We start from the raw sequence: 144179 nt of genomic DNA on the forward strand, positions 1-144179 counted from the left end.
AAAAAAACATATACGCGGCGTAACTTTTTTCTATCATTGATCTCAATGGACGACGTATGCAAACGTAATGCTATACATTTGTATCCATTTACATTCAGTAAATCTATCCGTTTTTTCTTGTTTTTGTTTTATTTTCTATCAGTATTCACTTTAAAAAAAAAACGTAAACTTTTTTAGGTAAAAAACGCACAGAAACATATACCAACGTATGAGTATACGCTAAACATACACATTATAAAAAAACACAGACGTAAACAGAAAATGGTACACGTTTGTAGATGTTTTCAATGGTCCACGTTTTTATTAAAACAACGTATACGCTCAGTGGATAGCACAAACACGATGTGAATGAGGTCTAAATCTGCCATTTAAGAAAAGGCCCACAAGTTCTCAATAGGGTTTAGGTCAGGAGAGGAAGTGGGCCAGGTCATTATTCTTTCATCTTTAAGGCCTTTACTAGCTAGTCATGCGGAGGACTACTTCGATGCATGCAATGGAGCATTGTCCTGCATAAAAAAAATCATGGTTTTCTTGAAAGATCCAGACTTTGTCCAGTACCACTGCTTGATGAAGGTGTCTTCTAAAAACTGGCAGTAGGTTTGGGACTTGATTTTTAGTCCATCTTCAACACGAAAAGGTCCAAATAGCTCATCTTTAATAATACCAACCCATAACAGTACCCCACCTCCATCTTGCTGGCGTCTGAGTCGAAGTGGAGCTCTTGTTCAGTGGTGGTCGGGTTTCAGGCTTCCTTACCTTGGCCATGTCTCTGAGCACTGAACACCTTGTACTTCTGGGCACTCCAATGAGGTTGCAGTTCTGGAATATGACAGCACTGGAGGATAATAGGTGTCACGGTTTGTGGGTTTGTGGACCCACTAGACCACACCGCCATAGCGGGGAGGCAGCTGGCCAAACAACAGGAACCCCAGAAATACAAAGTCCTGCACAAGGGTACCTGGATAGTCCAGACAATTGCCGCAGCTCTGGCACTGATGGAGGTGGGTGCAGCATGTAACCCCAGACGTGGCGGATGACAGCAGGTGCCATTGGTTGCGCCAGATGTGGCGAATCCCTCTGGACGTGGCAGATGACAGCGGGTGCCGCAGGTTGCGCAAGACGTGGTGAATCCCTCTGGACGAGGCATATGACACAGGACGTGGCAAGGCAACAGCAGGTGTAGTAGACACGACTCCAACTAGTAGGCACAGGAACAAGAACACAGCACGGTATACAGGAACAGGTAACAGGGCACGGGTAACAACTAAGGGACCATTTGCAAGACAGACTTGGGAATTACTAACAATGCTCAGGCAAGGGTCAGAAGGGCTGGGGCCTTCTTATAGACCAGGAAATCATGTGGTCGATAAAGATGATTGTTTTTACAGGTGCGCATGCGCGATGGCGTCTCCTAGGAAGGAGATGGGGGCCAGCGCTCACGGATCCATGGCTGCCGGCGTCGGGATGTGAGTAAACCCGACGGCCCGTGGCCATGGACGATACAGTATCCCCCCTCTAACGCCCCCTCTTCTTGGGGCCTGAGCGAGAGAGGAATTTCTTAATGAGAGCAGGAGCACGGAGGTTCTCCTCAGGACCAAACCCTCTCCAATCCACTAAATAGAAAGTCCTTCCTTCTACCCTTTTGCAGTCCAGGATCTCCCTCACCTCGAACACATCAGAAGAACCGCTGGGAGCAACTGTGGAAATAGAAATCTTGCTGTAGCGGTTCAGGACCACAGGTTTCAGGAGGGACACATGAAAGGAGTTGGGGATTCTGAGGGTAGGAGGCAGCTGCAGCTTATAGGAGACAGGGTTTATTTGTTGCAGAATCTCAAAAGGACCAAGGAACCTGGGAGCAAACTTGTATGAAGGCACCTTCAAACAAATGTTCCGAGAGGATAGCCAGACTATGGTACCCGGAAGATACTGAGGTGACTCTCTTCTCTTAGTATCTGCTTTTCGCTTCATGCGATCGACTGCCAGAAAAATAGAGGACCGGGTCTGTTGCCAGATTTGCAGAAAGTCCCCAAATGCAGAGTCAGCAGCAGGTACCTGAGATGTAGTCGACACAGGAAGAGGGACTCTAGGATGTTGACTGTACACAATGTGAAATGGAGTGGAAGTGGTGGACGCACTTGTGTGGTTGTTGTATGAGAACTCGGCCCATGGAAGAAGCTGTACCCAGTTATCGTGCTGATGAAGTTAATTCTCCATGATCTGGTTAATCCTCTCGACTTTGGACTGGGGGTGATAAGCTGAGGAAAAGTCCAATCTCACATCCAGGAGTTTACAGAGGTTTCCAGATTTTTAAGGTAAACTGAACCCCCCCGGTCGGACACAATGTGAAGAGGCAAGCCATGCAAGCGAAAGATGTGTAGAATGAAGAGACTAGCCAGGTGGGGAGCAGAAGGTAGGCCGTTCAGCGGGATAAAATGTGCCATCTTAGAGAACCGGTCCACCACCACCCAGACAGTGTTGCATCCTGCTGAGGGGGGAAGGTCTGTGACAAAGTCCATCGCAATATGCTGCCGGGGGGCATTGGGTAGTGGCAGAGGTTAAAGCAGGCCGGGGGGCTTGGAGTGAGTAACTTTGTTAGAAGCACACACCGTGCAAGAAGAGACTAAGTCCAGAACATCTTTAGGTAGCGTGGGCCACCAGAAGTGACGAGCAATCAGGTCTCGGGTTTTACGGCGTGCCCATCCAGTTTAGAACTGTGTCCCCAGCGGAGAATTCTTCTCCTGTCTGCCAACCGAACAAAAGTCCTCCCTGGAGGGATGTCTGTAACCTGCAGAGGATTAGCAGTGACAATGCAGGACGGGTCTATGATAGTCTGAAAAGACTCTACCGTGACTTCCGTCTCAAACGATCTGGACAGGGCATCGGCCCTCACATTCTTGACAGCGGGACGGTAATGGAGCACAAACTGGAAACGGGTGAAGAACAGCGACCACCTGGCTTGACGGGGATTTAGTCGTTGAGCGGACTGAAGGTAGGTAAGGTTCTTGTGGTCGGTGTAGATCAGGATAGGGTGAGCTGCGCCTTCCAGAAGATGTCTCCACTCCTCCAGAGCCAATTTTATGGCCAGTAGCTCCCGATCTCCAATAGAATAATTGCGCTCAGCAGAAGAAAAAAGTCTTGAGTAGTAGCCACATACTACTGCCTGTCCTTTTGAGCTCCTCTGGAACAGAAGTGCACCTGCACCAACAGAGGAAGCGTCCACCTTCAATGAGAAATGCAGAGATACGTCAGGATGATGGAGGATCGAAGCTGAAGTGAAGGCTTTCTTTTATGCTAATAAATGTGGACTCTGCCTCTGGAGTCCACACCTTGGCTTTCACACCCTACTTGGTAAGCGTAGAGATGGAGCCGTCAGAGATGAGAAGTTTGGAATAAACTTCCGGTAGAAATTGGCGAATCCCCGGAACCACTGTATGGCCCTTAGGCCTTGAGGACATGGCCACTGCAGGACAGCTCTCACTTTCTCAGGATCCATCTTGATCCATCTTGAGACCTTGATCCGAGATGATGTAGCCCAGGAAGGGCAGAGAACTCCTCTCAAAGACACACTTCTCCAGCTTGGCATATAAATGATTCTCCCTTAATCGTAGTAGAACTTGACGGACATGCCTCTGATGAGTCGTCAGATCTGGGGAGAAAATCAAAATATCATCGAGATAAACAACAATGCAGACACAGAGGATATCATTAACGAATTCCTGAAACACTGCGGGAGCGTTACACAGTCCGAAGGGCATCACTAGGTATTCGTAGTGCCCGTTTATTCAGCTTGGAGTTGGAAAATCTGCATAAAAATGATGATATGGTCAAAATATTTGCCTAATAATTGTGCACAATGTGTGTGTAATATATATATATATATATATATATATATATATATATATATATATATATATATATCATTTATTATTTGTTTTAAAAAAAATTTTTTTATGGATAAAGGTATTGTGGAGCACTAGTATTTACAGAGGGCTCTAATGGGAGCACTAATTACAGAGGGCTCTGTGATGGGCACTATCTACACGGGGCACAGTGTGTGTGTGGTGCAATACTTTACAGCGTTTAACACAATTTTATTCATTGGCACAGTGTATGGTACTATTATATTCAGGGACACAGTGTATGGTACTATTATATTCAGGAGAACAGTGTATAGTACTATTATAATCAGGGGCACAGTGTCTGGTACTATTATATTCAAGAGAACAGTATATAGTACTATTATATTCCGGGGCACAGTGTATGGTACTATTATATTCCGGGGCACAGTGTAAGGTACTATTATATTCAGGAGTACAGTGTAAAGGTCTATTATAATCAGGGGCACAGTGTATGGTACTATTATGTTCAGGGGCACAGTGTATGGTACTATTATGTTCAGGGGCACAGTATATGGTACTATTATGTTCAGGAGCACAGTGTGCAGCTCTGTTATATTCGGGGGCACAGTGTATGATAATATTATATTAAGGGGCACAGTGTATAGTACTATTATATTCAGGGGCGCAGTGTGTAACACTATTATATTCGGGGGCACAGTGTATTGTACTATTATATTTGGGGGCATAGTGTATGATACTATTATATTTAGGAGCATAGAGTGTGGCACCATGAGAATTTTCTCTGCGTTTATCGGTGCGGAAATGTTAGAAAAGTGAGGAGCCGAAAACGGCAAACTCTGCAGAAATGGGTCGTGGCCAGGAGGAATAATCATAGCGGTCTGAACCAGATGGAAAAAGAAAAGAGAAAAGAACGACTCCAATCTGAGAAGTCGTCACCAGTGAGTCACTAAATATTTATGCTCCCTGTGACTGACCGATGAGTACTGTAGTCACTGTATGATCTGCAGCGAGATGATGGGTGTATCGTTCTTTTTTGTAAAACAGCAACTCCCAGCATATCCTTACCATCGTTCTGGCTATACTGTAGTTTTATGCCGTACAAACTAATATGGTAGGGGTTAAACTGAATTTGCAAATTTTCTCTGTACTGAGCTGTATTTGTGCTTGTGCTTGTGCTGTATATATGTACTGAGCTTGGTTCTGGTGCTATATATATGTACTGAGCTTCGTTCTGGGGTTGTATACATCATAACAACAAAGCTCAATACATATATACAGCACCAAAGAGAAGCGTATGTTTTTGTCCACAAAACAGGGAATCTGTTGTTAAAAATGGTGGCTCTTGACGCGGAGAAGGCATTCGACCAGGTGCGATGGTCGTTTGTCTTCTCGGTGTTGGAAAAAATGGGAATACAGGATGGAGTATTAAGAGCTATCAGGGCACTATACTCTACACCCTCTGCGAAGGTTTTTGTGAATGGAGCACTATCTGAGAGTTTTGATATAACGAATTGAACCAGACAGGGGTGCCCCTTGTCCCCTATTATATTTGTATTGTCTATAGAACCATGGGCCCAAGCGCTTAGGTCACACTCAGAAATTAGAGGGGTCCGGATAGGTGATAGACAGCATTGTATTTCGTTATTTGCTGATGACATTTTGTTGACACTGGAGCAGCCGGAGACATCCTTGGAGGTAGCAATGGCGGTAATTAAGGAATTTGGATCTCTCTCCCTATACAAAATCAATGAGCATAAATCCCAAATCTTGCCTTTTAATATCCAGGCGGAAGCACTCGCTTCGCTAAAATTAAAATTCCCGATGGATTGGCAGTCACAACATGTGAGGTATCTTGGTATAGAGGTCACTACCTCGGTACAGGATTTATATAAATATAATTACATCCCTTTGTTGAAAACTATAGAACAAGATATGCAATTGTATAATAAATCTGAAATCTCATGGGTGGGTCATATAGCAGCCTTCAAAATGTTAATTCTGCCCAAAATTTGGTATATCTTCAGAACCGTCCCTATTCGTCTACCAGCCTCCTTCTTTAATAAAATACAGAAACTGTTAAACAACTTCATTTGGAAACCAGGCAAACCTAGAATTGCCTCTTCAATCCTTAACAGAGATAAAAAGTTTGGCGGTTTAAGTTTGCCTAACTTTTCAGATTATTATTACGCAACTCAAGTATCGTTATTAAGGAATTGGTGGATTTGGGATGTGTCTCAACATTGGATACACACAGAGACCTTTTTAGCTCTGGGTCAAAATTTGAGGGCTTTACTGATAGCGGCTCTGACTACAATAGCTTTACCAGCCCGTCTTCCCTATTTTTTGTCTACTTCTCTGTTCTACTGGAAAAAATTTCACTCTGGTAGCGAATCTTCCCAAGTTTCCTTACAGCATGTAACGCCTATTGAGATATTTCACATTGCTCTTCTAGACATGAAACTGGACTCTTGGAAAGAGAGAGGCATAGTATACTTAACGGATCTATTGGATGGCGGGAAGTTAGTCCCGTATTCGGAACTGACCCATAAATATGGTATTGCACATAGAGATTTTTATAAATACTTACGAATTAGACATTTCTTACCTACTATGGATTTGAGCGTACTTTAAGCCAATGCGGACGTATTCCAATTATGGTCAGCCCCATCAGATACCCCAGTCCGCCTTAAACCCCTTTATTCTGTAATTGGCTCTAAATCCTCGTTTGTTAAAACCTCCCCCCTCCTTGCTTGGGAGAGGGACCTAGGCCAGACCTTCGCTGTATCCCAATGGACATACCTTGAAATTCCTTGTTTCTACTTTTAAATGTGTATCTCATTATGAAGCCGCTATCAAAACAGCCCTCAGATGGTATTATACACCCGATAAATTGAGCCGTATGTACCCGGGTTCTTCTGATCTTTGCTGGAGGGGTTGTGGGCACAGAGGTACTCTCATACATATAATATGGTCTTGCCCTTGTCTTGCTCCTCTATGGTCATCGATCTTTCAACTGCTTTCCGGGTTGTGCAATAGGGTCATTCCGCTATCACCATCTTTAGCACTTCTTTTTCTCGGAATAAATGAGGTACCTATAGAAAATAGGGTACTTGTGGCACATATCCTTTTGGCTACTAAATTAGGGATAACTAGGTATTGGAAGAGTGTGAACCTTCCCTCTGTTGGGGAAATATATGACATGCTAAATACTACATGTGCTTACGAAAAAATGATGGCATATAAAGATCACAAATACCCGCAGTATTTAGAGACCTGGAAGAATTGGCATCTTTTTTCTCAAAATTGTATAGCCCCGTAATACATGTTTGAAACCGATATATTTAAACCTGAAACTCTCTATTTTTGGTTTTCTGTACATATGTTTTTGCCCTATTTTCAGGGCCTTTTTGTGTGTGTTGACCACATGCAACATGTTTTAATGTAATTTCTCTCTTCGCATGGTTAGTACTTTGTATAAATGTGGGGGTGCTTAGAATAACTCTGAGTTGCCAATTTACGACACTATGCTAGTTCTATGTACTAAGTATATTATGTGCTATAATGCGTTTTTGTACAACAGTGTGTTTGTGGTTATTGTGTATTATATTTGTCATTTTGAAAATTTTTCAATAAAAATATTGATGGAAAAAAAAAACATTTGAATCCCACCCCTGCTGTAGTGGCCACCAGAGTAGTGGCTTAGTAGGGGCATTAAACATGACTTGATCCTGGGAGAAGGGTGGCTGCGGAGGTTGATAACCCCGATAATGCGAGGACCTCGTAGGTGGTGGTAGTGGCGTTGCCATGGGTGATACTTGCATACGAAGCCTGCTCCAATGGAACTGGAGATAAAAACATCAAGGACCCCTTAAATTGCCTTCTCACATTGGAGTTGCCTTTCACGGGGCACTTGCCGTTAATGCATTGCCACACTTTTCCTGAAAATGTCCTCAACGCTCTGCTCGTTCCAGTGTTAAAAATGGGCTAGCACCTGGGCATCTATCATTGCCCATGTGTTTTACTGCTGGACTCTTCCTTTGCGGCCTCATGTTCTGGCCGTTGGTATCTCAACGGGGTCTTCTTGGCGTGCTGGTTCCACTCCTTGAGGCTGTGGGGCTGGATCAGATGTCCTTGCAGATGGCGACTCAGTTAATGTGGCATTGGTGTCTGCAGAGTATCTTGTGCTCTATGATTGCAAACATAATTTTTTTAACAAAATTTCCCCCAAAAAACTTTAATCCCAAGTAGAAAAAAAAACATGCAAGTAACACACCTATGACGGAGGGAGGTATGCTATGTCCCATAGGTATCTGGGGGATATAACATAGCCCCATGCGTCACAAATAGGTCTACCTACACACCTAGCAACATCACATTTTGTGATTGATGGAGGTATGCTATGTCCCACAGGTATCTGGGGGACATAACAAATGGTTTAAACATGTTTCAAAAGATGACAACATGATATACTTACGGCCCAATCTCCATCACATCACTTAACCCCTTAGTGACCAACAATACGCCTTTTCACGTTCGTCACTAAGGGGCCTTAGGCTAGGCTGACGCCTTTTCATGTTAGCCTAGTCTAAGTCCTGCACGGGTCTCCCGTGCAGGCTGGAGCCAGGGCTCAGCTGTCTAATGACAGCTGAGCTCCTGCTCCAACGCCAGCGATCGAAGTTTATTTTGATCGCGGCCGTTTAACCCGTTAAATGCCGCCGTCAATAGCGACCGCGGCATTTAACTTGTTTACAGAGGGAGTGAGCTCCCCCTGTCACCCATCGGCGGCCCGCAAATGCAATCGCGGGTCTCCGATGGGTTGTCATGGCAGCCGGGGGCTTGATAAAAGCCCCCAGGTCTGCCCTGGACATACAGTGAAGAAAATAAGTATTTGATCCCTTGCTGATTTTGTAAGTTTGCCCACTGTCAAAGACATGAACAGTCTAGAATTTTTAGGCTAGGTTAATTTTAAAAGTGAGAGATAGATTATATAAAAAAAAAAACAGAAAATCACATTGTCAAAATTATATATATTTATTTGCATTGTGCACAGAGAAATAAGTATTTGATCCCTTTGACAAACAAGACTTAATACTTGGTGGCAAAACCCTTGTTGGCAATCACAGCAGTCAGACGTTTTTTGTAGTTGATGATGAGGTTTGCACACATGTTAGATGGAATTTTGGCCCACTCCTCTTTGCAGATCATCTGTAAATCATTACGATTTTGAGGCTGTCGCTTGGCAACTCGGATCTTCAGCTCCCTCCATAAGTTTTCAATGGGATTAAGGTCTGGAGACTGGCTAGGCCACTCCATTACCTTAATGTGCTTCTTTTTGAGCCACTCCTTTGTTGCCTTGGCTGTATGTTTTGGGTCATTGTCGTGCTGGAAGACCCAGCCACGAGCCATTTTAATGTCCTGGTGGAGGGAAGGAGGTTGTCACTCAGGATTTGACGGTACATGGCTCCATCCATTCTCCCATTGATGCGGTGAAGTAGTCCTGTGCCCTTAGCAGAGAAACACCCCCAAAACATAATGTTTCCACCTCCATGCTTGACAGTGGGGACGGTGTTCTTTGGGTCATAGGCAGCATTTCTCTTCCTCCAAACACGGCGAGTTGAGTTAATGCCAAAGAGCTCAATTTTAGTCTCATCTGACCACAGCACCTTCTTCCAAATCACTCTCAGAATCATCCAGATGTTCATTTGCAAACTTCAGACGGGCCTGTACATGTGCCTTCTTGAGCAGGGGGACCTTGCGGGCACTGCAGGATTTTAATCCATTATGGCGTAATGTGTTACCAATGTTTTTCTTGGTGACTGTGGTCCCAGCTGCCTTGAGATCATTAACAAGTTCCCCCCGTGTAGTTTTCGGCTGAGCTCTCACCTTCCTCAGGATCAAGGATACCCCACGAGGTGAGATTTTGCATGGAGCCCCAGATCGATGTCGATTGACAGTCATTTTGTATGTCTTCCATTTTCTTACAATTGCACCAACAGTTGTCTCCTTCTCACCCAGCGTCTTACTTATGGTTTTGTAGCCCATTCCAGCTTTGTGCAGGTCTATGATCTTGTCGCTGACATCCTTAGAAATCTCTTTGGTCTTGCCCATGTTGAAGAGGTTAGAGTCAGACTGATTAATTGAGTCTGTGGACAGGAGTCTTTTATACAGGTGACCATTTAAGACAGCTGTCTTTAATGCAGGCACCAAGTTGATTTGGAGCGTGTAACTGGTCTGGAGGAGGCTGAACTCTTAATGGTTGGTAGGGGATCAAATACTTATTTCTATGTGCACAATGCAAATAAATATATATAATTTTGACTATGTGATTGTCTTTTTTTTTTTTTTAATATAATCTATCTCTCACTGGTAAAATTAACCTAGCCTAAAAATTCTAGACTGTTCATGACTTTGACAGTGGGCAAACTTACAGAATCAGCAAGGGATCAAATACTTATTTCCTTCACTGTATACCCTACTGTATTTTCTACAATACTTTAAACTATCACTATTTTCAAGATTCTTGTGGATTTACAGTCTGAACATTTTCTGTATGTAGTCAGCTATTCCCTCTTGCATGTGGTTTTGAGACCAAGTTATACAAATGATTTCTTAAGCTGATGCACAACATTTCTCTTGTGGTTAAAATCCGATTTTATGTTATTTTTTTTTTACCTTCGGCAAGCACCCTACCATTACACTCTTTCACTCAAGTTTTGAAGCATGTAATGAAAATGACAAAATATACAAGACCGTTTAATAAGATATTTACCTGATAAAAAGTAAATTTATTTTACCATAAGGCTGCAATATTATTTTACGTGTTATAAATATTCCATAATATAGTGAAAAACTATTGTGTGCTATCGTGTGCTATCTTTGAATCATAATGGGCACTGGTCTATATATACTATTTTTTTAAATGCTTTATTATTTACTCCAGGGTCATAACCAGAATTCATAGCTCCTAATAGAAAAGCTAGGTATGGCCCCCTCTGCTGGGGATCTGATTCTGTCCTTGGCACATTCATGCACAGAGCTGTAATATGTTTGAATTAACTCTTCGCCAGGGGCATAACTAGGAAAGACTGGGCCCCATAGCAAACTTTTGACTGGGGCCCCCCCTCCCGTGGGTGTCACACAACCCCCCCTTGTAGATAGTGCCTTTTTTACAGCCCCCCCTGTAGATAACGCCATACAGTCCCCCCTGTAGAGTACGCCATACAGCCCTCCCTGTAGATAACGCCATACTTCCCCCCTGTAGATAACGCCATACAGCGCCCCCCCCCTGTAGAGTACGCCATACAGCCCCCCTGTAGATAATGCCATACAGTCCCCCTGTAGATAACGCCATACAGCGCCCCCCCTGTAGAGTACGCCATACAGCCCCCCTGTAGATATCTACAGGGGGGCTGCATGGCGTTATCTACAGGGGGGGCTGTATGGCGTACTCTACAGGGGGGGCGCTGTATGGCGTTATCTACAGGGGGGACTGTATGGCGTTATCTACAGAGGGGGACTGTATGGCGTTATCTACAGGGGGGCTGTATGGCGTTAACGCCATACAGCGCCCCCCCTGTAGAGTACACCATACAGTCCCCCCTGTAGATAACGCCATACAGCCCCCCCTGTAGATAACGCCATACAGCCCCCCCTGTAGACTGTATGGCGTTATCTACACGGGGGACTGTATGGCGTTATCTACAGAGGGGGACTGTATGGTGTTATCTACAGGGGGGACTGTATGGCGTTATCTACAGGGGGGACTGTATGGCGTTATCTACAGAGGGGGCTGTGTGGCGTTATCTACAGAGGGGGACTGTGTGGCGTTATCTACAGGGGGGACTGTGTGGTGTTATCTACAGGGGGACTGTATGGCGTTATCTACAGGGGGACTGTATGGCGTTATCTACAGAGGGGGCTGTATGGCGCTAACGCCATACAGCCCCCACTGTAGAGAACGCCATACAGCCCCCCCTGTAGAGAACGCCATACAGCGCCCCCTCTGTAGGGAACACCATACAGCGCCCCCCCTGCAGGGAACGCCATACAGCGCCCCCCCTGCAGGGAACGCCATACAGCGCCCCCCCTGCAGGGAACGCCATACAGCGCCCCCCCCTGCAGGGAACACCATACAGCGCCCCCCCTGCAGGGAACGCCATACAGCGCCCCCCCTGCAGGGAACGCCATACAGCGCCCCCCCCCTGCAGGGAATGCCATACAGCACCCCCCCCTGCAGGGAACGCCATACAGCACCCCCCCCTGCAGGGAACGCCATACAGCCCCCCCCCCTTGCAGGAAACGCCATACAGCGCCCCCCCTGCAGGGAACGCAATACAGCGCCCCCTGCAGGGAACGCCATACAGCGCCCCCCCTGCAGGGAACGCCATACAGCCCCCCCTGCAGGGAACGCCATACAGCCCCCCCCTGCAGGGAACTCCATACAGCCCCCCCGTGCAGGGAACGCCATACAGCGCCCGCCCTGCAGGGAACGCCATACATCAGCCCCCCCTGCAGGGAACGCCATACAGCACCCCCCCTGAAGGGAACGCCATACAGCCCCCCCAAAAAAAATGTGACCTATAGTGTGTCCTACAAATAACATGTATCCCCTCTCCACAGAATATCCACAGGATAGGGGATACATGTGTGATCGCTGGTAGCGATAGGGAGAACGGGGGACTGAAAGTCCCCTGAAGTTCTCCATGACTAACCTCTGAAATCCGGCTACTGCGCAGCTCAATAAAAATTAAAGGAGCGCTGGTCACGCATGCGCACAAGCGCGACCGGCGCTCCATTCATTTCTATGGAGCTGCCGACACAGACCCCGGAAGTCCGAGGTTTGTGATGGAGAACTTCAGGGGACTTTCAGTCCCCCATTTTCCCTATTAATGCCAGCGATCACACATGTATCCCCTGTCCTGTGGATAGGGGATACATATCTTGTTTAATGGCAGAGCGAGGAGATACCTCCCTGCTCTGCCGTAGTGTTCAGTGGCGTCCCGCTGTAGCAGCCATAGTGGTTGCTAGCGGAGCCTCCGGCCATGGTGGGGGCCCGTGCCGGCGGGCGACACGGGCCCCCTCATGCCGCGGGCCCCGTAGCAATCGCTACGGCTGCTACGGCGGTAGTTACGCCACTGCTCTTCGCTAGTAATCGATCAATAGTAGTGCCATAGCAGATCCTTCAAACAAAAATAACTAAATTATTTCACCTGAGTGGGCCCCTGAGCCTCTGGTCCTCATTGCTACTATGGCTGCTATAGATATAGTTACGCTCACAGAAACATAGAATTTGACAGAAGAAAAGTAAAAGTTGATATTTTACATTCTTAACATTTGCAACATTAGCCATATGTCTGTCCAAATCATTCTTGAATGTTCTAAGGCCCCATGCACACGACCGTAATTTTCATCCGTAATTACAGATCTGTAATTATGTATGAAATTGTGGACTTATGCATTTCTATGGGCCACGGATACCTTTCTGTATATTTACGGATGGGTGTCCATGCTGCAGAAATGATCCGCAAATTATAGAACATGTCCTATTATAGTCCGTAATTATGGCATTGACTACCCATAGAAGTCTATGTGCGCTTCTGTAATTACGGATGGCTACATATGTGCATCCGCAGCTGTCCGTAATTATAGAAGCATTGCTATGCCATGTCAGGGGATTCCCCAGGTTGCAGGCCAGAGCCAGAAGTAAAATTTTACAAACGATTGCAGGAAAGATGGCTCTGACAAAATTACAAGGCAACAAGGTCCGCCATCTTCTGTACTACTATGAAGCCCTGCCTCCAGCACGGCTTTATAGGAAACTGTCAGAATCACGATATACTGCAATACATCTGTATTGCAGTATATTGTGCAAGCAATCCACCGATCACTGGCTCAAGTCCCCTAGGGGAACAAGTAAAAAAAGTAAAAACCAGTAAAACAAAGTTTCTTTAATAAAATAAAATAAAAATGTAAAACTTAAAAATAAAAACCTTTTCCCATTTTTCCTCAACCACAATGTAAAAAAAAGAAATAATAACATAACAGGTATCGACACATCTGTAAAAGTCTTAACTATTAGAATATATCATTATTTAGTCCACACGGTGAACGCCGTAAAAAAAAAAAGAAGAAAAACGTTAGAATTGCTGTTTTGTGGTCACTTTATCTCCAACAAAAAAATTAAATAAAAAGAGATTAAAAAGTCTCATGTATCTCAAAATGGTACCAATAAAAAACTACAGCTCGCCCCACAAAAAATAAGCCCTCATACCGCTAAATCGACTGAAAAATTAAAAAGTTATGGCTCTCAGAATGTGGCGACAAAACTCAAATTTTATTTTTAACAATCAATTTTTTCCTTGTAAAAGTAGTAAAACATAAAAAAAACTATATAAATGTGGTACCGCTGTAATCGTATTGACCTGCAGAATAAAGTTAACATGCTGTTCTTAACGCACGGTGAATGCTGTAAAAACAAAACCTCTCAAAATATTGAGTAATCACAGTTTTTTTCCTATTTCGCCCCACAAATATATTTTTTCCAGTTTTCCACTACATTATATGGTACAATAAATGGTGCTGTGAAAATATACAATTAGTTCTGCAAAAACACAAGCCCTTATATGGCAACATTGATGGAAAAATAAAAAAGTTACGGCGTTTGGAAGTTAGGGGAGGAAAAAACGAAAGTGAAAATCAGAAAAATGGCTGCGACGGGAAGGGGTTAAAGACCTCTGTATTCTGCCATTAATATTTTTTTTTTTACATGCTGGGGCAGAAAGCCCCATACACAGGGCGTTCTTTTCCAACGGGCCGTTTTTTTACGCGGCCGTTTTTAAAGCGGCCGTGAAAAAGAACTGCATGTCACTTCTTCAGCAGTTTTTGGAGCTGTTTTTCATAGACTCTATAGAAATACAGCTCCAAAAACAGCCGTGAAAAACGCTGCAAAAAACTATGCGAAAATCACGAGTGGCTTAAAAAACGTCTGAAAATCAGGAGCTGTTTTCCCTTGAAAACAGATCCGTATTTTTAGAAGTTTTTTGGTAAGTGTGTGAACATACCCTTATAAGGACAGGAGATATATTTAGAGATTCATGTTGCAGCTGTAAGTAGCTCACAGAGGATTGCCTAGGCTACATACAGAAAATTCTATGTTACAATTAAGCTAGCAACTCACATTAGATAAAAGCCCTCCGAACCTGCCAATTACAGCGGGATCAGCAGACTATCTAATTTGTAAGGGGGTCCCCCAGTGTATTGGGGTTTCCTGATTTCAACATGCCTGAACTTTTGTTCCTAGAGGGGTCTGGCAGCAGCTTATTCCCCTCTCCCTATTGAAATAAACATTAAAGTCAAATTTGCATGTTTATGACTTAGTCGAGAGGAATAGCTATCGGCAAAATGAGCATTTGGCCGACTACTATGTCAAGTGTATGGACAGCTGTAGGTTTCTTTTAGATTTTCAGCCACTGGATGTAAACAAAAAGGTTTCCAGACAGCAAACAGATATTTTGATAATGGAAAGGGATTGAAATACAAAGTCAATCAGAAAAACATATAACTTTTCAAAATACAATGGTTCGAATTTATTTTCATAAAACTGGAAAAACAAAAAGTGTAAATAATCCAATACTTTTTCTAAAATAATTCTATACGCACAGGTATCTGAAAAGATTGTCTTTATTTTATTTAGTAGTTTTCAGGTTTATGAATCACAATATTTTTTTTGTTGTAATATCAGAGCCACAGCTGGTATAGACACAGTTCCTAAGAAATGCAAAACATTTTGCTGTCAGCAAATTCTAAATTTATTCGAAAACTTCCTTGACTGTTTTTGCACCCAGGGTATTTACAAGGAAGCTATTCTGGTCAGGAGTGGTTTGCATCCTCTATTTCCTGATAATGTCAGGAGACAAAGAAAAAATATTAACATTTCTGCAGAAATGTACCAGTCTTCCAGTCTCAGCATATCTCTAGCTGCCACTGCCTCACATTTCTGTAAGTAATCTTGTAAACATTGGCAAGAAAAATACGAAATTCATTTTATATGTTATATTTGAAATTACTTTTTAAGAATGCGCTTCTGCTTAGACTGAATTTATTAACTATCAGATTCATATTTGTTATAGAACCTAGTTGCTGGTAAAATTACCTATTACATCTTGGCTAATTTCAGAATCTTTCAGGTCTTACAGAACATTAAAGGATTTTATTTGTTAAAAAGTTCATAACTGGTACCTTAACTTAATCTTGTGCTAGTGTTAGGCCAATGAAGTAAAAGTTGCTTACTACAATAGTCTATGTTATCTATAAAGACCAAATAAAATGGAATTCCTTAGAACAAAACAGACAAAACTCTACCAGCTATTGTTAACCAAATAAATCATATTTTGCATTTAATTAGTGGAACCAGTGGCTTTTCTATCATAGAGACAGACCACACTACAGCTATAGGACCCTGGAGTTGGTTAGAGAAGGGGTGGCACAGGACAACTCCTATCTAATTGCAGGTCTATGTGTAATCTACAAACAAGTTCAGGAGCATTGATGTTTTCTTCATGCTCCAAAGAACTTTCTTGAGGACCGACATTTTTCCAATACACCAAATAAAATAGTTTGCCTTTGACTCTCTTTCGCATTAAGAATTGAATTTACTTCATATTTCTGATTCTGGGAGCTGTCAATTGGTACCTATTGTATAGTCTGTGGTGAGTGACGATGGAGAATACGTGGCTTCAGTTGGGACACGGACACAAAAGATTTGGATATGTGAAGAGAAGAAGCAAATCTTGGGTTGTAGAAGACATAATTGATCTGTCGCAGAATGGTGAAGGAACCAAGGAAATGAGGAGCAATGTTATAGAAGGCTTCTTTGAGATAAAGGTATTTGCATGATTACAAGACTCCCCATGCACACAACAGTACTTTTCATCAGTAATTACGGACATTAAATACTGACAGTAATTACGGACCCATTCATTTCTATTGGCCACGGACACCATTCAGTATTATTATTTTACTGATGGGAGTCCGTGCTGAAAAAATCAGAGAACTTGTCCTATTCTTGTCAGTAATTACGGCAAGGCCTCTCCCATATAAGTCTAGGGGGGCTTTCCTAAATACAGAAAGCTACTGATGTGCATCCGTAAACTGTCCGTATTTACAGAAGCATTGCTAGGCAGCATGTTGATGACACCATTTGCAACCTCCCTCTTTTTGTACGGATCAGTGTATACGGATGTAACATGGATGAAATACGGACCGTATTTGCGGACTCCCGTATATATGGATGAAATACGGATGCCTACTGATCTGTTTTTACTGAAGGTATTTTGGGATAGATGAAAAGACTGTCGAGTGCTTGGGGCCTTAGAAGTCAGCCAACATGTGTTCCAAGATGGGGCCCATTATAACTGTAATCCCTCATCAGCGTAATGCTAGGGGTAGGGAAATGGACAAGTGAGCCCTAATCTACCCGCCACTCTGTCCCTGCCTACTTGCAACGACCCGCCCTAGGCAACGGGGTACAACTGGGCGGCGGTTCCTACGCTCAGTAAGTGCACGAGACAAACAGACAAGGGTACACAAAGCTAAGAGAAATGGGGCAGTTGCCCACGGCAACACCGTGAGCAACAAGAGAGGTGAACGAGCTGCGTCAAACCAGGAGTGTACGAGGTACCAAACGCAGAGCAGGAGAGTAGTCAGAAAGCCAGGGTCAGTATGGAGCAGGATCAAATAGTCAGGAGCTGTAGCTGGGCCAGGAAACCACATGAGAAGAATCACAAGCAAGGAGAAACAGGAAAGGCAGGTATAAATAGACTGAGGGCGGGAGCTAGCTCTGTCTGGCCAGGCTGCGATAGGCTCTCCCACTCCTAAGCCTGCCATCCTGAGTGGTGGAAGCTGGAGTCAGTCTCAGAGACATAGACTCAGGTGCCGACTGATTACCTATGGGCGTTAACCCCGTAGCTGTGCCTGGCAGATCCTTTACAATCAGTGTATATTATTTATACATATTATTTTATATCAGTGATCAACAAAGCTTGCCAACTAAAAACATTCAGAACATTCAACTGGTGGAAATAGACTGTTAATATTAATTTCTTAGGTCTTTTTCACACGACAGTACTTTGATCAGTATTTTGCATCGGTATTTGGAAGCCAAAACCAGAAGCGGATCCAAAACACCGAAAAGGTACATATGTTTCCATTATACTTTTTCTTTTGGTAGGTTCCCCTCCTAGTCTTAGTTTCCAAATACTGATACAAAATACTGATCAAATACTGCCGCCTGAATAAGGCCTTAGACTTTCAGACTTCTTACCCTGTGTAGTACCTTTTGAACTGCAGGTAATTACTGCTTCCACACTAAAATACCCTGCTCTGTATTACTAAGTACAAAAGTAAGACAAAGACCATACCAATTTCAGAAGCAGAAAAGTAGTTTTGTTTGCAGTTTTTGGCCTTAGGCCTTATTCAAACGACAGGGTCCGAGTATTGGCCCGATAAAAAACGGCCATTTTGGGCCGTTTTTCCGGACCGCTTTGCATCCGTTCTGGGCCGTGTTGCCGTTTTTAATGGCTGATTTTGACCCATTTTACATCCGTTTTTTTCCCTGTTCGTTTTAAAATCGGATGAATTTCATTTGTACATTTTTTGCCACACACTTCCCTCTGTAGATAATGCCATACACAGCCCTCTGTAGATAATTCCACACACTGCCCTCTGTAGATACTGCCATAGCCCCCTGTAGGTTGTGCCAGACAGCCCCCCTGGTAGGTAGTGCCATACAGACACCCTTGTAGGTAGTGCCACACAGACACCCTTGTAGGTAGTGCCACACAGACACCCTTGTAGGTAGTGCCACACAGCCCCCTGTAGGTAATGCCACATAGCCCTCCTGTAGGCAATGCCACACAGCCCCCTTGTAGGTAGTGCCACACAACCCCCCTGTAGGTAATGCCACACAGCCCCCCTGTAGGTAATGCCACACAGCCCCCCTGTAGGTAGTGCTACACAGCCCCCTTGTACGTAGTCACCCCATAGATGGCACCCCCCTACTTTCCTGTAAGGGACGCTCCAAGAGAAGTCCCTCACTTCACTGTCCATATATGGACAGTGAAGGCAGGGACTTCTCCTAGAGCGGAATCCCCGGCCACATCGCTGGGGATTCCACTTCAGAAGTCTGTGACGTCACTGTGTCCATATATGGACACAGTGAAGTCACGGACTTCTCCTGGAGCGGAATCCTCGGCCACAGCGTTGCTGAAGCTGTGGCCAGGTATTGGGGATTCTGCTCCTACAGGGAGCAAAAAAATACCCTCCTCCCCCTACTCACATGCACTTCGCACTGTGGGGAGAAGGAGGAGAGAGCAAGTGACGGAAGACACGGCCGTCACTTGGAGCACATTCAAGTGATGGCCGTGTATTACCCGGCCCCATAGACTTCTATGGGAGCCGGGTGGCCGGGTAAACGGCCGAAAATAGGGCATGTCCCATTTTTTGACGGCCGGGTTTCGTGTGAACAGCCCCATTAGGGGTCTATTGTTCCTACTGCGGCCATGTGACGGCCGTTTTATGAACGGCCATCACCCAACCGGGAATCCCTGTTGTGTGAATAAGGTCTTACTTACATAGTGCAGTTTTTGTGCAGTATTTTCTTTTGTCAAAACTAGGATTGGATCAGAAAGGTAGACTAGGAAAAAATAAAAATAAAATAAAATCATTGAAAAAAGACACATGTCCATCAAGTTCAACCAATTAATGGGAAAGGGAAGGGAACAATTTCTACACATATTTTTTTGTTCTAGGAAATTAGCTTTTTTTAAAGCCATCTACTGTAGCTACTGTGACCAGCTCCTGCGGTAGGATATTCCATAGATTCACAGTTCTCACAGTAAGGCCGGATTCACACGAGCGTGTGCGTTTTGCGCGCGCAAAAAACACAGCGTTTTGCGCTCGCAAAAGGCCCATAACAGCTCCGTGTGTCAACAGCGTATGATGCGTGGCTGCTTGATTTTCATGCAGGCGCCATCATTATGACACTCTGTATGTTTGTAAACAGAAAAGCACGTGGTGCTTTTCTGTTTTCATTCATAGTTTTTACTGCTGTTGCGCGAATCAGGCAAGTCATACGGAAGTCATTGACTTCAATGGGTGCGTGATGCGCAAAAAACGCACAAATATAGGACATGTCATGAGTTTTACGCAGCGGAAACACGCTGCGTGAAAATCACGGACTGTCTGAACGGCCCTATTGACTAACATAGGTCTATGCGAGGAGCGTGAAAATCACGCGCGTTGCACGGACGTATTATACGTTCGTCTGAATAAGCCCCAAAGAAGGCTTGTCGCCTCTGCAGATTGAACCTTTTTTTCTCCAGATGGAGGGAGTGCCCCCTTGTTTTTTGAGGAGGTTTTACATGGAACAGGATTTCCCCATATTTTTTGTATGTGCCATTAATATATTTAAATAAGTTAATCATGTCCCCCCTTAGTCGTCTCTTTTAAAGGCTAAATAGGTTTAATTATTTTAATCTTTCCTCATAACTTAGATTCTCCATGCCCCTTATTAGCTTCGTTGCTCTTCTTTATATTTTTTCCAACTCCAGGGCATCCTTTCTATGAACTGGAACCCAGAACTGGACTGCATATTCTAGATGAGGCCTCACTAATGCTTTGTAAAGTGGTAATATTACATCCCTGTCCCGCGACTACATTCCTTTTTTAATACACGACAATATCTTGATGGCCCTTCAAGAAGCTGATTCACATTGCATGCTGTTATTTAGTTTATGATTTACAAGTACACCCAGATCCTTCTCAACAAGTGACTCCCCCAGTGAAGCTTCCCCTAGGACATATGATGCATGCAGATAGTTGGTACCCAGATGCATAACTTTACATTTATCTACATTATACTTAATTTGCCAAGTGGATGCCCAAATACTTAGGCCGGATTCACGCGAGCGTGTGTGTTTTGCGCGCGCAAAAGGTACTTAACAGCTCCGTGTGACAGCCCCGTATGATGCGCGGCTGTGTGATTTTCACGCAGCCGCCATCATTAGGACACTCCGTTTGGATGTTTGTAAACAGAAAAGCACGTGGTGCTTTTCTGCTTACATTCATAGTTTGACAGCTGTTGCGCGAATCACGCTCGTGCCACGGAAGTGCTTCCGTGTGGCATGCGTGATTTTCACGCACCCATTGACTTCAATGGGTGCGTTCTGCGCGAAATACGCACAAAGAACGGACATGTCATGAGTTTTTCGCAGAGGACTCACGCTGCGTAAAAATCACGCAACTGTCTGCACGGCCCCATAGACTAATATAGGTCCGTGCGACGCGCGTGAAAATCACGCGTGTTGCACGGATGTATATCCCGTTCGTCTGAATAAGCTCTTAGTGTGTTTAAATCAGCTTGAAAATCACGAACATCTTCCATAGACTGAACATTACTACATAGCTTGGCGTCATCTGTAAAAATAGAAATAGTGCTATTAATCCCATCCTCTATATCATTAATAAATAAGTTGAATAATAGTGGTCCCAGCACTGAACCCTGGGGTACACCACTTATTACCGGGGACCATTCAGAGTAGGAATCATTGACCACAACTCTCTGGATACGGTCCTTGAGCCAATTCTCAATCCAATTACAAACTATACTTTCTAAACCTATAGTCCTTAATCTACCCATTAGACGTCTATGAAGGACAGTGTCAAATGTCTTTGCAAAGTTCAAAATCACTATATCCACAGCGGCCCCTCTGTCTAGGCTTCTGCTCACCTCTTCATAAAAACAAATCAGGTTGGTTTGAGAACTTCTGTCCTCAGTAAAACTGTGCTGGCTGTCACTTATAATACGATTTTTTTTGTCACATAATCCTGTATATTCTGTTTGAATCCTGTGTGTGAACCCTGTGTGAATAAGGCTTTAGGGTGAAGCATGAATATTGACCCCTTAATAACCAGGCCAAGTTTCGGCTGTTCATTTTAGTTTTTTCCTCCCCGCCATTGATATTTTTGCGGGATAAGTTGTAGTATTTCTTTACATCATTTAATTTACCATCTAATGTAATAGGAAACTGAAAAAAAATTATTTGTGGGGTGAAATTGCCCAAAAACAGCAATTCTGACATTGATTTGTGGGTTTAGTTTAAATGGCGTTCATCGTGCGGTAAAAATTACATGTTGACTTTTTTCTATGGGTGGATACGATTATGGTGATACCAAATTTATATAGACTTTTTGTGTTTTACTACTTTTACAAAGAAATAAACTATTTGTTAAAAGTATTTATTTTCGGTCACCACATTCTGAGAGCCATAACTTCGACTGAGTGGTATGAGGGCTTGTTTTTATGTGGTGCAAGCTGTAGTTTTATTTGTACTATATTGGGGTACACACAACTCTTAGATCACTTTTTTTCTGGGGTGGAGCTAAGGTGACCAAAAAACAGCAATTCTGACTTTTTTTTTATCCCTTCCACGACCGCAGATATGTAAATCTACGTCGTGAAAGGGTATTTAAATATGGCACCCACTCACAGGCAGAGCGGGTGCCATAGCCGACGAGTCTCACACAGCGGCAATGATTGTGATCAGAAACATTTCTGATCGCAAGCGTTTAAAACTTCAGTTGCTGGTGTCAGATATGACCACCGGGATCTGAGGTTTTTTTAAAGCCCCTTCCACTTTGGGGCCAGTCACTGGCTCCTGTGCGGCGAGATCGCGGAAGCCGGTGTAATCGTCTAGTAGCTGGGAGCCTTGGGAACGCCCCCAGTCCTACTAGAGGAAGATTGCCATTGAGACCAGCCTGTGGCAGGTCTCAACAGCAATGCACTAATTTTGCCATAGACTGCAATATTGTGATATTGCAGTCTATGGCATAAGCGATCTAATGATCGCAGGTTCAAGCCTCATAGGGGCTAAATAAAAGTAAAAAAAAGTAAATCAACCCCCTTTTCTTCACTTATAAAAAGAATAAAACAAAAAAAAAAAAAACACATTAGGTATCCCCGCATCCAAAAATGCCAGAACTATAAAAATATTAAAAAAATGATCCAATAAGGTGAACGCCGTAGTGAAAAAAGGGTCAAAATGGCTGAATCGCAGTTGTTTTGCCACTTCAGCTCCCACAAAAATTTAATAAAAAGTGATCGAAATTCCTGACTTTCTCCCAAATGTTATTTATAAAAACTACATCTTCCCACGTACAAAAAGACACCTCACACATCTCTGTACACAGAAATATAAAACATTTATGGGGGTCAAAATATGGCGATGCAAACATTTTTTTGTTTCTTTCAAACATTTACAATTTTTTAAAAGTACTAAAACATAACAAAAACTATATAAATGTGGTATCACTGTGATCGTACTGTCCCGCAGAATAAAGGTAATGTATCATTTTCACTGTAACGTGAACTCTGTAAAAATGAAACCCATAAGAAAATGGAGGAACTGCTGGTTTTTTTCCAATTCTATCCCATTCTGAATTTTTTTCCAGCTTCCCAGTACATCACACATAATATCAAATAGCACCATCAGAAAATACAACTTGTCCCATAAAAATTAAGCCCTCATATGGCTGTGTCAACAAAAAAATAAGAAAGTTCTGACCTTTTTAATGCGGGGAGGAAAAAAACAAAAGCATAAAAACGAAAATTAGTCTGGTCCTGTATATATTTTTACACAACGTTCACCCTGTGGGTTAAACAACATTATATTGTAATACTTTGGACTTTTACCAATGTGGCAATACCGGTTATGTTAATTTTATATATTTTTTAAAAACACTTTAGAGAACAAATTAGAAAAAGTTTTTTTTTATGAACTTTGAATATATTTTTTTGCACATTAAAAAAAAAACTTTTTTTATGTTATAAGTCCCTCTAGAGGGCTTGAACCAGCGATCGTTGGATCGCTTGCACTATATACTGCAATACTAATGTATTGCAGTATATCCCGATTCTGGCAGGGCTTAATAGGAGCTCAAAGATGGCAGACCTGGAGACCGTCATGCCCCCAGGCTCCCATGACAACCATTTGCACCCCTATCACAGGGGGGCCGATGGGCTGTAGGAGGGGGCGACCCGTCTCTTTTTAATGCCTTAGATTTTCTGCAGCATCTAAGGGGTTAAATGGACGGAGTCAGTGATCTCTGAATTCGCCCGTCGGTGCGGTGTCGATTGTAACATACAGCCAACACCCGCTCAGTACGCTCCATATTTCCCTTTAACGCCTGTCACGTACATGTACGTGACAATATGTGACGGGGTTGATTAATATGGACATATTCTTGCTTTGTTATTCATGTAGCAATTCATTTCTAGTCAGTCCACATTGTGACCTAATAAAATCAAATACTCTCTCCGCTTCATAACTGTATTAATCTTAGAGCTGAATTAACTATTAACCTGGGTGACTTGTAATTCCTATTTGACACTTTTCAGAAAGACTTGCCCATTGATTTTGCACAGGCGGCTATTAATCTAGTGTTTTTTTATACATCTCATTAAACTGAGGTACTGATAGAGGCATAGGTTTACTTGTCTTTTCTGTGTTCCGCATGTCTGCTTTCCCTCCCTCTCAGGTAATGTGTTACATATTCATTTTGTCTCTAATTTTTATTATTACATGTTACACATAACTTGTGCAGCTTAGATTATTGTTGGCAATTGTAAAAAAATAAATGAAAATATATCAGAAAATGCAAGTATAATATGTTCAACTAATTAAATTTGCCATGACAGTGCTCATATTAATTAAAAAATCTTAATATTTCTCCTCTCCTAAAGTCACACGTTGTTATGTTAATTTCAAATATTCTTTTTATGCATTCCTACTTAGATAAAACTTTCACCCATAAAACTATGCTGGCAACAACATTTAGAAATCCACACTAGGACAAACATCCATAATATCATGGTAGGAATTTGTTACCTGTTCGGTAAGTTTAAGCCAGTGAAAAATAGAAAGTTCATTGTGCTCTTAGATCCTAATGTACAGTACATATGTGACCCATTTCCTTCAGAGTTTAGCAATTTGTGCTGCAGACCTCTTCTTCCTAATTCAGAAACAAGGTGAAGTTGCTACAGTTGTCCATCATGTTATAGCTGGAGCCCAGTCTCTGGTGACCATAGAGAAAGAGAAAGAGAAAGAAAGAAAGAAAGAAAGAAAGAAAGAAAGAAAGAAAGAAAGAAAGAAAGAAAGAAAGAAAGAAAGAAAGAAAGAAAGAAAGAGAGAGGCCAATAAACAGAAAATTGAATTTTTTTAAAATTCTAGCTTAGAAACACACTGGGATGCATATCTTAAGAGGATTTAAAGGAACAGTGTCATCACAAATTATTTTTTTATATGTTAAAGATGTTAGTGCTTTATTAAAAACGTTTATATTCATTTGTGTGTTTGTGTTTTACTTTTTCTTATTTTTACACTTTTTCTTCCCTATGGGGGCTGCCATTTTTTGTTCCATTTCTGTGTGTGTCGATTAACGACACATACAGACATGGAATACGGCAGCCACAGTCCCATAGGGACTGAGAACGGCTCCCGTCCCATTGACTTCAGTGTACGGCGTCTGTGTGGGAACTGCGCATGCGCCGCTCCCACACAGTCCAATTCGAAATTGGCGCCGTCCGGCGCCATTTTCCTGTGGACCGGAAGTCGCGGCCGGACAGTAATATTACTACTTCCGGTCGCGGCTTCCGGATTTGTGCACTTGGACCAGCGGCAGCAAACGGAGCGGACGGGCCGGAGGGAGCCGCGGCGGCAGGAGCAGGTAAGAGATTTCTATGTATGTTCGTGTTTGTGTGTGTTTACTACTGTATGTAAACCTACTACACTGTGTGTTAGCTCCAAAAATGGCGACACACAGTGTAGGAGGTTACACCGTTCAAACCCCTCGTTTATCCCGGCACTAGCCAGGATAAAGGAGGGGGGGATGCTGAGAGCTCACTAGAGCGAGGGCTTTTTACCCAATTTTGCAAAGCTGCAATTTTGGGGATAGCTCCATCTAGTGACCAAAAATGGGTAGTATTATAAATTAGAATTAATTTATAATATTTCCTGACTCGTGAAAAAAATAAAAAAAATTTGAACAATGTTTAATCACCCACACACTAAATGTTTAATTTTTTTTAAAAAAACATGTTTTTCTGGCAACACATTCCCTTTAAGTGGAAACACTAGAGGTACACTGTCAGCAGTCCGGGCATCAGGTACCCTGGTGTGTGTCCCAGAAACATGCCTGTTGAAGCTGTTAGGGTCACAAACTGGCATGATCTTCTAATGGTATTTTCTCTCTGTCAGAGCTGTTCTAATATGCAGCACTGTTAGGTTTGGTTCACACTGTGTTTGGGCACCACGTTCAGCATATCTGTCTAATGTACCTATAGACTTCTATTAGTCATACATATGCAAAAAGATTGTCCTTTTGGCACACATTTGGCTGGTGTACGGATGTAGCCATCTGTATCTTGACTCTGCTAACTTGATGCAGTGTGATATCACACAACAAAAGCCACTGAAAAGTCATTGAAAAAGTCAAGATAAAGAATCTTGCCACTGTGTATTTAATGCGTTAAAAGTCAAAATAAAGACGGCTACATCTATATGTCAATATTTCTTTATCTCAACTGTATTGAAAAGCATAGTGGACAAAATTATTCAATACAAATGAAGGCAAAGAAAAAACAAATGCACCGATCAGCCATAAAATTAACCCCTTTGCACACCTGGACGAAATGGAACATCCTGATGCGGGGGATGAAGTATGGAGCAGGCTCACATGCTGAGCCCGCTCCATATGCTCTGGGTGTCAGCTGTTTATTACAACTGACACCCAGAACTAACGGCCAAGAACAGTGATCGCACAGTTCCTGGCATGCATGTGGCTGTTACCTTGATACATACCACCTACCTAAACAATATTGCAGGTACCAAGTACCCTCCTTCATGACAATGGTATTCCATTATGGCAGTGGCCTCTTTTAGCAGATTAATGTGCCCTGCCACACAGCAAAAATATTTCAGGAATTGTTCGAGAAACATGACAAAGAGCTCAAGGTGTTGAATTGACATTCAAATTTCCCAGATCTTAATCCGCTCAAGCATTTGTGGGATGTTTCTCGGAAAAACAAGTCTTATCCATGGAAGACCCACATTAAAATTTACAGGACTTAAAGGATCTGCTGCTAACGTCTTGGTGCCAGATGCCAGAGGACACATTCAGAGTTATTGTTGATTCCATGCTTCGAGAAGTCAGAGCTGTTTTGGCAGCACGAGGGGGACCTACACATTATTAGGCAGATAGTTTTATTATTTTGACTGATTGATGCATAAACCGTATATGTATTGCATGTCATAGCAGACATATGAAACTTTATAGATCTGGGGCATACGTAGGTTCAAATGCACATTTCAAACCTTCCTACTGAACATATTGTGTGACTGCATGCTTACTCTGCTCAAGACTTCTACCAGCCTTAATTGATCTTGGTCAACAACCACAGATTTTATACAACAGAAATGTGTATCTAATTTTGTTTGCAGTGTTTGTACACGCACCACACCATAGTCCAGGATACATCTAGGAGGTTTTTTGGTTGTTAAATTCTTAAATTATTATGCCTTCTGCTGAAAATCTTGCCTTGTTCAGTGTTATTAGTATTTTTCCCATTTCTCAAAGGTATATAGAGAAACTGAACCAACTATAATTATTCTAAACACCTTATAAATCTTCACCATGGTCATGTGACCAATTGGGTTGGTGAGCAACTTCTATATATTCCTAGTAAAGGAAAAGATGTATGTATATTAGTTATATACAGTCTATTAAAGTAATTCCTTTTCTTGGGCTTTTCATATTCTATTGTTCAAAAGCATCAAATGACTGTAAAAGTTAATATAAATCTCTACAATGTCAACTACACTCATACATATTAGGGGTCATGTGTGAAATGTCAGTAAAGTAGAACTAGCATTAATTATGCCTAAATATGTTAATTGTTAATGCCATATTAATAAAAGGACTACCACTATTTTAACCTTTCTTACAAACAGTATATCTTACATAATTTGCACAATTTCCCCAAAAAATATTGCAGAACCATTTTATCATTTGGGCAAGTGAAAATCTTTCAAATAAAATATTTTTCCTAGTCGATTTAATGAATTCTTGGCATATGACCAACTATTCACCTGGCTCGCACCATCATGTCATTACTTCTTTTTTTTTGTTCCAAAAAAATAGAATAGAAAAGTAGACTTTGTCATGTTACCAGTAGGATGCCCAAATAATATTTTCCTAATCTCCGGAATAACCACTTTAATTACTTTATTCTGATTTCTTTTATACATAAATACACTTGTGTAGGTAGCTGGCATTTACAGTAGTGAATCCCCACAGCTAAATTTCTCACCACAGTGGACGTGCTGCGAACTGCTATTGAAAATGTATTAATATACAACTTCAATTAACTTTGAATGCAGTTGAAATATGTGAATTACATGCTGAGGAAATTAAGAGACCAATTTCGGTTATATTCCAATTGCTGCCTTCTATATTGTGAACTAACTATAATCAATCAGCAGCACAAATCTTGTGAACTGTAAGTAGCCCTTACAGTATGTTTAGATTATCAAACACATGAATAAGAAATAACTGCACAGGATTTTTCCAGAGCGAAAACAAAAGGAAATTCTGTATATGTAGAAAATGAGGAATGGAACTTTGTGAGACATAGTCTAGCTCATGCTGGTAACATTTCCCTATATTTATGTGATTGATTTATGGGGATAATTTATTTATAATTATTCTGTACAATAAAAAAAAATAGTTATTGTCGCTAAAGTAAAACTCCAATAAGCAAATAGATATACTAGGGTCCTGTACCATACAAAGGCCGGCAATTCTTTTACTTTGGTACCTCAAATGCAGGTTTACATGGTGCTCTGTACACTATAGGTCCTTAACCTCTTAGTGACCAGCCCATTTTAGGCCTTAATGACCAAGCTATTTTATTCGTTTTTCTATAGTCGCATTCAAAGAGCTATAACGTTTTTATTTTTTCGTCTACATAGCTGTATGAGGACTTGTTTTTTGTGGGATTAGTTGTGCTTTTTAATAGCACCATTTTTGGGTACATATAATTTTTATATTAACTTTTATTAACCTTTTTGGGGGGGATTATAACAAAAACCTGAAATTCCGCCATTGTTCTATGCGTTTTTAAATTGACGCCGTTCACTGTGCGACGTAATTAACATGTTACCTTTATTCTATGGGTCGGTACGATTAAGGCGATACCACATATGTAGAGGTTTTTTTATGTTTTACGACTTTTGCTCAATAAAAACTCTTTTGAACTAAAATTATTTGTTTTTGCATCGTCGCTTTCCAAGAGCTGTAATTTTTTTATTTTTCCATCAATGTAGTGATTTTTTGGGCTTGTTTTATGCGGGACAAGACGTAGTTTTGAATGGTACTGTTTTGGGGTGCATGGGACTTATTGATTCATTTTTATTATGACTTTTTTGGGGGGCAATGGAAAACAAAATTGCAATTTCGCCATGGTTTTTTGCGTTTTTTTTTTACGGTGTTCACCTTGCGGTTTAAATGACATATTAACTTTATTAATGGAGTCATTATGGTCGCGGCGATACCACATATGTGTACTTTTTTTTTTTTTTTTACACTTTTACTAAATAAAACCACTTTTTATGGAAAAAAATGATTTTATTTATTTTTTTACTGTACTTTTTATTAATAATCTTTATTTCACATTTATTACTTATTTTATTAGTCCCACTAGGGGACTTTACTGTGCGATGTTCCGATCGCTGCTATAATGCTCTGGTATACTTCGTATACCAGAGCATTATTGCCTGTCAGTGTAAATCTGACAGGCAATCTGTTAGGACGTGCCTCCGGCGCGTCCTAACAGGCATATGTCCAGGGCAGACCTGGGGGCTTTTATCAGGCCCCCGGCTGCCATGACACCCCATCGGAGACCCGCGATTGCATTCGCGGGCCGCCGATGGGTGACAGAGGGAGCGCACTCCCTTTGTAAACAAAGTTAAATGCCGTGGTCGCTATTGACGGCGGCATTTAACGGGTTAAACGGCCGCGATCGAAGTAAACTTCGATCGCGGGCATTGGAGCAGGAGCTCAGCTGTCATCAGACAGCAGAGCCCCGGCTCCTGCCTGCACGGGAGGCCTGTGCAGGACTTAGACTAGGCTGACGTGAAAAGGCGTCAGCCTAGCCTAAAGCCCATTAGTGACTCACGTGAAAAGGCGTATTGGTGGTCACTAAGGGGTTAACAGCAAAATAATAACAAAATGGCTGAATGTTACTGGACTGTGCAGGAAAAGTTAACAAAACACCCCATCCCTGACTTTACTTCTTGGATTGGTGAAGATCACCTATTACACAATATTGTATCGTGTCAAAGAGACCACATTGGTGTGCACCACCAAGTTGAGCAGAGTTAGATCAGGAAAAGGAAAAGGGGAAAAGAATGTGGTCTGTGAGAAAATTAATAATTAACTTTTATTATATTTGCATTAAAAGAAACAAATGATTAAAAGGTCCAGTGGTGCAATTTGGTATGTGTGAGTGACCCCTCAATTCACATACCCTTGGCCATGAATTAAATGATGAGGTGATATATAATATTGCTGTCCGTATGTTCCGTTAGTAGTACTAGATGATTATACTATAACTGCCACAGATTGCATTATAAATGAATGAAGCTGTTAAGCTAAGAGTTCTACCGATCACTCTGTCTTGAATTGAGACTGGCTGTGTAGCCTTGATTGAAGTAATGACTGTTACACTATGTGGCAATAAGTGCAGCTGGGCCAGTAGAGATGTGCCCTGCTGCGTATTGAGAAGAAGTGTAATGATAAGCTAGGTGAGACCTTGCAAGCCTCTCTCCCCTGCGTTAGTGTTGGTATAACGGTGTGAACAGACACTAAACCGCACCCTCACGCTGGTGTCCCTGGGGATCAGAGCAGCAGCGTGGGGAACGGCCGTGTGTAATAGTAGGAACACTCTCAGCTGTCAGCTGAGAGGCAATGTGAGAGAGTCATTCACAGGAATGACTCTGCTATTAGGACGGCCGTGAGCAATAGTGGCCGTGCTCAGCTGTAAGCCGAGAAGCAGTGTCACATTGACCGCCTGCAAATTGCCTGATGGCAAGGTATGCCACCGTGGTACCTGGGCAAAAGCAGAGCGGCGAGGGCTAAGGTCCGGCACCGAACCTCACCCCAGGAGCAACTGAATGTGTGCGGCGAGGCTGCTGTCAGTACCCGCAGGTGAACAGGAGTCACCAACGGGAGCCGGCAAGAAGCCAGACAGAATGCAAACACACAGCTGATAGACTCAGCAGGGCGCAACGCAGCCACGAGCACGGACAACCAGCAGGCAGCTGGCAGCCGTGATTACAAAGAAGATCGTAGAACGAGTAGTGGAACTTAGACAGCTAGGGCCAAGTGGTGCACCATAGGATTGTTAAAATTGTTGCTAAGCACCCGACGCGCGTTTCGCCAGAATTCTCCCCTAGAAGAAGCCAGAATTCTGGCGAAACGCGCGTCGGGTGCTTAGCAACAATTTTAACAATCCTATGGTGCACCACTTGGCCCTAGCTGTCTAAGTTCCACTACTCGTTCTACGATCCTCTTTGTAATCATGGCTGCCAGCTGCCTGCTGGTTGTCCGTGCTCGTGGCTGCAGTGCGCCCTGCTGAGTCTATCAGCTGGGTGTTTGCATTCTGTCTGGCTTCTTGCCGGCTCCCGTTGGTGACTCCTGTTCACCTGCGGGTACTGACAGCAGCCTCGCCGCACACATTCAGTTGCTCCTGGGGTGAGGTTCGGTGCCGGACCTTAGCCCTCGCCGCTCTACTTTTGCCCAGGTACCACTGTGGCATACCTTGCCATCAGGCAATTTGCAGGCCGTCAATGTGAGACTGCTTCTCGGCTTACAGCTGAGCACGGCCACTATTGCTCACGGCCGTCCTAATAGCAGAGTCATTCCTGTGAATGACTCTCTCACATTGCCTCTCAGCTGACAGCTGAGAGTGTTCCTACTATTACACACGGCCGTTCCCCATGCTGCTGCTCTGATCCCCAGGGACACCAGCGTGAGGGTGCGGTTTAGTGACTGTTCACACCGTTATACCAACACTAACGCAGGGGAGAGAGGCTTGCAAGGTCTCACCTCGCTTATCATTACACTTCTTCTCAATACGCAGCAGGGCACATCTCTACTGGCCCAGCTGCACTTATTGCCACATAGTGTAACAGTCATTACTTCAATCAAGGCTACACAGCCAGTCTCAATTCAAGACAAAGTGATCGGTAGAACTCTTAGCTTAACAGCTTCATTCATTTATAATGCAATCTGTGGCAGTTATAGTATAATCATCTTGTACTACTAACGGAACATACGGACAGCAATATTATATATTACCTCATCATTTAATTCATGGCCAAGGGTATGTGAATTGAGGGGTCACTCACACATACCAAATTGCACCACTGGACCTTTTAATCATTTGTTTCTTTTAATGCAAATATAATAAAAGTTAATTATTAATTTTCTCACAGACCACATTCTTTTCCCCTTTTCCTTTTCCTGACTTTACTTCTTGCTCTGTAGTTATTGGCTGAAGCTGCATCTCATAGACTTCTTGTCCTTGCTTCCTGTTTCCCCTGCATGAACTCTGCACATAATATTGTTAATACTAAGAGCTGCTCTTTGCTTTATCCTCTTCCGCCTGCATTTAGACCGGGAAGCAGGGGAATTACCTGAAATGCACTCTCAAAGAGAGCTTTCAGTGCTACCAGTATTATGTGAAGAATGCATGCAGGGGTGAACAGAGCAGAAAGTCTGTGTGGTGCAGCTTCAGCCAACAGCTGAAGAGAAGGAAGTGATTTCAGAAAAAGGGGTATCATTATGGCAACTTCTCCTGTACAGCCCAGTAACATTGAGTAGTGTGTGTTATTGTCTGTGGTGTTAAGGGCCTGATGTATAGTGTGCACAGTACCTTGGAAATTTGCATTTTAGTTGGCCAATATGTTAAATGAGCCTGGTAGCTCCATTTTACTAACTATGGAAATATTACTTGAGTTTCTTTAAACTCATCTGCTCCACTTTTCAATTAATTTTAATGAACTTTTCTTCAAATCATTAAAATTAATGTTTTCTATATTTTAACCTCTAACCAGGTCCCAGTGTTGCTGCTGTTTTTTCTTTATTAGAGTCAAGCACATAAAACATTTAATTGCCATGTTACATCACTTTAAAGTATTACTTAATAACAAATGTTTCTTGAAAATTTTTTTTTCATAGCCAATTAAAGATATAAAGTTACTCTATCATAAGGTGCCGTTGATATATTTGCTGCTGGGTTCATTATCTGTGTTATTATTAAAACTGCAGCCTAGCAACACTTACATTGGATGGTTGTCTGTTTCTATTTATCAAAACCGTGAAAATATTAGATCATACTAGCCACAGTGTAACAGAAGGAAAGCAGATTTCACATTAATGATTTACCCAATACCATGGTATTTCACCAGTTGCCAGTTAGGCTGGGTTCACATAACGTTTTTGTCTATAGGGATCCATTAGTTATACGGAGCCGAAAAGAGTATAACCTACAAAAAAAAAACACATTAAGAGGGTAAATGGGCTCCTTCAAAAATATTAAAACCTATAATAGACCATAAGGAATACAAATGGCCAAAATAATTTAAAAATATGTATCCAATTTATTAACACATAATTAAGTGAACAGTAATAACAGTAATACGATCAGTTAAAATAGTGGAGAAAAAGTGAGCATAAGAGGACAAAGCCCTATGTACACAGAACACGCAAAAAAAACATTGCATAGTATATGATAATAGCAATACAAAGTGTCAGTTTGCTTTATCCTCTTCCGCCTGCATTTAGACCGGGAAGCAGGGGAATTACCTGAAATGCACTCTCAAAGAGAGCTTTCAGTGCTACCAGTATTATGTGAAGAATGCATGCAGGGGTGAACAGAGCAGAAAGTCTGTGTGGTGCAGCTTCAGCCAACAGTTGAAGAGAAGGAAGTGATTTCAGAAAAAGGGGTATCATTATGGCAAGTTCTCCTGTACAGCCCAGTAACATTGAGTAGTGTTTGTTAGCGATGATAACGACATTCTCCTTTTGGCTTCTGTCTGGCCGGTATTTGTTAGTACACCGCAAGAAATGAAGTATGGAATAGCATAGACTATGCTTTTTCATCCAGTAGTATCCAGTAAAAAATCTAGTCTTCTAACCAATAGATGACAGATGCCAACATAGGGTATCCGTTACAGGCATCAGTTTAATAGATACGTCATGAGCTTTCAATAACTTTCTCATAACGTATACATTAAATGGATGCCATTATAGTTATGGGTGACGGATATTTTGGCATCCGTCACGCATAGGCTATAATTGCATTCGTTTAACAGATGCATCATGAAAAATATACAATATATCCATTAAACGGATCTTATAATAATATATAGCTGAGGGATGCCACTGTTAGGCGCTCATTACAGTCTCCGTTTAACATATATGTCAGGAGTTTTTCCCGACGTATACATTAAAAGGAGGACAAAAAAGCAGTGTGAAGCTGGCCTTAGGGTATGTTCACACACTGTGTTTTCAGACGTATTTCAGGGCATAAACGCCCCGAAATACGCCTGAAAAAAATGGTAGCTGAACGCCTACAGACATCTGCCTATTGAATTCAATGGGAAAAACGGCATCTCGTTCAGACGGGTCGGTTTTTATGCCGCTGTATTAAAAAAGGGCGCGTAAAAAAAGGCCCCGTAAAAAGAAGGAGCATGTCAGTTCTTGAGCCATTTTCGAGCTGTTTTTCATTGTGTCAATGGAAATACAGCTCCAAAACCGTCTAGAAAAACGCCTCCAAATTTTTTTTTCAGTTTTAAAAACGGCTGAAAATCAGACGTGTTTTCTCTGAAAACAGTTCTGTAATTTTCAGCCATTTTTGACTCTGCGTGTGAACATACCAATACAGTTGAGATATCACAAGACTGTGAATTTTTTCTTCTCTCTGTAAAGAAACACTGTTTTCCCCAGAGTTTTGTAGAACCAACATTCTGTTCACAGTGTCACGGAAAGCAGGGAAAGCAGTTTAGTGCAAGCCTCATAGCAGTTATATACCCCGCATCTATCGAAGGTATACCTAGGGCCGCCATCAGGGGGGTATTAGGGGTAGTAGTGTAGGGGGCCCGGCCAAACTTAATTGAAAGGGGGGCCCGGCAACTGCCGCGACTTGCCTTTGGTAGAAAAAAACAGGCCCCTGCAATGGGGCCTGTTTTTTTCACCAAAACAATGTCGTGAGCTGCGGGCCCCCCTCTCGTTTAACACCGCCGTGAGCTGCGGGCCCCCCTCTTATCACCACCGCGAAACACCGCCCGCTTGCGCGCGTACGAGCGAGCGCGTGAACGACCGCAAGCGCGCACGTACAGGCGCGCCGCCGAGAGGGAGGCGGTGCGCCCGCAACACAAGATCCAGGGGGAAGGACAGGACAGCACAGCCACACTGGACAGCGGCGCAGTCTACTTACCTGCTGGCCCGCCTCTGACTCGACCTCCTCGTCCTCCGACTCCGCCTCCTCGTCCGACTCCGCCTCCTCGTCCGACTCCGCCTCCTCCTCCTTCTCCAGAGCGTGGCTGCGTAAGGAGAGGGGGAGGAGTCTAGTTGTTGCGCGGCGGCAGTTCTACGATCCCCGCCATTTTCTGGAGCCTGGAGGTGAAGGTGAAGGATGACATCTGGACCGAAGACATCGCCTGAAGAGGACTGGAGTGGGAGCAGCTCTTCTGACACGGTGAGTAAAGTGTCTCAAAGTGCTGTTTATGTATGGCCCTGTTCACACAGAGTATTTTGCAGGCCGAAAAAATCTGCCTCAAAATTCCTTAAAGAATTTTGAGGCAGATTTTGACCTGCCCACACTATCTTGCCGCGTTTTTTGCTGCGTTTTTTGCCCGCTGCGATTGAGGACAGCAGACAAATGCAGCAAAAAATGCATTTTCTGCCTCCCATTGATTTCGATGGGAGGTCAGAGGCGGAACCGCGGCAAGAAAGGACGTGCTGCTTTTTCTTTTTTCCGCGACTGGCTCCCATTAATTTCAGATTAAATCAATGGGAGGCAGTTTTGGAAGTTTTTTGGTGCTGATTCTGACGCAGTGTCCGAGTCAATATCAAGGCCCAAAAACTGTGTGAACTGGGCCTTATTGTTAGGGCTTATTCAGACGAACGTGTAATACATCCGTGCAACGCGCGTGATTTTCACGCGCCTCGCACGGACCTGTGTTACTCTATGGGGTCGTGCAGACGGTCAGTGATTTTCACGCAGCGTGTGTCCGTGTGTCCGCTGCGTAAAACTCACGACATGTCCGATATTTGTGCATTGTTCGCGCATCACGCACCCACTGAAGTCAATGGGTGCGTGAAAATCACGCCCAGCACTTCCACAGCAGTATAAACTATGAATGAAAACAGAAAAGCACCACGTGCTACAAACATACAAACAGAGTGTCATAATGATGGCGGCTGCGCGAAAATCACGCAGCCGCGCATCATACGCTGCTGACACACGGAGCGGTTATGAACTTTTGCATGCACAAAACGCCACGTTTTTGCGCACACAAAAAGCACACGCTCGTGTAAATCCGGCCTCAGGGTAGGAACACACTAGGCATGAGCACTGCGGATTTTATGCAACACATTTTATTGTGGAAAATCCGCAGAGTATTACAGTCGCAGCCGAGTGGATGAGGTTTAAACAAATCTCATTCACACGCTGCAAAAAAAATGGACCTGCAGTGTGGCTTTTGGCTTTTTAAGCCGCAGCATGTCAATTTATTCTGTGGAATCGCCGCTGCTCTGTTGCGGAAATGCTGCGGTTCTGCCGCAAAAATCACACATGAGAAAAAAAAAAGGTACTTTTTTACATTTATAAAAAAGTTTAGACTTACCCCGGCCGTAGTCCTGGTGACGCGATCCTCTATTCTTAGCGCAGCCCCGCCTCCTGTCATGACGTAGCAGTCACATGGTCTACAGCGTCATCCCAGGAGGCGGGGCTACGTTCAGAAGAGAGAGATGCGTCATCTAAACTACGGCCGGGGCAAGTCTAAACTTTTTTTTCCCTGCAGGATTCCCGCAGCGGACACGCCTCACGAAACCTGCGCCACTATTTGGTGCGGTTTTGCTGGCGGAATTACCTGCGGCTACCGGGGCGGATAAGCTGTGTAGTTTTACTCAGCATATCCGCCTAGTGTGTCCTTTATGATGTCGCTCCTGGAGCTGCTGCCGGTCTCTAAATAGGCAGTTGGTCCAGTAGAATTTGGAATTATTTTTTTTTGTGAACCAGCTTAAAAAAACACAAAACTTTTGTGTTAGGGCCTGTTCACATCACTGTTCGCTTCCGCTCCGGGGTTCCGTCTGAGGTTTCTGTCGGGTGAACCACGCAACGGAAAGTGAAAGTGACAGCACAGCTTCCGTTTCAGTCACCATTGATCTCAATGGTGACGGAAACATCGCTAATGGTTTCCGTTCGTCACCGTTCCGGCAGGTTTTCGGACGGAATCAATAGCGTAGTCGACTGCGCTAATGGTGACGGAAACGGAAGCTTTCACTTTCCGTTGCGTGGTTCACCCGACGGAAACCTCAGACGGAACAGAAGCGAACGGTGATGTGAACAGGCCCTAACAAAAAAGTTTTGTATTTTTTTAAGCTGGTTCACAAAAAAAAATAATTCCAAATTCTACTGGACCAACTGCCTATTTAGAGACCGGCAGCAGCTCCAGGAGCGACATCATAAGGGACACACTAGGCGGATATGCTGAGTAAAACTACACAGCTTATCCGCCCCAGTAGCCGCAGGGAATTCCGCCAGCAAAACCGCACCAAATAGTGACGCAGGTTTCGTGAGGCGTGTCCGCTGCGGGAATCCTGCAGGGAAATAAAAGTTTCGACTTGCCCCGGCCGTAGTTTAGGTGACGCATCTCTCTCTTCTGAACGTAGCCCCGCCTCCTGGGACGACGCTGTAGACCATGTGACCTGCAGCAGTCACATGGGATGAAACGTCATGACAGGAGGCGGGGCTGCGCTAAGAATAGAGGATCGCGTCACCAGGACTACGGCCGGGGCAAGTCTAAAATTTGTATAAATTTAAAAAAGTGCCTTTTTTATTTTTTCTCATTTGTGATTTTTGCGGCAGAAACGCAGCATTTCCGCAACAGAGGAGCAGCGATTCCACAGAATAAATTGACATGCTGCGGCTTAAAAAGTCACACTGCAGGTCCATTTTTTTTGCAGCGTGTGGATGAGATTTGTTTAAACCTCATCCACTCTGCTGCGACTGTGATACGCTGTGGATTTTCCACAATAAAACGTGTTGCATAAAAACTGCAGCGTTAATGCCTAGTGTGTTCCTACCCTAAGGCCGGATTCACACAAGCGTGTGCTTTTTGTGTGCGCCAAAACGTGGCGTTTTGTGCATGCAAAAGGTCATAACTGCTCCGTGTGTCAGCAGCGCATGATGCGCGGCTGCGTGATTTTCGCGCAGCCGCCATCATTATGACACTCTGTTTGTATGTTTGTAGCACGTGGTGCTTTTCTGTTTTCATTCATAGTTTATACTGCTGCGGAAGTGCTGGGCGTGATTTTCACGCACCCATTGACTTCAATGGGTGCGTGATGCGCGAACAATGCACAAATATCGGACATGTCGTGAGTTTTACGCAGCGGACACACGGACACACGCTGCATGAAAATCACTGACCGTCTGAACGGCCCCATAGAGTAACATAGGTCCGTGCGAGCCACGTGAAAATCACGCGCGTTGCACGGATGTATTACACGTTCGTCTGAATAAGCCCTAACAATAAGGCCCAGTTCACAGAGTTTTTGGCCCTTGATATTGACTCGGACACTGCGTCAGAATCAGCACCAAAAAACTTCCAAAACCGCCTCCCATTGATTTAGTCTGAAATCAATGGGAGCCAGTCGCGGAAAAAAGAAAAAGCAGCACGTCCTTTCTTGCCGCGGTTCTGCCTCTGACCTGCCATCGAAATCAATGGGAGGCAGAAAATGCATTTTTCCCTGCGTTTTTTGTCTGCTGTCCTCAATCGCCGCGGGCAAAAAACGCGGCAAGATAGTGTGGGCAGGTCAAAATCTGCCTCAAAATTCGGTGCGCGGTTCCAGGCGGTCGCGGGTGCGCATGCGCGGGAGTTTGCGGGTGCGCGCGATCGGTCACAAGGGCGGCAGTGTTTGACGGCCCCCATGACGACCCCCATGCTACCCAGGGCCGCCATCAGGGGGGGTATTATGGGTACTGATGTGAGAGGCCCGGCCAAACCTAATTGAAAGGGGGGCCCGCAGCTCACGACATTCTTTTGGTGAAAAAAACGGGCCCCATTGCAGGGGCCTGTTTTTTTTCTACCAAAGGCAAGTCGCGGCAGTTGCCGGGCCCCGCTTTCAATTAGGTTTGGCCGGGCCTCTCACATCAGTACCCATAATACCCCCCCTCATGGCGGCCCTGGGTACCATGATATAGTGCTGGATGGAGTACCGTTAACAGGCGGTGCCACGGTAGGGGGGCCCAGAAAATTTAGCTGTAGGGGGCCCTGAAATTCCTGATGGCGGCCCTGGGTATACCCCTGCCCTCGTCTGTTTCATGAATGCTGAATTTGCATGTAATGTCAAATTCAATCTCGAAATAAGGCTCATAAGAGAGATTCAGTTCCTTCTTAGGTGTTCTGTGACTAACAGGGCTAAAATATCTTAGGTAAATGTGGTAATAAGACTTTTGCATTTTCCAGGCACTTTTTTACTGGCCTAAACGGTTTTCAATCTCCTAAAGATTACAATGACACTGCTTATGTATATGACAAAAAGAATACCAATAATCTGCAGGCACATAACGATCCAAGAATGCAGAATCAATGGTCTTCCTAAGGAATTCAAAATTCCAGTTTGATATCTAATGTTTACTCCTTAGCTGAATGCAAAATGCAGTCCCTTTAAGAAGGAAAACTAAAAAGCGAGGCTTATCAGATCATACATGTCTTCTGGTGAACATTGCCTTCAATTGACAATGAATCCAAGCAGAGATGAGAGGCAGATTGCTTTTCTTTAGTTATTTAAGCATTCGTTCGCTCCTCTAGCTACATTACAAAACCTTATAAACACTATTTTTATCTCCATCATTACCTTCTTCATCCAATGAATAGCATACTTTACATATGAGAAAATAACTAGTAAAACTCTGCACTTACTCAACTCTGTTCTAAGCAATACAACTTAATAATAAGCTAAAATATTGCGATTCCCAAAAAGAGTGCAGTGATTTATTTTTGCTCATAATATTGAATCTGATGTTAAAAATTAAATAGTCTGCATGCAATTCTACAATGGCAATTGCTGAATAATTGCAATATAATTCTGCGTTTTATAGGCATTGCAAAGTCATAGAATAAGATTAAACCTTAACAGAGGTTTAACAGAATCAGAGGCAGAAAGAAGGCAGGTCTAGGGGCCTTCATTAGGCTCCCGGGCTGCCATGACAAACATCAGCACCCCTCGATCAGGTGCTATTGACCGCGGCAGCTAAATGCTTAAACGTCCAGGATCAGAGCGATCTCAGTTCCTGGCCGTTAGTGTGAGGTGTTAGCTGTAATACACAACTGACACCCGCAGGGTGTAAAGCGGGCTCAGTGTGTGAGCCCGCTTCATACTTCAACCCTTGCACCAGGATGTGCAGTTACGTACAGGTGCATGAAGGAGTTAAAAGTAAGCCGTTGTGGCAATCAGCTGATCACTGCAGGTTCGGCTTCTCTAACCCACGCAGGTAGTAGACACATCTACTCATATATTTCCCCTACAGCAGCCAGAAAAATATAAACGGGGGTTGTCTTTTGAAAGACAACCCTGCTAAATTTTGAAAGCTAGCAGCAGCTAACTCTGGTTTTTTAGCTATTTTTCTCTATGGAAAACAGCCGTTCACTAGTGTAAAAATATCACGCAGTACGTGAGAACTTGGCCTGAGGGCCCATGCACACAGTCATATCACAACTCCATTTTGGGCCATAATAGGGCTTTCATTAGGGTACTGTACGTAAGGCCTCCATTGTACCTCCTTATGTCTCAGATTTCATACAAAACGTGGTCCATTAGACTTCGTATTTTCTCCTAGAAGCATTGTTTCTAGATAAGAATATGTTTGTACATAGGGCACAGAACGGATCTTGTACAGTAGCATATGAACACTGTATGGCTAAGTACTTTGGAGTCATACAGCCTCTATGCACTGCCATACAGTCTCTGTGCACCGGGGTTTGCCATGTGCATGAGCCCAAAGGCACCTCTTCATATGATTGCAGTATTCTAAATACAATAGACCTACAAGAAAATCTATAGGTACATTTACTATTCTTACTAATACATATTTATAAAAAAAAGCACAAGTACTGCAAAATCATTTGTACAGCATTGTTTCTGCCCAACAAAATGGTTAATGATAAAAAAAGAAACTGAATTTATTTATAGCAAACTATGCATTCATTTTTTTAAAGATAATCGCTTGTCCACTAAGCCCCTGGCTGCACGGAGTTTGAGCTGGAATGCTCATCACTTTATATCTCTTGGGTCACAAAGATGTCACTGGTGATTTTAAAGCACATAGCCGATAATGCAACCAGACTGCTTCTTTTTGTGGGATTCCTATTGAAGCAGCAATGAGGATTAGAGTATAATGGAAGCTTTACGTGATATGATACATGGGGACAGCTAGATTTAGTATTTTGTATACACGAGGACAGCTAGATTTTGTATTCTTTCTGACATAATTTCCGGCCCAGCACATTACATTATGGGCCCGCTCACGGCCGGTGGCAACGCTAGCACCGAGCATCTGGGGCCCCAGACATCACTACATCACGCCTGTCTGCATCGGGTCGCTCATAGCTGGAGTTGGCATTACAAAGTGAATGATAGAGCAAGGAGCCCTCGGCTCTGTGCTCCAGCATTGAAATCAACTGTATCTGCCACCTGAGGATGCAGATACAGTTGAACCCGGGACCCACCACCATCTCAGTGGGCCCAAGTCCACCGCCCCCTGCCTCCCTTTTAGCTACGCTACTGATTAGTATAGAGTAAGTAGCCCTGGGCAATGGTAAGGCTGAGACTATAGGGAGCATACCTGCACTCTCACCAGCAACAAGCACAAATAATTTGCAATAAAAACATGAAACAACAAAAGTTATAACTTTCATAGACTTTATTTTCCAGATTTTATAAACATTCTTCATTTATTTAAACTGCCATCGACGTTAAAATGTCCATAACTGGACAAATGGGGGGATGTACCAAAGACGGACCCATGGCACAAATAGGAAAAAATGTCTCTTCAAGGAGTCAATAAGGGTACAGAAAAGAAGGTGTACAGTATCCCACGGCTTGTGAGATGTAGATAAGTGGTTTCACTAACTCAATACCTGTAAATTGTATATAGGTCAGAACACCATTGTGCTCCACATGGACATGTCAATACACCAGTGTGTCAACCTTAAGTATAATGTCACCTACGTGTTCGCCAAGTATTTGGCAAAGTTCACGTGTAGTTTTGCCTATATACACCAATCCACACATACGTAGCCTTATAAATACTACATTTTGAAATACAGTTTACATGCAGTGCTATTTTTTCCTTCAAATGGGACGGCATGTGCTTCACTGATTCCATACTTTCAGTTTTTGCTCTTGTCATTGCTGTAGTCTTTCTAGGCAATGCAAGAGAAAAATAGAGCTGTCATCTGTCATTCCAATCCTCCACCTACTATTATAATGAGATTGTGAATTGACAATAGTCTGTCCTGCCATTGAGGAGGTTTAACCCTTTGTTTTTACTGCTAGAGAAGAACAACATGATATAAATTGCATAGTACTGCCCAAAAATTTTAAAGAATAGTTTTTCATGAATATTGAGTTTAAACAAAAATACCCCTTTCTGACATAAGTGTCCCTTTAAGATAGAAAGATGAAATTTAGGAGGATCACAGTGTGAGTAATAGGAAGAACGTAGCATCATATAACGCAGAGTATACTATATTTACTATATCATTCTAACATGATTTATGAAAAGATATAGAAAAAAAAAATCATATTTGTGACAAAAACTCTTTAAATTTGCCAAGAGTTTACTTTGGCATCATCTAGCCATTTGTCAAAGTTTTAATGGCTGTCTCATTAAAGCAGATGCAAGTAATTTCATCTGGACATATATATTTGGGTGAGTGTTAAAATGTCAAGTTAAATAAGTCATAAAAGGCATAAGGCATAATATAATATACTGTATCAAGATTTTCCTAAGATAAGAATTACACATTTTCTGAACTTTTCTATTCACTCTTTTGGCTCACACTGAGGTACATTGCTACCTAGTAAAGATATATATATATATATATATATATAAATTAACAATATAAAATAAATTTAATATTATCCACTCAACGTGATTTAGAAGCAGCTCAAATGATATGGCAGTGTAGTTGACCTTTATTGAGCAGTCATGTCCATAAGTGGATATGTTCTTGCATATATTTTACTTGCAGTTGTGTATCTTAGTTTACAATCGCTGGGAGCAATGAACACCATATGCATATTCAGCCACAAGATTTTCAATTCATAAATTTTACATTTATCACTTTAGAGCCAAAAGGGCTTTAGATTACTCTTCGAATAACATGTTGAAAGCATTAAAGTTGTGAACGGAATATTTACTACATTAATTAAAATCTAAAACATGTTGCTAGTCAGCATTAGAAACAATTAATTTTAGAAAATTTGGATACTCTGAACATGTCTAATAGTTGCTAACATTTTTAATTTGAGAAACTAAACCTTAATACCGTAACCCATTTTATGAAATATTTTAAGAGACTTTAATGCTACCCACTCCAATTTGCAGGATATAGGATCTATTTTAATTGACGGATGCATAACGGAATATTTGCATAAGGTACTACACATTCTTTGTTATGTGCAGAGGGCATAACCCCCCAACCCCTCGAAAACAAAACAAAAAAATAGCATGCTCCATAAGCACTCACATCTCAGACCGTAATATTCTCTAGAAGAACTGCTTTCAGGTTTTATGTGAAATAGCGTCTACAATACAGCACTCAATACAGAAAAGTATTCCCTGCAACACACTGCACAATATGGTTCCTTATTGGGTACCATATTATGGGCCTTAACTTGTCCTAAAAGTGAATGTACAACCTGGAACATCATTGGGTTTTTGGATTTTTAATCTACATGGGTTCAAAGCTTTGTGCTCATTAATTTCTCAATATATTAACAAAGATGTTTGAACTCTTTCTACACATATATAGCTTCAAATCTACTGCAAATTACATGCTGTGTACCTGCAGCTGCCACTAGAGGGTGGTTCGGATCTAATTGCATATTGTAATGCTTTGAATTTAATAATAAGACAGTATGCCGTAAGCTCCCCCCTCAAGTGGTGGCTGCATGTAGCAAACATTGTAACAATTAAGTCTATGCAGTTTTTGGTGCAGTTTTTGTTAAAAACTGCAATGGAAACTGCATCAAAAACTGCAAGAGTGAATCCAGCCTAAAGAGAAACTGCAGTGGCTTTCTGCTCTGCCATAGTAAGTGGCATTGTCTTGTGATTCGGGGCTACCCCCTCGTCTCCGATCCTGGTCATGGTCACACACCCGTGACCGCAATTGTTACACCACTGGGTCTAAGGCACAGGAAGAGGAACAGGAAAGACTGCAAATTGTGTCTATGCAGCATTTCACAGGCAGTGTATAAACTTCAGCCTAAAATAAAGAAAATAAAATAAGAAAGGAAGACAGAGAATGGTGCCACCTAGAGTAATAACATTGAGGCAAAATTTCCCAATCACTCAGAGCCCTTATAGCAGGAGGCTCACCTGAAACAGTTGTGCTAAGGTATGAACAACACTATTGTAAAAGGGCTGGTGTAATAGTGGGGTTCACCGGCTAGTGTCGTCCACTCTTACTACCTCCTTTATTTCAGGGTCACTAGGGTTATGCCTAGTTCCCCTACCTTTCTCTTATACTAACGTCAATCTAATTGCTTTGCTACTAAAGGAATACAATTGTATAGTAAATAAAAGTAATATTTATTAACACAAATAGTAATCACTCTTAGATATAAAATACACCCAACACAGTAAATAATCACTGTATAGTATCAGTGTATCCCAATACACATAACAAGTTAATATGTATTGAATACACTGACACTACGCTGGGCACAGTATAATTAATAAGGTATTACAAACATTAATATATACCAGCACTCACTTATCTATACATACATATAAGTTGCATTACAATACACACACACTCACTGTTTCTGTCCGAATCCCTCCTAGTTATAACTGTCCCTGTGCACTAACAGGTTAACAAGGGATAAGGAGGATAAAGGGTTAACAAGGAAAATGGGTTGCTGTGTACCAGGGGATAGCAGGTAAATGGTGGGAAAGGGTTAAACAGGTACCAGGGGATGTACTGGTACCAGAGATATGTAGGTAATGTGCAGGCAGGTGGGAAAGGGTTGACCAGGGAAGTGTTGTGTAGGGAGAAGGGTAGGATGGGGCACCAGCTCATTGTGTAGGTGGGAGAAGTAAGGGTTAAGTGTATAGGGGGAGAGAGGTGAAAGGTTAAGTGTGTAGGGGGAGAGGGTTACGTGTAGCTGCTGCTACACGTAGATACTTAGTGGTGCATGTGGTCCTAGGTTGGTGAGTCAGGAACAAGAGTTGGTGTCTGGTGAGGGAGGCAGGAGCAAGAGAGGGATCAGCATGCCTGTTGCCCCTCTTATACCTTGGCCGTGCACATCTGTATGACATCACATGCACGTGCAAGGGGGGGAGGACATGGAACTGTTTATGGCTCCCACCATGGAATCTCATTACCAGGCGAGGCAGAGGGCAGGCAGTGGGAATCTTTTGCTCCCCCCAGAATCTCGATGGGTGAGGGAGGTAAGTTAATCAGTGGGGATGTCCAGTGGTACACGAGTGCATCACAGGATACATCCCCAATTATCTCTCTGGTCCCCTGCAGAGTATGGAGACAGGAGATCAAAGGCAGTATCTCCTGTCTCACTCTCTGCTAATCAAATCAGGACAATGACTATTTGTCATTGTCTTCTTTTGAGTAGATTCCCTCATATTACATCATCAGTAATGATTATTACAAAAAACATAAAAAATCGTGTCACCATTTAGTTTACATACAATAAAAAACTTATTATACATTTTGTGTATGTGTTATAAACAAGTAGAGACTATTGTGGAAACAGGGAGAGAACCTCCAGCTCACCGGTCTGCGTCTCCTGGTAGCGTCAGTCGGATCCCCGCGACGGCCCGCGGTGTAGAATATCAATGAGGAGAAAGAAATGATCCAGCGCTGGTGGTGGTATTAAAAGGGAGATGAGAGTCCCATGTTTATTGGAAAAAAGTAGTAAAATCGGAAGGGAGACGCAGTCCCAAGATGCAAGTAGTCAGGATTTGAACCTGAGCCTACGCGTTTCGAACGCGATCTGCGTTCATAATCATGGCAAGTAAGGTAACCATATAAAAACCATAAAGAAACGGTATTAAACACTGAAATAAGTCAAATCGCCATAGAAATGCATATTCATAAGTGGGAGGAGATAGGAGCCACTCACCAATCCCAGGACCTTGGACACATAATGGGAATATTATCACTTTTCACATATGGACAGTGACCTCAGGGGCTTCTTCATTCGCCGGTGCACTCTTCCTTCGGCCTGCCTTCTCCTCTCCGGAGAGAGCTGCGGTGCCCCGCGGGCCGCAGTTGACAGCCTCAGGGGCCGCATGCAGCCCGCGGGGTGCGTGTTTGAGACCCCTGCTTTACATTAAAACTAAAATGACTCCGTAATTTCAGCACTTGTTATTAATACCCATCTGGATTAGCAACAGGACAAAAAGGGATTAACAAAAAAAATTAAGGTATATTACAAAAGGGGCGGTTGAGTTAAATTAAATATACTATTATCTAGTACAGTGTTTCCTAACCTTTTCTTCACTAGAAAACCCCTGTAAAAAAAAATCTTCTATACCAATTTTTTTTTCTGGAAAGGAAAAGAAAGCTAAAAACAAGAAATGCACAATACTTATGAAACAATATTTGCTATTATCACCTGAATTTTATTTTAAAATGGAAAAAATCTTACCTTTTTAGTGTGACACCAGGGATTTCTATCTTTTGCGAATTCACAGAAGTTAGTCATGAGCTTGGGGTAAGTTCTAGCCCTCACAACCATGTGGCTAGTCTGAAAAATAAAAAGCAGTTTATAAAGAGCCATAATAGCTACTGCTTCCCTTTACAGCCACAGTTTCCCCACAACAGCTTATACGCTATGATACAGCAACAGCTATAGTGCCGCTATGACAGACACTATGCCACCTTAGTGATAGCTACTGTGCCCTCATAGTTGCTTCTGGTCACTTATAACAGCACCAGTGCCCCAATACCAGCCACAGAGCACCATAAGGGTATGTTCACACGGCCAAATTTCAGACGTATACGAGGCGTATTATGCCTCGTTTTACGTCTGAAAATATGGCTACAATACGTCGGCAAACATCTGCCCATTCATTTGAATGGGTTTGCCGACGTACTGTGCAGACGACCTGTTATTTACGAGTCGTCGTTTGACAGCTGTCAAACGACGACCCGTAAATTTACTGCCTCGGCAAAGAAGTGCAGGGCACTTCTTTGCCACGTAATTTGAGCCGTTCTTCATTGAAATCAATGAAGCACGGCTCAAGGTTTACGAGCGTCTCAGACGCCTCGTAAATTACAAGGAGGAGCTTTTACGTGTGAAACGAGGCAGCTGTTAACAGTCTGTCTTTTCACACGTAACTGCCTCTCAGCGTGTGAACATACCCTAATAGTGGCTGAATCCTCATAGCAACCTCTATACCCCCATAACAGCCACTGCTCCCCATAACAGCACAGTCCCCACAATAGTTTCTGTACCACCATAGTGACCCTATAATATAAAGTCTGCTAAACTTATTCCAGCACTGCACATAAATAAATATGTATATGCACATATATACAGTCATACACATTCCTGTATGATCCGGGACGTGACTAATGAACACATGTGAGATATAGGAAAATGAATGACTGTATATATGTCCATATACCTATTTGTTTATGTGCAGGGCTGGACTCCATTAACTCACTGGGGACAGGTATTATATAATATTTTATAGCTGTTCCCCGATTCACCTATCCACCCATGTCAGACAAAAAAAGAGAAAACATATACTCACCTCTGCTCTCTCCTGACTTTTCTTCTTTACAGTGCTGTGCCTGGTCCCTGCATGTAGGTCTTAACGCCAGCCAGCGTCGGGACGCTGTATGCTCTGCTGAATACAATTTGCTGCTTAGCGTCAGGGCATTGTATATGCCACTGCAGGCGCCAGGCTGCGTTAGGACAGTGTGTGAAGTAGCAGAAAACGTTCTCCTGGTCCGGAACCTCACAGAATCCTGGTTGGGAATTGATTCTCCAGTAAAACTAGCAACTTTCAATATGTGTAATAAATTTATAACCTTAATATCCATTACTCTCTATTACACCCTTAGGGCTCATGCACAGGCTCTGTTGTCAGATGGAACAGGCCTATTTGTTTTATCTTTTGTCGGAATCAGACAGACAAAACCTCCGTATAAAATCTGAAGCATTTACAGTAGAGGCCTCATGAACCTCTATGGCAGCCATATTACAGCTCAGTACAAAGCAGAAAAACAGTACAAAATACATGTCGAGAAACGACTGAAAAATGCATGGCTTTTTATAATTGCACCATTTTTAAAGCAGTTTTTAATAAATCACAGTTATATTTTTGCTGGGTTATTGTGAAAATCAAAGCAAAAAATACCACAAAAACCCACATGTGTCAATACACCTTTATGATTGTTGCCCGCTAGCAGTTAAAATTTATCAATACACTTTATAATGTGCTGTATGTAAATAACACATGGAGATCTGCTCTTTAATATTTCAAGATCAAAGAATGCTACCTAACTAGGTCTATCATCCAATTTAACATCCTTTCTTAGGATTCAGAATAATTTCTGAATAATTACTGTGATTTTTATCTAGAGCTTCCTTTGCCAGTTCAATGAGGCTTTTTAACATTTGGTGCCATCTTCTGAAATATCGCATTTCCATTGTTCTTCATTTCTGTGTTATTGAAATATATAATTATGCCTGCAAGTGTTCAAAGTTACTTGTCTTTGGTATAATCCAAATACTTTACAAACAACTAGCACTGATTTAAGGAAAAAAATGTCACTAGAAAATATGAAACTAGCTTGATGTCACAGTCCCCAGGGAGTATGATGGATTAATGTTTCTATTCATCCCTGTAACATCAAGCCTTTAAGTTTCTAATTTATTTGCTCTACCTCATATGCATCTCTGAATACCTAATTATATGTTATCTGGAAGTACATAATATCTGTTTTTGTTCGGAACAGTTTCAGAAGGAAATCAGAATATGCCACAACCACTCAGTGCCAACTTCGGAGTGCAACCAGGTGTGGTGCATGGGCAGCACATGAACAGAGCGGCTTGGAAACACTTGAAAGTCCAGCAATACACAATCTCGTAAAAGCATATCTTATTAGAATACAACATTAGAAAAGAGAGGCTTAAGCATTTCCAGCTCAGCAGCCATTAGTCACAGTATGTTTATGTTTACAGGTGTTATATTTTCATACATACAACCAAAAGTAACAAACTGATATATATATATATATATATATATATATATATATATATAAAGTAGAGGAAAACACAGCACTCAATGCAAACTGAACATCAGGCCATGTGCACGTTACCAGTAGAAGGATGAATCAATTCCTTAGGTTAGAATACCAAAAGACAAAAGAGCAAGTAACAGCACCAGGACTTCAGCGTTGGGGAGATGTTGGTTTATTCACCACCAGGTGGAAGAGTGAGCAACGTTTCGGTTCACACCTAGCTTGAGAAAGGTTCAGGTGTGAACCGAAACGTTGCTCACTCTTCCACCTGGTGGTGAATAAACCAACATCTCCCCAACGCTGAAGTCCTGGTGCTGTTACTTGCTCTTTTGTCTTTTGGTATATATATATATATATATATATATATATATATATAGAGAGAGATAGAATGTCCACCATCCAGCAGCACCAGTCAGGAATATAGGTGGGTGCACGTCCAAGGAGCCCGATCACTGCTCCCAGATCCTCAATATTCGTCCAATAAGAAACAGCACTCCAATTTGTGATAGAAAAAACGGCTTTTTATTAGCCCCTGTGCAGGGGCTAATAAAAAGCAGTTTTTTTCTATCACAAATTGGAGTGCTGTCTCTCATTGGACGAATATATATATATATATATATATATATATATATATATATAAAATATTTGTGTGTATTAGTGTATATTGGAAACAGGTCAGGCCAACAAAAACCTGTCTTGTTTGAAAATTCACAGTGGATTTTGGAGAATCGAAGGGGAAGATTCTCTCATTTACACTATATGGACAAAAGTACTGGGACACATCTTTTAATTATTGTGTTTCATTCAGTCCCATTGCCAAAGGTGTATATCATCAATCACCTAGCCATGCAATCTGTCTTTACAAACATTTGTGAAAGAATGGGTCATTCTAAAGAGCTCACCGAATTTGACCGAGATAGTGTAATAGGATGCCACCAGTGCAACAAGTCAGTTTGTGATATTTCTTCCCTCCTAGATATTCCAAGATCAAAGTGGAAACGTTTAGGAACCCCAGCAACTCAGCCACAAAGCGGCAGACCACATCAAGTTACAGGGCTGTGTCAATGAGTTGTATAGTGAATAAAAGCCTCCAACACTCTGCTCACGCAATAACTGCACAATGCAAATAAATATATATAATTTTGACTATGTGATTTTCTGTTTTTTTTTTTAAATATAATCTATCTCTCACTGGTAAAATTAACCTAGCCTAAAAATTCTAGACTGTTCATGTCTTTGACAGTGGGCAAACTTACAAAATCAGCAAGGGATCAAATACTTATTTCCTTCACTGTAGCTCCCCCTATAGTGCTCCACATTTAGCCCACCCCTGTATATAGTGCCTCACATATAGCTCCCCCTATAGTGCTCCACATATAGTCCACCCCTGTATATAGCCCAACCCTGTATGCAGGGCCTCAAATACAGCTCCCCTATAGTGCTCCACATATAGCCCACCCCTGTATATAGCCCCCCTATAGCTAGAGCCGACCAATGTAGATAGAGCCCCCCTGTAGATAATGTCACTTACATTTTTATTAGGATAACAAAATAAACTTTTCATACTCACCTTAATCCCGTTCCCGCGCCGTCCGGTGGCAATGCAGACTGCTGAGGTTGAACGACGTGCTTGCATCATTGAAAGGCACTGATTTACATGGAAAGTCATTCTGCCCTGCCAATCAGCGCCTTTCATAGAAGCAAGTGGCGCAATGACGTAATGGTGCCACTTGCCCTGTAAATCAGCTCCTTTCAAGCGGTGCAAATAAGTAATCATGCAACTTGAGTCGTTGAAAGGCGCCGAATGGCCGGGCGCAGAATGTACCCGGCCATTCATCGCCTATAGGGCAGGAGGGGGTTGTGATGGCTGGTTTCAGTGGCGCTGTTGCCCCCTCAGAGAGGAAGCAGCTCTGGTGCCCCCCTACATTCCCTCATAGTTGCGCCCAGGGCACATGCCCCGCCTGCCCCCCCCCCCCCTAGCTACACCCCTGACCTCACAAATGCTCTTCTGGATAAATAAGCAACATTTCCCACAGACACACTCCAAAATATTGCGATTGGCAATGAGAATATCGATACCGGTCAAGTATAATGTCCAAGCCTGGCTTTATTAAAGTCCAAAATTCGTGCTTATTCATCATGCAACACCTGCAGCATATAAACTAAAAAAACACTTTGCCTGTCTGGGCACTAACTAAACAACAGTTTCCCTCACTTATTAGAAACCCGGAGCACCGTGTTCATTGTTTAAGGCTATCCTCACTATCCCTATGAGGATTCCCAGGCTTTGACACTGGACTATATTCACTGCTGCCCTTAACAGCCAAGTGAGCACACCTGTATTGATTTGGGGTATGGATAGCACTGCCCTGGGGGGTTGGCAATTCCCTCTACCAATTCTACCTGCCGTTCCATAGAAATCCTGGCCTGGAAAACAGACATAACAAAAAGCCTCAGCAAATTAAGTGTTGCTGAGAAGCCCAACTTTCTTGGATTTCTCTTCTCACCCATCATAACCCTTCAGTTGAGAAATACACCGCCCTCCAGTACTTTTCCTGCCAATATGACCATAATACCTTCCCAAGCATTTATAAGAATGGGGTATCTCAATATCATGGTCCCAAAATTATCTCAGGACACCTTGAGATAAGTCAGGTACGTCTCCCTCTCATGCTAAGGCCTACAATAGAAAATTGTCATCATCATCATGCATTTCTGTCAACAAATAATACCTTTGTACCACCTAAAGGGGAAGGCACATTTACTCCAAAAATTTCCATATCTTCTTCATGGTCTTTACCTGTTCCTCGCCAATTAAAAAAAAAAAGGGAAAGTCTCGCCCCAGTATCACACTATGAATCAGTTCTTTTACCAAGTCAACTTCATATGTGACAGTTCTAAACACAGTCTCAATTTTAGCGAGTGCTATGGGGTAAGCCTTGGTATCTCCATGATTGCAAAACACACTCATATGTTTTTCAGAAATATAGTCCTCAACTACTAATCTCTCATGAACCTACATTATAAGGTATCCTGAGTCCACCAAGGCCTTGGTAGAACAGATAATTACCACAATGTTGCAGACCTGAGGCTCAGTCTCTAGTCCTGGTGATCCAACACAAACTGTTTTTGCAAACAGCGACTGATGCCAACCTGCATCACACTCCGTGGACTCTGAAGTAAAAGGGCAATGGACAGAAATATGTCCCACTTCATGGCATCTTAAGCACTGGATAAGCACTGGTATCCTTAGCAAGGTGTCCTTTCTAGGACCATTTGACCACTTGGGATAAGCACCAGTCTTTTGCCCATGAGAAACCCCTAGAGCCCTTTTTCCTTTATTGCAACTCTTCCGCTCTCCCCCAATAAATACAGAAGATGTCACAGGTCTGGTGCTCCAGGGAAGTAATCGTGCTACAGGGACATCATGGAGAGAGACGCTAGGTCACTAGGAACTATTCTACTAGGTTGACGAGTGGGTCTGCGTCCTTGGGGTATCCGTGCCCCAACCAGCATGGCAAAACAACAGGAAAGGCTAGGATATAGCCGTCCATAACCACCTTGTCCACGATCTGATCAGAGGTAAAGGAGTATGTTACCAGTAATTTTCTCACCAGGTGGACAAGGTCACTCATCTGGAACCTGGCATGCTTTTTAATGCTATAACTCCAATTATAGACCCTCCAGACCCAGATTCTCTACCTTCAGGATTGCATAGTTGCTCATTTTGCTCGCTGAGGTCATAATAGACTTGCTGAGGTTCAGCAGTCAGGTAAAATGCGAGAACTGCTTACCTATCCCAGGCCTTTGTCACCGTCGTTGCTGTAGAAAAGAAGTAGAGGGGAGAAGAATATGATGTATAGGTGTCTGCCAGAATCTCCAAGGTGAAAGTCTCGGAAGAGCTTTCCTCCACAGTCTCTGGATGGATTATCAATCTCTCTAAGTGCCATAATTTGCTCCATCTGCAAACTGATGTTTCCTGTTGTGCAGCAATTAGCTGCTCCTGCTGAGTGTTAGTTTGTTGCTGGTGGACGTTGACCTGCACCAGTTGCTTAATAATGAGCTCATCCATGGCACTCGACTAACTTTGTAGAACAGCAGCCGACTCAGGACATACGCCAGTTGGCATACCTTTGCCCCTAGCATCTGAAACACCAATTGCCAGGATCTGGGCAAATGGAAGGTTGCGGTTGGCAATGAGAATATTCATATTGTTCAAGTTTAATGGCTATGAAGTTAGTTGAACTTTCTATTGTTTCATTAGGTTTAAAGATAATATAATGTAAAAGTATAAATACTATGTTAGCCCTGCTTGTGTAAAACACCATACCGGAAGTAGAAAAAGTAGAAATAGTCATAATAATATACAGTATATTTACAAGAATAAGATATAATCTATTATGATTAATTTTGGCAATATAAATATAAGAATTTCTGAAATCAGTGAACTCTTTAATAATGATTTTTATTTTCATTCATTGCAAAAACTTTGAAGTTAATATAATAATTTTATATCTGAGTCATATGCTCAAGAGTGCATTATTATTTTCTAGATTTGCCTTAAATGCTAGATTTTAAATTTGTACCTGCAGCCGAGACACAGATTTAGAGGTAGAGAGGTAGAAGCCTTTGATGTAAAGCCAAAAGCTGTGTTTTCTATGCTAAATCAATCCTATTTCAAATCCATCAGATGTCTCCTGGAAAGTACCTTCTCACTACATTTCGATCCACTTATAAAGAACAGAACCATAATGAAGTTTTTTTTTTTTTAACTGTCACTTTTTAGATTTTTATTCCTAATATATTTAGTTAACCTTATATGCTACAGATAAATTTGAATAGTTCTTCATTTTTCAAACATGAATATTAAAGTCATGCATTTATGTAACAGTACTTTTGTCAAACTGTTAAAATAAAAATACAAAGTAACCTCAAAAACACTTTAATAATACAAAATCTGAACATTGTGTGTATCATTGTCTAAATCATTGTTTGACAAAAACTACTTTTATTTTCATTGACAAAACAAGAATGTAAAGATACAAAAGTGTTTGTGAACGTCACTTTTTCTGCCTAATAAAATAATCCATTTGGAATAATGAGCATGAAGCAAAAAAACAAAAAAATCAAATAACAAATTAAAGCGTATTCTTAAATTAAATTTTATTTTTCAACTATGAACATCATGTATTCTGTGAGGATATTTCTTTTTTTTTTTTTATAGTGATAGGAGAACTATTTTTCTGTTAGGGTATGTTCACACGCAGTGACCAGAAACATCTGAAAATACGGAGCTGTTTTCAGGCAAAAAGCTCCTGATTTTCAGACGTTTTTTTAACAACTCGCGTTTTTCGCTGCATTTTTTATGGCCGTTTTTGGAGCTGTTTTTCAATGGAGTCAATGAGAAACGCCTCCAAAAAGTCCCAAGAAGTGTCCTGCACTTCTTTTGACGAGCCGTCATTTTACGCGCCGTATTTTGACAGTGACGCATAAAATAAAAGCTTGTGGGAACAGAACATCGTAAAACCCATTGCAGGCAATGGGCAGATGTTTGTTGGCATATTAGGGGTGTTTTTTCAGGTGTCATTTGAGGAAAAAAACGCCCGAATTACGCATGAAAACATTGCGTGTGAACATACCCTCACAAGACTCCAATTCCTTTTCTTCCCTTCATCCAGCTGTATAGTTGAATGTTAACATTCTGGTTCTCTAGAGCCATCACTAGGGCAAGCTTATAAGCTTACTGAAGACAGAAGAGGAGCTGTATAAATCTGTGTGCAGTAGGCTGCCCCCTAGTGAATGCTGCAGGTAAAACATAATTTGTCATTTAACTCTATGGTTAAGAGAAAGGAAGCAGGGAAAATGGAGCGGAGACTCCAATAAAGATATATTTAATGATTAATCAGCAGAGAAATATGGACTTAAAAATTACCCATATTTTTCTATTAGACGCACTTTTGACCTTAAAACCGTGCTGTGATCTTCTGGTGCTTCTAAGGCTGGGTTCACACACCCTATTTACGGACGTAATTCAGGCATTTTAGCCTCGAATTACGTCCGAAAATACAGCTCCAAAGCGTCGGCACACATCTGCCCATTCATTTGAATGGGTTTTACGGTGCACAGTGCCGACGGTCATTTTTTTTACGCACCGCTGTCAAAAGACGGCGTAAAAAAGACACCCGCGTCAAAGAAGTGTATGTCACTTCTTGAGACGTAATTGGAGCTGTTTTCCATTGACTCCATGGAAAAACAGCTCCAATTACGTCCGTAATGGACGCTGCAAAAAACGCCTGCAACATGCCATTACGTCTGAAATTCAGGAGCTGTTTTCTCCTGAAAACAGCTCCGTAATTTCAGCCGTAACGGAGGCTGCCGTGTGAACATACCCTAATAGTCTGAATGCAGGCAGCTGAGTTCCATGATTCAAAGGTCCAAGAAGTGCAGTGTTAGGCCTCTTACACATGAGTGTGTTTGGTCCGTGATAAACGGTCCGTACGTCGACCGCATTTCCCGGAACGAACAGACTGCACGGAGCCGGGCTCCTAGCATCATAGTTATCAATGCCGCTAGGAGTCTCTGCCTCGCTGCGGAACTACTGTCACATACTGAAAACATGATTACAGTATGGAACAGTTGTCCCGCAGCGAGGCAGTGACACCTAGCGTCAGTGGCGTAACTAGCATAGTAGCAGCCGTAGCAGCTACGGGGCTGCATTACATTATGTGCCAGGCCTGGAGGCACGGGCCCCCTCATGCCTAGTAGTAGCATCACTAACGTTACACTAGGCATCCGGGGGGGTCCGGGGGGGGGGGGGGCGGGGGCCCGGTGATAGCCGTGGGGGGGTCCGGGGGCCGGGTGATGGCCGCTGCACTGCACACTGTGCACTGATAGTCTGCCACACAGTTGAATAGCACGGCGATGGGTGGTAGGAGGAGCGCTCAGGCAAGGGAGAGGACAGGGGGCGGAGCTAAAGGGAATGAATGACGCGAGACTTCGGGCGGAGGACAGTACAGTCAAGACTGCCGAAGTATTAGGTATCTCACAGGATGGGTGGAGGGCGTGCAGACTGCAGAGGACAGGTACATGAAGTTCAAAACTTCATGGGAGAAGGGAAAAGTTTTTAGGTACAAAAATCTGCCTCATAATTCCTTCCGGAATTTTGAGGCATATTTTGAACACTTCCCGCATTTTTCGTTGCGTTTTTTTTGTGACGTTTTTCAGCCATCGGGACGTGGGCAGAAAAACGCAGCAAAAAACGCATTTTCTGCCTGCCTTTGTTGTCAATAGGAAGTCGGAGGCAGAAACGCCCGAAGAAAGGGCATTGGCTAAGTTCACAAGTAGTATTTTGACGAGTTTTTGGACGAGGAAACCGCATCGCAAAACTCGTCAAAAGCGACCCGAAAATGCCTCCCATTGATTTCCTATCTTCGGGCGTTTACGCCTCTGACATCCCATTGACTTCAATGGGAGGCAGAGAAAGCGTATTTCGCGGTGTTTTATGTCTGCGGCGCTCAATGGCCGCGGGCGAAAAACGCAGCGAAAATCGGCGTGCAGGGAGAGGAAAATCTGCCTCAAACTTCCAAACAGAATTTTGAGGCAGATATTCCTCCTGCAAAAAACTCTGTGTGAACATAGCCTTACACTTCTTTCTCCTGCAGGCGTTTTTTACTGCTCGCAGGAAAAATTTCATGGATTTCAATGGGAGGCACTTTCGGACGTTTTTTGGCACGGTTTCCGCGTCAAAAATCTCAGTGTGAACTCCCCCTAACACCTATACTGAAGCCTTAAGTTCCTGTTCACACAGAGTTTTTTTGCGGGCAGAAAAATCTGCCTCAAAATTCCTTCTGAAATTTTGAGGCAGATTTTCACATGCCTGCACGCCGTTTGCCGTGTTTTTTGCTGCGTTTTTTTGGCTTCAGACATTGAGCGCCGCAGGCAAATTTCTCTGCCTCTTATTGTCAATAGGAGGTCAGAGATGTAAACGCACGAAGATAGGGGCAAGTCACTTGTTCCCGTGAGCGGTTTTAGCGCTCGCTGGAAAAAACGCATCCGTTTTCGTCTATTTTTTTACACGTTTTTCCGCGTCAAAAAGCATGCTGAAAAACTCTGTGTGAATTCCTCCTAAGGGTATGTTCACACGGCCAAATTTCAGACGTATACGAGGCGTAATATGCCTCGTTTTACGTCTGAAAATAGGGCTGCAATACGTCGGCAAACATCTGGCCATTCATTTGAATGGGTTTGCCGACGTACTGTGCAGACGACCTGTTATTTACGCGTCGTCGTTTGACAGCTGTCAAACGACGACTCGTAAAAATACAGCCTCGTCAAAAGAAGTGCAGGACACTTCTTTCAGACGTTTTTGGAGCTGTTTTCTCATAGACTCCAATGAAAACAGCTCCAAAAACGAGTTGGTAAAAAAATGAGTTGGTAAAAATGCGAGTTGGTAAAAAACGTCTGAAAAGCAGGGTCTGTTTTCCCTTGAAAACAGCTCTGGATTTTCAGACGTTTTGGTTGACTACGTGTGAACATACCCTCACACATATACTGATGCCTGCCTGGACCTGCCCTCTGCCACGTTATATAACTTCAAACTTCACACACATTACAAGAAAGGGGTCCTCTGGGCATTTTATATTGATGGCCCATTCTTAGGATAGACCATCAATATCAGATCAGTGGGGGTTCGTGATTGATGGGAATATAGCGTTCGTCTGACTTTTCCCAGTTAACAAGCACAACACCATACACACACGGGGCGACTGTGCCTGGGATTGCATTCAAGTGAACGGGACTGAGCTGCAATCCCAGGCGCAGCTGCTACCGATGTGTACGGCGTTGTGCCTGGTAAACACTGAAGAGGCCAAGGCGACGAGTACTACGGCTCCTTCAAAAAAGCTGATCGGCAGGTGTTCCGGGAGTTGGACCCCCGCCGATCTAATATTGATAACCTATCATAAAGATAGACCATCAATAAGAAATGTCCAGAGGACCCCTTTAACACCCTAACGACATGCCACGTACATGTATGTAGCAGTCAGTGGCGTAACTACCGCTGTAGCAGCCGTAGCGGCTGCTACGGGGCCCGCGGCATGAGGGGGCCCGTGTCGCACGCCGGCACGGGCCCCCGCCATGGCCGGAGGCTCCGCTAGCACTGAACACTACGGCAGAGCAGGGAGGTATCTCCCCTCTCTGCCATTAAACAAAAGACATGTATCCCCTATCCACAGGATATCCACAGGATATCCACAGGATAGGGGATACATGTGTGATCTCTGGCAGCGATAGGGAGAACGGGGGACCGAAAGTCCCCTGAAGTTCTCCATCACAAACCTCGGACTTCCGGGGTCTGTCTCGGCAGCTCCGTAGAAATGAATGGAGCGCCGGTCGTGCTTGTGTGCATGCGTGACCAGCGCTCCTTTCATTTTTATTGAGCTGGGCAGACGCCGGAAGTCAGAGGTTAGTCATGGAGAACATCGGGGGACTTTCGGTCCCCCGTTCTCACTATCGCTGCCAGCGATCACACATGTATCCCCTATCCTGTGCATAGGAGATACATGTCTTTTGTAGGACACACTGCAGGTGGGATTTTTTGTGGGGATTGGGGCTGCATGGCGTTACCTACAAGGGGGGCTGTATAGCATTACCTACAGGTGGGCTGTATGGCGTTACCTACAGGGGGGTCTGTATGGCGTTACCTACAGGGGGGGCTGTATGGCGTTACCTACAGGGGGGGCTGTATGGCGTTACCTACAGGGGGGGCTGTATGGCGTTACCTACAGGGGGGTTGTATGGCGTTACCTACAGGGGGGTTGTATGGCGTTACCTACAGGGGGGGCTGTATGGCGTTACCTACAGGGGGGGTTGTCTGGCGTTACCTACAGGAGGGCTGTATGGCGTTACCTACATGGGAGGCTGTATGGCGTTACCTACAGGGGGGGGCTGTATGGCGTTATCTACAGGGGGGCTGTATAGTGTTATCTACAGGAGGGCTGTATGGCGTTATCTACAGGGGGGCTGTAAGAGGTTATCTACAGATGGGGCTGTATGGCGCTATCTACAGGGGGGGCTGTAAAAAAGGCACTATCTACAAGGGGGGGTTGTGTGACACCCAGGGGAGGGGGGGCCCCAGTCAAAAGTTTGCTATGGGGCCCAGTATTTCCTAGTTACGCCCCTGCCTAGCGTCATAGATAACTATGATGCTAGGAGCCCGGCTCCCTGCAGGGTGTTCGGTCTGGGAAATGCGGCCGACGCACGGACCGTTTATCACGGACCAAACACTCTCGTGTGTGAGAGGCCTTAGGGTATGATCACACAGAGTTTTTTGCAGGCAGAAAATTCTGCCCTTAAAATTCCGTTTGGAATTTTGAGGCAGATTTTCCTCTCCCTGCACGCCGTTTGCCGTGTTTTTCGCCCGCGGCCATTGGGCGCTGCGGGCATAAACGCCGCAAAATATGCTTTCTCTTCCTCCCATTGATGTCAATGGGAGGTCAGAGACGAAAATGCTTGAAGATAGGGCATGTCGCTTATTTTTCCCGCGAGACGGTTTTCCGCTCGCGGGAAAAAAAACGCCTCCTCCTGCCATTGAAATCAATCGGCCGTTTTTTTGCGGTTTCCGTGTCAAAAAACGTGTCAACAAACTCAGTGTGAACTGACCCTTATAGGGCAGCATGTACTGTGCTCTGTGTAAAAATATCTGTGTTATCTGCTGACTGAACAGTTACATCTTACAAATATAATTTTTTTAAATCGGACTGTTCAGTGAGCAGATAACACAGACATTTGTACCCACAGCACAGTAAATCTGTGCAGGTACTGATCTGCAAGGACCTTCTAGGACCCTCCTATGTACAGAGCAGCAAGAAGAGCAGATTCAACACCATTAACTCCTGCCGCTCCACACCTCTGATGTCTGGTAAGTTCAGGGGATGGTGAGGGCACTAAAGCTGCCAATATCTCTGTGGCTGGCATTGTATTCAGGCACTGTGGCTGGCATTGTATTAAGTCACTGAGGCTGGCATTGTGTTGAGGCACTGAGGCTGGCATTGTATTGAGGCACTATGGCTGGAATTGTATTAAGGCACTGTGGCTGGCACTGTGGTACTGTATCGATCGCTTAAATATTACCCCTAGGAAATGTACAGTTCCTCTCTTTTATGCTTCAAGTTATGGGTGCATCTAATGGTCCAGGGAGTCCTATAGTCCGAAAAATACGGTAAATGATATTCATAGTAGGAGGAGTCCTTGGTGTCGTTTACATGTTTTATTCACATGATCCTGTTATCTTGTGCTTTGCATATAAAGGATGTATTTTTAATAATAGGTAAACACGTCAAACATTTATTTTCTTTTTGGTTACTCTAGTATTTGACTTTATATACCACATTGACCAAATAAAAAAATATCTGTGGATGCATATGGTCTCATCACTTTCCATCTTATTGTTGTGTCAATACATTGTGTGTGTGATGATTGTGTCCATACAATGTGCCTGTTGGATATCTGATGGTTTTTATATAATTGGGCATTACTGTACACTGGGTACATTTGTCTTTTCTATGATGAAGAATAATTCCTCACCTTTGCAATAGAGGTCATGCATTGCCCTAAAGCACATAATGTCAGCTGGATATTTCGCTTGACAACTGTATAGTTTGCCCTACTGCCATTCAATTTCTTCAGAAAAAAAAAACTATCATCCAGGTAAAAAAAGGCTGCTTGAACTGGAGACATCTTAACAATCTCAGGTAATGACTTGCAGCAAAGTATTCTTCCTTTTTCTCTGACTTACACAGAATGTGTAATCCGTGTTGAAAGTGATTAGCAACTTCATTACTACAACTAAATTAGAACTTTTGTTCTCGCATATTAGGAAATTGCAATAATTAAAATTTTCTTGGTGATTAAGGAGCTTTATTTCACCATAACTTCCTGGCCTGGTCGCAAGACATATTCTCAATTTAATTAACAAGTCACTGTTAAACCTATGACCATCAACTTCTCTGATTATTTCTTCTGCTTTTAACCTTTTTTGTGCTCTATTGCAAATCTCACACTGTAACTAATAATACTACAGGTTCTGAAGTTTAAAGATAAGAAAATACAGTAATATACAAGTAATCATGGCATCTTAATGCCAGTGCAAAATGTAGACTATGCTTTTTTGGATGTTTTGTATAGCGAATGTCATGATGTAGTCAAAATAAATAAATTAAAACGGCAAAGAGTTGCTGACTTGTCATTTCTTTCTAGAATTTGAAAAGCTAGGATCTGATAGGACCATGTAAATGTATAAATTCTATATTTTTTCAATTCCTATTGGAATGTTCTAGCATGTTCATACATAATGTAATTTCTTTCTAAACTAACTGACAAGGAAGTTTTAAAGGGCTATCCCATAATGGGACATTTTTACATTTTATTGCCAGAGAGGCCATGAAAATGTGATTGGTGGATGGGGAGAGGAGGGACGCCTGGAGAGTGACCATCCATGACCAACTAGCTCTCTGGCTGAGTAAAAAGAATCCAGGGCTTCCTTGTTCCCAGGATCTGTGGGGGTTTAAGTGGTTTACCAGATGAATCCCAGTTATGTCCAGTCTAACTGACAGACCACAAAGGTGAAAAAATTAATAGGATCCATTGAAATCAATGATGATGGAAATGGAAACCTATGGTTTCAGTTTGTGTCAGTCAGGACACCGTTCCTTCAGAAACCGTAACGTCGGAACGGAGCCCTGATGCAGATGTGAATGAAGCCTTACAAGTACAGTTGTCAGAGCTGTGTCATGGAATGAGCAGTGCACCTGAAAATACACAATGTTACAGGATCTAGCAGAGGGAGCAGTTATTTAAAGAGGCTCTGTCACCAATTTATAACTTCCCTATCTCCTATCTAATCTAATAGGCACTTTGATGTAGATAACTACTGGGTTTTTTTTTAACTTTTATTATTGACCAAGTTATAAAAATTTTTCGATTCATGCTATTTTTTTCTAAATACCCAACTGCGGGATGAAGTGAAGTCACAGCGTGATCTCATGAGATCACGCTGTGCTGTGGATCAAGCTGGGCTGGAATGAAGAGAAGTGTATGATGCTGATTGTCAGCGTCATAGACTTTTCTATACAACGCCCACAAAAAAAAAGTAGTTATCTACATCAAAACGCCTATTAGATTAGGTAGGAGATAGGGAAGATATAAATTGGTGACAGAGCCTGTTTAAATGTTACACATTATTGTGCTTTCCTTCCCAAAGTAATTGAGAATCCTTACGTTCTGTTCACACTAGCATTGATTAGATCTTTGGGGTTTTCTGTCGGTGCTCAGTCTGCAGCGCTATTCTTGCCAACAAAAATACAAGAAGCCCGACGGTACTTCAACAGACCACATTAACACCTTCCTGACATTTGTTGTTTGGATACGTCATGGAAAGCCAGTGCTTCCCACAAATTGCCGTATACATACGACAAATAAATCGCACGACTCAGAAGCTGAGTCAGTGCCATCATCCCCGGTGTTAGCTCCATGTTACAGCTGACATCCTGCTGAAATGGCCTGGACCGAAGTTAGCTCTGATCCCCACCATTAATCCCTTAAATGCAGCCAGCTGTCAAATGTGACCGCTGCATTTAAGGTGTTTGTAGCCAATCTCCACACCAGCGACAAAATCACCATGGTGCTGATGGCAGAGCCCTAACACTGTCCTCCCGGTCTAGCTAGTACAGAAGCCTCCTAGGCCCCGGCTGGTGAAAGGGGCCTAAAAGGCTTCAGGTACGGAAGGGAAGAAGGCGCGGGCTCGGCAGCCGAGCCTGTGTCATCAGCGGTGGGTATCAGCTGTATGCTACAGCTTACACCCTGCTGTAATGGCAGGGGCCAGAGCTAGCTCCGATCCTGGTCATGAACCGCTCAAAAGCGATCACTGCATCTTAGTGGTTTGTAGCCAAATCGTCAGCCCTGTAATGCAATCGCAGGGGGCCGACAGCTGCTATGGCAGCAGGAGGCCTAACAATGGCCTCCTAGTCTGCTATTACCGAATCCAATAAGGGCCCGGAGGCGGAGCCTAATCGGCTTGCTGTCATTTAAGGACTGACAGTTGTAATACATTGCACTACATAGGTCATATGTGATAGAACATAAATCAGACAGTTAGACCTTCAAGTGCGACTTAAAAAAAAATAAGAGTTAAAAAAAATGAAAAGATAAGTTGTAAAAAATAAAATAAAAGTTTCTAGTAATAAAATAAAACACAATCGCCCTTTTTCCCTTATCAACGGCCTGAACTATAAAAATATTAAGATATTTATCCAGCGCGGTGAACGCCGTAAAAAAAACCCAGTAAAAAACAATGCCAGAATTGCGTTTTTTTGGTCACCTTGCCTTCAAAAAATTGGAATAAAAAGTGATCAAAAAGTCGCATGTATCCAAAAAATGGTACCTATAAGAACTATAGCTTGTCTCAGAAAAAAACAAGCCCTCATACAGCTCCGTCGACAAAAATGTCATTATAGCTCTCAGATCATGGCGACAGAATAAATACATTCTTTTTACAAAAGTAATTTTATTGTGCAAAAAGTTGTAAAACATAAAAAAGTGCTATAAATTAGGTATCACCAGAATTGTACTGACCCGCAGAATAAAGTTAGCATGTACTTTATAATGCATGGTGAGCACTATATAAAAAAAACCCTAAAAAACTATGCTAGAAATGCTGTTTTTTGGTCACCTGTGTAACGCCAGTACTGGCATCCTCCCTCTACCCGGGTCTGCCAGCATGCACTGTCTTCTGCTGCTCATATGGTGCATGCTCTCGTTCACTCCTAGCCTTAAAGGGTCAGCGCGCACACCAGGAAAATCTGCCCCAACCTATCCCAGCATACCAGGAACTATAAAAGGGACTCTGCCCATTCATTCCTTGCCTGAGCAATGTTGTGTCAACCAATGTTTGGATGTTTGCCGACGTGTTTGAGCTGTATTTTCAGGCGTAATTCAAGGCGTAAAACGCCTCGTTTATGCCTGAAAATAGGTCGTGTGAACCCATCCTTACCTGTCAAATATGCAAATGTTGGTGCCGATTCATTGCGTAATTGCCCCGAATCTGCACCAACATTTGCAGCGGAAATATTCTGCCACGTCTAAACGCGCCGTAATAGGGTATATAAAAATGCGTTTTCTAAATTGGAAAACTAATTTAATGTCAATGGGGTCAATCAGGATTCCCTGGTACCCAGCATAGTTGTCATGGATTTATTGTAATCGGAAGCCATAAGGTTAGTGAGAACAGAGCCTACGGTGGGCAAATCTACATAACGAGAGGGGAAAAAAGACTCAGAGGAAAAACTATAACTTATTTTTAATTGTAATGTTTGTGCTTTCATGTCACACGCTAGTTAAACTTCAGGTACAACCTTGTGATAATGACATGCAAATATGCATGCTAAACACTACTTTGCATTTCTGTACATAAACACAAAGAAACCTCTGGAGCTCTGAGCCACAGCATCATGCAGCAAAGTTTTGGAAGGAGTCACAGCTAGAATTCCTAATGACTTAGTCTAGTACATTTTTAATAACAAGTCTGTGTATAAGAAGTGCGATGTGACAAGATTATTGTTAAGAGCCAAGCTAAACAATGTTATGGTGAATTAAAAAACAGCAAATAAATGACAGCAGAACAAACTCTATTCATTTACATATGTCAAGCAGCACATTAGCTTTGTTTGAACCCAATGAATTAAATAATTAGCCATGAATTTATTATACTGTATGTTTTATAGCCAACTTTTTATTTAACAGCTCGGGATTTGGCAAGATGACTGAAAAAATTAAATAGATAGAATTTAATATAGAAATCCAATGTCCCTTTGTTTTAAATCAAATTATGGAATTGCATTAAAATAAAAGTAGTTTTTCAAGCACAAGTAATTAAATAATATTACATTATCGATCAAACGCTAGCATTCATATTGGTATTCTTGGCAGTAGCTGCTTATGTTATTAATGGCTTTACATTTTATTTTTTTACAAATTTATTTTAGTTTGAAACATACTAAGATACAGACATATTTATTTCCAAGTTTGTTTAATGAAGGAATTAAAGGAGGCCTGTCACCGTTATTTATTTTTTTAAATAACTTGAAGGGCTTCTCTCACCAAAGACATTTACTGCATATCCCGTGAATGTGCCATAAACGTCTGATAGGTGGTGTTCCCAAATTTTGTACCTCATCTAATGGGAGAACAGGGGTCTCCTTACCCCCCATTCTGTCTGGTCAGGTAGGCACCAGCCACCACATGCAGATGAAGATTAAATGGAATGGCTTATTCTGTAACTATTATTCTTAAGAAAGCTGCACAAGTACACGGCCACCTCTCCATTCAATCTATATTCTTCCGATTGTTTGGGGTCCCAGAGGTAGGAACCCCACCTATTAGACATATCTTGATATGCTATAAATGTCTGTGGTGGGAAAAGCCCTTTAAATCAGATCTGTCAGTATAAAATCCTGAACTTGATAAGGGTTCCAAGAACAAACTGCACATGAAATATTGTGCCATTTGGCTGATATCCACTTGCAAAGAATACGCCGGGCTCATACTTATGAGTGCGATGTATTCATGAGAACACCACTCATTCCTTACTGGTAAACCTCAACTCATTCCTCAACCTTCCTTACTGGTAAATAGACTCTGTCTTCAGTATATAGTTTAAAAGAGGCTGATTCTGAATCTGTAATTTTTATCTTTTTACTCACTTGCATTACCCTGCTGTAAGCGGGTTGTGCGCTGCATGATGAATGAAATGAGAGAACTCCTAAGCCCGGCAATATAATGGAGAGGAATCCTAAGCTCGGCCATATAACGGAGAGGACTCCTAGGACTCGTCATCACATGCAGCCCATGGCCTATTTGCAGGCTAATAGTGAGGGAATACAAGCAAGTAGAAAGATAAAATGTACAGATTCAGAATCAGCGTATTTTAAGATATTAACTGATTCTTGCCATTTACGAGGGTTTTCGGAGGTGAAAGAGCCCCTTAAAGTGACGGCTGCTTCTGTACGCTGCATACAGCTTCTTCAGCAATGCAAATATTAGAAGGGACAGAGAAGGCAAGAAGAGTGTAATGATAGGGGTAGGGAAACGGACAAGTGAGTCCTAATCTACCCGCCACTCTGTCCCTGCCTACTTGCAACGACCCGCCCTAGTCGACGGGGTACAACTGGGCGCCGGTCCCTATGCTCAGTAAGTGCACGAGACAAACAGACAAGGGTACACAAAGCTAAGGGAAATGGGGCAGTTGCCCACGGGAACACCATGAGCAACAAGAGAGGTGAACGATCCGAGTCAAACCAGGAGTGTACGAGGTACCAAACACAGAGCAGGAGAGTAGTCAGTAAGCCGGGGTCAATATGGAGCAGAATCAAATAGTCAGAAACTGTAGCTGGGCCAGGAAACCACACGAGAAGAATCACAAGCAAAGGAGGAACAGGAAAGGCAGGTATAAATAGACAGAGGGCGGGAGCTAGCTGAGTCTGGCCAGGCTGCGATAGGCTCTCCCACTCCTAAGCCTGCCAGCCTGAGTGGTGGAAGCTGGAGTCAGTCTCAGAGACATAGACTCAGGTGAAGACTGATTACCTATGGGCGTTAACCCCGAAGCTGTGCCTGGCAGATCCTTTACAGCACACCCCCTTTTATGAGGGGCAACCGGACCCTTTCTAAGTGGACCTGGTTTATTGGGGAAAAGAAGGTGGAACTTCCTGACCAATACCCCAGCGTGAACATCCCGGACGGGTACCCAAGTCCTCTCCTCAGGCCCGTATCCTCTCCAATGGACCAGGTACTGGAGGGAGCCTTGGACCATCTTGCTGTCCACAATCTTGGCCACCTCGAATTCCACCCCCTCAGGGGTGAGAACGGGAACAGGAGGTTTCCTCGAGGGAGCCAAGGACGGGGAGCAGCGTTTAAGGAGGGAGGCATGAAACACGTCGTGTATTCGAAAAGATGGGGGCAACTCCAGTCGGAAGGAGACAGGATTGAGGACTTCAATGACCTTATACGGCCCAATAAACCGGGGAGCAAATTTCTTGGACGGGACCTTAAGGCGCAAGTTCCTAGACGATAACCACACTAGATCCCCGACCATAAACAAGGGGTTAGCAGAACGTCTTCTATCAGCCTGAGTTTTTTGTACGCTCTGGGATGCCTCTAGGTTCTTCTGAACCTGGGCCCAGACTGTGCACAGTTCGCGATGAACGACCTCTACCTCGGGATTGTTGGAACTACCAGGTGAAACGGAGGAGAACCGTGGATTAAACCCAAAATTACAGAAAAAGGGGGAGACCCCTGACGAGTTACTGAAACGGTTATTAAGAGAAAATTCGGCGAGGGGAATGAATGAGACCCAATCATATTGACAGTCAGAGATAAAACACCTTAAATATTGTTCTAGAGATTGATTAGTCCTCTCGGTTTGGCCATTAGTTTCAGGATGGAAGGCAGAGGAGAAGGACAGATCAATCTCCAACTTTTTACAGAAGGCTCTCCAAAACAATGAAACAAATTGTACCCCTCTGTCCGAAACAATATTGACAGGGACACCATGGAGATGCAGGATGTGTTTGACAAACAAGGTAGCTAACGTCTTGGCATTGGGTAGTTTCTTGAGGGGCATAAAGTGGCACATCTTACTGAAGCGGGTAGACCCACACTACCGACTTGCCTTGAGATGGAGGCAAATCGGTGATAAAATCCATGGAGATATGGGTCCAAGGTCTCTGGGGAATGGGCAAAGAACGTAGTAAGCCCGCTGGTCGGGACCTGGGAATCTTGGACCTAGCACAAACCTCACAAGCAGCGACGTAGGCCTTAACGTCTTTAGGCAACCCAGGCCACCAATAGTTTCTAGCAATGAGGTGTTTGGTACCCAGGACGCCTGGATGACCAGATAGTGCGGAGTCATGATTTTCCCTAAGTACCCTTAGCCGGAATTGCAGGGGAACAAACAGCTTGTCCTCAGGATGGTTCCCGGGAGCTGAACCTTGATCAGCCGCAATTTCTGAGACTAAATCAAAATCAATAGAAGAAATGATTATACCAGGAGGCAGAATACAAGCAGGATCTTCCTCCGAAGGGGGGCTGGCCATGAAGCTACGCGACAGTGCATCGGCCTTAATATTTTTAGACCCAGCCCTATAGGTAACCAAAAAGTTGAATCTGGTAAAAAATTGCGCCCATCGAGCTTGTCTCGGGTTTAGCCTCCGGGCAGATTCTAGGAAAACCAGATTCTTGTGTTCGGTAAGGACCGTTACCTGGTGCCTAGCCCCCTCCAGGAAGTGGTGCCACTCTTCAAATGCCCATTTAATGGCTAAGAGTTCGCGGTTGCCAATATCATAGTTACTCTCAGTGGGCGAAAACTTCCTGGAGAAGTAGGCACAGGGACGGAGATGGGTGAGGGACCTGGTACCCTGGGACAAGACAGCCCCCACTCCCACCTCGGATGTGTCAACTTCCACGATAAATGGCTCCATTTGGTTGGGCTGAACCAGCACCGGGGCCGAGATAAAGTACTTCTTAAGGACCTCAAAAGCCTGGACAGCCTCAGGAGGCTAGTGGAGGAGATCAGCGCCTTTGCGAGTGAGGTCCGTAAGAGGCTTAGCGATGACCGAGAAATTAGCAATAAATCTCCTGTAATAATTAGCGAACCCCAAGAAACACTGTAACGCCTTCAGGGAGGCAGGTTGGACCCATTCCGCCACAGCCTGGACCTTGGCGGGGTCCATGCGGAATTCATGAGGAGTGAGGATTTGACCCAAAAATGGTATCTCCTGTACCCCAAACACACATTTTTTGGTTTTCGCAAACATTTTGTTTTCCCGAACGACCTGGAGCACCTTCCTGACATGCTCAATGTGGGAGGACAAGTCCTTGAAAAACACCAGTATGTCATCAAGGTACACTACAAGAAATACCCCCAGGTAATCCCTTAAAATCTAATTTATGAAATTCTGGAAGACCGCAGGAGCATTACACAACCCAAAGGGCATGACGAGGTATTCGAAATGACCTTCGGGCGTGTTAAACGCAGTCTTCCACTCATCCCCCTCTTTGATGCGGATAAGGTTATACGCCCCCCGTAGATCAAACTTAGAGAACCATTGGGCCCCCTGAACCTGATTAAAGAGATCAGGAATCAAAGGAAGGGGATACTGGTTCCTTACCGTGACCTTATTCAAGTTACGGTAGTCAATGCATGGCCTAAGACCATAATTCACTGTATTTCAAAGATATATTCAATTGTGCTCCCACAACATAACAATTTTAAAGGATTCACTGGTGTGATATATGAGTAAAATATAACATTTATTTATAACTCTCTAAAAACAGGGGTACAATCACCACTGTGAAGAAGCCCCACCGTGTGTATAAAAACGTATTAAATAATAAACTCTGAGTTCTAATTCAATTGTGAACCTACTATAGCTCAGTGTTCAACAAGAATATCAATACGGAATCAGAATTTGAAAAATGGGCATAACAATAGTCTTGACCCTAATTCACACTAGAGTCCGTGATAACCGCACCGGAAGCTCCTAGTGTTGAGGTATACAAACAATGCTAGTGTTCCCAATGCTAAAAAATTCCTATTCACAACCGACCCTACGCGTTTCAATACTCATCATCAGGGGTCTGTAGCTTGGTCACTCTGGCCGGGATGCCAGCGATATTTAGTTCAGCAGCAGATATTCTGCTGTACTCCACGGAAGCATGCTCGCATAGATGTCAGCGGCATGCTTCATTCTGGGACTCTGAGTTATTTAAAGCATCTGACTCCTCCCCCTGTCCTCGGCACCGCCAATCGAAACAGCCAATCACACTCACCAATCGAATTCGTGACACCTGTCCATGTGACTCTTGGCCATCAGCTGACAGCCAGGAACCAACATCGACCGCATCAAAAGCTGAACGCGCAGGTGCAGTAGAGGCCACAATCAAGTCGCCCATGCTGCCGGGAACTCACCACTGCAAAGAAGGAGTATATCGATATTTAAGAGTTAGGGTAAGTGTTGCGGATCAGCTCAAAACCCACAGCTGGACTGCCATTGATAAAACAACTACACTGATAATACATATTGTGTAGATAAATGAATGTCTACCCCACTATAAAGTGTCATTGAAACACCTACTGAATAAGGAACCATAGCCAGACTGCCCACATGATGATCATTGATAATTAGGAGACCACCTGTCATGACGACCATGTGGGTCTCTTGCTATCCTGAAGGGATAACTGGCCATGGAAATGCATGTTTAAATGAATGTTCAAATAAAACATGCATAGTTTGTCTGCTCATTTAAACCCCCTGGTTGTGTGCACGCCAATCTATAGATCCACTGGGCTTCCTTTCGTAGTATGAGGTTATCCCAGTCACCTCCCCGTTTGGGAGGCCTAATGAGTTCAATTGCTTGAAATTTAAGACATTCTGCACGACCCTGATGTGTAGCGTGTACATGTTTGGATATAGGAGTATCTCTAGAATTCGCAATGTCGCCAACATGTTCTCTGATCCGGCGCCGAAACTGCCGCACTGTTTTTCCCACATAATTCAGTGGACATGGACATGTTATCAGATATACCACCCCTGCTGTTTTACAATTGACAAAATCACGAATGTCATATTCCAATTGCGTAACGACACTCCTAAACTTGTCACCTTTTTGAATAAAGTCACAAGCCTTGCACCTGCCACATCTGTGTGTGCCTGGTATTTGTCTGTCCAGCCATGTTCCTTTAGGTGCAATGGGGTCAAAACAACTATGCATAACTCTGTCCCTGATGTTTTTCCCTCTCCGGAATGTGACTGAAGGCCATTGCGTAATCTGATCTATCAAATCTGCATCAGTACTAAGAATACGCCAATACCTCTTCAGGATCTGCATAATTTCACATTGTTTAGAATCATAAGTGCCTATAAGTCTCGTAACTCTCTCTTCCCTTCGTTGTCTAGGAACAAGAAGACTCTGCCTGTCCGCATCTCTCGCTCCCACATAGGCCTTTCTGATTACTCCCTTAGGGAAACCTCTATCCTTCAATCTGGTTGTAAGTTCCTGTGCCTGTCTCTCGAAGTCGTCCATGGAGCTGCAATTCCGGCGTACTCTCATGAACTGACCCTTGGGAATACCACGTTTAAGGGGATAAGGATAACAACTGTTCCATTGCAGGAAACTGTTGGTTGCTGTTTCCTTACGATGTACTTGAGTACGGATTGTACCCTCTGATGTTTTTATAATTTTAAGGTCTAAGAAAGTCAGTTCCTGATTGTTGATTTCACATGTGAACCTTAGCCCTAGATCGTTCTGGTTAAGGGCAGCCACAAAACTATTGAATTCTTCCACTGTTGAATTCCAGAACAGCAGCACGTCATCAATATATCTGATCCAGATCCCTATTGACGAAGTCCACTTGGAAAAACTCTCCCCAAAAACAATTGTCTCCTCCCACCAGCCAAGAAATACATTTGCATAGGTGGGAGCAGTTGGACTCCCCATTGCAGTACCACATTGCTGGTGAAAAATCCTGTCATCAAAGATAAATACATTTTTCTCCAGCACAAAATGTAATAACTGCAGAACTAGCTGGTTATGAGCCACAAATTGAGTACCTCTAGATCTCAAGAAGTACTCTACCGCTTCACAGCCAAGTTTGTGTGGAATGGAGGAATACAATGCCTCTACATCCAGGCTAGCCAGAAAAGTACTGTGTTCCAAAGTGATACCTTCAATTTGTTTCAAAACATCCATGGTATCACGTACATATGATGTTAAACCCAGTACAAATGGACGCAGCACCTGATCAATATAAGTGCTTACATTTTGAGTTAGATTGTTTATGCCTGAAACAATGGGTCTACCACGTAAGGGGGGGGGGGGGTACCCTTTGTGGATTTTGGGCAGGCTATAAAAACATGCCATGATGGGAAATTGTGGAAATAGGAAATTAAATTCACTAGCACTGATCAAGGACCCGCTTTTTGCATCACCCAAAATGCCCAAAAGCTCCTTTTTGAACAGTGCTGTGGGATTATCCTTTAAGATGGTATAACAGTTAGGATTGAGCAAAATGTCCTCACACATTTTTTTGTAGTCTTCCCTGCTCATAACCACGATGTTCCCACCCTTATCGGATGCTTTCAGAACAATATTTTGTTTTTTCTCCAATGTGGTTAGGGCTAGCCGTTCAGACCTAGACAAATTGTTGTCAATACCCCTCATATCCTGACTCAATAGTTTAATCTCCTCTCCCACCATGTCAACAAATAAGTCTATATAAGTGAAATCTCCTATTGGTGGCAGCTTCCTACTCTTAGTCTTTAAATTAGTAAACGGGCCTTGTCCAGGGGCTCTACTTGACTCCTCCAATAGCCCCTCCAAGGCCTCAAGGCCTTCCAGGTCGGATATCTCTAAACCCATCTCCATACATTTTTTTCTATTATGATGTTTAAAAAATTTAATCCATTTGAGTTTACGAGCAAACAAATTTAAGTCCTTTTATCCAGGTGAATGAATCAAACCTCACTGTGGGGACAAATGAAAGCCCCTTCTCTAATAACATAGTCTCGGATGCGCTAAGATTATACTCAGATAAATTGATGATTTGTAACTTATCTGTATCTGTATCTGTATCTATTCCCTGTGAAGTTACAAATCATCAAATCATCAATTTATCTGAGTATAATCTTAGCGCATCCGAGACTATGTTATTAGAGAAGGAGGAGTCAAGTAGAGCCCCAGGACAAGGCCCGTTTACTAATTTAAAGACTAAGAGTAGGAAGCTGCCACCAATAGGAGATTTCACTTATATAGACTTATTTGTTGACATGGTGGGAGAGGAGATTAAACTATTGAGTCAGACAACGAAGGGAAGAGAGAGTTACGAGACTTATAGGCACTTATGATTCTAAACAATGTGAAATTATGCAGATCCTGAAGAGGTATTGGCGTATTCTTAGTACTGATGCAGATTTGATAGATCAGATTACGCAATGGCCTTCAGTCACATTCCGGAGAGGGAAAAACATCAGGGACAGAGTTATGCATAGTTGTTTTGACCCCATTGCACCTAAAGGAACATGGCTGGACAGACAAATACCAGGCACACACAGATGTGGCAGGTGCAAGGCTTGTGACTTTATTCAAAAAGGTGACAAGTTTAGGAGTGTCGTTACGCAATTGGAATATGACATTCGTGATTTTGTCAATTGTAAAACAGCAGGGGTGGTATATCTGATAACATGTCCATGTCCACTGAATTATGTGGGAAAAACAGTGCGGCAGTTTCGGCGCCGGATCAGAGAACATGTTGGCGACATTGCGAATTCTAGAGATACTCCTATATCCAAACATGTACACGCTACACATCAGGGTCGTGCAGAATGTCTTAAATTTCAAGCAATTGAACTCATTAGGCCTCCCAAACGGGGAGGTGACTGGGATAACCTCATACTACGAAAGGAAGCCCAGTGGATCTATAGATTGGCGTGCACACAACCAGGGGGTTTAAATGAGCAGACAAACTATGCATGTTTTATTTGAACATTCATTTAAACATGCATTTCCATGGCCAGTTATCCCTTCAGGATAGCAAGAGACCCACATGGTCGTCATGACAGGTGGTCTCCTAATTATCAATGATCATCATGTGGGCAGTCTGGCTATGGTTCCTTATTCAGTAGGTGTTTCAATGACACTTTATAGTGGGGTAGACATTCATTTATCTACACAATATGTATTATCAGTGTAGTTGTTTTATCAATGGCAGTCCAGCTGTGGGTTTTGAGCTGATCCGCAACACTTACCCTAACTCTTAAATATCGATATACTCCTTCTTTGCAGTGGTGAGTTCCCGGCAGCATGGGCGACTTGATTGTGGCCTCTACTGCACCTGCGCGTTCGGCTTTTGATGCGGTCGATGTTGGTTCCTGGCTGTCAGCTGATGGCCAAGAGTCACATGGACAGGTGTCACGAATTCGATTGGTGAGTGTGATTGGCTGTTTCGATTGGCGGTGCCGAGGACAGGGGGAGGAGTCAGATGCTTTAAATAACTCAGAGTCCCAGAATGAAGCATGCCGCTGACATCTATGCGAGCATGCTTCCGTGGAGTACAGCAGAATATCTGCTGCTGAACTAAATATCGCTGGCATCCCGGCCAGAGTGACCAAGCTACAGACCCCTGATGATGAGTATTGAAACGCGTAGGGTCGGTTGTGAATAGGAATTTTTTAGCATTGGGAACACTAGCATTGTTTGTATACCTCAACACTAGGAGCTTCCGGTGCGGTTATCACGGACTCTAGTGTGAATTAGGGTCAAGACTATTGTTATGCCCATTTTTCAAATGCTGATTCCGTATTGATATTCTTGTTGAACACTGAGCTATAGTAGGTTCACAATTGAATTGGAACTCAGAGTTTATTATTTAATACGTTTTTATACACACGGTGGGGCTTCTTCACAGTGGTGATTGTACCCCTGTTTTTAGAGAGTTATAAATAAATGTTATATTTTACTCATATATCACACCAGTGAATCCATGGCCTAAGACCACCATCCTTCTTCCCTACGAAGAAGAAGCCAGCACCTACCGGAGAAGTAGAGGGGCGAATGTAACCCTTGGCCAGGGATTCCTGGATATACTCTCTCATGGCTTCACGTTCGGGACAAGAAAGATTAAATATCCTACCCTTAGGGAGCTTAGCTCCTGGTACCAATTCGATAGCGCAATCGTATTCTCTATGAGGAGGTAACACTTCGGAGGCCTCCTTAGAGAAAACATCAGCGAAGTCCTGCACAAACTCAGGCAGCGTGTTCACCTCCTCAGGGGGAGAAATAGAATTAACAGCAAAACATGAAGTCAAGCATTCATTACCCCATTTGGTAAACTCCCCAGTATTCCAGTCAAACGTGGGATTATGCAACTGCAACCAGGGAAGGCCTAAAAACCAAATCGGACAATAATCCCTGCATCAACAGTACAGAGCACTGCTCCAAATGCATGGAGCCAACAAGGAGTTCAAAAACAGGGGTATGCTGTGTAAAATAACCATTAGCAAGAGGAGTGGAGTCGATACCCACTACCGGGACAGGTTTAGGCAAATCAATCAAAGGCATAGCTAGAGACATAGCAAATTCCACAGACATGATATTAGCAGAAGACCCTGAATCCACGAAGGCACTGCCGGTAGCAGACCTACCACCAAAAGAGACCTGAAAGGGAAGCAAGATTTTATTACGTTTCATATTTACGGGAAATACCTGTGCGCCCAAGTGACCTCCCCGATGATCACTTAGGCGCGGAAGTTTTCTGGCTGCTTATTCTTACGCCTAGGACAGGTGTTCACTTGATGCTTGTCATCCCCACAATAGAAGCAGGGGCCATTCTTCCTGCGGAACTCTCTACCTTGTCGGGGGGACACGGAGGCCCCGAGTTGCATAGGTACCTCCGAGTCTTCCGTGGAAGAGCGAAGCAACGGGACCTTGGGAGGCATCATGGGGGAGTTAGAGGGGAAAACACAAAAACGTTCAAGTTGTCGTTCCCTGAGACGTCGGTCAAGTCGTACCGCTAAAGCCATAACCTGGTCTAGGGAGTCAGAAGAGGGATAGCTAACTAGCAGGTCTTTCAGGGCGTTCGACAGACCCAACCTAAACTGGCACCTTAAGGCAGGGTCATTCCACCGAGAAGCTACGCACCACTTCCTAAAGTCAGAACAATACTCCTCAACAGGTCTCTTACCCTGACGTAAGGTCACCAGCTGACTCTCGGCAAGGCAGTCCTGTCAGTCTCGTCATAAATGAGTCTGAGAGCAGAAAAGAAACGATCAACAGAGGAAAGTTCAGGGGCATCAGGAGCCAAGGAGAAGGCCCACTCTTGGGGCCCTTCCTGGAGCCGGGACATAATTATACTCACCCGCTGGCTCTCAGAACCTGAGGAGTGAGACTTTAAGCGAAAGTAGAGCCTACAACTCTCCCGAAAGGAGAGAAAAGTCCTCCGGTCCCCTTCGAACCGGTCAGGCAACTTGAGGTGGGGTTCAAGAGGTGAGGTGAGGGGCACTACCATGGTAGCATCAGGCTGCTTGACCCTCTGAGCCAGGGCCTGGACCTGTAGGGAGAGACCCTGCATTTGCTGGGCCAGGGTCTCAAGGGGGTCCATAGTAGAGACAGGGACCAGGGTAGACTAGGTAATGGGCTTGTGATTATGTAATGATAGGGGTAGGGAAACGTACAAGTGAGCCCTAATCTACCCGCCACTCTGTCCCTGCCTACTTGCAACGACCCGCCCTAGGCGACGGGGTACAACTGGTCGGCGGTCCCTACGCTCAGTAAGTGCACGAGACAAACAGACAAGGGTACACAAAGCTAAGGGAATGGGGCAGTTGCCCACGGGAACACCGTGAGCAACAAGAGAGGTGAACGAGCCGAGTCAAACCAGGAGTGTACGAGGTACCAAACACAGAGCAGGAGAGTAGTCAGTATGCCGGGGTCAATATGGAGCAGGATCAAATAGTCAGAAGCTGTAGCTGGGCCAGGAAACCACACGAGAAGAATCACAAGCAAAGGAGGAACAGGAAAGGCAGGTATAAATAGACAGAGGGCGGGAGCTAGCTGAGTCTGGCCAGGCTGCGATAGGCTCTCCCACTCCTAAGCCTGCCAGCCTGAGTGGTGGAAGCTGGAGTCAGTCTCAGAGACATAGACTCAGGTGAAGACTGATTACCTATGGGCGTTAACCCCGAAGCTGTGCCTGGCAGATCCTTTACAAAGAGATGATTCCATCACTCTCTTCATGAATACACTGGACTCATAAGCATGTCCAGTATATTTATTATTTGTAAAGGGTTATCAGACAAAGGCAAAATATTTTAGCAATTTTTCCTAGCATTCCTTCATGTTCCGACTTATACAGATCTGCTTTAATGAAGTAGAAAGGTAATATAAACGGTCTTGATTTACTTTTCATGAAGTGACTTTCTCTACTTGTCGTATTGGCTCATCAGCCAATTACATGACAAGTAGCAGATCATAAAAGTCTCTGGCAGAAGGCAATCCAGATCTGCTTGTCGTGTGCTACTCTTTAGCCAAATTAATTAATTTCCATATATGATAGACCTCTTTTGAAAAGGGCAACAATATGGGATCGGTAGTGGTCCAACTTCTGAGACTCCTATAATCGGCAGTAGTTTCTTCACTATGGTACCTGACACTTCACTAGCAGTTGATATGTTGATGTGTTGGAAGCAGGAAAATTGAGCAAGTGTGAGTACAGTTGTAATGTTGGTGGCTGCGGGCTGTCAGCTCCAACCTCCCCCTGACAGCCGCAGCCACGAGTCGGCAAGCGCTGGCTCCAGCCTCCTCCTCAGGAGACGCCAGCGCCCGCGTCCACTCACCTCTGCCAGATCCCGTAGGGTGCACGCGCACGCTTGTGCCCGCTCATAAAGGACTTCATGGATGAACTTTGACCCGTGTGTACCCTGGACTATAAGAGGGCTCCAGCCCCCTAGTTCTATGCCTGAGCGTTGTTGTGTTCCCTAGTTTTTTTTATGTGATGGCCTCCTAGCGTGTTTCCTGTTCCATTCCCTGTTCCATTTCCAGTCCCTGTCCCAGTACCTATACCTGTTTCCAGTTCCTGTTCCTAGCTATCCATACATTCCTGGTCTAGAAACTGAGCTGTGCCAAAGTCGTGCCGTGCTGCATCCACGTCTGACCTGCTTCACCTCGCCTGACGTTCGCCTGCTACCTAGTCCCAGCCGAGCCTGCCCTGCTGCTGTCTGAGCTGCCACAGGTACCTATAGAACTATAGACATTCACCTGCTCCCTGTTGGCCAGCTGCCTTACCGCCAAGGCGGTACGGCCCAGTGGGTCCACAGACCCTTTGTGACAACAGTATCTGAGTGACATTGACAAAGGCCAAATTGTGATCGCTAGATGACTGGGTTAGAGCATCTACAAAACGTCAGAATTTGTGTGGTGTTCCCAGTATGAAGTGTTTAGTACCTACCAAAAGTGATCTGAGGAAGGATAAAAGGTGAACCGGCGACAGGGCCATGGGTGTCCAAGGCTCATTAATGGACAAAAGAGCTACTGTCTGATTCCAGAAAAGAGCTACTGTAGCACAAATATCCGAAAAAGTTAATGCTGGCTGTTAAAGAATGGAGTTAAAACACACAGGGGCAGATTTACTAAGACTGGGATTTTATCATTTATTCTAGGGTAAATTATAGTGAATATGTCAGGCAGCTGGCAGCCCCACTCCCTCCGATAAGTCATATCCACTCTCTAGAAAAGTGGCGAGAGCAATGGAGAAGGATTAAAAGTTGCAAATTTGGCGTGCACCATAATTTTTTACTTTTGAATGCCATTAAAGTGGCGCATATCTCTTAAAGAATTACCCTTACAATGCATTGCAGCTTGTTGCATATACTACTGTGTAGCCGCAGACTAGTCAGAGTAACCATGCTGACCCTCGTCCACTGCTGAAAGCACCTAAAATATGCACATAAGCATCAGAACTCGACCATGAAGCAATAGAAAAAGGTGGCCTGGTCTGATAATCACATTTTCTTTTACATAATGTGGACAGCTAGGTGCGTGTGCGTTGCTTACCTCGGTATGAGACGGCACCAGCAAGCACTATGGTAGGAGGGCAAGCCGGCAGAGTCAGTTCAAGTATTTGTGAAATGTTCTACTGGGAAACATTGGATCCTGTCATTCAAGTCGATGTTACTTTGACACATACCACTTGCCTAAGCATTGTAACAGACCAAATACATCCCTTCATGGCAACAGTATTCCCTAATGACAGTGGCCTCTTTCAGCAGGATAATGCATCCTGCCACACTGCAAAAATTGTCCAAAAATGGTTTGAGGAACATGACAAATAGTTCAAGGTGTTGACGTAGCCTCCAAATTTTCCAGATCTCAATCTGAGCAACCATCTGTAGAATATGTTGTAAAAGTCAGATTCATAAAGGTCCCACCTCACAACTTATAGGACATAAAGGATCTGGTGCTATGTTCTTGGTGCCAGATACTACAGAACACCTTCAAAGTTCAGTGCAAGAGCTGTTTTGGTGGCACGAGGGAGTTCTACACAATATGAGGCAGTTGGTTTTAATGTGATGGCTGGTCGATGTATATTATCAGACAGGCATGGATAGCATTGTTTTAGCTACTCCTGGAGTGCAAGGACCCCTTCTTTCTGCTGCTCTGTGGGGATCCCGAGGGTCGGATGCCCTCTAGTCACACTTTGATTGCATATCATATACTTTTAATTTGCTTTCACTCTAACATGTCTTAATCAATGCAATATCTTCTTACACTGTGTTATGGATAATTATTAGGTAAGACATGAGCTAGTCATACACATTATGTCTTGGACATTATTTTCTAAGGCCTTTGAAATGAACCCTTGAAGATCTCATGTATTTGGAGATAACATCTGCTGACTGGGGAAACAAAGATTAGACAGGTAGGATTTTTCTGTCTGATTATTGATCTTCCAGCTGCTCAGGAGGTGTCTGGTAGCCATTTATCTCTTTACTCTATGAAGTAACCAGCATGTTTGGCTGAGCTGAACATGCTTGTTTATGGAGGAGTTAAAGATTATAGCTGTCAACCGATATCCTCCGTTAGGTGGTTTTCTAATAATTGATCAGCAAATGTTGATAAGAGAGCAGCGACGCTATTAGCCAAGTTACTCAGCCTGCATAGACATGCAAGATGCTCTACTAGGAGAAAATGTTATTCTTTTTAGAATATTAACCCCTTAGTGACCACCAATACGTCTTTTCACGTGAGTCACTAAGGGGCCTTAGGCTAGGCTGATGCCTTTTCACGTGAGCCTAGTCTAAGTCCTGCACGGGTCTCCCGTGCAGGCTGTAGCCGGGGCTCAGCTGTCTGATGACAGCTGAGCTCTTGCTCCAACGCTCGAAATCGAAGTTTACTTTGATCGCGGCCGTTTAACCCGTTAAATGCCGCCGTCAATAGCGACCGCGGCATTTAACTTTGTTTACAGAGGGAGTGAGCTCCCTCTGTCACCCATCGGCGGCCCGCGAATGCAATCGCGGGTCTCCGATGGGGTGTCATGGCAGCCGGGGACTTGATAAAAGCCCCCAGGTCTGCCCTGGACATATGCCTGTTAGGACGCGCCGGAGGCACGTCCTAACAGATTGCCTGTCAGATTTACACTGACAGGCGATAATGCTCTGGTATACGAAGTATACCAGAGCATTATAGCAGCGATCTGAAGATCGCACAGTAAAGTCCCCTAGTGGGACTAGTGAAATAAATAATAAATGTGAAATAAAGATTAATAATAAAAGTTACAGTAAAAAAATTAATAAAACCATTTTTTCCATAAAAAGTGGTTTTATTTAGTAAAAGTGTAAAAAATAAATAAAAGTACACATATATGGTATCGCCGCGACCGTAATGACTCCATTAATAAAGTTAATATGTAATTTAAAACGCAAGGTGAACACCGTAAAAAAAAAAACGCAAAAAACAATGGCAAAATTGCAATTTTTTTCCATTGCCCCCAAAAAAGTAATAATAAAAATGAACCAATAAGTCCCATGCACCCCAAAACAGTACCAATCAAAACTACGTCTCGTCCTGCAGAAAACAAGCCCATAAAATCACTACATTGATGGAAAAATAAAAAAGTTACGGCTCTTGGAAAGCGACGATGCAAAAACAAATAATTTTAGTTCAAAAGTGTTTTTATTTTGCAAAAGTCGTAAAACATAAAAAAAACCTACATATGTGGTATCGCCGTAATCGTACCGACCCATAGAATAAAGGTAACATGTTATTTACGTCGCACAATGAACGGTGTCAATTTAAAAACGCATAGAACAATGGCGGAATTTCAGGTTTTATTTTATAATCCCCCCAAAAAAGTTAATAAAAGTTAATAAAAAAATTATATGTACCCAAAAATGGTGCTATTAAAAATTACAACTAATCCCGCAAAAAACAAGCCCTCATACAGCTATGTAGACGAAAAAATAAAAAAGTTATAGCTCTTTGAATGCGACTATAGAAAAACGAATAAAATAGCTTGGTCATTAGGGCCTAAAATGGGCTGGTCACTAAGGGGTTAAGAGTTAAAACTTATGTCAATATTCTTTTGCATTCGATCACATTAACCTCCACTCTAAAGTTTCTCCTAATTTAAAGTTTAATATTTAGTGGATTTGGCAGTGACTGCAGATTTGCTTGGTATAATGTTCATTCTACTCTGTTATGGCTTCTAATAGCATTCAAGTCATCAAATCATTACATTTTCTTGTACTTCGACCTCACCGACACATAAATAAGTGCTATCACTATATCTTGTTGACAGTCAAAGATTAGTGAAGATAAGGATTGCAGCTACTGTATATTATATTAGGAAACTGGATAACTAACAAATAGCTGTTGTCAGCAGTTTCAACTAAGCCTCATGCACATAGACGTATTCACAATACACACTGAACCCATGGACCATACAATTTTGTATGGAAGCACATGGCAGGCAGACGTGGCAGGCAGCCACGCATGCCATATGGTGGACATATTCTCCTTCAGAATCATTATTTCTATGGAAAGATATGGTGCCTCACCGAAGCACATGTTGACACGGCATGCTAGGAGTTGTAGTTTCACGACAGTTAAAGGGCTTCATTTTGAATATCACTGTTCTATAGTAGAATCTATAGAGGATTATCTAAAACTGCAGTGTAAAGGCAAGTGACAGCCAACAAACAAGTCATCTTTGCTAAGTCAAAGGGATTATGTCTTATTATTATGTCATATTAATGAATTATGGTAGAAAGGTCATGACTGGACATATAGGTCTGCTGCCACATAGACAATACCATAGCATTGGTCACTGCTTACAATATTAGGGTATGTTCACACGATGAGAGGCATTTACGTGTGAAAAGACAGACTGTTTACAGCTGCCTCGTTTCACACGTAAATGCTCCTCCTCGTAATTTACGAGGCGTCTGAGACGCTCTGAGACGCTCGTAAATCTTGAGCTGTGCTTCATTGAGTTTAATAAAGAACTGCTCAAATTACGTGGCAAAGAAGTGCCCTGCACTTCTTTGCCGAGGCAGTCCATTTACGCGTCGTCGTTTGACAGCTGTCAAACGACGACGCGTAAATGACAGGTCGTCTGCACAGTACGTCGGCAAACCCATTCAAATGAATGGGCAGATGTTTGCTGACGTATTGCAGCCCTATTTTCAGACGTAAAACGAGGCATAATACGCATCGTTTACGTCTGAAAATAGGTCGTGTGAACCCAGCCTTACCTGATTTAGATTGCTAAATATGTATTTGTGTCTGAAGATTTCAAAGAGATTTGAACACAGCCAACCAGAACCAGGAATAAGAGGGGGTGTGAGGACTAAAGGTAATATACATGGTGTAAACGAGACAAGGAGCTATGGATGGGGACGAGTGCTCGTTATTCTGATCGCTCATCCCCACACATTTCTATTATGTTGGCAGCACATCTCACTCTTTACACAGGGAGATGTGCTGCCGACAACAATAATATTTTGTGCATTTAAAACGATGCGATCAACCGATGAACGAGCATTTGCTCGTTCGTCGGCTGATCGTCGCCCTGTTCTGTGAATGCTCGCTTGACCGATAATTGGCCGATGTAAAAGGGCCTTTAGATTGGTCTCGGCCCCTTGGAAATTAGAACATAGGCCTCTTGTTATGACAAAATTTTGAATTTGACTCGATCAATTTTAATCTTTATGTACAATTTTTCACTACAGTTATGCTTCCATAGAACTGGAAACTTCTACACACAGTTCCTAAATCCTTGCACTTGTGTAGAAGCACTATCTTATTGTTATGAAAAGGGAGATTTTAAATAAACCCAATAACCTCAATTTAGTGGTGGCTGTCATGTGGTACAGTAGATATAAACAGTATTCATATAACATAATAGTACTTTTAGCCCAAACTAACACAACAATATCATAAATACTGTCACGTAACACCAACAATTTCTCCTTTATAGCGCATAGGATAGAGTCATAGAACTCGCTTTAGAGACTAAGAGCAAAGGCGTAACTCAAAGCTCCTGGGCCCCAATTAACAAATCTGTAACAGGGTCCCCCACCTACCCTGTGCCATTTATAAAACTGGTGTCAGTTTTCACCAGGGTCGTGCTACTGCTACGTTGGCACCTGCTACAGTAACGCACCTCACTTAGGCCTCATTCACACGACAGGGTTTCCCGTCCGGGTGCCGGCCGTTCATAAATCGGCCGGCACCCGGCTGCATTAGGAATAATAGACCCCTAATGGGGCTATTCACACGACCAATTTTTTGACGGCCGGGAAAACCGGCCGTCAAAAAATAGGACATGCTCTATTTTCGGCCGGGTGCCCGGCCGCCCGGCTCCCATAGAAGTCTATGGGGCCGGGTAATACACGGCCATCACCGGAATGTGTCCCGAGTGATGGCCGGGTTTTCCGTGGCTTGCGCTCTATCTCCTCCTCCTCACAGCGCAGAGTGCATGTGAGGAGGAGGAGTTTATGCCATTCGGACGAATGGCTGGGCGCTGTACACTGTGTGGCAGGGCCGGGGTGTACAGCAGGTGGAGGGAGCGCTGCGCTGGCTCCCTTCCCCTGCTTGTTAAAAGCGCCCTGGCCCGGAGACACCTTCCATGGCGCCGCTAGCAGCGGCTGCTGCTGCGGCTGCTACTACTGCAGCGACGCCACTATAGCAGAGCAGGGAGGTATCTCCCTGCTCTGCTATGTGCTAGCCCCACTTTAGCTCCCTGAAGGAGCGGAATCCCCGTGTGTTCGGGGATTCCGCTCCTGGACAGAGCGCTTGATGTCTCTGTCCATATCTGGGCAGTGACATCAGGGGAAACTCCTGAAGCGGAATCGACGAACACATGGGGATTCCCCTTCAGGAGTTGCCGCTGATGTCACTGTCCAGATCTGCCCGGAACGGATGCAAAACTTTATGCAAACCGGCCGGGCAAAATGGCTGATTTTACCGGCCGACACTCGGGCTCGGGCGGGACCCGGTCGTGTGAATCCCGCCTAAGAGTGAAGATGTGTACTCTGAACACTGTCTTCCGCTGCAGTTAACAATTATTACTTATACTTTAATTACATTCTATACTATATCGGTATAGAGAATCCCGAACATATTGCACCCTTATTTAAAAAGGAAGAGTATACAGAAATGAAAAACATGGAATGAAAATAAATCACTGTTGTAATTTATGTTAAATATTGCTGACAATTTTTCTTTGTTTAGTAAAATTGCCGCTCTGTTGGATGAAAAATGATAATGCTCAGCAGTCATTTTACCTTCTATACAGCAGTAGAAATGAAATGCACAGAGGGTCACTTGAAAGAGATACATATTGCATAGATATCATTAAATGCCAACTGTGGTAATGAATCATGAATGTTTAAAACGGTACATACTGTGTTACATGGATGAATGATTCCCTCGCTCTGTATTTTGCATCCCAGGATGAATTTCAGCTAAGCCATCCCTTCCTTTTATCATCTCAATACCTAATATTATGTGTAATGGATTGAATAATATACTCAAATAGACATTTTTATAAAACACTTGTTAAAGGATAGATTATCTTGTCATTTTGTCTTACATGGCCTGTTATTTCTCTGCTTGCAAGCATTGCTTTTGTTACTAGTGTAATAAATAATGATGTGAATTAAATACTCAGGAGAGCTATTGTAGTAATTTTAGTTTAAAAAAAAACAACTACTAACTACTATGAAGTTTTAGGAAAATAATAAAATTTAGAAAAAGCCTGTGCATGATGTTGAGATTTTACTGTGTCATTTCCATTTAATGCAATGTGAAAAAAAATTAAGAAACAAAAATTCTCAATCTAGATTATGGGTAGGATATCAGCATAGAAGTATTCATTTTTTATAGACGCCCAGTCTTTTTATGAAACCATGATTTGCAGTTGCACATACTGTAGTGTCACGAGCTGCCGCGGCATCTAGTAAGTGTTATTGTATTGGAGATAAGTCTATATCTGGTCAAAAAATAACTTTTTAGTTCTTGGTCATAGATGTTATATATACCCTGTAAGTCTTTAATCAATATTAATATGGTTAATGCAGGACATGCCAACCTCAACTTCAGTACTAAGATGTTAGAGGTCACACTCAGCTATTTTCATCAGTCCCATAAAGTTTAAATGGATCTGCAAAATATATTTGATGGAAAAATCCTTTTACCCCTAAACCCTTCTAGATTACTAACTGTAAAACCCACTTTAAAAATCCTGCATTTAGTCTTGAATAAAGTCAAACTTACACTATCAGATAAAGTTTGAGAGGGAAATTGTATTTTCTTTCTTTAAGTATAAGTTGCTAGCATTTACTTATTGTTCATTATGAGCTAAGCTTCTAGTTCTGGTCCCATGGTGACAACATTTGGAAGTTCAGGCGCAGTTCAGCAAATGTTGTCTCGTATATTATACAGGATTAATCGCTAGTTATAGGCTTCATAACCTTTTATATAACCAGTCTTGCAAAAATATTTCAGTCCCTACTGTAATTCACTGTGGCGTGTCAACCTGAAATCACATATAGGTTTTTTAAGCTTGCCCAGAGTTTGATAAAAATGAAACTATAAAGCAGTAAGCGTTCAGCACATATTTTCTTAATCTTTCAGTTATTACTAAATGTCACGCTGCAATCTGCACACATACTTAAAAATCAGAGTAGTTGCCAGAACACTGCATGGACAGCGAGTACAATTTTATGCTTGACTATACTGTATATCGCTTATGAAATGTTTCATTTGTATTGTACATTCAACTTGATTGGATCATTCAAAATAGCAGTCTTTTACCGTAACCGTCTCGTATCTTGTGTGCCACTGCATGTTCCTCTTGTCTACACATTCTAGTACATTTTCGACAACTCTCCATATTTCATGTGCTATAAGTGCTCACTTACACAACCAGTTATGCTTACTGCTGAATAACAATCTTGCATTGGAAGAGCTCATATAGTGTTCTATTAGCTTTATGCAGTTATCCAAGTTCTCTAATGTACATTACATGTATTTCTATTACAACAATTATTTCTCTAGTTTCTGTTAGGAAACGTCCGTCTCTTTAAGATTGTCATGACTACTAGCCTAGCTTCTGGGTGGCTCTGGGTTGAGTTGCAGAGCCAATCAATTCTGATTTTAGTCTGGTCCGTTCTATCATTGTTGCTTGTGAATTTCTTTGTGTATGCAAGTATCTCATCAAGCTCCTGGCTACACCCTGTATCACATGACTGGATTCTTGGAACTGGACCTTGGCTTGTCTTTAGATTAACCCTTTGCTCTCTGATTTGGACATTCTTCTCTCGCCTGATTTTGACCTCTGCCACTCCTGGACTTAGAGTCTCTCCTGGTTAGTTATTATGTTTGCTGTTTACCCCCTGTCTGTCTGTCTGGTTTCCATTCTGGTATTGCCTGCATTGCACCTCCTGTCCAACACTGTATTCTGTTAAAGCAACCTGAGTTCTATGCAGCAAAATCCAACCTGCCTTGCGGTGGGCTCTGGTGAAGACCATAGAGTAGCCTTAGACTCTGCTGACCAGAGTGGTGACAGACTTGAGGTAGCAGATTACCTGCATGCCTTATCCAGACAGTCTCCAGCTGCCTTTGGGGAATCGCTTAAAGAGCAATTACATAACTTGCACTCTGGCGAATTGCTCAACTAGTGATTTCATCAAAGTTTCTATGAGCAGTATACTTTTTTTAGTCATTTTTTCATATTTTTTTTCCCATGACAAAATAGGGCCTCATGCATACGGCTGTACAAGGTCTGTGTTGTATGGGCCCATATAATGGTACCCATAGAAGTATATGTCTCCATATTACAGATCCATATACCTGGAGGCTTAAGTAGGATATCTATATGGATTCTGAGAAAAAAAATGTTCCGTTAAATGCTCTATTGTAAAGATGTTATCCCATAAAAGCATTGTTTCTAAGGGAGAATACATCCATAAGACAATACCGTATAGAAGCACCATACAGTGTATGCTGTAGTACAGAACTGTAGTGACTGTGCGCGCAGCTCTGCCTCATGTCTAAAAGTTCTGTCCCAGATATCAATAGGATTTGCTAAAAAAAAAATTTGGTTTATAATTACAATGGGTCGGCACTGCTCAGGGATTGAGTTCCTCTTCAGAAAAAAATTCTGCTTCAATGCCTAACAGGTTCCGTGATTACAGTCAAGGGGGTGCTCAGCTCAGAATTTCATTCCATACAATATACAGATGTAGCCAAGTTTATATTGACGCTGATAACATACCGCAGTGTGATATTGCACAACAAAAGCCATTGAGAAGTCATTGAAAAAGTAAAGTTAAAGTTTCTTGCTACTTTGTATTTAATGTGTTAAGAGTCAAGATTAATATGGCTACATCTTTATACAAGTAAAGAAAGAGGGGCACTCACCCATGTCAACTTTTTCTTCTCTTTATTGCTCAACACTGTCTGTACCCGGTTCTTTTATGTTGAGCAATGAAGAGAAGAAAAAGTCGATCTGGGTGAGTGCTGCTATTTCTTTCTTTACTTGTGTATATATTTTTCTTTTTTCGTTTCTACGTTATAAAGTTGGTGAAATGTAAAGCTTTTTTTAAAGAAAAAACAACAAAACACCAAAACAGAAATGCTTTGAGCTCTAATTGTCAATAAAAATTAAATGTAAAACTACTGCTTGATAGAGCATATAAAAGATATTTACTGTATTCACCTTTATTTTTGTGTGTAACTAATTTTTCTGAAAATACTTTAATATTGGTGTATATTGTCTGCCATGAGCTGTGTACTGGTTACCCAATAATAAAGCAGAGACATTTTCTTTTGCAGTAATGATGTTGTTTTAACTACTATATATTTTCTGCTGTCAAAAGCGTATTATCATAATATTGTAATACAGTTCAAAGTGCATCTTGATTGTTTCCAAAACAGATGGCGTTGGATATCTCTCGGAGAATTCATCTTTCACAGAAGTTCCAAGATGCATCAAGAAATTGCAGTAATTCAGCGTTGACAGCTCGGAAACGTAATAGCACCACGCAGTAGTTTCAAAGAGTTACAAAAATAATGCAGTCTTCCACTTTATATTACTTTTTTGCTTTGTTTTTTTTTTCTTATTTTTCAATGAATTTATATCCTGTGCTATTTAATATTTAACTATAAAACTGAACCAAAAAAGTGTGCATTAAATAAATAATAGCCCCATGGATGATTATATTAGCACACTTAGGGTTTATTCAGACTTCAGAGATTTTAGTATGTACTGTAGTCGTACAGCCTACCAGCAATGCTTCTAGGGTAGAATACCTCCATACATATGGAATCCAATGGAACTTGCCATGGATTTACTGCACAGTATATTGTATTCATATGAAATCCTGCACAGAAATCCCATACAGCTCTATGGCAGTCCTTATTTTGTTTATCACACCCTGCAGATTTTATGTCCCCCTTGTATTGATTTTGCCACTTTGGTTTTATATTGCACTTGTACTGTCATGATTTATAAGGACTTTTAGGTATATACTGTTACCCATTAGAGAGGAATGAGGAAGCCCACCCAAGTATAAAAGAGTATCCGGCACACCAATATAGAAAAAAAGGTATTTTTTATTTTGTTTCTAATGCCAGTGGCAGAGTGCGACGTTTCGGTCTAGGTGACCTTCATCAGGCACTGAGCCGTGCTGGGCAACTGAATTGACGAGCGCTAGTGGTGCTGATACTCGTCAATTCAGTACGGCTCAGTGCCTGATGAAGGTCACCTAGACCGAAACGTCGCACTCTGCCACTGGCATTAGAAACAAAATAAAAAATACCTTTTTTTCTATATTGGTGTGCCGGATACTCTTTTATATTTATGTTTGGGTTGGGCCCCTATCCGTGCAAAACCTCACCCTTCCACGTATCTGGTGCTATCTGAACCTTTACACGAAGCCCACCCAAGGTCATTTGATCCTTTTTCTAATTCAATTAATAGGACCTGTGCAGAGTACTCTCCGAGTGCCATACGGTTTCCGCGGCAACAGTACTGCCCAGCGTGCAGGAGCGTCTCTCCACGCCTGATGTTAGTTTGGGCAGGGGAGTATAACTGAACTGGCATTTTAAATAGTTTGTTTATAACTACATTATTACCAGATGAAAGGCAGGCAAAATGCACATCGTTGTGAGATGTGATTATTTATCTTGAGGGTATTGATCTTGTAAGCCGAGTATCAGTAAAGCAGAGCGATTTTTGGGGCAAGTAGTGACAGTGCACCCAGGTGATGCAAACAACAATTATTTTTATTAATAGGTGGTAAAATGAATCGGCCACAAGGAGATGTAAACAACTTCTCACAGATGAGAGGCACAGTCTCTTGCAATGTTACAACAAATGCAATATTAGCAATGCAGAATATATTGCCTCACCAACTTGACTTCTTGGACAGAGCTTTCAACTCCTCCCTAATGATTCAGACCCATTGTTATTGTATAAAAGTACACAAGTGAACTCATTTACAATAACCCTGCATGATGGTCAAATTAGACGTGCAACCGCCATGATAATCCTCCCCCTACAGCAAACGCACTCCCACATTTGCAGGCTGCGATTTTTTCACTTGTTATGTGCTGTATAAACCCTAGTCTTTTAATCTTATTGAGCCTCCTGACGAAGCTACATGTTCAGTGAAACATATGTCGAGGTGTTCATTCTCCTTGATACCACATGCGAAGAAAGATTTCTAAGGGCTTATTCAGACAAACGTATAATACGTCCGTGCTACGCGCGTGATTTTCACAGACCTATGTTAGTCAATGGGGCCGTTCAGACTGTCAGTGATTTTCACGCAGCGTATGTCCGCTGCGTAAAAGTCACGACATGTCCTATATTTGCCTGTTTTTCGCGCATCACACACCCATTGAAGTCAATGGGTGTGTGAAAACCACGCACGGCACCCGGACTCTCTTCCGTGTGCCGCGCGTGATGCGCGCTACAGCAGTCAAAACTATGAATGAAAACAGAAAAGCACCACGTGCTTTTCTGTTTACAAACATAAAAACAGAGTGTCATAATGATGGCGGCTGCGCGAAAATCATGCAGCCACGCATCATATGCTGATAACACACTGAGCTTTTGTGGAACTTTTGCGCGCGCAAAACGCCACGTTTCTTGCGTGCGCAAAATGCACACGCTCGTGTGAATCTGGCCTAAGGATGAGTTCCCTGATATTTGCTAATTATGGCTGTAGCCTATAAAGGATTAGTGACATAAAGTGCAGACACTACATGGGCTATTGTACTATGGCCTATTGGTAAGAGTTACTTTTTAGGATTAACTTTTTTTGCCCTGAATTGTTTATCTACCTATATGATCAAATACCTTGGGCACCTTACCTGTATGGCATATATTATTGGGATAGTTCTTATATGACCGCATACCTGGGCATCTTGCAGGTTTTTACATAATATATTTACTCATTACCTGTTGACAATTATCTATTATGTATATTATGTACGGTTGACATTATACACTATACATGGTTTGCTGGTGTCTTGGAGGTGTGATCTGTAATTCTCAGTATTAAGGGTTTTGTAATTTTATGCCCATTTCTTCTCCTTTTAACGGACGGTATTATTGTAACTAATTGTTTAATATTTGACGTGTTAATAACTTAAATACATATGTTTCTATGATTTGGATTCCAAATAGAAAAAAAATCACTTCTTCATGTGGCGCTCCTGTGTTGGTTCTGGCTTGAGCCAAAAAGGTAATTACTCAGTTCCCAGGTGGTTGAGTAAAACGAAAGACTTATTTCTCTAAAACAATGTGGATAATTACAACAAACAGTAAAATAAATTATAAAATAGCGACGTGTTTCAACCTAGTACCTGGGTCTTCCTCAGGCTTGATAAAAATGCTAAGACCCAACAGCTCTTAAATACTCTCATTGGAATGTGTTTTGACTTCGGTCAAATGTCATGGATCAAAGTTCAAAGGGGGAGTGGTTCCCTCCCTTGATTGTGTTTTGCATAAATCTTTCTTTTTGTACTATAAAGATTAAAATTTAGGATAGAGTTCTCTCACGGAACGGGAATGGAGAAATACAGAAATATTGCTGGTTTTTTTTTGGGGGGTCTTTAACCCCTTCCCGCTCCTTGACGTACTATTCCATCATGGTGAGCGCATCGTTCACGCTCCATGACGGAATAGTACGTCACGGGAAGTACAGCAGTTACCGTAGGTCCTTAAGTGGGGACCAATCACAGTGGACCCGCTGATTAACCCCTTAGAAGCCACGTTCAATAGCGATCACGGATCCTTAGAAGTTAAACCACCATCGACGTCCCGCAACATTGTTGCTATGGCAACCGGAGACCTAACAATGGCCTCCGGCTATGCCATCTACGGAAACCTAGTTGGTCCTGACAAAGTCTAGCTGACAGTTATAATACACTGCACTACGCATGTAGTGCAGTGTATTAGAATTGTGATCAGGGCCTTGAAGTCCCCTAGTGGACTAAAAAAAATAAAAAGTTTAAAAAAACTTGTCTAAAAATAAAAAAAATAAACGTTTGAAAGTACTAAAAGTAAAAATCCGCCTTTTCTCCCTTATCAGTCCTTTATTATAAAAAAAATACATAAATAAATAAACTATACATAATTGGTATCGCCGTGTCCGTAACGGGCTAAACGACAAAAGTATTTCATTATTTATCCCGCGCTGTGAATGCCGTAAAATAAAGTAATAATAAACCATACTAGACTCACAAATTTTTTGGTCACTTCACCTCACAAAAAATGGAATAAAAAGAGATCAAAATGTTGCATGTACCCAAAAACGGTACTGATCGAAAATACAGTTCATTATGCAAAAAACAAGTCCTCACACGGCTTTCTTGATGGAAAAATAAAAAAGTTCTGGCTCTTAGAATAAGGCAACACAAAAAGTAAGTGATTTTTTTATAAAAAGTATTTTATTGTGCAAATGCCATAAGACATAAAAAAAAAACTATAAACATATGGTATCGCCGTAATCGTATCACCCCGCAGAATAAAGTGAATATGTCATTTATAGCGCACGGTGAACGCTTTAAAAAAAGGAATAAAAAACGATAGTAGAATTGCTGTTTTGTAGTCACCACGCCTCTTAAAAAATAGAATAAAAATTTATAAAAAAGTCGCATGCATCCCATGAAAATTACAATGTTTCCCTCAGGGGGTCTAGTTTCCAAAATGGGGTCACTTTTAAGGGGTTTCCCTGTACTGGTACCTCAAAGGCTCTGCGAATGCGACATGGCGCCCAGAAACCAATCCAGCAAAATGTACATGCCAAATAGCGCTCCTGCCTTTCTAATCCCTGCCGTTTGTCCAACCAGCAGATTATGACTGCATATGGGGTATTGACCTAATCGGGAAAAATTGCTTTACAAATGTTGAGGTGCTTTTTCTCCTTTATTCCTTGTAAAAAAATTAAGTCTGCACCTTTCATCTGAAAAATATGATTTTCAATTGCACAGCCTAATTCCACAAAATGCATTAAAAAACCTGTGGGGTCTAAATGCTCACTATACCCCTCAATAAATTCCTTGAGGGGTTTAGTTTGCCAAAAAGGGTCACATTTGGGGGGTTTCCACTGTTTTGGCACCACAAGACCTCTTCAAACCGGACATCGTGAGTAATAAAAAGAAGGCCTCAAAATCCTCTGTCTTAGAGAAATAAATCATTTATTTTACTCAACTTCCTGGGAGCTGAGTAATTATCTTTCACCTCAATTATCTTTTGGTCCAATGGATTGCATTGGTGTTCTGGTGCCAAACTTGCTACCGGTGTCCACTCCAAGAGGCCTGCATACCATTGCCGCATGGAGCCTACTGGCCCCACATGTTTAAGAATTGAATTGTGCCGACCATCCTGCACAAACACAGAGGCTGAGTACCATGATCACCCCCTTCTGTTTACTTACGATCCGTGTCCACAATCACATTTCCTTGTTATAAATCCCATTCATACGTTATTACCTTAGAGGAGTGCCTGTATTCTTTTTTTTCCCCTTCCCCACTATTTATATGATTTGGACATTTGTATTGCTTGTGATCTTTATTAGGTTTAATATTTTGTGAAGAATCCCATTTATCCTTCGATGAAGTTGGTTGTAGTTAAGTAACAGTTTTTTAACTTGTGTTGTTGTTTGCTAGGAACAACATCAATAAATGTAGTCTCTTCTGTCTTCTTTAATAGTGCAAGTTGTTTTTTATTTGAGAAAAATCATCACTCCCTGTGGCCCTAACTATAGAGATGTTATAAAACTGACCACATAGGAACTGTAGCACAATAAAGAAGTAAAACATGATTAGTTTACGCAGAGTCCCAGTAGGAGAATTTCCATTATTTTTATAGTTTGCACATTAAACCAATAAATCTATTATGACAATGATAATATAATTTGAAAAGAAAAATCTATTGTCTTCTGTTATAATTGTTTCTATAAGCTTGTATTTTTAAAGACAATAGTTTCTAACCTAAACTAGTATACAGTAAACTAAGTTAGCACCCAATAGTCTGGAAATTTTACTAATCCGCCATGGGACAAAAATAAACCGAATGCAGGATCAGCAGGGATCCAGTACTGCCCCCTCTTGCCCCCATAAGCAGGGTCCCTGCAGGGGTCACGCTCAACTCCATCTTTCTGATCCTTTCATCTATTGTCAACAAGTGCAGAGCAGATGCAGTGGTGCTGGCAGGCAATTTCTGGGCCCCATACAGCTAAGATGTCTGGGTGACGCCTTCATTACCGGGGGTGGGCAAGGAAAAGTGTGGCACTCATATTTGTATGTTATATGCATTAACTGATTTTGGTGCTGATGTTAATTACAGTGAAGGAAACAATGGAGTAGGCAGTGACTGGTTAATGCCGTGGGAATGGCCCAGGGGAAACTACTGAAGTCACTCTCCATGAACAGGGCTGGAGCCTTCTACTAGTGCTCTGCCCAGGGGCTATGGCGCTGTTCCTGATGTCCATATATGTAAAGTGACGTCAGAAGCTTTGCAAAGCCTGAGTACACGGCCGGAGCGTTGGCAATGCTCTGGCCAGGGATTCCGGCCCTGGAGAATCCCCTGACGTCACTTTACATATATGGACAGTGAGGTAAGGAGCTTTCCCGGGGACAAAGTCCACGGGCAGAGCACTTGTGATGCTTTGCCTGGGGACTCCAGAATAGCAAAGTCTACTACGCTATTCCATCCTTCAACAATAAGGTATACCGACGTCTTCAAGCCTGACGTAGGCTAAAAGGACATAATGGAGCCCTGTGAATTATCGTCTACATTGTTTATATTGTACGTGAGATTTCCTGACATATACGATAAACTTAGTGCAAAAATATGATGTGAAGGGGCCTTAAGGGAGGGGGAAGCGCTTGTGAGGATGTAAGGAGAACTAATGCTCCGTTCTTACGTTGCCATTAAAGTTCAATGTGTTTTTCAGCAAAAATCTGGGGCTTTCCCTTTGATTTCTGACGCAGATGTGCCACAAGCGTGTAGTAGATCTGCACAAGAATAAGGCCCTGTTCATATAGAGTTTCTTGCTGCATTTTTTGCAGCGCAAACCGCATTGGAAACTGCGGCAAAAAACAACCAAAATCTTCTCCTATTGATTTCAACGGGAGGCAAAGGCGATTTTTTCTCACGAGTGAAAAAAAATGCTAACGAGAAAAGGAAGCGACTTCCCCTTTCTTCGGGCATTTCCGTCTCTGACCTCCCATTGACATTAATGGGATGCAGAGAAAGCCTGAAGGAATTTCGAGGCAGATTTCTCTGCCTGCAAAAAACTGTGAGAACAAGGCCTAAGTGTAATGGCTGGGGTAGGGAGACAGACAGGTGAGCCCTAATCTACCCACCACTCAGTCCCTGCCTACTTGCACGACCCGTCCTAGGCAACGGCGTACAACTGGGCGACGGTCCCTACGCTCAATACGTGCACAACAGACAAACAGACAAGGGTACACAGAAGCTAAGGGAAATGGGGCAGTTGCCCACGGCAACACCGTGAGCAACAAGAGTAGTGAACTAGCCGAGTCAAACCAGGAGTGTATCAGGTACCAAACGCAGAGCAGGAGCGTAGTCCGTAAAGCCAGGGTAAATCTAAAGCAGAGGTCAATAGTACTAGCAGAACAGCAGAGCCAGGAAACAAGACAGAATCACAGGCAAAGGAGGAGCAGGAAATGAAGGTATAAATAGACAGAGGGCGGGAGCTAGCTCCTTCTGACCAGGCTGTGATAGGTTCTCCCACTCCTCAGCCTACTAGCCTGAGTGGTAGAAGATCGAGTCACTCTATCAGACCTAGGAGCAGATGCAGACTGATTAACCAGGGGCGTCGACACAGAAGCTGTGTCTGGCAAATCCTTTACACTAAGTCCCATTGTCATTCAAAGTTGCTTATCCTCGGCTCTTGTATGCAAAATAATTAGCATGCTACTTATTGCTGTGGTGGATTTATTTTCATGGTGCGGACAAAAATACACGTGGACATTTTTTTATCGATGTGAACTGGGTTGCGGAAACCTCATATGCATGGGATGCAGAATCATCGGCATGTCATCGGAATCCGTATCAAATCCAACATGTTTGAACAGAGCCTTAGGTCGAGTTAAAAAAAACTCTGTTAGGCCAAATGCACATGACAGTTATTACTTGCAAATTTATCACAGGTATTTTGGCGCAGCAAATCCGCAGTGTAATACAGTACCAGCAAAGTAAATCTTATCTACATGTCGCATTTTCTGCACAAAAATTGACCTGCGGTGCGTATTTGAAAATATCATACATGTCAATTTGTCTTGCGTTTCCGCTTGCGAATTGTTTCTGACTAGTTTAAAAAAAAATAAAAATCTGCAGCATAAAACCTGCACCTATTTCCGCAGCAAAATGTAAAAAAACGGCACCTAAAAACTTATCAAAAAGTGCAGTATTAGGTGCAGATTTTACCTGCGGAATTACCTGCAGTTTTGATACGGATTTTATGCACCAAATTCCTCAATGTGTGCGTTACAGAATTTGCTAGTGATTTACAGCAAATTAACCCTTTACATTGTAAAGGATGAAATACGTTACAATTCTGCAACATAATAGGCATGCAGCTGATTTAACCCTTTCCCTCCTCAGCCATTTTTCGGATTTTCACTTTTGTTTTTTCCTCCCCACCTTCCGAAAGCTATTTTTTTTCCTTCTATATAGCCAAATGAGGGCTTTTTTTGCGGGACAAGTTGTAGTTTTTGGTGGCACCATTTATTGTACCGCATAATGTACTGGGAAGCTGAAAAAAAATTATTTGTGGGGTGAAATGGGCAAAGAACAGCGATTACGCCATTAATTGGGGGGTTTTGTTTTTGCGGCAACCACTACATATTCAACTTATTCTACAGATTGATACGATTACGGCGATACCAAATCTATATGTTTTGTTTTATGTTTTACCACTTTTTACCACAAATTAGGCCCCCAGGCTGCCATAACAACCATTGTCAGCCACCGATCGCATCCTGGGGGGCGATGGCGTGTTGGAGGGGGGAGCCCCTGATTCTAAAAATTGAAATGCTGCAGTCACGATTGACGGCCGCATTTAAGGTGTGAAACGGGCGGAATCAAAGTGATCTTCGTTTCCGCCCATTGCAGTGAGGTGTTGGCTGTACTGAGGTCCTGGGTTCAAATCCCCAAAAACATACAGATAGGGTATTTAGATTGTGAGCCCCAATGGGGACAGTAAGTAAGGCAACCTCTGTACAGTGCTGCAGATTCTGTTGGTGCTATATAAGTAACAGAAATAAATAACTATTTTTGTTAGCACATTGGCAAAACGGCCATTGTATTATACTCATTTTGTGTACTTCGTGTACACAAAATCATATGACTGCAAGTTAATACGTTCATTGCTTCGACTGTTACAATTACCTGAGAAAAAAGTCATATCGATATTGCAATTTAACACTTTGAGCAATCAGCGAAAACAATTTTCTGGTCAATGGAATATTCTTCTCCTGCTATCTTCCCCCAATTAGAATGTATTTATCTATCTATATTCCTGGAATATTGCTTCTTATGATTGCTTCAGTTAAAATCATTTAATTCACACTTCTAGAACAAAGTAAATCTGTAACTTATTGAAAGTCATTATCTTAAATAGAAGCTGGGATTGCATTATTGATTTGTCTTCTAATCACGGTATCCTTGTAGACTAGGAGCTAAACAAGACAAGATGAAGCAAAATTCCAACATGCCATGCCTAATAAATTCAACACCTTACAAGAGGAGGGCCATGCCAGGTCACTACTTTACACATACAATAGACAATTAGCATAAAGGTATTGTGGTGGAAGAACAAATGTTTTTTTAGCATCAAACATTCATATTTCATTACAGGTCTTATACTTAGATTCTGTTTTTCCTTTGACAATATTATTTTTCAGGAAAATAAGGATTCTAGATTATGCTTTGATGTCAATAGAAAGCTGACTGAGACAAACATACTTGCACCACAGCTCAAATCCTACAAATTCTACAAAAACAATACATCAAGTTACGTGACTGATTTTTGAACTTACCCTAAGAAAGCCAACCACCCTAAAATATACTTGTGTGTGTGTGTGTGTGTGTATATATATATATATATATATATATATATATATATTCTTGCACCTGCATACACGTTTTGTATCATTTCGTTGAAATGTGGTGTTCAAATTTTTGTTGTGTTTATGTGATTCATATATGTGGGGTTAGTGACTGCCTCCATTTTTGTTCTTGCACTCCTCCCATTCTGCCCTGGCTGATTGTAATTAGTTTAGTGCTGGTTTCTACCATCCCCAGATATATATGTAGGCTTAGTCCCAGTTCTGGGTGTATGTGCAGAGTAGTTCCCCACCTTACAGAGGTCGCCTTGTCGTGGCAGGTGGACAAACACTTTTTGATCAAAATGTGCACTAAGAACCTCCCTATTTGTAAGTAGATTTAGCAGTAATGCATATTTATTTTTATTTAGTGACCTAGGTGACATTAGTGTTCGCAGTGTGCTGTCGCCATTTTTTTTTCTGATATATATATATACATATATATATATATATATATATATATATATATATATATATATACCTCGTAAGTAACTCATGATTGATACAAAAATACCATAAATATATAAAATAAAACATTTTCACACATTTAACTAATCACTCAAAGGAAAGAGGTCCATGGAGTTAAGTAGAGGGTCTGCCCTGCCAATCTGCCCATATGTGCAATTTTAATCCCAGCAGATTCCACACAGGCTCAGGGCAGTGTGACTAACCACAGATGGCCAATAATTCAACCCTGCTCCTTGGGACGCTACCCAGCAGGAGCCCAAAATAGTCAGACCCTCCATATTGCACAATTTGGGAGGGAACATACCCAAGATGAATCCCTCCTCCACCAATTTAACACCAACCCCAAGGACCTCCAACCTGCCACTACAAGCGTACCGTGAACACCTTCAAATATGCGAGCTTCCCCGCACCAACAAAGTACACTCAATACCCTCCTGTATCCTGAGCACCCAGAGATCAGTGGCCACTGCATAAAGGTGAAAACCGTCAGCCTACCAAAAACTCCCTGACCAACCTCAAAGTTGTAATGGTGCACAAAAACACCTCAATTCCTTACAACAAAGGCCAAAACTGCCCTGTTAACCTTCACCCGGGCTCTATTCAGGCCATGACACAGCGAGCCAACCACCACGTTCTACGCGGCACAATCTCCTACCAAACCTAAACTACATCAGGATACTGAGCCCACAGATGGTGAAGGTCATAGCAGATATCTCTAATAATCTCTTAAAGGCCGAACACCCAGATCATTACCCCCAACATGCAAAACAATAACATCCAGTGCTCTATCCAGTCCAGCATAACGATGGAAGTCCGACAGCACCCCATTCCAGGTAATAACTCTTTGACCCAAGCAGTCAGCGCAGCTAAATCCCTGTGGAAACCAAGCTGGCTGCCATCCGGGCGAATATCCGCTCCCCAATGCACATAAGAATGCCCTAAAATCCACACCAGCTGATTGAAACAGAAAGCAACACATAAAAGGAAAAAGGAGGGGAGGGGAGGGTAAGCAAACAAAAAAACACACAAAGATACCCTAAACACACAGGTGGGGACGTTCATAAGACTGGTTACGCTGTGACTACCATCTGCCTACCCTCCATACCATATCCGGGCCAAGGCCCCACCCGGCCACTTCCATAGCAGCGCCAATGCGGAAAGAATGAGGTGAAAAAAACGTCCAAACCCAACTCCCGCAAACATTTTCGAAAAACCCACATAAACTGGTAACGGGAGAGAAAAGAACCATCGGAATGGCGCAACAAATGGCCTTGAGCCAAAGTTCACCCAGTATAGTACCAGTTAAAACAGTTCACAGGGCATATCAATGCTCCGGGTGAAGCACCCAATACGACATGCCTACCCCTACCCAACTGATCAGTTTTTGAACGTCGTATCCAAAATTCAACATTGTTATCAAGCAAACCGACATCCTTGGACAGTAAACCCCCCTGTCTGGTGCCGCTCGGCGCTACTAATTCCCCAACCCTTAAAGCACCAAATAACGCTCAGGAAAAAGCCAACTGAAACAAATTAACCTCGAATGGAGAACTGCACGGCGCATTCAACACCATCCCCAGGCGTTCAAGCAAAGAAAAAGACACTGAACGTCGACCATCCGGCAACAACCTACCCCTCCGATAACCCCTCAGGACCTGACCATCCTTTGTGAAGTCCCTGACACCCCTGGATTTAAAGCCAAAGGGCTGTCACAAAACAATTGACCATCGAAACTGCAGCTGACACATGACCTAGGAAACCAAACAACGCCACCAAATGATCAGCATCCAAGCGGACAGCATCAAATCCAGATAACCAGTCAACCCACTCATGCCAGGCCGTCTTATAAGAATGCCAAGTCCTGGGTACCAAGGACGAGCGAATCAGATCATCTGCCTGCCGTAGACTAAGTCCCAGAGCTGTGGAGGACACTCGATTCCCACCGCGTCCGCGTTCGAGGCCAACAATCAAAAACGATCACACTGCAACTGAGAAAAAGAGTCGGCAATAAAATTTGTGACCCCTGGAACATGCACAGCAACCACCCACGCATTCAAGGACAGGCAAAGGAGCACCAATCGCCGAAAAAGCAAAACAACTGGGAGAAAGGAAGCCGACACATTATTAATCACCAAAACCACCCCCATGTTATCACAATGAAAGCAAACCTTCCTGTCTCTGAACCGGTTGCCCCAAATCGTCACTGCCACCACAATGGGGAACAGTTCCAAGAAAGAAAGATTCTGTACAAGGCCCTCCCGAACCCAATCCTGGGGCCACCACGATGCACACCACTGGCCCTGACATTACACTCCGAAACCCACTTTCCCTGACGCATCCGTGATCAATTCCCAATCCAAACTTTCCACAACCGGGGCCATAAGTAGCAAGCCCCCGTTATAAGAAACTCCTCCCAAACCCCCAAATCATACCTGTGGTCCTTTTTCAACTAAACAAAATGATGGCATGCCCTGACACCTGCTGTGGCCCCCGTCAAGCGCCGACAAAACACTCTACCCATGGGCATAATACGGCAAGCAAAGTTCAGCTTTCCAAGCAGGGACTGCAGGTCACGAAGACTGATCTTACGCACACCCCTAACCCGAGGCACTATTTCCCTCAGATCCAACAGTTTCTCCGTAGGCAGCCTGCATTCTATCCGCTAAGAATCAATCGGGATTCCTAAGAAAACCAATGTGGACGCTGGACACTCCATCTTTTCAGGGGTTAGTAGGACCCAGGAGCGTAACTAGGAAAGACTGGGCCCCATAGCAAACTCTTGATCGGGGCCCCACCCGGGTGCCACAAGCAGCCTCTTATAAATAGTGCCCTCTGTAGAAAGTGCCATACAGCCCCCTGTGGACAGTGCTGTATAGCCCCGCCTATAGACAGTGTCACACCCCAATTGTAGATAGCGCACCCACCTCCCCCTTGTAGATAGTGCCATACAGCCCCCTGCAGATATCGCCATAAAGCCCCCACTGTATGTAGCGCTATACAGCTCCCACTGTATATAGTGCCACACAGCCCCCCTCCCTTGTATATAGTGCCACATAGCCCCCCTTAGTAGTGCAGCACAGCCCCCCTTAGTAGATAGTGCCACACAGACTCCTGTAGTTTGCGCCACACTCAGCCCCCTGTAGATAGAGCCACAGCCTTCCCCCTTGTAAATAGTGCCATACAGTTCCCCCATGTGTATAGTGCCACAGCTCTCCCTTTTGTATAGTGCCACACAGCTCCCCTTGTGTATAGTGCCACACAGCTCCCCCTTGTGTATAGTGCCACACAGCTCCCCCTTGTGTATAGTGCCACACAGCTCCCCCTTGTGTATAGTGCCACATCCGAGAAACTTGTATCAGCCAGGGAGATGTCACTCAAACATGGAAAGGTGTCTTTGGATGCCGGACTACATGACTCCTCAATGAGTAATTAGCATATAGTGTGCGCCATTTTAAAGTGGATTTTAAAGATTTTGCTGCATCTGAAAAAAACATACAGGGGAAATATTGTCAGGTCATGTATTGCCGCATGGTGACGGTTCAAGGGGTTAAACCTACCAGACACGTTCCCATGAAATATACAATGAATTGAGAATAAATCCATCTGCCCTGCAATTTTGTTATTATAAATATATTCTAAATAATTACAGATCCAGAACCAAGTTCTGACATATATACAGCACCACAACAAAGCTCAGTGTCACGGACACTGGGTTTGTGGACCCACTAGGCCGCTCCGCCGTAGCGGGGAGGCAGCTGACCAGGTCACAGTCTATGTGAAAGTAAGATGGCAGACAGTAAAGCTTAGGTACCTGAAATAGTCCGGGCGGTGACTGGCTTCAGCACAGATGGAGGCAGGTGCAGAAAGTGGCGCCAGACGTGGCGGGCAGTATCCGATGAGCAGATGGCACTTGACGTGGCAGAAGACACTTGGCGTGGCAGATGCCACTTAACGTGGCAGATAGCACTTGACGTGGCAGAAGACACTTGACGTGGCAGATGGCACTTGACGTGGCAGAAGATACTTGACGTGGCAGATGGCACTTGACGTGGCAGATGGCACTTGAACACGGGTAGGCACAGGAACAATGCGGAATACAGGAACGGTAACAGGGCACGGGTAACAGCGGGAGACACAAAGGGACCGTTTGCGAGACAGACTGGGAAAGACTAACAACGCTCAGGCAAGGAACAGAAGGGCTGGGGCATTCTTATAGAGCAGGAAGTCATGTGGGTTAATGATCATTATTTTCATGTGCGCGCACCCTAAGGGACCCAGTCGGACGGAGCGGAAGTGAGCGCTGGCCTCTCCTAGGAGGGAGACGGAGGCCAGCGCTCACAGATCCATGGCTGCGGGCGTCGGTGGGTGAGTGAGCCCGACGGCCCGCGGCCATGGGCGCTACACTGAGTACATAAATACAGCACCAGAACTAAGATCAGTACATAAATACAACACCAGAACAACAGCTCAATTTAGTGCAACCCCTGCCGTATAGGTTTGTACGGCGTAAACTACAGGTCCCAGCATGGCACGGAAGCGGCGCGATGACGTAATCGCGCCGCTAGCGTTGTTGAAAGGCGCTAATTGGCGGGGCAAATCGCTTTGCCCCGCCAATCAGCGTCATTATAAGGCGCTGAATTGTCGGCCATTCAGCGCTGATTCATGTATTTGGCTGTCGCTAGCATCGGGGCCCCTCCGGTGCTAGCGACGCCTACGGGCATGAGAGGGCCTCTGTCACCCGGCACACACTTGTTGGAGGCTTGGCGGCGCGGGCCCCATAGTAGTGGCGCTACTGCTGTAGCAGCCATAATGGCTGCTAGCGGCGCCACCGAGCGTATGGGGGGGGCGTGTCGGCTGGCGGCAAGGCGCACCCTCAAGCCGCGGGCCCTGTAGCAGCCGCTACGGCTGCTACTGCGGTAGTTACGCCACTGGTGGGACCCCAAAAAGTCGCACTACCCATTCTTCAGTAGTCAGGAGAAGGGAACACACCAAGGGACCAGCAGGGCCAACATATATAAATTCATCCAAGTAGTGGATAAGAGATGGAACCCCAGCAGTGTCGCTTACGACCCACTCCAGAATCAAACTGAATGCCTCAAAATAGGTGCACGAAATTGAGCAGCCCATTGGGAGACATCTGTCAGCGAAGTAAGCCCCGTCCCAAAAACACTCGAACAGCCGTATGCTGTGTGGATGCACTGGGAGGTGACGAAAAGCTGACTCAATATCAGTCTTGGCCATGAGAGCCCCCCTGCTGTAAAAATGTACCCATTCAACCGCTGCATCGAACAAATTACACCGCGTTCCAAATTATTATACAAATGTTATTTTTCGCTGATTTTCCTAAATAGTCGATGCAAATGACAGTCAGTATAATCTTCAAGCCATCAACCGTTGGAGTATAATGCAAATTTTATTGAACAAATCTCCTAATGATAAGGTTTTTTTAGAAGTAAAAAACTCAAAATGCACTGTTTCAAATTATTATGCACAACAGAGATCAAAACATTTTAAAGGTTGTAAAGAGAACTAAAATGGTAATTTGTTGAATTTGCAGCATCAGGAGGTCATATTTACAGAAATCAAAAGCTCTTTCAATCAAAAAAAACTTAGCAGGCCAAGTTACATGTTAACATAGGACCCCTTCTTTGATATCACCTTCACAATTCTTGCATCCATTGAATTTGTGAGTATTTGGACAGTTTCTGCTTGAATATCTTTGCAGGATGTCAGAATAGCCTCCCAAAGCTTCTGTTTTGATGTGAACTGCCTCCCACCCTCATAGATATTTTGCTTGAGGATGCTCCAAAGGTTCTCAATAGGGTTGAGGTCAGGGGAACATGGGGGCCACACCATGAGTTTCTCACCTTTCATGCCCATAGCAGCCAATGACACAGAGGTATGCTTTGCAGCATGAGATGGTGCATTGTCATGCATGAAAATAATTTTGCTACGGAAGGCACGGTTCTTCTTTTTGTACCACAGAAGAAAGTGGTCAGTCATAAACTCTACGTACTTTGCAGAGGTAATTTCACACCGTCAGGGACCCTAAAGGGGCCTACCAGCTCTCTCCCCATGATTCCAGCCCAAAATATGACTCCGCCACCTCCTTGCTGACGTCACAGCCTTGTTGGGACATGGTGGCCATTCACCAACAATCCACTACTCCATCCATCTGGACCATCCAGGGTTGCACGGAACTCATCAGTAAACAACACGGTTTGAAAATTAGTCTTCATGTATTTCTGAGCCCACTGCAACCGTTTCTGCTTGTGAGCATTGTTTAGGGGTGGCCGAATAATAGCTTTATGCACACTTGCAAACCTCTGGAGGATGCTACACCTTGAGGTTTGCGGGACTCCAGAGGCACCAGCCGCTTCAAATACCTGTTTGCTGCTTTGCAATGGCATTTTAACAGCTGTTGTCCTAATCCTATTTATTTGTCTGGCAGAAACCTTCCTCATTATGCCTTTATCTGAACGAACCCGTCTGTGCTCAGAATCAGCCACAAATCTTTTCACAGTACGATGATCACACCTAAGTTTTCTTGAAATATCCAATGTTTTTATACCTTGTCCAAGGTATTACACTATTTCACGCTTTTCGGCAGCAGACAGATCCTTTTTCTTTCCCATATTGCTTGAAACCTGTGGCCTGCTTAATAATGTGGAATGTCCTTCTTAAGTAGTTTTCCTTTGATTGGGCACACCTGGCAAACTAATTATAACAGGTATCTGAGATTGATTACAATGATCCAATGAGCCCTAAGACACAATACCATCCATGAGTTTAATTGAAAAACTAATAATTAAATGTTTATGACACTTATATCCAATGTGCATAATAATTTGGAACACGGTGTATAAACCACCGAACACAATTCAGGGACAATTCCATCATTAACCAACAAACCTTTTGCATGGGAAAGATGGTGAAAGAGCCGAAACTTATTCGGCTCCTTTTTGGGGACCACTCCCAACGGGAAAATGACCAAATCAGAAAATGGGGGGGGGGGCCGCCAACCTGCCCAGGGAGACCGCCTTACTCAGCTTCGGGAATTGGTAAGCTAACTTCAAATACCGTAGTGAAAAGGGGATTTCGTGGGAAAGCCTCCCTGAAACCCTCCTCCAACAAGACAGAGATATCTCGGTCGGGAAACCTACTTATATGCGGCAGCATCTCAGACAGAATCACCGGGGTCACTCCATTGGCCACCCGCGTTTCCGACCTTGCACTTTCCCTTTTTGAAACATTTGGACGAACCATGTGAAGTTCCACTACAGGAGGAACAGGTGTGTTTGAATTTGCAACCTGCACCAAACTTGCATTGGCCTTCATTAAATTGCCAACACAATCCCAGCTTACCCCTGGCATGTGAACCCCCTTGTCCCGATTATCCGACTGGCCGGCTCCACTCCCGCCCCCAAGAAAGCATAATAGTAGCTTCCCGGTCTGCTTAGTATGGGAAACTTCCAGCCCCCGCCCTGAGGCAGGGCCTAAAACAGTAACATAAAGTCCAATGTGTCACAAGAAAACAGTCTCAGAATCGCATGGATAGGTAAAAGCATTCCAAAGTTCTTATTACATAAAGTGAAATATGTCAGATTTGAAAAATGGGGCTCTGTCAGGAAGGTCAAAAGTGGCCAAAGCGGGAAGAGGTTAAGCTTTTCCAAAGGGAGGAGCGAAAAAATGTCTATGTACTCGTCCTTCCATATTTTATCACGCACGTCCTGCTTCAGATGGCCACCCAATGGGCCCTCAAACCAGATGTAAACCTCCCCCTTAGCCCTATAATCCAACCTAACCCAATCCACCTCCCGATCCTTATACGTCTGCACCGCCACCGCCACCCCAAGATTACGTAACAACGACCCGCTACCAAGCTACCTACTGAAGGCAAATGCGCCCCAGGCGGACTAACCCATACTGGGATGAGCAACGAACCCCTCGACACCCCTCTCCCATCATAACGGGCCAAAAACTCATGTACAATAGCACAAGAAAAATACATTGACTCACCAGGCTGCACAGGGGCTGTGACCGCACCAGCCAGCAGAACCGGGACAACCAGAAGGCCAGCACAATCCACATCATTCATCCCGGACTCTTCCGTGTCACCCAGGGCCATGCGGCCAGAGTTCATGCAGCAGTATGGACATGACATGCACCAATCTGAGGACCTCTGGACATTCCCCGTGATTTTGGCCAACAACCCTTGATGCCCCATTCCTCCAGAGCACGTGGGACGCCACTCACCGCCGACACCTTGCACTACCTCGCGATCCAAGCCGGGCATCAGCGTGCGAACAGGCGGGTCGAACCGAAGCAGATCCAGGTTCATGACGTCTGGAGTCAGGTGACGCACCCCCCCCCCCGATTCCGCAAATCCGGCTGAGAAGCGGGATTCCTGCAAGTCCTGGGACATGCCTCCCAAAGTAAAGGACCCAGGTCCGTGGCCTCCAGGCTCCCTAGTCTGCGCCATAATCTTGACGTAGCCACCGGGCTAATATAGGCGGGCGCACCCTACGAGACCGCCGCAGCCCCTCAGGTGGGGGGGGGTTCAGTACCCCTCCTGCTTCTACCACAATCTGCAAAAGGTATCCTGCGAGGGTAACTGAGGGGCACACCTGGCTAATCTGGCAAGCTGCTCGAGCAGCCATTTTGTGCCCGACTCCCCAGCCAGAGACCGAAGACTCTCAAAAATTGCCCCCACATCTACCATACCAGCGAGAGGAGGGATGCTAGAACGGTACACACGCAGAGAAGGGAGACAAAGGGTATGTTCAAACGAGGTCATTACGTCCGTAATTGATGGATGTATTTCGGCCGCAAGTACCGGACCGAACACAGTGCAGGGTGCCGGGCTCCTAGCATCATAGTTATGTATGACGCTAAGAGTCCCTGCCTCGCTGCCGGACAACTGTCTCGTACTGAAAACATGATTACAGTACGGGACAGTTGTCCGGCAGCCAGGCAGGGACTCCTAGCGTCGTACATAACTATGATGCTAGGAGCCCGGCTCCCTCCACTGTGTTGGGTCCGGTACTTGCGGCTGAAATACGTCCATCAATTACGGACGTAATGACCTCGTGTGAACATACCCTAACACTTCCACTGTACGTTCCTTCTTCAACTTGCGCCTGAACCGCCGTGTGCCAGATATCCCACTAATGCTCCGCCCCCTAATCGTTCACCTCCTATCACCCCGGTCATGTGGCCTTCTCCTACGACTTGCGGCCTGGGTCCGGTCCTATTTGAAGTTGACATCTATTCTCCTTGCCTCTCATAATTTAGATTGCCCATACACATAACATTAACCCCTTCCCTCTTTGGCCACTTTTGACCGTCCTGACAGAGCCTCATTTTTCAAATCTGACATGTTTCACTTTATGTGGTAATAACTATGGAATGCTTTCATCTATCCAAGCGATTCTGAGATTGTTTTCTCGTGACACATTGCACTTTAAGTTACTGGCAAAATGTGCTCAATATGTTCAGTATTTAATTGTGAAAAACACCAAAATTTAGCGAAAAATTGCAAAAATTTGCATTTTTCTCAATTTAAATGTATCTGCTTTTAAGACAGGCAGTTATAATACACAAAATTCTTGCTAATTAACATCCCCCATATGTTTACTTTAGATTGGCATCGTTTTTTGAACATCCTTTTATTTTTCTATGACATCACAAGGCTTAGAACTTTAGCAGCAATTTTTCACATTTTCAAGAAAATTTCAAAAGGCTATTTTTACAGGGGCCAGTTCAGTTGTGAAGTTGCTTTGAGGGCCTTATATATTAGAAACCCCCAAAAATTCACCCCATTTTAAAAACTTCACCCCTCAAAGTATTCAAAACAGCATTTAGAAAATGTCTTAACCCTTTACACATTTCACAGGAATTAAAGCAAAGTAGAGGTGAAATTTACAAATTTCATATTTTTTTGCAGAAAAACATTTTTAATACAATTTTTTTTAAAACACAGAAGGTTTTACCAGAGAAATGCAACTCAATATTTGTTGCCCAGGTTCTGCATTTTAGGAAATATCCCACATGTGGCTCTAGCGTTCTACTGGACTAAAGCACCGGCCTCGGAAGCAAAGGAGCACCTAGTGGATTTTGGGGCCTTATTATTGTTAGAATATATTTTAGGAACCATGTCACGTTTGAAGGGCTCTTGCGGTGCCAAAACAGTGAAAATCCCCCAAAAGTGATCCCTTCTGGGAAACTACACACCTCAAGGAAATTATCTAGGGGTGTAGTGAGCATTTTGACCGCACAGGTTTTTTACAGAAATTATTGGAAGTAGGCCGTGAAAATTAAAATCTAAATTTTTTCAGAGAAAATGTAGGTTTAGCTAATTTTTTATCATTTCCACAAGGACTGAAGGAGAAAAAGCACTGCAAAATTTGTAAAGCAATTTCTCCCGAGTAAAACAATACCCCACATGTGGCAATAAACGGTTGTTTGGAGACACGGCGTGGCTGAGAAGGGAAAGAGCGCTATTTGGATTTTGGAGTTCACATTTAGCAGGAATGGTTTGCGGAGGCCATGTCACATTTACAAAGCCCCTGAGGGGACAAAACAATGGAAACCCCCCACAAGTGACCCCATTTTGGAAACTACACCCATTGAGGAAATTATCTAGGGGTATAGTGAGTGTTTTGACCCCACAGGTTTTTTGCATAAATTATTGGAAGTAGGCCCTGAAAATTACAATCTAAATTTTTTCAAAGAAAATGTAGATTTAGCTAATTTTTTATAATTTCCACAAGGACTGAAGGAGAAAAAGCACTGCAAAATTTGTAAAGCAATTTCTGCCGAGTAAAACAATACCCCACATGTGGTAATAAGCGGCTGTTTGAACACACGGCGAGGCTTAGAAGGGAAAGAGCGCTATTTGGCTTTTGGAGATCACACTTAGCAGGAATGATTTGCGGAGGCCAGGTCACATTTACAAAGCCCCTGAGGGGACAAAACAGTGGAAACCCCCCACAAGTGACCCCATTTTGGAAACTACACCCATTGAGGAAATTATCTAGGGGTATAGTGAGTGTTTTGACCCCACAGGTTTTTTGCATAAATTATTGGAAGTAGGCCCTGAAAATGACAATCTAAATTTTTTCAAAGAAAATGTCGATTTAGCTAATTTTTTATAATTTCCACAAGGACTGAAGGAGAAAAAGCACTGCAAAATTTGTAAAGCAATTTCTGCCGAGTAAAACAATACCCCACATGTGGTAATAAGCGGCTGTTTGAACACACGGCGAGGCTTAGAAGGGAAAGAGCGCTATTTGGCTTTTGGAGATCACACTTAGCAGGAATGATTTGCGGAGGCCAGGTCACATTTACAAAGCCCCTGAGGGGACAAAACAATGAAAACGCCCAAAAAGTGACTCCATTTAGGAAACTACACCACTTGAGGAATTCATCTAGGGGTGTAGTGAGCGTTTTGACACCACAGATGTTTCATAGAACTTATTAGAATTGGGCAGTGAAAATAAAAACAATCCTTTTTCTTCAATAAGACGTAGTTTTAGCGCAAATTTTTTCATTTTCTCAACAAATAAAGGAAACAAAAGAAACCAACATTTGTAAAGCAATTTCTCCCGAGTACGGCAATACCCCATATGTGGTCATAAACTGCTGTTTGGGCAAACGGCAGGGCTCAGAAGGGAAGGACCGCCATTTGGAGTGCAGATGTTGCTGGATTGGTTTCTGGGCGCCTGTGGGCCCAAAACAGTGGAAACCCCCCAGAAGTGACCCCATTTTTGGAAACTACACCCCTCAATGCATTTACCAAGGGGTGTAGTAATCATTTTAACCCTGCAGGTGTTTTGTAGAAATTAGTGAGCTTGGTGGCTTAAGTGGCTTGTGAACTAAGTGGAGTTCTAAAACCGGATTGTGTTGCTGTACTTCTGTATTGTGTTGCTGTATTTCTGTGTTTGTGAATCTGTTTTGATTGCTAGCAAATAGAAGATAGCAAAAACTCACACAATTTTAAAAAAAAGCAGCTGACGAGGGGGAAGGGGTTAACTGGACACAGGTGGTATAAATTAGTCAGCAGACCTCATTTTGAGCTTGCTCTTTCTGAGCTTGGTGGTTTAAGTGGCTTGTGAACTAAGTGGAGTTCTAAAACCGGAGTTGAAAAGAGGAGTTGAAGCCCCAGTAAGGACTCTTCTTTTCTTTTACTTTGACAATTGTTCGCTGTTTTGGTGTAACTTGGATAATGGATAGCAAGATTGGAGGTTTTCTTCAGTGCACAGTTTGTCATATGTATACACGACTGGAGCCGGAGTTCCAGGGTGAATATCTCTGTGGCAGATGTGAGCATGTTGTTCACCTGGAAGCTCGCATTAGAGATCTGGAGGAGCAGAATGCAACACTGAGGAGGATAGACAATCTTGAGCTGAGCTTGCTGCTCACGGAGCATGCAGTTAGTGGGTTAACACTGGAGGGTGAAGACATGGGTGAGCAGGATCAGGTAAGTAGCTGGGTTAATGTAGTTAGGGGCAGTAGAAAGGGGTCAAAGACAAGGAAGGCCGATCTGGTTTCTGGCATTCCAAGCAAAATTGCCAGGTTGGGTGATGATGCGATGGTGTCAGTCTCAGAAAAGGCAGCCCTAGTGGATACTGATCTCCCTAACAGCCGGGAGAACAGCCCAGCTAGTAGTCGGCGGGATGGTAATGCAGGTAAGCCAAGACAATTTATAGTCGTAGGGGATTCTATAATCAGGAAGACGGATAGAATAATTTGTCGCCAAGACCGCCTCAACCGAATGGTTTGCTGTCTCCCTGGTGCCAGGGTTCGGCATGTGGTGGAACGTGTGGACAAATTGCTGGGAGGGGCTGGTGATGATCCAGCTGTTGTGGTCCATGTCGGTACCAATGACAGAATAAATGGTAGGTGGAGGAGCCTTAAGAATAATTTTAAAGAACTAGGCTACAAGCTGAAGGGAAGGACCTCCAAAGTAGTATTCTCAGGAATACTGCCTGTGCCATGCGCATCACAGGAAAGACAGCGGGAGCTCAGGGATTTAAATGCATGGCTGAAGTCTTGGTGTAGAGGAGAAGTATTTGGGTTCCTAGAGCACTGGGCTGACTTTTCATTGGGGTACAAACTGTATTCTGCAGATGATTTGCACCTAAATGGAAGGGGGTCCGCTGTGCTGGGGGAGAGAATTCTAGCTGGGGTGGCGGAGTGTTTAAACTAGGGCTGAGGAGGGAGGCCAATGTAGGAAATAAAGGGGTAGTTAGGTTAGAGAGGGGTCAGACTATATTGGTGGGGGGAGAAACAGACGGTGGGGAGAGGATGAGGCAACAAGATAAGGAGATCCTTTCGTTACAAAACAGCAGTGAAAATAAAAAGGCCCAAATGTCAAATAATCACATTTCTGATAGTGAAAGTGAAACATTTAAAGGCAAGTTAAAGTGTATGTTCACAAATGCCAGAAGTCTAGCAAGCAAAATGGGGGAGCTGGAGGCCTTAATACTGGAAGAAGATATAGATATAGTTGGTGTTGCTGAAACATGGCTGGACTCTTCACATGACTGGGCTGTAAATCTACAGGGTTTTACACTGTTTCGGAAAGACAGGGCAAATAGGAAAGGTGGTGGTGTATGTCTGTATGTGAGAAGCGATATGAAGGTGAGTGTAAATGAGACATTAGAGGGTGAAGACTGTGAGGAGGTTGAAACCTTGTGGGTGGAATTACAAAGGGAAGTAAACACTGAAAAAATTACTTTTGGTGTAATCTATAGACCCCCCCAATATAACTGAAGAGATAGAAGGTCAAATATATAAACAAATGGAGCGGGCTGCACAGGCGGGTACTGTTGTGATAATGGGAGATTTTAATTATCGGGATATTAATTGGTGTCATGGTTCGGCTTCAACTGCAAAGGGGAGACATTTCCTCAACCTGTTGCAGGAAAATTTTATGTGCCAGTTTGTGGAAGACCCGACTAGAGGTGAAGCTCTGTTGGATCTGGTCATTTCTAATAATGCAGAGCTTGTTGGGAATGTCAATGTTCGTGAAAACCTCGGTAACAGTGATCATAATATAGTTATATTTTACCTATTCTGTAAAAAACACACGCAGGCTGGGAGGGCAAAAACATTTAATTTTAAGAAAGCCAATTTCTCCAGGATGAGGGCGGCAATTCAGGATATAGACTGGGAAGAACTAATGTCAAATAATGGGACAAATGATAAATGGGAGATTTTCAAATCTACTTTGGGTAATTATAGTGCAAAATGTATTCCTACAGGTAACAAGGATAAACGACTAAAATTAAACCCCACATGGCTTACACCTTCTGTGAAAGGGGCAAAACATGACAAAAAAAGGGCATTTAAAAAATACAAATCTGAGGGTACAGCTGTAGCCTTTGTAAAATATAAAGAGCTTAATAAAATCTGTAAAAATGTAATAAAATCAGCAAAAATACAAAATGAAAGGCAGGTGGCCAAGGATAGTAAAACAAATCCTAAAAAATTCTTCAAGCATATAAATGCAAAAAAGCCCAGGTCTGAACATGTAGGAAACTTAGATAGTGGTAATGGGGAGTTGGTCACAGGGGATCAAGAGAAGGCAGAGTTACTAAATGGGTTCTTCCGCTCTGTATATACAACAGAAGAAGGAGCAGCTGATGTAGCCGGTGCCAGTGCTGTTAATATATCAGTTGATATACTGAATTGGATGAATGTAGATATGGTCCAAGCTAAATTAACCCCTTCAGGACCAAGCTCATTTTGGCCTTCAGGACCAGACCCATTTTTTCAAATCTGACATATTTCACTTTATGTGGTAATAACTCCGGAACGCTTTTACCTATCAAAGTGATTCTGAGATTGTTTTCTCGTGACACATTGGACTTTATGATAGTGGAAAAATGTGGTCGATAAATTCAATATTTACCAGTGAAAAACACCAAAATTTGGTGAAAAATTGCAAAAATTTGCATTTTTCTAAATGTAAATGTATCTGCTTGTAAGACAGGCAGTTATACCACACAAAATTGTTGCTAATTAACATCCCCCATATGTCTACTTTAGATTGGCATCGTTTTTTGAACATCCTTTTATTTTTCTAGGACATTACAAGGCTTAGAACTTTAGCAGCAATTTCTCACATTTTCAAGAAAATTTCAAAAGGCTATTTTTACAGGGGCCAGTTCAGTTGTGAAGCGGCTTTTAGGGCCTTATATATTAGAAACCGCCAAAAAGTCACCCCATTTTAAAATCTTCACCCCTCAAAGTATTCAAAACAGCATTTAGAAAGTTTCTTAACCCTTTAAACGTTTCACAGGAATTAAAGCAACGTAGAGGTGAAATTTTCAAATTTCATTTTTTTTTTGCAGAAATTCATTTTTATTCTATTTTTTTTGTAACACAGAAGGTTTTACCAGAGAAATGCAACTCAATATCTATTGCCCAGATTCTGCAGTTTTTAGAAATATCCCACATGTGGCCCTAGTGTGGTAATGAACTGAAGCACCGGCCTCAGAAGCAAAGGAGCACCCAGTGGATTTTGGGCCTCCTTTTTATTAGAAAATATTTTAGGCTCCATGTCAGGTTTCAAGGGCTCTTTCAGTGCCAAAACAGTGGAAATCCACCAAAAGTGACCCCATTTTGGAAACTACACCCCTTGAGGAAATTATCTAGGGGTATAGTGAGCATTTTGACCCCGCAGGTTTTTTGCAGAAATTATTGGAAGTAGGCCGTGAAAATAAAAATCGTCATTCTTTCAAAGATTATGTAGGTTTAGCTAATTTTTTCTAATTTCCACGAGGACTAAAGGAGAAAAAGCACCACAACATTTGTAAAGCAATTTCTCCCGAGTAAAACAATACCCCACATGTGGTTATAAACGGATGTTTGGACACACGGCGGAGCTTAGAAGGGAAAGAGCGCCATTTGGCTTTTGGAGCTCAAATTTAGCAGGAATGGTTTGTGGAGGCCATGTCGCATTTGCAAAGCCCCTGAGGTACCAAAACAGTGAAAACGCCAAAAAAGTGACTCCATTGAGAAAACTACACCCCTTGAGGAATCCATCTAGGGGTGTAGTGAGCATTTTGCCCCCACAGGTGTTTCATAGATTTTATTAGAATTGGGCAGTGAAAATAAAAAAAATCCTTTTTCTTCAATAAGACGTAGCTTTAGCTCCAAATTTTTAATTTTCTCAACAAATAAAGGAAAAAAAGAACCCCAACGCTTGTAAAGCAACTTCTCTGGAGTACGGCAATACCCCACACGTGGTCGTAAAATGCTGTTTGGGCACACGGCAGGGCTCAGAAGGGAAGGAGCGCCATTTGCTTTTGGTGTACAGATTTTGCTGCATTTGGTTTCTGGTCGCTATGTTGCATTTGCAAAGTCCATGTGGGACCAAAACAGTGGATCCCCCCCAGAAGTGACGCCATTTTGAAAACAACACCCTCAAGGTATTCACCTAGGGGTGTAGTGAGCATGTTAACCCCACAGGTGTTTTGCAGAAATTCGTGTGCACACGATGTGGGAGAATGAAAATGGGAATTTTTCCTTAGATACGCCAATATGTGGTGCCCGGCTTGTGCCACCATAACAAGACAGCTCTCAATTATTATGCGGTGTTTCCCTGTTTTAGAATCACCCTACATGTGGCCCTAATCTTTTGCCTGGACATTCGACAGGGCTCAGGAGTGAAAGAGTACCATGTAAAATTGAGGCCTAATTTGGCGACTTATAAAGTATTGGTTCACAATTGCAGAGGCTTTGATGTGAAATAATAAATGAAACCCCTGAGAAGTGACCCCATTTTGGAAACTGCACCCCTCAAGGCATTTATTAAGAGGTGTAGTGAGCATTTTCACCCCACGTGTCTTTTCCATAAATGATTGCGCTGCGGAAGGTACAAATTAAATAGTTTCCCTAGATATGCCAATTCAGTGTCAAATGTCATGCCCAGCTTGTGCCACTTTTTTTTTTATATACACCGTTCACCGTACGTTATAAACTACATGTTACCTTTATTCTGCGGGTCAGTACGATTCCGGCGATACCTAATTTATAGAACTTTTTTATAACTTTTTGCACAATAAAATTACTTTTGGAAAGAGAATGTATTTTTTCTGTCGCCAAGTTGTGAGAGCCATAACTTTTACATTTTTTCGTCGATGGAGCTGTGTGAGGGCTTGTTTTTTTTGCGAGACGAGGTATAGATTTTATCGGTACCATTTTTGGATACATGCGACTTTTTGATCACTTTTTATTTCAATTTTTGGAAGACAGTGACCAAAAAAACAGTAATTATGGCAGTGTTTTTGAGGTTTTTTTTTACGGCGTTCACTGCGCTGGATAAATAACATAATATTTTTATAGTTCAGGTCGTTACGATCGCTGCGATACCAAATATGTATGGCTTTATTATTTTTTTCAATAATAAATGACTTATAAGGGAAAAAGGGCGATTGTGTTTTGTGTTATTATTTGAAACTTTTATTGTATGTTTTCCAACTTTTATTTTTACTTTTTTTACACTTTTTTTTACACTTTTCTTTAGTCCCACTAGGGGACTTGAATGTCCAACTATTTGTTTGATGTTCTAATACATTGCACTACCTATGTAGTGCAATGTATTGGAACTGTCAGTTGTTCACTGACAGCAAGCCGATTAGGCTCCGCCTCTGGGCGGGGCCTAATCAGCTTACGTAATGGCAGACAGGAGTCCATTGTTAGGGCTCCTGTTGCCATGGTAGCAGTCGCCAGCCTTGCCATCGCATGGCAAGGCTGCCGATTTTCTACAAACCTCTAGGATGCAGCGATCACAATGGATCGCTGCATCGAAGGGGTTAATGCCAGGAATCGGAGCTAGCTCCGGTTCCTGGCGATAGATCGGGGTGTCCGCTGTAACATACAGCGGACACCCACTGCTGATGACGCCGGCTCAGCTTCTGAGCCGGAAGCTGAGCCGGCGCCATCTTGCCGATGTTACCGGAAGCCTCCTGGGCCCCGCCGACGACGGGGCATAGGTGGATTCCGTTACAGGCTGATCGGGAGGTAAGCATTAGCCCTCCGATCGCCTTTGCAGCCACCGGCAACCCAGCGATCACGTTGCTGGGGTGCCGGTGGCTATAAACTCCTCACATGCTGCGATCTCTATTGAACGCAGCATGTGAGGGGTTAATCGGTCGGATCGGAGGCTAGCTCCGGTCCTGGCCGATACCTTAGGGTGCCAGCTGTAACATACAGCTGTCACCCGGTGGTGATGTCGCTGGCTCAGCTCCTGAGCCAGCTTCATCTCCATGACGTATATTTACGTGAAAAGGCGGTAAGCCACCGATTTTAATGACGTATATATACGTGATCCGGCGGGAAGGGGTTAAATAAAATAAATGTACACAAGGCCCCGGGACCAGATGGGTTACACCCGAGAGTTCTTAAAGAGCTTAGTTCAGTTATTTCTGTCCCCCTCTATTTAGAGAGTCTCTCATGAGTGGTATAGTGCCAAGGGACTGGCGCAGGGCAAATGTGGTGCCTATTTTCAAAAAGGGCTCTAGGTCTTCCCCGGGTAATTATAGACCAGTAAGCTTAACATCAATTGTGGGGAAAATGTTTGAGGGGCTATTGAGGGACTATATACAGAATTATGTGACAATAAATAGTATTATAAGTGACAGCCAGCATGGTTTTACAAAGGACAGAAGCTGTCAAACCAACCTGATTTGTTTTTATGAAGAGGTAAGCAGAAGCCTAGACAGAGGGGCCGCTGTGGATATAGTATTTTTGGACTTTGCAAAGGCATTTGACACTGTCCCCCATAGACGTCTAATGGGTAAATTAAGGACTATAGGTTTAGAAAGTATAGTTTGTAATTGGATTGAGAATTGGCTCAAGGACCGTATCCAGAGAGTTGTGGTCAATGATTCCTACTCTGAATGGTCCCCTGTTATAAGTGGTGTACCCCAGGGTTCAGTGCTGGGACCACTATTATTCAACTTATTTATTAATGATATAGAGGATGGGATTAATAGCACTATTTCTATTTTTACAGATGACACCAAGCTATGTAATATAGTTCAGTCTATGGAAGATGTTCATGAATTGCAGGCAGATTTAAACAAACTAAGTGTTTGGGCGTCCACTTGGCAAATGAAGTTTAATGTAGATAAATGTAAAGTTATGCATCTGGGTACGAAAAACCTGCAAGCATCATATGTCCTAGGGGGAGCTACACTGGGGGAGTCAATTGTTGAGAAGGATCTGGGTGTACTTGTAAATCATAAACTAACTTTCAGCATGCAGTGTCAATCAGCTGCTTCAAAGGCCAGCAAAATATTGTCGTGTATCAAAAGAGGCATGGACTCGCGGGACAGGGATGTAATATTACCACTTTACAAAGCATTAGTGAGGCCTCATCTAGAATATGCAGTCCAGTTCTGGGCTCCAGTTCATAGAAAGGATGCCCTGGAGTTGGAAAAAATACAAAGAAGAGCAACGAAGCTAATAAGGGGCATGGAGAATCTAAGTTATGAGGAAAGATTAAAAGAACTAAACCTATTTAGCCTTGAGAAAAGACGACTAAGGGGGGACATGATTAACTTATATAAATATATGAATGGCGCATACAAAAAATATGGTGAAATCCTGTTCCATGTAAAACCCCCTCAAAAAACAAGGGGGCACTCCCTCCGTCTGGAGAAAAAAAGGTTCAACCTGCAGAGGCGACAAGCCTTCTTTACTGTGAGAACTGTGAATCTATGGAATAGCCTACCGCAGGAGTTGGTCGCAGCAGGGACAGTAGATGGCTTTAAAAAAGGCTTAGATAATTTCCTAGAACAAAAAAATATTAACTGCTATGTGTAGAAATTTTTTACTTCCCCTTTCCCATCCCACTTCCCCTTTCCCATCCCTTGGTTGAACTTGATGGACATGTGTCTTTTTTCAACCGTACAAACTATGTAACTATGTAATGTTGCAGAGTGAAAATGGGATTTTTTTCCATAGATATGCCAATATGTGGTGCCCGGCTTGTGCCACCATAACGAGACAGCAATCTAATTATTATGCGGTGTTTCCTGGTTTTAGAAACACCCTACATGTGACCCTAATCTTTTGCCTGAACATATGACAGGGCTCAGGAGTGAAGAGTACCATGCGGAGTGGAGGCCTAATTTGGCGATTTACAAAGTATTGGTTCACAACTGCAGAGGCTCAGATGTGAAATAATAAAAAGAAACCCCTGAGAAGTGACCCTATTATGGAAACTGCACCCCTCAAGGCATTTATTAAGGGGTGTAGTGAGCATTTTCACCCCACAGGTCTTTTCCATAAATGAATGCACTGCGGATGGTGCAAATAAAAATTTAGATTTTTTCCCTAGATATGCCATTCAGTGGCAAATATGTCATGCCAAGCTTATGACGCTGGAGACACACACCCCAAAAATTGTTAAAAGGGTTCTCCCAGGTATGGCGATGCCATATATGTGGAAGTAAATAACTGTTTGGGCACGCTGTAGGGTTCAGATGAAAGGGAACGCCATTTGGCTTTTGGAGGGCAGATTTTGCTTGGTAGTAGTTTTGTTTGAGTATTGCTGGTGTTTCCATTTATAATGTGGGGGTACATGTGAGCTGGGCAGAGTATATCAGGGGCATAGTCAGGTGGTATAATAATGGGGTAAAAAAATAAAATAAAATAATCCATAGATGTGTGTTACGCTGTGAAGCAATCCTTTCTGCACAGGCTGGTGTCGCACTGATAAATGGCGTCCTTTCTTATGCCCCTTTTGGTCCACACTCCGCACCTTTGTAGTTTGAGGAATTTTGCTGGGAAGTGTTGTCCTGGTATAATACGGGCACCGTCGCTTCCAGCGGATATGTTTGGGCTCTCCCCTTCGTGGTTCCCTAATTTTAGGTCCTTGATAAATCGCCTCTTGAAACAGAAGAAATGTTCCCCTCAGGCACAACTGCATATTTTTTTATTTCCTGACTTATTGGAGCCATAACTAATTTTATTTTTCATAGACGTAGCGGTATGAGGGCTGGTTTGTTGCGGGACTAGTTGTAGTTATTATTGGTACCATTTTGGGGTACATGCAACTTTTTGATCACCTTTTATCCTATTTTTTGGGATGCCAGGAAAACAAAAAAACGCAATTCTGGCACAGCTTTTTTTTTTTTTTTTTTATACAGCGTTCACCATGCGTTATAAATGACATGTTAACTTTATTCTGTGGGTCAGTATGATTCTGGCGATACCTAATTTATAGCACTTTATGTTTTACAACTTTTTGCACAATAAAATTACTTTTGTAAAAAGAATGTATTTTTTCTGTTGCCAAGTTGTGAGAACCATAACTTTTTAATATTTTTATCGACGGAGGTGTATGAGGGCTTGTTTTTTGCGGGACGAGCTATAGTTTTTATAGGTACCATTTTTGGATACGTGCGACTTTTTGATCACTTTTTATTCTAATATTTGTAGGGCAAAGTTACCAAAAACAGAAACTCTGGTATAGTTTTTTTACGGTTTTTTTTACGCTGTTCACCGCGTGCAATAAATAATATAATATTTTGATACCTCAGGTCGTTACGGTCGCGGCGATACCAAATACTTATGGTTTATTATTATTTTTCAATAATAAAGGACTTGATAAGAGTAAAAGGGGGATTGTGTTTTATTTGATTACTTGAAACTTTTATTGTTTTCAAACTTTTATTTTTTGCACTTTTTTATACTTTTTTTACACTTTTTCTCAAGTCCCACTAGGGGACTTGAAGGTCCAACGGTCATATTTTTTTTTTTCTAATACATTGCACTACCTATGTAGTGCAATGTATTAGATCTGTCAGTCATTCACTGACAGCAAGCCGATTAGGCTTCGCCTCCCGCCGGGGCCTAAATCGGCTTCCGTAATGGCAGAGCAGGAGACCATTGTGTCTCCTGTTGCCATAACAGCAGTCGCCAGTCCTGATTGCCTGTCAGGGCTGGCGATCTGCTAGTAACCGCTACATTGCAGCAATCGCTTTCGATTGCTGCATCGAAGGGGTTAATGGCAGGGATCGGAGCTAGCTCCGGTTCCTGCCGTTACAGGTGGATGTCAGCTGTCATCTTGCCGGCAGCTACGGAAGCCGATCAGGCTCCGCCGCCGGGCGGATCTTGACCAGCTTCGGTGCTAGGCAGACCGGGAGGCCAGTATTAGGCCTCCGGTTGCCATTGCAGCCACCGAAACCCCGGCAATTTCATTGCTGGGGTTCCGATGAGCTGCAAACACCTTAAGTGCAGCGATCGCGTTTGAGCGCTGCACTTAAGGGGTTAATGGCGGGGATCAAAGCTAATTTCGGTCCCCGCCATTACAGTCGGATGTCAGCTGTAAGATACAGCTGAGATCCGACGATGATGGCACCGGCTTAGCTTCGGGAAGGGGTTAATTTTGGCAAATATAATGTTTATATGGGATTCCCGAATGTCAGTAGATGTCGGTGAAAATAAAGATTGTGCACAGTGTGTAGTATATGGTATTTTAGCTGAACATAAAAACTTTAGGGAAAGGAGTAACTGAAAGGCTTATATTTACTGATTATTTTTTGTTCTATAAGACTACATTTATTCTTTGAATAATCTAAAGGAATAGGCATGTGTGTAGTGATCATGTGGATTCAAATAATCTAAAGAAGCTTATTGTACTATATATTGTAAGATATTTGTGTAGGGATTTTAAATTATATATTTTGTATTTGGACTCATTTTCATTGTTTTCAACACTAAGTAATATGCCTGGTTGTTCTCTAGTGTGGCGAATGTTTCTTTTTATTGGTGATAATCGCTGGTGGCCTAAATTTTGACAATGTCTTAAGGGTTAATTTAGTGTAAAAATTCTAGGGTATTTTAAGGGTAGATTTCACTGGTAGCCTAGGGTGTTTTATAAGCTAATATTCCTGCAGATTTAGGGTATTTTCAGGGGTACTATTCCTGATGTTTTCTAGATATTTAGGCCGTATTCACACTAACGCTGCGTTTTGCGTGCGCAAAAGGCACTTAACAGCTCCGTGTGTCATCACCATCATTATGACACTCTGTTTGTATGTTTGTAAACAGAACAGCACGTGGTGCTTTTCTGTTTTCATTCATACTTTTCACTGCTGTTGCGCGAATCACATGCTTCCGTGTGCCATGCGTGGTTTTCACGCACCCATTGACTTCAAAGGGTACGTGATGCGCGAAATACGCACAAAGAACGGACATGTCGTGAGTTTTACGCAGCGGACTCATGCTGCGGCAAAATCACGGACTGTCTGATCGGCCCCATAGACTAACATAGGACCGTGCGAGGCGCGTGAAAATCACGCACGTTGCAGGGATGTATATCACGTTTGTATATCACGTTTGTCTGAATAAGCCCTAAGAGTTACATATTATCTAAAGTTGCAATCAAAATTATTCAACCTCCCCCTTGCAAATTAAGTTTATTAGCAAAATTTACAAACTTTCAGCTGTTTGCAAAAAAACAATCAAACAATAACAATTTTAATAACTCAACACAACTAATATAACAAGTGGTTTCTCCAAGTTCAACACAAAATGACAATTTTAATGACTATTTCAATGGGGGTTGAGTAATTTTGATTGCAACTGTATGTTGATTTAGGGTATGTTTAGGGTATGTTCACACGCAGACAGAGTCAAAAACATCTCAAAATGCGGAGCTGTTTTCAAGAGAAAACAGCTCCTGATTTTCAGACGTTTTTTGTGGCACTCACGATTTTCCCGACGTTTTTCGCGGGGTCTTTTACGGCCATTTTTGGAGCTTTTTTCAATAGAGTCTATGGAAAACGGCTCCAAAAATGTCCCAAGAAGTGTCCTGCACTTCTTTTTCGCGGGCGTTTTTTTACGCGTTAAAAAACACAGTGAAAAACGCTCCGTCGGAACAGAATGCCATTTTCCCATTGAAATCAATGGGCAGATGTTTGGAGGCGTTCTGCTTCCGATTTTTAGGCAGTTTTTTTGGCGTTTACGTCCCGAAAAACGACCAAAAATAGGCAGTGTGAACATACGCTTACACTGCATTTTTTCAGGCGTATTACACCTGAAATATGCCTGCAAACAACTTTCCATTTATTTCAATGGGAAATACACTGTGTAAATCATATGAGGCAGATTTTTACGTTGCTGAATTTTAAAAAATGCCTCCTCATAATACGCCTTGTAAAAAAGTAGTAAGGGCCTGTTCACACAGGGTATGTTTACGAGCTTTTTGGAGCGAAAACCGCTCCGCAAAACTGGTCAAAAGCCGGCCGAAAATGCCTCCCATTGATTTCAATGGGAGGCGGGGCCGGCTTTCTCCCGCTAGCGGTAAGACCGCCTCGCGGGAGAAAGAAGGGACATGCCCTATCTTCGCGCGTTTACACCTCTGACCTCCCATTGACATCAATGGGAGGCAGAGAGAGCGTATTTCGCAGAGTTTTTTGTCCGTAGCACTCAATGGGCGCGGGTTAAAAATGCCGCTAAAAACGCGCCGAAAATCGCGGCAAACGACGTGCAGGAAGGACAAAATCTGCCTCAAAATCCCAAACGGAATATTGAGGCAGAATTTTCCTCCTGCAAAAAACTCAGTGTGAACTACTTGAAGTGGTTTACTAGCCGATTTTCCATTGACACTATAAAAAAGCTTCCAAAATACGCCTTAGGCTATGTTCACACTGAGTTTTTTGCAGGCGGAATTTCTGCCTCAAAATTCTGTTTGGAAGTTTGAGGCAGATTTTCCTCTCCCTGCACGCCGATATTCGCTTTCTCTGCCTCCCATTGATGTCAATGGGAGGTCAGAGGCGTAAACGCCTGAAGATAGAGCATGTCCCTTCTTTCTCCCGCGAGACGGTTTTACCGCTCGCGGGAAAAAGACGCCTCCGCCTCCCATTGAAATCAATGGGAGGCAGTTTCAGGCCGTTTTTGCCGAGTTTTGCGGCGCGGTTTCCGCATCAAAAAACCCGTAAAAAAACTCGTCAAAAAACACATAGCCCTAAAATACGCTTCAAAATACGCTTGAAAAACGCTTTAAAATACTCGTCAAAAACGCTTGCAAAAATAAAAAACACTTTGAACATTAGCTCTAAAAACGCATGGATTTAGAGGCGATTTTCTCTTGAAATCGGCCTCTTATTTTTCTGCCTCAAATATATACCGTGTGAACATACCCTAAGGCTTTATTCAGACGAACGGGAAAAACGTCCGTGCAACGCGCGTGATATGCACGCCCGTTGCACGGACCTATATGTGTCTATGGGGCCGTGCTGACATGTCCGTGATTTTTCCTCAGCGTGAGTCCGCTGAAAAAAAGTCACGACATGTCCGTTCTTTCGGCGTTTTTCGCGCATCGCGCATTGTAGTCAATGGGTGCGTGAAAACCACGCATGCCGCACGGAAGCACTTCCGTGCGAACTGCGTGATTCGCGCAAAAGCTGTCAAAAGGATGATTGTAAACAGAAAAGCACCACGTGCTTTTCTGTTTACAAACATCCAAACGGAGTGTCTTTGAGATGAGCGAACCCGGACAACCGAACCGAACTTCACCGGGTTCGGCCAAACTCGTTTTGGCCGAACCCGGCAAAAAAATTTCCGGTACGGGACGTCAGGAGATAGTCACTGTCCAGGGTGCTTAAAGAGTTAAACTGTTTCAGCACCCTGGACAGTGACTTCCGATCCCAATATACATGAACGTGTAAAAAAAAAAGAAGTTCTGACTTACTGATAACTCCCGGCTTCTTCCTCCAGTCTGACCTCCCGGGATGACAAGTAAGTCCAAGTGACAGCTCCAGCCAATCACAGGCCAAGCACAGGCTGCAGCGGTCACATGGACTGCCGCGTCATCCAGGGAGGTGGGGCCGGATGTCAAGAGAGGCGCGTCTCCAAGGAGGCGTCACCAAGGCAACGGCCAGGAGGGAAGTTCTCGGTATGTACGAACGTTTTTGTTTTTTTTAACAGGTTGCTCGATATTGTGATCGGAATTCAATGTCGAGGGTGCTGAAAGAGTTAACTGCCGATCAGTTAACGCTTTCAGCACCCTGGACAGTGACTGACGTCGACTAGCCTCATCTCTATGATGGCGGCTGCGCGAAAATCATGCAGCCGCACATCATACACGGATGACACACGGAGCTGTGAAGTGGTTTTTGCGCGCGCAAAACGCCACGCTCGTGTGAATCCAGCCTAAAAGTGGTAAATGGGTACTTCCTCTGGTGTCTAGTCACCTCTTCAGGCTCCAGCAATGTCCAGCAGGCTTTCAGTGCAGGAATCTGAATGCGGTCAGCTGATTGCAGGCAGATTACCCTTCCTTTTATACACAGTACTCTTTATGATCCAGTGGAGTGCTTAGAAGTACATTGTCCTATCAATAAACTAGGGACGACTGTCCAGGGCCGCCATCAGGAATTTCAGGGCCCCATACAGCTAAATTTTCTGGGCCCCCCTACCGTGGCACCGCCTGTTAACGGTACTCCGTCCAGCACTATATCAAGCTACCCAGGGCCACCATCAGGGGGGTATTAGGGGTACTGATGTGAGGGGCCCGGCCAAACCTAATTGAAAGGGGGGCCCGGCAACTGCCGCGACTTGCCTTTGGTAGAAAAAAAACAGGCCCCTGCAATGGGGCCCGTTTTTATCACCAAAAGAATGTCATGAGCTGCGGGCCCCCCTCTCGTCATGGGGGCCGTCAAACACCGGCCGCCCGCGCGACCGATCGCGCGCACCCGCAAACTCCCGCACGTGCGCACTCGCGAGCGCCTGGAACCGCGCACCGAATTTTGAGGCGGATTTTGACCTGCCCGCATTATCTTGACGCGTTTTTTTGCTGCGGTTTTTTCCCGTGGCGATTGAGGACAGCAGACAAAAAACGCAGCGAAAAATGCATTTTCTGCCTCCCATTGATTTCGATGGCAGATCAGAGGCGGAACAGCGGCAAGAAAGGACGTGCTGCTTTTTCCGCGACTGGCTCCCATTGATTTCAGATTAAATCAATGGGAGGCGGTTTTGGAAGTTCTTTGGTGCTGATTCTGACGCAGTGTCCGAGTCAATATCAAGGCCCAAAAACTCTGTGAACTGGGCCTTATTGTTAGGGCTTATTCAGACGAACGTGTAATACGTCAGTGCAACAGTCACATGGGATGAAACATCATGACAGGAGGCCGGGCTGTGCTAAGAATAAAGGATCGCGTCGCCTAAACTACGGCCGGGGTAAGTCGAAACTTTTTTATAAATTTGAAAAAGTGCCTTTTTTTTTTTCTCATTTGTGATTTTTGCAACAGAGGAGCAGCGATTCCACAGAATAAATGTACATGCTGTGGCTTAAAAAGCCACACTGCAGGTCAATTTTTTTGCAGCGTGTGGATGAGATTTGTTCAAATCTCATCCACTCTGCTGCGACTGTAATACGCTGCGGATTTTCCACAATAAAATGTGTTGCATAAAATCTGCAGCGTTCATGCCTAGTGTGTTCCTACCCTAAGGCCGGATATACACAAGCGTGTGCAACCGCCATCATTATGACACTGTATGTTTGTAAACAGAAAAGCACGTGGTGCTTTTCTGTTTTCATTCATAGTTTATACTGCTGCGGAAGTGCTGGGCGTGATTTTCATGCACACATTGACTTCAATGGGTGCATGATGCGCGAACAATGCCCAAATATCGGACATGTCATAAGTTTTACGCAGCGGACACACGCTGCATGAAAATCACTGACAGTCTGCACGGCCCCATAGAGTAACATAGGTCCGTGTGAGGCACGTGAAAATCACGCGCGTTGCACGGATGTATTACACGTTCGTCTGAATAAGCCCTAACAATAAGGTCCAGTTCACAGAGTTTTTGGGCCTTGATATTGACTCGGACACTGCGCCAGAATCAGCACCAAAAAACTTCCAAAACCGCCTCCCATTGATTTAATCTGAAATCAATGGGAGCCAGTCGCGGAAAAAGCAGCACGTCCTTTCTTGCCGCTGTTCCGCCTCTGATCTGCCATCGAAATCAATGGGAGGCAGAAAATGCATTTTTCGCTGCGTTTTTTGTCTGCTGTCCTCAATCGCCGCGGGCAAAAAACGCAGCAAAAAAACCCCGGCAAGATAGTGCGGGCAGGTCAAAATCTGCCTCAAAATTCTTTAAGGAATTTTGAGGCAAATTTTTTTCTGCCTGCAAAATACTCTATGAAAACAGGGCCAGACTTAAATTTGTTTGCTCGTAAACTCAAATGGATTAAATTTTTTAAACATCATAATAGAAAAAAATGTATGGAGATGGGTTTAGTGATATCCGACCTGGAAGGCCTTGAGGCCTTGGAGGGGCTATTGGAGGAGTCAAGTAGAGCCCCTGGACAAGGCCCGTTTACTAATTTAAAGACTAAGGCCCCATGCACACGACCGTGTTCGGTCCGTGATATACGGTCCGCATGTCGGCTGCATGTCCCGGACCGAACACAGTGCAGGGAGTCGGGCTCCTAGCATCACACTTATCTATGACGATAGGGGTCACTGCCTGTCCGCGGAACTACTGTCCCGTACTGTAATCATGTTTTAGTGTGTGACAGTAGTTACGTGGATAGGCAGTGACACCTAGCGTCATAGATAAGTATGATGCTAGGAGCCCGGCTCCCTGTACTTTGTACGGTCCGGGACAAGCGGCCGACATGCGGACCGTATATCACGGACCGAACACGGTCGTGTGCATCAGGCCTAAGAGTAGGAAGCTGCCACCAATAGGAGATTTCACTTATATAGACTTATTTGTTGACATGGTGGGAGAGGAGATTAAACTATTGAGTCAGGATATGAGGGGTATTGACAACAATTTGTCTAGGTCTGAACGGCTAGCCCTAACCACATTGGAGAAAAAACAAAATATTGTTCTGAAAGCATCCGATAAGGGTGGGAACATCGTTGTTAGGGATCTGCCAGGTACTACGTCTAGGTATACTCCTGGGATTAATCAATCCACACCTGAGGCCAGACCTGTTCGACTGACACCATCTCCCACCAATCAGGGTGGCAGGCTCAGGAGTGGGAGAGCCTATCGCGGCCTGGTCAGTCGGAGTTAGCTCCGCCCCCTGTCCTTTATTACCTGCCGTGTTCTCTTCCTCAGTGCTTGTAATTCTTCTGGATTCCTGGCCTCACTGCTGCTTGCTCCAGCCTGCTTCTGCCGTGCTTCTGCCTTGCTGTAGTTCCGCTTAACCTGCTTTGCTTTGCCCCTGGCTTGCTTCCTTCTCCATGCTCACTTTGGTATACTCCACTTCATCCTGGTCCTGATTACTCATTCACCGCTCCGTTTCCTCGCGGCGTTCCGTGGCTACTGCCCCTTCCCTTGCGTGTTCCCTGTTTGTTCTCCCGTGCACTTAGACAGTGTAGGGACCGCCGCCCAGTTGTACCCCGTCGCCTAGGGCGGGTCGTTGCAAGTAGGCAGGGACAGGGCGGTGGGTAGATTAGGGCTCACTTTCCCTTCACCTCCTTCCTGCCATTACATAATTACAAGCCCATACCTAGTCTACCATTTCTCCTACGCTACGCTATCATGGACCCCCTTGAGACCCTGACCCAGCAGATGCAGGGCCTCTCCCTACAGGTCCAGGCCCTGGCCCAGAGGGTCAACCAGGGTGATGCTGCCTTAGTAGTACCCCTCACCTCACCTCTAGAACCCGACCTCAAGTTACCTGACCGGTTCTCAGGGGACCGTAAGACGTTTCCCTCCTTCCGGGAGAGTTGCAGACTGTATTTTCGCCTAAAACCCCACTCCTCAGGTTCCGAGAACCAGCGGGTGGGTATCATCATATCCCGACTCCAGGAAGGGCCCCAAGAGTGGGCCTTCTCCTTGGCTCCTGACGCCCCTGAACTTTCCTCTGTTGATCGTTTTTTCTCTGCCCTCGGACTCATTTACGACGAGACTGACAGGACTGCTTTAGCCGAGAGTCAGCTGGTGACCTTACGTCAGGGTAGGAGACCGGTTGAGGAATACTGTTCTGATTTTAGAAAGTGCTGCGTAGCTTCTCGGTGGAACGATCTGGCCCTAAGGTGCCAGTTTAGGTTAGGATTATCTGACGCCCTGAAGGATCAGCTGGTTAGCTACCCCTCTTCTGACTCCCTTGACCAGGTTATGGCCCTAGCAGTACGACTTGACCGACTTCTCAGGGAACGTCAGCTTGAACGCTTCAATGTGCTCCCCTCTGACTTTTCTGCGATCCCCCCCGAGGTCCCGTCTCCTCGCCCCTCCACGGAAGACTCGGAGGTACCTATGCAACTCGGGGCCTCCATGTCCCCTCGACAACGTAGGGAGTTTCGCAGAATGAATGGTCTCTGCTTCTACTGTGGGGACGACAAGCATCCACTGAACACCTGTCCCAGGCGCAAGAATAAGAAGCCGGAAAACGTCCGCGCCTAAGTGATCATCGGGGAGGTCACTTGGGCGCACAGGTATTTCCCGTTAATGTGAAATGCAATAAAATTTTGCTTCCCTTTCAGGTCTCGTTTGCTGGCCGGTCTGCCACGGGCAGTGCTTTCGTGGATTCTGGCTCATCTGCTAATATCATGTCTGTGGAATTTGCTATGTCTCTAAAGATGCCTTTTATTGATTTACCTTATCCTATCCTTGTAGTAGGTATCGACTCAACTCCCCTTGCTAATGGTTATTTTACTCAGCATACTCCTATTTTTGAACTCCTGGTTGGCTCCATGCATTTGGAGCAGTGCTCTGTACTGGTGATGCAGGGATTATCGTCTGATCTGGTATTAGGTCTTCCCTGGTTGCAGTTGCATAATCCCACGTTTGATTGGAATACTGGGGAGCTTACCAAATGGGGTAATGAATGTCTTATGTCATGTCTTTCTGTTAACTCTATTTCTCCCCGGGAGGAGGTAAACACGCTTCCTGAGTTTGTTCAGGACTTCGCCGATGTGTTTTCTAAGGAGGCCTCCGAGGTGTTGCCCCCCCATAGAGATTACGATTGCGCCATCGATTTGGTGCCTGGTGCCAAGCTTCCTAAGGGTAGGATATTTAATCTTTCATGTCCTGAACGTGAAGCTATGAGGGTGTATATCCAAGAATGCCTGGCCAAGGGTTTCATTCGCCCCTCGACTTCTCCTGTAGGTGCTGGCTTCTTCTTCGTGGGGAAGAAGGATGGTGGTCTTAGGCCGTGCATTGATTATCGTAACCTGAATAAGGTCACCGTAAGGAACCAGTACCCACTTCCTTTGATTCCGGATCTTTTTAATCAGGTTCAGGGAGCCCAATGGTTCTCTAAGTTTGATCTACGGGGGGGCATATAACCTTATCCGCATCAAAGAGGGGGATGAGTGGAAAACTGCGTTCAACACACCCGAGGGTCATTTCGAATACCTGGTCATGCCCTTTGGGTTGTGTAATGCCCCTGCTGTCTTCCAGAATTTTATTAATGAAATCCTGAGAGATTACCTGGGTAATTTTCTTGTTGTGTACCTTGATGACATACTGGTGTTTTCCAAGGACTGGTCCTCCCACGTGGAGCATATCAGGAAGGTGCTCCAGGTCCTTCGGGAGAATAATCTGTTTGCTAAGACTGAAAAATGTGTCTTTGGGGTACAGGAGATACCATTTTTAGGGCAAATCCTCACTCCTCATGAATTCCGCATGGACCCTGCCAAGGTTCAGGCTGTGGCGGAATGGGTCCAACCTGCCTCCCTTAAGGCGTTACAGTGTTTTTTAGGGTTCGCCAACTATTACAGGAGATTTATTGCCAACTTCTCGGTCGTCGCTAAGCCTCTTACGGACCTTACTCGCAAGGGTGCTGATGTCCTCCATTGGCCCCCTGAGGCCGTCCAGGCCTTTGAGACCCTCAAGAAGTGCTTTATCTCGGCCCCCGTGCTGATTCAGCCCAACCAAGAGGAGCCATTTATTGTGGAGGTTGACGCATCTGAGGTGGGAGTGGGGGCCGTCTTGTCCCAGGGTACCAGTTCCCTCACCCATCTCCGCCCCTGTGCTTACTTCTCTAGGAAGTTTTCGCCCACGGAGAGTAACTATGATATTGGCAACCGCGAACTTCTAGCCATTAAATGGGCTTTTGAAGAGTGGCGGCACTTCCTGGAGGGGGCCAGACACCAGGTAACGGTCCTTACGGATCACAAGAATCTGGTTTTCCTAGAATCGGCCCGGAGGCTTAATACTAGACAAGCTCGGTGGGCACTATTCTTTACCAGATTTAATTTCTTGGTTACCTATAGGGCTGGGTCCAAGAATATTAAGGCTAATGCTCTGTCACGTAGTTTCATGGCCAATCCTCCTTCCGAGAAGGATCCTGCTTGTATTTTACCCCCTGGTATAATCGTTTCTGCCATGGATTCTGATTTAGCTTCTGATATCGCGGCTCATCAGGGTGCAGCTCCCGGGAACGTCCCTGGGGACAAACTGTTTGTTCCCCTGCAATACCGGCTAAGGGTACTCAGGGAAAACCATGACTACGCTCTATCTGGTCATCCTGGCATCTTGGGCACCAAACACCTCATTACCAGAAACTATTGGTGGCCTGGGTTGCCTAAAGACGTTAGGGCTTACGTCGCCGCTTGTGAGGTTTGCGCTAGGTTCAAAACCCCTAGGTCCCGACCTGCGGGCCTACTACGTTCCTTGCCCATTCCCCAGAGACCTTGGACCCATATCTCCATGGATTTTATCACCGATTTGCCTCCATCTCAGGGCAAGTCGGTGGTGTGGGTGGTGGTAGACCGCTTCAGCAAGATGTGCCACTTTGTGCCCCTTAAGAAGCTACCTAACGCCAAGACGTTAGCTTCTTTGTTTGTGAAACACATCCTGCGTCTCCATGGGGCCCCAGTCAATATCGTTTCTGACAGAGGGGTACAATTTGTTTCCCTATTTTGGAGAGCTTTTTGTAAAAAGTTGGAGATTGATCTGTCCTTCTCCTCCGCCTTCCATCCCGAAACTAATGGCCAAACGGAAAGGACTAACCAATCCCTGGAACAATATTTAAGGTGTTTCATCTCTGACTGTCAATTCGATTGGGTCTCATTCCTTCCCCTTGCTGAATTTTCCCTGAATAACCGGGTCAGTAACTCGTCAGGGGTCTCCCCGTTTTTCTGTAATTTCGGGTTTAACCCAAGGTTCTCCTCCGTTTCCCCTGGTTGTTCCAATAATCCTGAGGTAGAGGATGTTCATCGGGAACTGTGCACTGTCTGGGCCCAGGTTCAGAAGAACCTAGAGGCGTCCCAGAGCGCACAAAAGATTCAGGCGGATAGTAGACGTTCTGCTAACCCCCGGTTTGTCGTCGGGGATTTGGTCTGGTTGTCGTCCAGGAACTTGCGCCTTAAGGTCCCGTCCAGGAAGTTTGCTCCCCGATTTATTGGACCTTATAAGATCATTGAAGTCCTCAACCCTGTATCCTTCCGTCTGGAGCTGCCCCCATCCTTTCGCATACATGACGTCTTCCATGCCTCCCTCCTTAAACGCTGCTCCCCGTCCTGGTCCCCCTCGAGGAAACCTCCTGTTCCCGTTCTCACCCCTGAGGGGGTGGAATTCGAGGTGGCCAAGATTATGGACAGTAGGATGGTCCAGGGCTCCCTCCAGTACCTGGTCCATTGGAGAGGATACGGGCCGGAGGAGAGGACTTGGGTACCTGCCCGTGATGTTCACGCTGGGGTATTGATCAGGAGGTTCCACCTTCTCTTCCCTACTAAACCGGGTCCTCTTAGTAAGGGTCCGGTGGCCCCTCATAAAAGGGGGAGTACTGTTAGGGATCTGCCAGGTACTACGTCTAGGTATACTCCTGGGATTAATCAATCCACACCTGAGGCCAGACCTGTTCGACTGACACCATCTCCCACCAACCAGGGTGGCAGGCTCAGGAGTGGGAGAGCCTATCGCGGCCTGGTCAGTCGGAGTTAGCTCCGCCCCCTGTCCTTTATTACCTGCCGTGTTCTCTTCCTCAGTGCTTGTAATTCTTCTTGGATTCCTGGCCTCACTGCTGCTTGCTCCAGCCTGCTTCTGCCGTGCTTCTGCCTTGCTGCAGTTCCGCTTAACCTGCTTTGCTTTGCCCCTGGCTTGCTTCCTTCTCCGTGCTCACTTTGGTATACTCCACTTCATCCTGGTCCTGACTACTCATTCACCGCTCCGTTTCCTCGCGGCGTTCCGTGGCTACTGCCCCTTCCCTTGCGTGTTCCCTGTTTGTTCTCCCGTGCACTTAGACAGCGTAGGGACCGCCGCCCAGTTGTACCCCGTCGCCTAGGGCGGGTCGTTGCAAGTAGGCAGGGACAGGGCGGTGGGTAGATTAGGGCTCACTTTCCCTTCACCTCCTTCCTGCCAGTACAATCGTGGTTATGAGCAGGGAAGACTACAAAAAAATGTGTGAGGACATTTTGCTCAATCCTGACTGTTATACCATCTTAAAGGATAATCCCACAGCACTGTTCAAAAAGGAGCTTTTGGGCATTCTGGGTGATGCAAAAAGCAGGTCCTTGATCAGTGCTAGTGAATTTAATTTCCTATTTCCACAATTTCCCATCATGGCATGTTTTTATAGCCTGCCCAAAATCCACAAAGGGTACCCCCCCTTACGTGGCAGACCCATTGTTTCAGGCATAAACAATCTAACTCAAAATGTAAGCACTTATATTGATCAGGTGCTGCGTCCGTTTGTACTGGGTTTAACATCATATGTACGTGATACCATGGATGTTTTGAAACAAATTGAAGGTATCACTTTGGAACGCAGTACTTTTCTGGCTAGCCTGGATGTAGAGGCATTGTATTCCTCCATTCCACACAAACTTGGCTGTGAAGCGGTAGAGTACTTCTTGAGATCTAGAGGTACTCAATTTGTGGCTCATAACCAGCTAGTTTTGCAGTTATTACATTTTGTGCTGGAGAAAAATGTATTTATCTTTGAAGACAGGATTTTTCACCAGCAATGTGGTACTGCAATGGGAAGTCCAACTGCTCCCACCTATGCAAATGTATTTCTTGGCTGGTGGGAGGAGACAATTGTTTTTGGGGAGAGTTTTTCCAAGTGGACTTCGTCAATAGGGATCTGGATCAGATATATTGATGACGTGCTGCTGTTCTGGAATTCAACAGTGGAAGAATTCAATAGTTTTGTGGCTGCCCTTAACCAGAATGATCTAGGGATAAGGTTCACATGTGAAATCAACAATCAGGAACTGACTTTCTTAGACCTTAAAATTATAAAAACATCAGAGGGTACAATTCGTACTCAAGTACATCGTAAGGAAACAGCAACCAATAGTTTCCTGCAATGGAACAGTTGTCATCCTTATCCCCTTAAACGCGGTATTCCCAAGGGTCAGTTCATGAGAGTATGCCGGAATTGCAGCTCCATGGACGACTTCGAGAGACAGGCAAAGGAACTTACAACCAGATTGAAGGATAGAGGTTTCCCTAAGGGAGTAATCAGAAAGGCCTATGTGGGAGCGAGAGATGCGGACAGGCAGAGTCTTCTTGTTCCTAGACAACGAAGGGAAGAGAGAGTTACGAGACTTATAGGCACTTATGATTCTAAACAATGTGAAATTATGCAGATCCTGAAGAGATATTGGCGTATTCTTAGTACTGATGCAGATTTGATAGATCAGATTACGCAATGGCCTTCAGTCACATTCCGGAGAAGGAAAAACATCAGGGACAGAGTTATGCATAGTTGTTTTGACCCCATTGCACCTAAAGGAACATGGCTGGACAGACAAATACCAGGCACACACAGATGTGGCAGGTGCAAGGCTTGTGATTTTATTCAAAAAGGTGACAAGTTTAGGAGTGTCGTTACGCAATTGGAATATGACATTCGTGATTTTGTCAATTGTAAAACAGCAGGGGTGGTATATCTGATAACATGTCCATGTCCACTGAATTATGTGGGAAAAACGGTGCGGCAGTTTCGGCGCCGGATCAGAGAACATGTTGGCGATATTGCGAATTCTAGAGATACTCCTATATCCAAACATGCACACGCTACACATCAGGGTCGTGCAGAATGTCTTAAATTTCAAGCAATTGAACTCATTAGGCCTCCCAAACGGGGAGGTGACTGGGATAACCTCATACTACGAAAGGAAGCCCAGTGGATCTATAGATTGGCGTGCACACAACCAGGGGGTTTAAATGAGCAGACAAATTATGCATGTTTTATTTGAACATTCATTTAAACATGCATTTCCATGGCCAGTTTTCCCTTCAGGATAGCAAGAGACCCACATGGTCGTCATGACAGGTGGTCTCTTTATTATCAATGATCATCATGTGGGCAGTCTGGCTATGGTTCCTTATTCAGTAGGTGTTCCAATGACACCTTGTAGTGGGGTAGACATTCATTTATCTACACAATATGTATTATCAGTGTAGTTGTTTATCAATGGCAGTCCAGCTGCGGGTTTTGAGCTGATCCGCAACACTTACCCAAACTCTCAAATATCGATATACTCCTTCTTTGCAGTGGTGATTTTCTGGCAGCATGGGCGACTCGATTGTGGCCTCTACTGCACCTGCGCGTTCGGCTTTTGATGCGGTCGATGTTGGTTCCTAGCTGTCAGCTGATGGCCAGGCGTCACATGGACAGGTGTCACGAATTCGATTGGTGAGTGTGTTTGGCTGTTTCGATTGGCGGTGCCGAGGACAGGGGGAGGAGTCAGATGCTTTAAATAACTCAGAGTCCCAGAATGAAGCATGCCGCTGACATGTATGCGAGCATGCTTCCGTGGAGTACAGCAGAATACCTGCTGCTGAACTAAATATCGCTGGCATCCCTGGCCAGAGTGACCAAGCTACAGACCCCTGATGATGAGTATTGAAACGCGTTGGGTCGGTTGTGAATAGGAATTTTTTAGCATTGGGAACACTAGCATTGTTTGTATACCTCAACACTAGGAGCTTCCGGTGCGGTTATCACGGACTCTAGTGTGAATTAGGGTCAAGACTATTGTTATGGACATTTTTCAAATGCTGATTCCGTATTGATATTCTTGTTGAACACTGAGCTATAGTAGGTTCACAATTGAATTAGAGTTTATTATTTAATACGTTTTTATACACACGGTGGGGCTTTTTCACAGTGGTGATTGTACCCCTGTTTTTAGAGAGTTATAAATAAATGTTATATTTTACTCATATCACACCAGTGAATCCTTTAAAATTGTTATGTTGTGGGAGCACAATTGAATGTATCTTTGAAATACAGTGAATCCATACTTAAACAGCACTTTGAGACACTTTACTCACTGTGTCAGTAGAGCTGCTCCCACTCCAGTCCTCATTGTCAGGCGATGTCTTCCAGGCGATGTCTTCGGTCCAGACGTCCAGTCCTTCACCTCCAGCCAGGCTCGAGGTAAGTTTTGTCTGCGGCTGCGCGCACTTCATTCGCCGGTGCGCGCGCGGGCGATCGCGGGTGCGCGCGTGCTGTCGCGGTTGCGCGCTTCCGGGCTTTCTCGGGTGCGCGCACAGGCGTTTGCGAGTGCAGTTGTTCGCGTGTGCGCGAGCTTGCGGTCCCGAGTGCGGGCTTTTGCGGGTGCACGCTCGCGGACGCTCGCGAGTGCGCACGTGCGCGAGTTTGCGGGTGCACGCGATCGGGCGTGCGCGCTCTCGGGCGGTGTTTGACGGCCCCCATGACGAGAGGGGGGGCCCGCAGCTCACGACATTCTTTTGGTGAAAAAAACGGGCCCCATTGCAGGGGCCTGTTTTTTTCTACCAAAGGCAAGTCGCGGCAGTTGCCGGGCCCCCCTTTCAATTAGTTTTGGCCGGGCCCCTCACATCAGTACCCCTAACACCCCCCTGATGGTGGCCCTGCGACTGTCTATCCATGGGTGCAAATGCCAAACCTGGCATAGCGGATGTGTCTGGTCTTCAGTGGTGCCTCCTTTAATAATGACGAGTCATGCCAACTATGTGACCACTCAGGTCTTGGGCACTCTCGTCATAAATACAGCAAATTTATAACTGTGAGTCTGCTGTATTCATTCTTAGCTCCTATTACCAAACTGCTGTTTGGTACAAGAGCTTAGCATAATATGCTTGCCTTACACAGGGCAACATATTCTGATTATAGATCCATTTTAAGTGATTAAGACGACAGGCAGGGGCGTTGCTATGGTCTTAAAAGATCAGGGGCACAAGCCCACCCCTCCCCCCCCCCATTCCCCGATAAAAAAATGTACATACATATCGGAGATAGCATATATATAAGGCCTTATTCACACAAACGTGTCCGTTTTGCACACATAAAAAACGCAGCGTTTTTCCAGCATTACAGTTCCGTGTGACATCCGTGTACGGCACGTGTCTGTGTTTTTTACGCTCGTATTTCATGCGTATTTTATGGCAGCAAAAAAATCTGAAGGAGATGTATTTCTTTTTCTCATCATTTATTTAGCAACTTTTGCGTGAATCCGTGTGCGGCCTGTGATTTTCACACACCAATAGTTTTCAATGGGTGAGTGATGCGCAAAAAACGCACAAGAATAGGACATGCAGTGAGTTTCATGCAGTGGACACATGCTGCGTGAAAAAGACTGAATGTCTGAATGGACCCATTGAATTGCATAGGTCCGTGTTACGTCCGTTGTTTTAACGTGCGTAACACGGACGTGAAATACGCTCGTGTGAATAAGGCCTAAGACTAAGGCCCCTATAGCTACACCACTGGATAGAGTTGGTTGCATTGTGTCAGCAGACTTTATCACATATGATAGGCTTAGATACAGCGGCTCAGCAGACAGTATCACACATAATTGGATTAGATACAGTGGTTCAGCAGACAGTATCACACATGATAAGCTTAGATATAGGCCCAGCTCGCTGACATTGCGGCTCCAGGGCTGGACCCAGGAAAGGTAAGATAATAATTGCTTTTCATGTGTTACTAATTTTCTTTGTGTGTTTGTGCTTTTTTACAGGTTCGGTTGTTGGACTACTTCGGATTCGAGGACTATTTCGATGACGGTGTTATTTTTATTCTCAATAAAATGGTTAATGAGCATTGTGTGTTTTTTTTATTTCAATAAAATATTTTTTCTATGTCCTTGTATTTTTTTACATTTTATTACTACCGCCTTAGTAATGGCTGCTGGGTGATTGACAGCGTCCATTACTAAGGCGGTGCTTGGTGTTAGCCAGTGCAGAGGCTAACACTAACCCCCATTATTACCCCGGTATCCACCGCCACCAGGGGTATCTGGAAGAGCCAGGTACGATCCAGTACCCGACCATCTGTAATGTAGGTCGGGCACAGTGAAGGCCGCAGACTGGTATTATTAGGCTGGTCCTTCCCACTCTGGTAATGCTAGCCTGCTGCTGTGTTGTATCTGGCTAGTTATGACCCCACATAGTTTTCTCTATTTATTTATTTTTAAATGACGTGGAGTTCCCCACATTTTTCATCACCAGCCAGAAGCAACATAACAGCAGCAGGCTAACATTACCAGGGCGGCAAGGCAAACTGTTTTTGGCCTTTCCCAGGCCGATAATGCCAGCCTGCGGCCGCCCCAGTATCCGACCATCTCTACAGATGGTCTGGTACTGGATCGTACCCGGCTCTTCCCGTCACCCCAGGTGGCAGTGTGTACCAGGGTAATAATGGGGGGTTAGTGTTAGCCTCTGCCCCAGCTAACACTAAGCCCCGCCTTAGTAATGGACACTGTCAATCAGCCAGCGACCATTACTAAGGCGGTAGTAATAAAGTTTAAAAAAATACAGAGCCATAGAAAAAATATTTTATTGAAATAAAAAAAAAAAACACAACCCTCGTTAACCATTTTATTGAAAATGAAAAAAAACGTCTTCTAAGTAGTCCTCGAATCTGACAGTAGTCCAACAACCAAACCAGTAAAAAAAAAAGCGCAAACTTAAAAAAAACACATTAGTAACACATGTGATAGGCTTACATACAGGGCCCATGTGTGATACTGTCTGTTGGACCCTGTATCTAAGTCTACCACATGTTAGGCTTAGATACAGTGCCCCAGCAGACAGTAATCTTTTACAGTATAAGATTACTGTCTTCTGGGGCCCTGTATCTATGCCTACCATATGATAGTCTTAGATACAGGGCCCAGCACACAGGTGCACACCATGTGTGATCCTGTCTGCTGGGCCCTGTATCTAAGCCTACCACATGGTAGGCTTAGATATGGGCCCTATGTGTAATACTGTCTGTTAGACCCTGTATCTAAGCCTACCACAAGGTAGGCAAAGATTCAAGGCCACATCAGACAGTAATGCTATACTTACCCTCCTCGTTGGCTCTGGATGCAGTGGAGATCCTGACACCATCCAGCATTGCGATGTTGTGCGCGGCACACAGCGTCGTGACGTCGTACGTGGCGTCCAGCGTCATGATGCAAGATGACGTCAGGAACTCCGCTGCGCTCCGGAACGCAGTAGTTTATTACATAGGCCCCAGTTACTATAGTAAATGCTTATAGTCGTGGTGCGGGGGGCCTCGGGCAATTGCGACTGCTGTGACCCCTATAGCTACACATTATGTGGCGGTCGCCCGGAGACCAATGGCACCGGGCCAAAGATCCGAGGCTTGGGCCCTGAAAGCCTGGTGCTAGCAACGCCACTGATGACACGTTATGTACTGTAATAAAAATTTAAAAATGCACGCAAATAAGGATGACAACCGTATTTAAGAAGGAAAAGTGTATATATTTTCCTTGGGTAAAAATTGTGGTATGCATTGCAAACACACGTAAGCATTAGTATGTAATAGAAAGTCACCCAATATGCTGGAGTCCTCATTTGTAGGTTATGTACTGTAACCATCCATATAATGTATCATTTTCTAATGATATGAAAATACAATAATTTACATGTTTCAATGTTACTTCAGTAAAGTTGAAGTGAATAATTCTCACTTCTGAGAGCATTTTCAAATAATAAAATAATAAGCATGACATTTAATTTAATTAAGTAATTTAATTAAGCAAAAATCTATTTTTAAAAATAGACTTTGTAAAGAATATTGCATGCAGGGTGTGTGGCAAAAATTAACTTTCTGATAGAGTGCTCACTAAGGCTCATTAACTCAGGACTTTATAATATATACAGCATTCTGCGATTATATCACTTGTTTCCACTGTAATCAAATTAGTTTCCTTATCCAAAGAGATGCATAGAAAAAGCACACAATCATCCACACATCTGTTATCTTTTAAAGCCAGACTGTGCTTCTTGATGATAAAAGCTTTATAGAGCTCTCCGAGAAGCTAATTCCTCACAAAAATCACCACAGTTACAAGTTACGGCATCCCACACACACACACACACACACACACACACACACACACACACACACACACACACACACACACACACACACTTATAGCAACTCTAAGACCCTGGGTACACAGTTTTTTTGCAGGCCGAAAATTCGGCCTGCAAATCCTTGCCGCAGTTTCTGCGGCGTTTTTGGCTGCGTTTTCTGGCCACGGTCATTGAGCGCCGTGGGCAAACAAAACGCTGGGAAAACCGATCTCTCTGCCCCTCGTTAATTTCAATGAGAGGCAGGAGGCGGAACCACGGCAAGAAAGAGGACATCGGCTCTTTTTCCTGCAAGCGCAAGCTGTTTTTTGGCACTGATTGCAACACAGGATTCTGACACATTTCCGCGTCAAAATCAGTGCAAAAAACTCTGTGTGAACTGATCCTAAAGTAGTAAAGGAAACAAACAACAGAAAAAAAAAATCAAGCAAATAATACAAAAAAAAAACATTGATACTTTCAGCAAGCAAATCTATTCTGACTCAATAACTTGGCTGTAAGTCTAAGGCCTGATTTACACGAGCGTGTGCGTTTTGCGCGCGCAAAAAACGCTGTGTTTTGCACGCGCAAAAGGCATTTGACAGCTCCGTGTGTCATCCGTGTATGATGCGCGGCTGCGTGATTTTCGCGCAGCCGCCATCATAGAGATGAGGCTAGTCGACGCCCGTCACTGTCCAAGGTGCTGAAAGAGCTAACTGATCGGCAGTAACTCTTTCAGCACCCGCGACAGTGAGTTACGATCACAATATACACCAACCTGTGAATCAAAAAAAGACGTTCATACTTACCATGAACTTCCTGCTTCCTCCAGTCCGGTCTCCCGGCCGTTGCCTTGGTGACGCGTCCCTCTCTTGTCATCCGGCCCCACCTCCCAGGATGACGCGACAGTCCATGAGACCGCTGCAGCCTGTGATTGGCTGCAGGCTGTGCTTGGCCTGTGATTGGCTGCAGCTGTCACTTGGACAGAATTGTCATCCCGTGAGGTCAGACTGGAGGAAGAAGCCGGGAGTTCTCGTTAAGTCAGAACTTCTTTTTTTTTTTACACGTTCATGTATATTGTGATCGGAAGTCACTGTCCATGGTGCTGAACCAGTTTAACTCTTTCAGCACCGTGGACAGTGACTGTCTCCTGCCGTCGCGTACCCGAACATTTTTTGCCGGGTTCGGTCAAAACGAGTTCGGCCGAACCCGGTGAAGTTCGGTGCGCTCATCTCTAATTTGACACTCCGTTTGGATGTTTGTAAACAGAAAAGCATGTGGTGCTTTTCTGTTTACATTCATCCATTTGACAGCTCTTGCGCGAATCACGCAGTTCGCACGGAAGTGCTTCCGTGCGGCATGCGTGGTTTTCACGCACCCATTGACTTCAATGGGTGCGTGATGCGTGAAAAACGCACGATTATAGAACATGTCGTGAGTTTTACGCAACGCACTCACGCTGCGCAAAATTCACGCATCGTCTAAACTGCCCCATAGAGTAATATAGGTGCGTACGACACGCGTGAAAAGCACGCGCGTCGCACGCGCGTATATTACGCTCGTGTAAATGAGGCCTAAGGCTGGGTTCACACGACCTATTTTCAGGCGTAAACGAGGCGTATTATGCCTCGATTTACGCCTGAAAATACGGCTACAATACGTCGGCAAACATCTGCCCATTCATTTGAATGGGTTTGCCGACGTACTGCGCCGACGACCAATAATTTACACGTCGTCGTTTGACAGCTGTCAAACGATGACGCGTAAAATGACTGCCTCGTTAAAGAAGTGCAGGACACTTCTTTGAAACGTCAATGAAGAACAGCTCAAATGTTCGGCCATCAAAGACGCCTCGCATAATGCGAGGAGGATCTTTAACGTCTGAAACGACGCAGCTGTTTTCTCCTGAAAACAGTCTGTCTTTTCAGACGTAAAAGCCAGTTCTCGTGTGCACATACCCTAAGGTAAGTTCTCGTGTGCACATACCCTCATGTCCACTTCAGTGTTTTTCTTCAGGGTGCTAGCCGTTTTTCTGACCGCTAGCACCCTGACCCATTCATTTCAATGGGGCCATGCACACTTCAGTTTTTTTGACGGTCCAGTTGCTCTGTTCCGATCCAAAGTAGAGCATGTCCTGCTTTGGTCCGAGATTCCGTGACCGTGAGGCCCATGCAAGTCAATGGGGCCGACAAAAAAAACTGAAGGCACACGGAAGGCATCCGTGTGCCGGCCATGTGTGACGGAGCCGTTGCCTAGCAACGGCCGGGAAGGCAGAAATACATTACAAAAATATTATACTAATCGGCAGCCACTTGTCTCTATCAATCCTTGATAGAAAGAAGAGGCTGCTGATAAAAATAAAATAAAAAGCAGTTCATACGTACCCGGTCGTTGTCTTGGTGACGAGTCCCTCTTCTTCCTCCAGTCCGACCTTCCTTTCTGACGCATCAGCATGTGAGGCTGCAGAGGCTGCTGCAGCCTGTGATTGGCTGCAGAGGCGGTCACGTGGGATGAAGCGTCATCCCTGGAGGCCAGCCTTCTGACATCATCCTGACATGCGTGACCGCCACTACAGCCTGTGATTGGCTGCAGCGGTGACATGGATGAAACATCATCGTTGGAGGCAGGACAGGAGGAAAGTAAGTATGAACTTATTTTTTTATTTTTTTATTTCATTACAGTATCATGCTCGGTGCTCGGAAACAGAAACATGGAGTGCACACGGCCGCTAAAACGGGCACACGGATCCATCAAAAACGGCCGTGAAAACGCTGTCGGAAGTGTGCACGAGGCCTAAGGATTGTGAGAGACCGTCCTGTATCTGTATTAAACCAGTACTCACACAAAGAGATGTCTTTTCAGACAGTATTAACTCGACCATAAGGTATGTAGAAAGGTCCAGTGCTTTATTCCAGGCTGAATTCTTGTAAAATACTCAGTACAGTAGGTAAAAAAGTGTGATAGCTGCCAGGCTGCTGCATATACAGAGAGCACATGAAGAATGAAAAGATGGCTGTTACCAGCGGGGAGAGAGGAGGAGCTATTACATCACAGCTAGAGTACAGGAACACAGGAGGGCCAATATTAACTCCTTCCCGACATTTGTCTAAGTATACGACATGGAAAGCCAGGCCTTCCCGCAAAATGTTGTATGCTTACGCTAAATGCTTGGCACCGGCTCAGAAGCTGAGTCGATGCCATCATCCCTGGATGTCAGCTGTATCTGACAGCTGACATCCTGCTGTAATGGCGGGGACCGAAATTAACTTCGATCCCCGCCATTAACCCCTTAAATGCAGCCGTCAAAAGCGATCGCTACATTTAAGGTGTTTCCAGCTCATCGACACCCCATCAATGAAATTGCAGGGTGTCGGTGGCTGCAATGGCAACCGGAGGCCTAATAGTTGCCTCCTGGTGTGCCTAGCACGGAAAACTTCCAGACCCCGCCCGGAGGCAGGGCCTGAAAGGCTTCCGTGGCCGCCGGCAAGATGGCGCCGGCTCAGGAGATGAGCCGTCGTCATCAGCGGTGGATATCAGCTATATGTTACAGCTGAAATATACTTGTAACGGCAGGAACCGGAGCTAGCTCCGATCCCTGCCATTAACCCCTCAGATGCAGCAATTGGATACTAATAGTGGCCTCCTGGTGTGCCTAGCACGAAAAACTTCCAGATCCGCCCGGAGAAGGGGCCTGAAAGGCTTCCGTGGCCGCCGGCAAGATGGCGCCGGCTCAGGAGATGAGCCGGCGTCATCAGCGGTGGATATCAGCTATATGTTACAGCTGAAATATACTTGTAACGGCAGGAACCGGAGCTAGCTCCGATCCCTGCCATTAACCCCTCAGATGCAGCAATTGGATATGATCGCTGCATCTTTGTGGTTGCTAGCAGATTGCCAGCTGTCCACTGCAATTGCACGGCTGCCAACTGCTATTATGACACCAGGAGACCTAACAATGGCCTCC

Source organism: Rhinoderma darwinii, chromosome 4, assembly GCF_050947455.1.
Source record: "Rhinoderma darwinii isolate aRhiDar2 chromosome 4, aRhiDar2.hap1, whole genome shotgun sequence".
Taxonomy (NCBI): Eukaryota; Metazoa; Chordata; class Amphibia; order Anura; family Rhinodermatidae; genus Rhinoderma; species Rhinoderma darwinii.